At 34.0% G+C, this 103,407-nt stretch overlaps 3 protein-coding genes and 1 non-coding gene across 7 annotated transcripts; 3 read left to right on the plus strand and 1 right to left on the minus strand.

The window, feature by feature from the left end:
• The first annotated feature begins 5,991 nt into the window (after positions 1–5,991).
• LOC118182264 (crustacean hyperglycemic hormone-like) lies at positions 5,992–13,692 on the plus strand. The gene is made up of 3 exons (XM_035351583.2): positions 5,992–6,210; positions 11,030–11,237; positions 13,436–13,692. The coding sequence occupies exons 2-3, from the start codon at positions 11,035–11,037 to the stop codon at positions 13,545–13,547; spliced, it is 315 nt and encodes a 104-aa protein (XP_035207474.1). The 5' UTR covers positions 5,992–6,210; positions 11,030–11,034; the 3' UTR covers positions 13,548–13,692.
• Positions 13,693–21,678: 7,986 nt separating this feature from the next.
• Positions 21,679–63,879, plus strand: LOC118182278 (crustacean hyperglycemic hormone-like). Of its 3 annotated transcripts, none has more exons than XM_085822736.1 (3): positions 21,679–21,918; positions 51,110–51,328; positions 63,682–63,879. In XM_085822736.1, exons 2-3 carry the CDS (start codon positions 51,129–51,131, stop codon positions 63,785–63,787), a joined length of 306 nt encoding a protein of 101 aa, XP_085678862.1. In that variant the 5' UTR covers positions 21,679–21,918; positions 51,110–51,128; the 3' UTR covers positions 63,788–63,879. The 3 variants fall into 3 exon arrangements, with proteins under 3 accessions (XP_085678862.1, XP_085678861.1, XP_085678860.1); XM_085822735.1 differs by having other exon boundaries at positions 21,687–21,918; positions 51,124–51,328; XM_085822734.1 differs by lacking the exon at positions 21,679–21,918 and adding an exon at positions 35,798–35,950 and having other exon boundaries at positions 51,124–51,328.
• A 1,313-nt stretch (positions 63,880–65,192) lies between these two features.
• On the minus strand, positions 65,193–65,266 carry TRNAS-GGA (transfer RNA serine (anticodon GGA)). Its single transcript has one exon. It is a non-coding gene; the product is annotated as a tRNA-Ser (tRNA).
• Positions 65,267–75,607: 10,341 nt separating this feature from the next.
• Positions 75,608–92,619, plus strand: baf (barrier to autointegration factor). 2 transcript variants are annotated; one of them, XM_035351586.2, is made up of 3 exons: positions 75,608–75,800; positions 85,190–85,325; positions 91,571–92,619. In XM_035351586.2, exons 2-3 carry the CDS (start codon positions 85,200–85,202, stop codon positions 91,715–91,717), a joined length of 273 nt encoding a protein of 90 aa, XP_035207477.1. In that variant the 5' UTR covers positions 75,608–75,800; positions 85,190–85,199; the 3' UTR covers positions 91,718–92,619. The 2 variants fall into 2 exon arrangements, with proteins under 2 accessions (XP_035207477.1, XP_035207476.1); XM_035351585.2 differs by having other exon boundaries at positions 75,611–75,832.
• The last annotated feature ends 10,788 nt before the right edge of the window (positions 92,620–103,407 follow it).

Here is a 103,407-nt window from a genome sequence, read left to right on the forward strand (position 1 = left end):
TAGTGGTGGCTGAAGAACCGAGGTTCCCTGTTACAGAAGTATAAATTGCGCTATATTGAAAATTAACATAAAATTTAATCAATGACTTTCTTTAAGATTTAACAACATAGATGCACATACGTGTCAGTCTATGACACATTAACAAAATTATACGATGGATAACGCGCTTATGTAATACATTCTTAGACAACAAACAAACAAACAAACAAAAAAAAAAAAAAAAAAAAAGCATCAAGAAGAAGTTATCCGAATGGGACGAAAATCGGTAGAAGTGATGTACATGTATATAAAAACAAATGCTTACAGTTTCAGAAAAATTGAATGATTTATTGAAGTGGTAGAGCTTCACAAAGTGAAAACGTCAGTAATGCGTTTGTCGACCTCTGGCCCTTATGCAAGCAGTTATTCAGCTCGGCATCGATTGATAAAGGCTGCGGATGTCCTCCTGAGGGATATCGTGCCAAATTCTGTCCAACTGGCGCATTAGATTGTCAACATCCCGAGCTGGTTGGAGGGCCCTGCCCATAATGCTCCAAACGTGCTCAATGGAAGAAAGACCTTGCTGGCCAAGGTAATGTTCGACAAGCACTAAGGCAAGCAGTGAAACATGTGCAGTGTGGGGGCGGGCATTATCTTGCTGAAATGTAAGCCCAGGGTGGCGTGACATGAAAGGCAACACAACGGGCCTTAGAACTTCGTCGACCTACCGCTGTGCTGTAAGGTTGCAACGGATGACAACCAAAGGGATCCTACTATGAAATGAAATGGCACCCCAGACCATCACTTCTGGTTGTCGGTCTGTCTGACGAAAGACAGTCAGGTTTGTATCACACCGCTGTCCGGGGCGTCTCCACACTCGCCTTCGCTGGTCATTCAAAGCGAGACTCATCACTGAAACTATTCTACTCCAGTCAGTGACATTCCAGTGGAAATGAGGCCGACACCACTGCAAACGGGCTTGACGTTGTACAGAGGTCAAACGTAGTCGGCGCAAGAGGCGCCGTGACTTCAGCCCCCTTTCTGTGAGCCGCCTATGAATGGTCCTTGCGGTCGCTGAAGCACTAGTTGCACGTACAATCGATGATAATGATGCATCTGGGGCTGCGAGTGCCACTCTGACGATTGTTCGGTCTGCACGTTCTGTCGTTTCTCTAGGCCTACCGCTTCTTTCTTGACGTTGTGTGCGGCCATTGTTCTCCCATTCCAACATCGTCTAATAGTGGCATCGCTCCTACTCAAATGTCGAGCTATTCACCGATAAGACCAACCGGCTGCTTTGAGCCCAACTACAGGACCTCTCTCAAATTCTGACATCTGCGCATATCGTTCGCGCATCTGTATGCGAGGCGTAGTTACTGTCTACCAGAGTACACAGAATGAAATTCGAGAAGAATGGTAATTTCTCCTCTTAAATATCCTGCCACTTGCGCAGATCAGATGCGCTGTAGCGACAACCGTTCATTCATTGGCAGCCAAAATGTAAAATTTGCATTTTCCGTCGAAACCTGTATGCATATCAATTTGTGTCCAATTTGCTTTGTATCTTCTATGTGCGTCGTGGTGCGTCGTTTTTGTCTAAGAGTGTAGATTGGTACAATATGACTTGATCCTCCTTAACAGTACATTCATTTAGGCAGGTATATGGCGATGTAGAAATATAATCCAGACTGCTTATGTAGATTCTTATCTCCACTATGCTGTTCCTTATTAGGACTCCTTGACTCACATTTCTACACCACTCTTGAGAGAATCACATCTGCTGGCTACGTTGGCAAACAGCATCAGACAGGCATAACACGGAGGTCAGACTTCACCACCATCAAAATTTGGAAGACAGACTAACTATTCTCCGTCTGTTCGTCTCTCTTTCTCCATCTCAGTCATGAGGAACCATCTGCACAATTATATAATTCGCTTTTTCTACTCAGCGCAATCGCGAACGCATGCAAATTTCAGTTTTCAACAATTTTCAACTGTGAAAATTATTTTTTTACTAATATTTACTAACATTTTGTTACAGATTTGGTATTTAATTAGTTAATGTTAGTAAAATTATAAATAGAATTGTTTTATGCCCCGTGCAGTGCAGCGCGAGACGAATATTAAAAGAAAGCTAAGCCGGAAAGTTAAAAATACAAGAGCGCGTGCATTTAACATTTAATAAATAAATATATCTTTTTGATTTCGAGAAAGTACGAGAAAATTCTCGCGCATTTAAAAAGCTTTTATAAGCGGCATGAAAACCTCTCAATTCGTTGTTTTTAGTTAGTTTTTGTTTCAAGAGTTTGTTTTAAAAAACTGCTCTTGTTGACTCTAGCGAATTCGCGGATTAGCTTTCTTTAACTGCTTTGAATTAAGTTCTGTTGAACGTTTGAGTAGTTAAAAGATAGCTTCTGTGAGATATTGTAATAATGTACGAATATCTGAGAAAATTTAAGTATTTTGTTTTATTTATTTGTGATTATAAATCTTATTCATTTTTCATCGGACATGTGTATTCAATTCATAAAACCCGTACGCACGCAACAATATATTTTAATATAATTAATTTTACATCATTAAATAACTAGGCTTAACTATTATTTCGGGGCTATTTTGCCAAGGTTATCTTGCCGTGGCCATTTAGTTTGGGGCTATTTTGTCAGGGATTTTTAATCGTAGGCTATTTTGACGAGTCACGGATTATAACATTATTCAGATGACAGCTATTTGAGCTTTGTTTGTTGTAATAAAATTTTTTGAAATATCTAATCATCAGGTTATATCGCTGCAGGAAAGTGAAAAATGTGCAGTGCCCTAACTGGGATTCAAACTCCGGACCTTCCAAATACTCACCGAAAGTGCTTTCAGTTTACACCACAAAAGCGTGCCGAGAGGAGGGACAAAATATTTTATATAACCTTTTAAAGGGCGATATCTGCCTACGTTCGGAGTACTCTTTTTTAAAAACATAGAATTCTGATGAAATATATATTTATTTAGTCAAAATATGATATCAAATCATGAAAATAGGTAAATTTTTAGGAATATCTTCATAAATTTTTTAAATATATGCAATTTTATGCATATTTTTAGAGAATTTAACTCTTGCGTTAAATGTCGTATATTTTTTTCCACAGCATACATTTCTATTTTATTTATACTGTATACTACTAAAACACTCATCTGTGTTATGAACTAAAATGTTTATGATATTTCTAAAATTTACTAAAATATGTGTAATTACATGAAAAAACATAGTTTTTTGTAAAATATTTCTTATCGTTTTATATAGAAATACTTATAAAACAATCAAATTAATAAATATAACTTAGATTGTAGCTTAAAACCTAATAAATAATAAAGAAAACATTATAGTGAAATTTAATAGAGATACCTTTAGAACATTATGAGTAATTACATTTCTTGTATGTAAAAACACTAGAAAAATTAGTTTTCCAGAAAACGCATTTAACGATTTCACATTAACAGAAAAACTGTTCTGTTGTATTTACAAACTTAAAATTCTCCACATTTGTACATCACACCCTCCATATTTTTATACTTAAGTAATTTTGATTTCCTATTTGATTTTAATTTTTTCTGGCTATTTTCGAAATGAGCGACGAATGACGTTTCGAGTTCTTTATTCTTTCGTTATCAATTTCAAAGTAATTTTTAATCATTTCTTGTCCAATTGATATGCCTAAATGTTCAAACACAGGAAGTAATCCAAGATACCCTGAATTAAAAATTAAAACTGCTATATATGCACCCAGCAACATAGTCTTTATACCTAATCGCAATGTTGCCAGACCCAGTTCAAAAAACCGCAATGTTGCCAGTCCCAGTTCAAAACATTAAGCCAAATAATTATTGCCAGAAACAAAAAAAAGTACCCAGAATTAAAATGAAATTTTTTAGCACAATTTTTACACAACAAGTAAAAAAAAAAAAAATAACAACATTGTTTACCTTTAAGTTGAGCCTTAAATGGCACTTCCTGTATTTCTGCTTTCACTTCCAGTGCAGTTAATTGGCTATATTTTCTCTTCTAATTATCACAAACGTAAAAATAAACCATTTTCGGAATCCTACAAAACCGACCTTTCAAATTGGGCAATTAACAAAAAATCGAATTTTTTCGCCGAAATCGTTTTTTTAACGTAGGCAGATACCTTAAAGGGCGACTGGTGGGTAAGCGTACCTAGTCGCCAAATATGGTGGTGGCGAATTATTGTCAACTACCTTTTAGTTTGGGCGCCACTTGTACAGTCTCTTAGAATTTTTCGATACTAGGAAACTATAGAAATGCACATTGCTGGCGCCAGGATTCGAACTCCGCGGCTTTCGAATGAGTCCAGTCAACACCTCCTTATAGAAGTCCAGTGGGTGTTGGTCCAGTGGGCTTCCAGTTACAGCACAAAAGCATACGGAAAAGCGGAATAAAATAACTTACAAATATTTATCATGTTATTTAAACTTACAGTGGGTTTGTAAAAATTGCTTTTCTGGCATTTAATATTCACTTTTAGCTGATGAATAATCAAGAGAATATCTGAATAATGCCCTATCGGTTAATTTGTAATCCAATTCTCAAATCGTAGTGTTAGGACTGATTATGTGGCAAAGTGTTACGAAATATGCATCATCGTTTGGCAGTCCATTTTCGGATATGTATTTGTCAGATTTCCAACAATGGAAATTTCCACAAATAGCGTTCTGCCTTCTTCTTTTTCCTTCTTTTAAGCGATGGATTACATTGCGAGTTCATGGAACTCTAATTGCATTTCCGGTTGACATTCCGTACTGCGTTTTGAACGGTTATGAAAAACTCGACTTGTGAATGAGCTATTTGAAAATCTCAAAATCTACTACGAAATTTTGAAATCATTCTTCCCTTTGTTCTTCGGCAATTCAGAAACTAAATTAGTTTAACTAATTAAGATTAATACGTTGCACTAAAATAAAAAATCTCTACCCCTGAGATATAACATTTCAGTTACCCTCACTGCTTCGACAGGAAATTCTTTAAAATGATTCACGTCTCGTTTTTATATTATATAAAACACTTTTCAAATAAGATTATTTTGCAGAATATTTAAATGTTAATGGCCTCAGGATTCTTTTTATAGACGTGCACATGTTTTTTAATACCAGGAAAAATATTTTTTTTCCTTTTGAAATTAAAAAAAGAACAAAAATATCGCTAAAGGACTCGCAATCAAATCTGATATTTGTCTCCGAATTAAATAACAGCACGTTGCTTATCAGTTAAATAAACAGAGCCCTTTTACTATATATATATATAATTTTAAATTCACTTAGTGAGAAATCGAGTTATTCTACTATTTGAGCAATTGCTGCAGAGTAAGTTAATAATAATTTATTTACTAAAGAAGTATTGATTATATTATCTCCTAAGATTAATTTTAGAAGAATTATCTTAAAAGAGTGAATCCATAAACAATCTTAATTGAAACGCAGAATTTATATAAAAATAACACTCATTGAAACAGAGAAAAAATTATATATGCATAATAAAAATTATATCTATATATTATCCCTTTTGATGAGTTTTATTTTTGTATAAATTCTGCGTTTCAACTAAGATTCTTTTTTTGTGTTACTTTTAAATATTTGCATTTCAACAGTAGAGATCCGAAGATACGTAGGAATAATTTGGTGTCATTCTGAGATAAAACGAAGCATTCAATATTTTTGGGCAATTAATTAGTAAAATATATAATATATAATATAAATCTGAAAACACTCACTATTAAACTGAAAACACTCACTATTAAACTGAAAACAATACCTTCTACGTACCAAAATCAGTCATATATTTCCTTTATCTCTTATTTCTGCTTCTAGTCAGAAATTATTCTAATAAATTCTTCTGCGGTTTCAGTCGTTTCGGGAAATGGGAGTGTGTTAATTTCTATTCATGACCACCTGACATAAGATAGAGCTTATTTCTGAAAGTTCTGCGGTCCTCTTGGACGTCATTAATCCCTGTGGAGAAAAGGATAATGTTAGAATATATTAAGAGCAATACATATAATTATTTCTTATATTGTTTACTATTTCACGTGACTACCATGTAAACGGTATTCAAACAAAGAATGTGTTAAGAGCTATAAAAGCAATTCTGCTTCTTACAATATCAGCAAACGATAATATAAACGACTGCAGCTGAACAACAAGAAAGGTGATCACCCGGAATTTGCAGTAAGTTATTTATCTTTTTCAGATAAAGTTAGTTATTTTTATATTTGACTGTTAATTTAGGATACTGTTCTATTCCTAAAATTATTGCTAAGACTTTATAGATCTGCTTTATCAAATTTAATATTTAATAATTATTAATTCTTTTCTTAATGATGCCAATAATGGAATAAAACATCATTAAGATATTCTTCAAACTATGACATTAAGAATCATAATCAAAATCGTAATCTGCTTTCTAAAAATTGTTAATTTATTCTTAAAGTTATTATCTTGTTAATTTTCGAAGAACTTGAAGCTATTATTCATGTTAACAAATTAAATTACTTTAGAATTCTCAGTTTCGTCTGTAAGACAAATTACACTAACATATTATAAATATTATAAAGACACATTAAATAACCGAATTTAGTATGTTTTTACGCGTCAGAATCTTCAAACACCGAAATTTAGTAACACTTACTCTGGTTACAAATTTGGTAAGGAATTATTGCATTCTTTCATACATGTTTTCAGGATGAAGTGGCAACACGTCAGTTTAGTGAATTTGAAGATCCGTGTTTTGATTCTTAGCAAGGACATATGATTTTGCACGTTCTTATTTGAAATAGCTGCTGATCTCTTTCTATAAAATACCTCATGAAAACCTCCCTTTCTTTAGGCAAATAGTATTCGAGTGCTGTGCCATAATCAGATAACCTAGTAAACCTTGAAAAGTAATAAACATGAAAATTATGCAATGCTCTAGCCGCGATTCGAATTCCGGATCTTCCGATTATTACCAGGACGTGCTATCCTGATATACAATGAAGTTACGCAGGAAAGGAGGGAGAACTTACCTTATATACTCTCCCTGTTTAAAAGGCGACTGGGGTTGAGAGGACCCAATCGCCAAATCCTGGTGGTGATGAATTATCGTCCACCACCTTTCAGTTCCGGCCCCACTTGTAACGCCGTTAAGCTTCTACTGATGCAAAAAACAGGAAAAAATTCTCAGTGTTCTGGCTGGTATTCGAACACCAAACATTGCTAGCTGGATTTGCTATCCCGTTATACAAGGAAGGCACCAGAAAAGAGGGAGAAAATACTGATGATCATCATTTTCACAGTCAATAATATTAGTAACACGTTTAGGTTTAGTTTTAGAATTAAGTTTCGGGGAAATAAAGCCTGTATTAAGTAATCTCTTGTACTGAATGTAGAATTCTAGTTATTTCTTTAACTTATTAATCACCGCTTGCAATTGATCAATCGCCGAGTTCGGTTCGCCGGTTAAGTCACGTATTCGTAATGTTTGTAATGTGGTTTCCGTATGAGAGTATTTTTCTTGAAGATATTCGACTTCATTTTTAACACTGATAAACTGCTCAGTAAAAATACCCGTAGTGACTCCTTGAGAATTAGGATCAGTATCCCTGCAGCCTACCTGTTTGCTAGTTTAGCACAAAGGCAGAAAATCCTTGTTTACTGTAGTTACACAGTTCCAGATACTTTAAGACTATAATGATCGCGTAAGATGTTACCTCAGACATTTTTGTTTTTATGATAAGAAATTTTCTATTAGACATTATTTCTAGTTACATTCTTATTTTTCATAAAATATATCTTACGAAAACTTATTTGCGTAAGACATTACTGTTAGTAATAATTACATTAGAATAAAATTCGAATGTTTCTAACAGTAGCCAATTAACATTTTAGAGGGTTATTTCCTTTTACAATATTTTTCCTTTATACAAATAACACGTTGAGGAAGCTATTTCCATTTGTTTTCTTAATTTCCTGATGAATAGACAAGAAGTGAATTGAATTTTAGGTAATAAGTTCCATTCAATGCTTTACAGTTTCTCAGATATTCGCTAATTAATTCAGTGTTCGTTTGGTTATTTAAAAAAATTGCCACTATCCTTTTTATAGAATTCCATGAATCGCACAAAACTGATTTTCTCACTTTGTCCTTTCCAAAGCGAAAACATTCATTATACCTCTTAACTGAAGATCAACAAAGATGCCTTTCGTAATTTTAACTCCATTATCTAGGAAGACTGCCTTAAAAAACGAAAAATCATATCCTTTTTTTGTGAGTTGTGTCCGTTTCCTTTTTTCGTTTATCTTTGCAAAGATTTTAATGAAATTTAATCTGAAGCAAAGTGACATATTTTTCTTACGGAAATACTCAGAAAATAAGATTAACATCTATTATCTCGTATTTAAAGACATGCAATCAGTGATTTTCGTAAATTACACTTTTAGCAAAATGTTCATGCTTACACAGAATCTTTTCACGTGTGCATTTTAGAAACTCCTTCACGGGGACTTCTTAGACAGCTACGCTAATGTCCTTCGTCACAATCTTATAAATCCAAATGCAGTCAACATCCACAAGCAAACTGTAATGATGAACACTTACTTTCGTTATGCGAAGTTTATAAAGAACATGCACTCTTTAGCACTAAGTTACTACCAGAACATTTTGACTAAATAATAACAATATATTATGAGATGATATTTTTCGAAAGATAATAGTTTAAAATTTAACTCCTGCAGTATCTCCGAAAACCACGCTATTAAAAGGAGAATTAAATAGCGAAGCTATCACCACATACACGCACATCCGATACACATGCACGATTTTGTAAGATTACCATAAATTTATTTCTATACACTTTATAGGATTTGGTTGTAGATACATTAGAAATTTTTTGAAGCAGGAAATTGAAGAAATATGCAGTGCTCTCGCCGGGACTCGAAACTCGGACCTCTCGAATACGCGCCGAGCGTGCTGACCATAACACCACGACGGCACGTTAAGAATGCGGGAGAAATACCTTATTTGATCTTCTTCGGAAGCATGCAAATAGACCAGACCTCTAAAAGACTGCTAGTGACTTTTCACTGTGTTTTATAACTACCACAGAGACAGGGAAAGGGTGTTAAAGAACCCTTTTATTAATCTAAAAAGTTCAACAGACGGCACCAAGCCATGCTTACAGAAGCCAACACTTTTGGCTTAAAATCAAAGATAAACTAAAATTAATGAAGTGTAGTCTGACGGCTTCACAGTATAACTAGCGCGCAAGCTGGTTCAGATCGAAGTCGGCGTAAACAAGCCTAATGTCAATAATAACTCAACTTCGTATAATTCTAATCGCTAATGGATCAAAGTTAGCAACGGGGCTTTCAAGCAGGCGGAACATGCTCTAATTTCACCCTCTAAAACCTTCCTTTAAGTGCTTTCTTCTTTCTCCCTAATTTGAATATCCCGCGAGCTACAAATTTACATTCTGGCAGGGAAATGATACGAGGCTTGATAGAAAAGTAATTTGAGTTAAAATAACCTGTTAGGAAATTAAAATGAACCTTATAATTTTATAAATTGGTATTTTATCTAGACATCGTATGATTAATAATGTAAATACAAATAGAAGTGAGGGGAGCATCAGGCCTTCATCAGATGTAGTCCTTAATCACTAATCGTCCGTAAAACTTTATTTAAAGATCACCTCTTAGATATGTAATTCACAAGTACAAAATGGCACCTCCAAGAGGAACAATTTACGCTACTATATGCAATTAAATAACAGCTAAATCAAAAGGCATGAGCAGTTAGATAAGGTACTAAATCAAAGAAAATATTTTCATTAGAAGATTAAAAATTTGATTTATATTTTTGGTGCTAAAATAAAATGTATTGCTTATAAATATTTTAATTAAGAATTAGGAAATATATATTAGTTATCTTCATTTTGGTAATTAACAGGAGTGTGCTATTAAAATATCAATAAAATAATTCACTGGTTGATTAAAATAATGTAAATAATACCAACCTTTAATTGCAAGAGTTATTATAAATCAGTTTAAAAATTTTAAGAAGCGCTGATGTATATCATCAACAGCTCTAGCACTAAATTCTAAAATATTTATTTAAAATATAAATAAAAAAATTTAAAAATATATTAAGAATAATATATTAAAAGAAAATATATTAAAAAATTATATTAAAAATATATATTAAGAAGAATATCAGCAACATAAATTATCAGTCAGGTATTGTATGAAAAGTCGTGGCAAAAAAATTAACCCGTAGGATTTTAAAGATAAGTATAGTTCATTGCTTCATTATCTGAAAACACAGTCTTTGCTGGTAAAACGTAATGACAATTTTTTCTATATTTTCCATTTTCAGAACATTCTATGTATTTACTCTGGCTAGCACATTTTAAATCCAAATTAGTCAAGCCCCTTTAGATTTTCTGTCATATACGAGTATTAAACACTTTACTTTTAGTTGAAGACGATATCAGATGTGGAATCATAGGTCAATAGTAATTGGTCAGTAACCAATAGTAATTGTTCAATAGTAGAGGTGTTTCGGTAATAAACAAATTGCAATGTTGTTGCTCCGGTCTGAATGTGCTTCTTACTCGCAAAGTTACGCCTTTTGTAACACCAACTGGAGACGTTACGGAGAAAGCTTCAGAGCACGGTGTCCCGCGTCTCCTAATGGCACGGCTATTTGATGTCAGTCTTTTATTGCAACTTGCGTGGAAAACTAACGTGAGCTAAATAAACAGCAAAAAAGATTATAGGGCTATTTTGCGTGCTTATTTTCATATGGGTCGTCTCAAAATACTACATTCGTTATTTAATAAGCGGTAACAGTCAGGTTTCCCGTTTTAACTTGGCAACCTCTGCCAAGTTAAAAATAAAAGGACTACAGTAACTGAAAATTAAACAAAAATATTTTTCAGATAGTCAAACTAGAATCGAAAAAATAAGCTTATTGTTTTATAACGTATTTTTGTCTTTTGTTAAATTATAGAGAAAATGAAATTCACCTGTTTCGTCTTGGCATTGATAAACTTAATCGCAGTGATCTTCGCCGAACTTTCTTTCCATGAGGGAAAGAGAAGTTTTTCTGAACTTGGCTGCATGGGTGTCTACGATAAAGCCAAGTTCGCCAGGCTGGACAGAGTATGCGAGGAATGCTACCAGCTTTTCAGAGAATCGGATGTCCACACTATGTGCAGGTATTTATTTCAGATTTAGAATTTAAGATTTAGGATTATTCATTGATTTCATTCGTAGATTTTGAGGTATTCATAAATTTAAAAATTAAGCAAAAAAGAAACTTAGCCTGGCTTACATTATGAATAAAAGTTTACCGATTTCAAAAGCTATCAGACATAGATCCTTATTCTTCACAGAAAAAAAAAAAAAAAAAAAAAAAAAAAAAAAAAAAAAAAAAAAAACTTTCCAGAGGCAAAAAGCCCAATACTAATAACCACATTACCTTACTTTAATATCCTTCTATCAGTTACAAAACTCTTCGTATTCTCCACAATTTCAAATCATTTTCTTACTTATTAGCAAAATTTGCTGTTCGATTCTTAAAGATGCCATTTCTGATTTCAATTCTTGGGTAATTTAAAGCATACCTTGTCAATGTATTTTTATATGTATCAGCCAAATTGAAATGTGCAAATAGTTAGCGTTTAAAGAACCTGCATTCTGTGTTCGAAAAGGGGAAATAAACAAGTCTTCGATAGCTAATCATAGCTGGCCACTTAACAACAATTTTGGTTTTGGTTTTGTAAAAATTATCTTCCATTATTTTCTTTGAAATCTTTCGTATTCACAAAAATCTATGTTCTTTAGTTAGTTCCATTAATTCCAATCCACGTTTCCCGAAGCTTTCAAAATTCTCACATATTAGATTTTTCATGTTTCTTACTGCTTTTCGATAGATGGCGCTACATAAATTTCCTTCTTGCTCCTTCCATTAATTTCCATGTAAATACTGATGTTGCTTCTCCTGCACCTGCAAATATGTTTGCTTTTAAAAAAGACGATTCTTCCTCTTATTTCCTTCAAAATCAATAGAGTTTTCATTAAAAATCTTCTCCAATCTAAGTTTGCTTTTTTTTAATTAAAAATTCTACATTTCAATATTTTTCTTCCAATTAGAATGTTTATAGGTGTTAAGAACTATAGATTAGCATTGCTGTTTAAACTTCTACTCATTCTTCCTTTAAATGCTAGTGTGTTTGCCCAGATACCCTCCATAACGATGGGCGATCTGTGAAGTTAGTACGGTAGGATTATAACCGTACGAATGTCAACTGGTGAAATTTCGGTGTCCCGCCCACTTCTTCTGTCCATCCGTTTTATTTCAATGAATGGACATGTATTTCTCAGATCAATTACAGAACTAACATAATTATCATATCATCAGGTAATATAGGGGCAGTCTATATTAGAAATAGGTTTCAGTTTTCATTACTTTTGAAAAATAAAATTATTTAAAGTGCAATCATTGACGTCGTTATAATGGCATATACAATCCTAAAGAAAAAAAATGTTATAATAAAACTGCATTTAATGTATTCTCATCACCGGGGGACTTTTCTACTGATCTCTGTAAGGGAATGATCGTTACACAAGTGGTCGTTTTATCGGTAGTCAACTTACGTGGAAGGAATATTTCCATTTTTAAAGTAATTTTTCAATCATTTTACAGCAATAAAAGAAGATTATAGGCTTATTTAGCAAGCTATTCTTAAATACCTATTTAGTGTAATATAATTAGGACACAAGCTATATTCCATTGTAGAGACATTAGGCATATTTTTTTAAAGCAGCCAAAACGAAAAATTAACAGCGCCTTTGCCGGTAATCGAACCACGGACCTCTGGAATACCGACCCAGCGTGCAGAACCACTACGCCATGAAGGCCGCTTGGAAAGCGGGAGAAATACCTCATATACTCCCCTTTTTAAAGGGTGACTAGGGTTTTAGGGGACCTAGTCGCCAAATCCTAGGTGTGGAGAATCATCATTCGCAACCCTTTTAGTTCGGGCGCCACTGTAGAGACATTATACATATTTTTTGGAAGCAGCCAAGATGAAAAATTAACAACGCCTTCGCCGGGAATCTACCCACGGACCTCTGGAATACCGGCCCAGCGTGCAGAACCACTACACCACAAAGGACGCTTGGAAAGCGGGAGAAATACTTTATAGCATCAGTTCCTCGATATTTCCTAATATACTGATTGGTATTCTGTTCTTTGTGAATGCTTGTATAGATTTTCACTATGAATATGTTTTGCGAACATGCACATATACACATATTCGGTGTATTTTTACATATGCATCTTTTACGCGTTTCTTGTATCAGAATTATGACTTGTTATTTAATCCACCTTCATTAATTTCTTCCTGTGTAGGTCCAACTGTTTCAAGAACAATCTCTTCACGCAGTGTGTGGACGCTTTGTTGCTTCAAAAGGATCAGCAGCAGTTGGGAACCATGGTAGAAGAACTTTACGGTAGAAAATGAAATAGAATGGTGGCTATCATATGAAAAAGTCAGTACAAAATGGGACATGGAACCAACCAAGAATCAAACAAACAAACAAAAAAGACGGCATTACTTATGAAAGAACTGGTACAAAATCGAGAGAAATAAAGATACTTTTTCATTCATTGCAGATTTGTTCATTTTCTTATTATTCAGAAGAATGTAGCATAAACACAGGCCTATATTAAAAGATATTAGGTACGTTACTAAAACTACATTTGAACACTACAAAATAATAGGTTTAAACATTTGTTGGATGTTGAGTTGCAGAATGAGGACAAATCGTAAAATGTAAATCTGTCAATATGCAAATTATAAATTAGAATGTTGTGCAACGTCAATCTTCTATTTTTTCAATTTAACTCATCAGTTAATACTGATGATACATCATAATCAAATCTTAATAATCAGTTAATACATCATAATCAAAACGTATTTCTTCAATTTAACTCAGCCACAGGTTCGGATAACAACAAAAATCAAGTGTCGTCTTTTTGAAGTGTCGTCTGTGGTACTGCATCCAGACTGCAAAACACACCTTAGAGCTTTCTCTGTCCGGGCTTTAGGAGACGTACACTGCGAAAAAAAAGAGGAGAAACAGTTCTATATCTCCCGTTCTAATGGTCGATTGACGAAATTCAACTCACGTTTCTCATGTCTCGAAAGGGCGACTTAGGATATGTATTAGATTTATATATAGCATTGTTCTAATATAGGTATTTTGACACAAAATCGGAATTTTTCTGAAATAATATACCAATTTTTCCCATATTTCGATTTTACGATTCAAATTACAGCAAACTACCAAGTTTTGTAAAAATCGCAAGAGTAGGTTTTAAAACATTAGCTGTCAAAATTTTAACTACTCAATGTTAATTGAGTTTGGTATATATTTATTAATCTCTCTTTTTTTTTATTAAACTTCTTTGATTCTTCCTTTCACATTTAGAAATTCGGGTTCATTCTAAATAAAATTCACCTACTTCTTATGATTTATTTTTAAATTTTCTATTTTTAAATAATTTTTATAAATTTTTCGAAAAAAATTTTGAATTATAATCTACGAACGTTTTACCATCGTCTTAAAGTAGACGTATTTCTAAGCAGACCTGCAAAAAATTACAATTTTTTATTCAAAATTTCCGAAGATATACGTGAATTTACATATTTGCGCGTTTTGAAATGTGGCATATTTGTTGAAAGCGATAAAACATCAAATGTGGTTTCGACATTTTGTTAAAAATATTTGAAAGTAGGAACAATGTGACTTTTTTCCCCGCTCATGCGCAATGCAAAAAGATAGGAATGAGGTACCTTTTTTTGCGTTCAGGCGTAATGGAAGGTAAAGGATAATAAGTTGCCATATATTAAGAAGTTCGCCAAGTGAATTAGTCTTGGCGCGAACCGAAAAAAATGCGCCAGGATAAATTTTTGAATGTTTCATTAAATTTTGAACCAAATTTTACAAAATGTAGTATCTAGGCATAATTTGAGTCGTAGAATCGAAATCTGAAAAAAAATTCGGTATGTTATTTTAGAAAAAGTCCGATTTTTGTGTCAAAATACCTATGTTAGATCAATGCTATATATAAATCTAATACACATCCTAAGCCTTTCGTGACATGAAAAACGCAGTTTGAATTTCGTTAATCGGCCCAGTAGAATGGGATATATATAACTTTTTTTTTTTTTTTTCCACGAAGGCAGATTGAAAGAAAGTCGAATTCGAGGGTAATTGTCAGAAATAAGGTTTACAGCCTTCATCTGTTTAAAGAGTTGTATAGGATTATAAATATTTTTAAAGGTTTTTAAGAAACTTTAATGAATAATTTGGAAACCAAACATTAATTAATTTTGAATAGCAACAATTATTTTACTATTTCTGGCAAATAATTCAAATTTGTTTGCTGGGTTAAAAGGTTTGAGCATTATAAAATGGACAATTTCCGAATTTTTTTTTTTTTTTTCCCAGTAAGGAAATTTGATTTATCTGTTTCAAAAATAACTTGAGAAGATTATTTTAAAATTTTATAAAGGCCTGAAAAAAGACGAAAAAGTTTTCTTTTATTAGAGTATTGAAATTCATTATGCATTACTAAATCAGCAGGTTTAAAATTATTGTTTTAAAATCAAAGCCGTGTCTTTGTTTACATTATCATAATCATCAGACCTTTTCTGAGCAATGTTTCAAGTTTCTTCAGTTCGTGAATACAGATCTTTATTTTCGATCAAGCGATTACAGGGTGATTTTGCATAGATTAAATAAAATAATGCAAATTTTGTTACAGAATGTGGGGCATTACTGTATTCATCAGAAACCCAAGGTAACAATTTTGTCCACGCAATATTATCAGCATAGCATAAGAATTTAGTTTACATTTGAATCTAGTTATAATGACTTGATTAACACTTTATACCGTACCAGTAGCTTTGTGATTTGTTAGTAATAGTTAATAATTGTGTAACATGATTGTTTCTCAAAAAATTGCTTAAATTTTGAAGACTTCTAAGTAGTATTTCTATCACTTAAAATTTTCTTTGGGACCTGAATATGAAAATTTTGCCTTAAAGAGTTACGCAAGTATCAGTAGTTACGCTTTTAGAAGCAACAGTCCGTATATAACAGATAGCATGATCTCTACATATTGTTGCGTGCGTACGGGTTCGTTATGAAATGAGTGCACAAGTCCAATGAAAAATGAACAAAATTTATTATTATCACAACAAAAATGCTTAAATTTTCTCAAATTATCATGCAGTATTACAATATCTCACAGTAGTTATCTTTTAACTACTCAAATGTCCAATAGAACTTAATTCAAAACAGCTAAAGAACGCTAATCCGCGAATTCGCTACAATCAACAAGAGCAGTTTTCTAAACAACAACAAACTAAGCAACTACTACAAACTGAGATGTTTTCCTCCTTTTATAACATTTTAAAATCACGCGCTAGAATTTTCCAGTACTTTCTCGAAATCAAAAAGAGATATTTATTTATTTAATGCACGCGCTCTTGTAATTTCAATTTTCCGGCTTAGCTTTCTTTTAATATTCGTCACGCGCTGCACTGCGCGAGAAATAAAACCATTTAATTTATAATTGAACTAACATTAGCTTTTTAAATACCAAATTCGTAACAATATAATAAAAGAAAGAGTCTGTCTGTGTGTCAGTGTGTCTTTCGTTCGCGCTGCGCGTAAGCTAATTGACCCACAGCTACGAAATTTGGTACATAGGTAGGTGCATCTAGACAAGAGCCAGTGCACCTCGAAGCGATGTTTTCGAAATTCGAATTCAAATTTTTTTTTATTTTATGTTTTGTGACGAAATCGCGTCATTTGAGACATAATGGGCATTAGGAAAGCGAGATTTTACTCTACAAACTCCATTTTCACATCGTCAAGAAACGTAAGTACTTAGCTATTTTACGAACTTAAAATAAATTTCGTGTTTCAATAAATCGATTCAATACGAATTTAATTAATTAACAAAGTGAGCTTAACTCCTTTTCAACAGGATTTTTTCTAAAAAAGTTTATTTTTAAAAATGTACAGTTTATTTTTCTTTGATTTTTGGACACGTTAAACTTTCATCCTTGCGCCTGATTTTACAAAAGGAATTTTGGAAAAATGATAATATTTTGTATTTTTTTAAAAATTTTACATGAAGCTTCCGAGTACACTTCTCACATCTCACATCTTTAAAAATGTGATTTTGGCAACAATTTTCCTATCTTATTGTTGCTGATAGATTTTTGATGAAATCGCATCATTTTGAATAGTTTCATTCTTTTAGAAATATGGGTTTGGCAACAATTTTTCATCGTATTTCTTATGTCACTGTTTTTAAGAGATTGGCATATTTCATTGTCATTTATATATATGTATAATACATTTTTATTGATTTTTTTTTAGTAAAGTTGTTCTTCAGAGTAAAATTCTGCGCGAAATTTTATGTTTTTTGAGTTGCTTTCATGTTATTTTTTGCTTATTTCACTGTTTGTAAGATATTGAAAAGTTTTGCATGATTTTTTTTCTTCAACGGAAAGTTGGTTAATTTTTTTATAAAAATAATTAATATTTGTATTAAAGGATATAGCTTATTTCATTGTAATTTTTTATTCTTGAAAATATATAAGATAAAATATCATTAATTATACTTTGCTTTTCAGGATTTTTTTTTTTTTTTTTTTTTTTTTTTGTTTTTTGTATTCTTTTATGTTATTTATTGCTCCTTTCACTGTCTTTAAGATATTGAAAAGTTTTGAGTGATTTTTTTAGGAAACAAAGTTCTTAACCTCCTTTATACCCTTTGATTTCTTAAGATTTTTCAAAGGGAAGTTGGTTAATTTATTTCTTAGGATAATTAATATTTGTATTAAGGGATATTGCTTATTTCATTGTAATTTTGTTATACGTAATATTTTTTTTTATGAAGTTGTTCTGCAGAGTAAAATTCTAAGCAGTTTTTAAATTTAACGTTTGGTGTTCCCTTCAGCCATTTTTCCGGTACATTTAAAAGCCAGACGAAGGCTGGCAGCGATGCTGCTAGTCTATAATAATATGAATATATTTTTTGGGGAATTATAATAATTTGAACCACCAATAGTATCAATAGATAACAGTTTAAAACGTCATTAACAGCTGGTAAACACGTATTATACTCCGTCGTACTTTAGGCCCTTGGATAGCTTCGCTGGTAATTAGTGTTAAGGGGCCAACTCTGTTAGAATCTTGATAGCTTCGGTTATATCTTTTTAGTTAGATTAGTTAAGTTCTTGTTTTCCTGAGTTCAAGTTTAAGTGGAGGCTTTATTTTAACTCCAAGAAAGGAGTCATCTATCAAACTTTATTTCGAATAATAAATTGTATTTAACACTTTTCACGTTTTGTTCTCTGCCTCACGAGCTCAAGCGATTATTTGCTTATCAGTTCTTAAGGTTCCTCAGTTTTAACTGTGGCTTCAAGGTACACAGGTTGGAATCTTACACATTAATTAAATCTAAAAATTATAAACTTCAGAATTAAAATAATGTTCTAATTTAAAAAAAAACATTTATATGTGTTTTATGTGATATATTTTTTTTTAAAAAAAAAGCTTGTTTCTTTAGCTCCTTCCCTTTTTTTTTTTTTTTTTTTTGCGTGTCGTTAAAACAGAAGAAGAAAGAAATCTAGAAGCAAGAAAAATTCCTAATACTAAATAATACTGATGCATCTCTTTTGTTAGCACAAAAGGGTGTTAGTCCAGATCGGTTATTAGTCTTGAAACGGCATTTTGCGTCGGTTCACTATAAACGGTTGTATCACTTTTCAAATTGTTGCCACCAAATATCACGCTGTATTATATTTAAAGAAACTAAATAATGAAGAACATGCATGAATGTACATGTACAGATACATGTTCCTCGCACTGTAAAAAAACAACGATACCTAGAGCCATCAAATTTTGAATAATGTAGTCATCCACCTGAATATGGGCACCTGAAAGATAGAATCTTGATTTTCGAATTTGTTTTATTACTTATTTCCTATTTCTCAAACGTTAACGAATTTTTGATTAAGAAACTCAAAGATTTTAAAGCAAGCAGTGGCAACACACTGTGCGGAGTAAAATATTTTTATCTCCAGAACGCGAAACTGCCTATCGAACATTATAAAGATATACTGTTTTTAAATATTTTTTATCCCAAACGGGCGTTAGCCCAAATGCTCTGGAAACGTGTATGTATTTGTAAATGAAGAAAACGTCCCTTTGGGCGTGATATAAAATCTGAAAACTTTTCTTTTCCTAATTGACACTCCTAAATAAGCCTCTTGGTAGTGTACACAGATTTCATGGTTTGGCAAAATAAAAAGTATTGCTTCTTGAAATAAATATTTATTGCACGCTTCGTCCATAAATGCTCCACTGAAATAAACGCACAGTTGCATCTTGAATAATAAAACCTTTTGCTTATTAAATAAGCACACAAAGAATTTTTTCTTTATTAAATAACCTCATAAATCTCCAGATGCAATAACTTAGGATTTTAATTTTATATTCTATATCTTGGAATTCTTTGGGGATCAGTTCTTAAACACTAGACTTATCGTGATAGTTATCTTAAAATTATTTCAAGCGTTAAACTGAAATCTTCGTGCGATGAACAGAAAGCGATTTTTCTTTATCTTACACTTTTCATATTTTCACATACTTTAAATATTTTTAAAATTTTGTTAAACTTTAATGGTAAACAAAAGCTATCTGAAATTTTAAGAATGCTGTTTAACTTTTTTATTTCAAATAAAATTTCCTAGAAACTTCTTGTGGATTGCTATCACGAAATCGGATAATCAGATTCGAAAACCTTTAAGGACTGGATTTAAAAAAAATGTATGATTTATGGCATAATATTCTCGTGCTCGTTTCAGAAATTTCCCACAATATATTGTGTAATTGCTTCAATAATTTTTGTATATTCTCTTGCAATGCAAAAAATACTTCTGTGTGAGTTCGTTATTATTACTGAAAAAAATTTTTAAGTTAACTTCACACACACAAAAAAATTAAAAGCTTTGAGATTTTATATTACGTCTAAAGAGGCGTTTTTTACATTTTGCGTGTTACCTTTATTTATTAAATATCATGTTCTTCACATTTAACCCACAAAACCATTTAACAGTAATATCACAAAATATTTAAAACAGAATATCTTTCTAATAGATAAATGCCCTGGAGATAAAGAGTTTTATTTTAGTCCAAAGGGGCTTTGTCCCTGAAGGATTTTCGTTTTGCGATTTTGCGTTGAATCACTATAAATGTCCGTTTCACTTTTCAAACTGTTGCCACAAAATGTTAGAGTCCTGCATTATACTTGAAGAAATTAAATAATGATAAATCTGCATAAATGTATGTATATTTCTCGCATTGTGATAAAACAACGGTACTTTGAGCCATCGAATTTTGAATGACGTAAACCTCCTACGAATATGGGCATGTGGAAGACCAAATTTGAAATTTGGAATTTGTTTTAATATCGATTTCATATTTTGTAAAACTTTAACGAATTTTTGAGTAACAAACTCAACGATTTGAAAACGAGCAATGGCAAGAATCTACGAGGGCAAAAAAACTTTTTTTATCTCCAGAACGCGGAACTGTGTATCGGAAATTCTAAAGATAGGCTCATTTTAAAATTATTTTGCGACATTGCTATTGAACTGAAATATATGGTTTAAGAGAGAAGAATATGGCATTTAATAAATAAAGATAACACACAAAACGTTAAAAAAACGCTTCTTTGGACGTAATTTAAAATCTGAAACCTTTCAGATTTCTTTTTTTTAAGGAATATTTTTTTCCCGTATAGTGTTTCCATTTTTTGCTTTGAAATCGTTTAGCTCGTTAATCAAAAATTTATTTAATAAAGTTTCACAAAATATGAAATAGATAATAAAACAAATTCAAAATTTGGGCTTCCAGATCCCATATTCTGGTGAAGGATTGAGTTATTCAAAAATTAATGGCTTTAGGTAAATTCGCTTTTTTTACAGTGTGAAAAACATAATTAAATGTATGCAGATTCTTCATTATTTAATTTAAATATAATACAGGGCGATAATATTTGGTGGCAACAATTTAAAAAGTGATACGCCGTTTATAGTGAACTGACGCAAAATGCCGTTTCGAGGCTAATAGCCCTTCTGTACTACCGCTTCTTTGGGCTAATTTACATGGTTTATTACCATAGGCACACCGAAATATTTAATCACTGGCATTGGCTTTTGGGGTAATTAAAAATACATATACGCAAATGTGTAGTAACAACTCTGTGAATGCGCGTTCTCAGTATCATCAAAAAACTTCGAGCGAATCAGAATCGTAATTGACATATATCTCCTTGAAAGAAGGTAACAGTTGTTCGCTTTAAAATTGAATAGCATTGGTTTGTGAGTGATAGTTCAAGGCTGGATTTTCAATCAAATTTCCTCCTGTCATCTACTAATTTTTAGTTTATATATATATATATATATATATATATATATATTGGATTATAAAAACGTTTAATAGATTCCTTTTGTGAGATAACAAGTTATTCCCATATTCAGAAATATGAAACATGTATATCAGCTGTTATTACCGGTACATAACAGACAGATTATTACCTTTTGTTGAACATTTCAATACCATTTTCTGCTCACGAACTAGCAAGCACACATTGAAATCTGTGCTATCAAAATAAGACGTCAGAAAAATATTCTTCCAGATACCAACTGGAAACATTTGCTTTTCGAAAGTACTGCCATCTTACCCTTCTCTCAAAAGCAGCAGTTATCAGAAAACAAGCGCCTTGCCAGGAAGAGATAGAAGGTAACTATTCCACTTCTTTATCAACATTTCCAACTAACGATTGTTCTTAAAGACGTCTTTTAAATGTTTAACACTTGAAATAAAAATTAAAAAGTAATGTTTTGCTTCTGAAGAATGGCCCACGAAATCTGTAGAGTTTCATTTAAAATCTATGCCAAACTACGTTTTTTTTTTTTTTTTTTTTTTTTTTTTCTTTTTTTTTAACCTAATTTTGTTAATTTAATAGTTCATTTCTCGACACTCCAAAAAACAAAGCTACAACATAAATTGCACTTCCTTAGAATATTAGATTATCAGTTGAATATGTAATGCATACTATATTACATGCATTTTAAATAAAAGAATATAAATTTCACGGAAAGTTAAGGGGACTCATACACCTTAAACCCCTCATGATCTTCGAATACGTGACTGTTGCAAGAATTAAGATATTTTATTTATTTTAAAAGCAATTACTTCCAACTTTTTACAGCTGACTACATAATATGACTTCTTTGGAAACTAGTAACCATAAAGTTTGTGTTGCCACAAATATTTTTGTAATTTAATCCTCTTTGTGATAAAATATTTCGCCATGTTTCCACCTTGCGCGCATGATATTTTAAAAATGGCTAATGGTACGTACTTGAAATTTGATGGAATTCTTTATATGGGCACTATTTTCTAACTGAACCAACAATCTGATGAATATTTTAATACTGAAAAATTTTATGGACGAAAACATTAAAAAAAGTTTTAATAAAATACATTTTATAAACTCAACTCAACATAAAAAAAAAAATTTAACATGAAATTTTTAGAATTTTAGGTTCACAGTAGTTTCCAAATGTTATAAAAGCTATATATTAAATATGGAATTAAATTATGAAACAGAATGTTTTAAACTGTGCGCGCAAGTTGGAAATATGACGAAAAATGTTGTCACAAAGCGGATTAAATTATAAAAATATTTGTGGCAACACGTACTTTCTGATTACTATTTCAGAAAGCAGCTATATTATGTAGTCAGCTGTAAAATGTTGGTAGTAATTGCTTTTAAAATAAATAAGTTATCCCAATTCTTGCAACAGTCACCTATTCGAACATCTTATGGGTTTTAAGGTGTACGAGTCCCCTTAAGGCAAAATCATTAATGCAAAATCGTTGCTAGGAGACGTGCAGACTATTCTTTTGTACCATGAAACGTAATATATGTATTTTTTAATAATGTATACGTTTAGAAATGTATTTCTTCAATTATGATAAAGGTGCAAATGTTCATAAAAGTTATCATTTAGATTCATTATAAGCTGTGTCAATTAAATATATTATAAAGTATATTATTTAGGTATATATCTAAATATAGAAGAAATAAAGTAGTAAGAAGAATGTTTCTTGCTTTTAAATCGAGCATTTTGTTAAGCAGACGAAAACTATTCGAAACATAGAACATTAAATATCTTTAAATTGAACTGCTCCATTGAATGGCAACTCCACCAAAAGTGATTTTTTTGCCCACCGTATGAGGATGAATATTCTGGTAACGTAACGTAATGTAACAGCCCTAAAAACTGGTAAAACTAAATTTAAAAATTTCCAATGAGAGTATTAATTTTAAAAGTCATAGAAGGAGGAAAACGTGAAAAAATTAGTTGAACTGAGCCTTGCATCTCTCAGAAAAAAAGCAAAGAATTGTTACTCGCGTTGTTAATATAAATTTTTTGTTAATATCGCTGTGATAACATCATGACATCACCTTCGAAAGAGAAAATAATAATAGGATAAATTGTTGAAAAGTCTTACTGCATTGGATTTCTAACTCAGTTTCCTTATTATTAACCTCTAATACGTGTACCTAAATAAAAATTTCTGCATTTCCCCGAGCGTTTGGTTGTCTGTTTGAATTTTTTTTCCTTTGTTTTCTCTGCGATGTTTTCGTCCGAGATGTTTTCACTTGCAGTCATTTCGCATCCAGAATTTGTGGAAATTTTAACTGGTGATTTCATAACGTTTAAAATCGTAAATGCTTAGTTTATTAGGATAGCGAAAAAATATCCTTTACTGAAATTAAGTTTCTGTTATTTTCTCTTTACTTTCCCATGTGTTCTAAACAGACTATTTGATGCAGTGTAACATCTAGTTCTTGAAAAATCAAAATGCCGTGATTTCAAGAGATCGTGTATTGCATCAGGAAAATGAAATGTATTTTTGAGGAAGATATTTATTCCAAGATATTTAGATGTTATTCTAAAACACGACTTTTATTGCTAAGAAATTTATCATATTAACACGTAGTGAAGGGAAAAAGAAAAAAGGAATAATCAAAAATAAATCTGAAAAGAGTTCAGATTTTAACAATTGCCCAGAAGGATTCTTGATTAAAATTTAATATGTTTAATACAAAGTTTAATAATCTATTACCCTAACAGTTTTCCACAAGAGCATTAAAAATATCTCCCTGATAATTTTTCGCTTCTGTTTACGTCATTCAATAGTTGGCTTAAATAATAGTTGTTACCGTTTTTAATCATTTATTAATTTTTAATAGTCTATTTAAGTGATATAGTTCCGGAAAACGTGGGTGGAATATTCTTCCTTCTTGAAGAAAAGGGCTTCCTTTTGTCAAAAAGCGTCAAACGTTTCGAGAAAATTAACTGCAACGTTAAGTTTGAATTTTATCTTATGCTAAAATTCAAATATGTTTGTTTTTTAACGTAAAATACAGCGCGGTACTGAGTGATCGAAACGTATCTTAATTTCACTTCGAATTATTATCTTAATTGGTCAAAGTTTTACATATACCAGTTTTGCCATTTTTATATATCATGTATATATATTATATCATTTATATTATTCTGAGGTTGCGGCTATGCAATGTCATTAATATTTTAGACTTGTTTACTTAGTATATAAGTCAAAGAACACAAAGAGCATCTGCATTGAATGGCTGGGCCTTGATTCCAATCCTTCTGTGTTTTAATCGAAATCACCTCAGGGAACAAAAATTGAGGATCTTGACTTCTCTTTCTTCACCAGGACCTTTCTAGAGGACTAGTGTTTTAAAGGACTTTCATAATCTGTCTTTTCGAGACAGCAGGTCATATGACTTCTCATATAGTTACAAGCATCTCATACTCGAAGACTACAGTTACAAGCATAGAGACTACAGTTACAAGCATCTCATACTCGAAGTACGAAACTGAAATCAAAACTTGAGAATCAATCCACTTAACTAATAATTTTACAATCTTCCTTGCATATGAACAGCTTCTCAGAATTTCTGAGAATATATGATAACTTTGCAGACATGTGCTTTCAGACTTTAAAACTTTTAAATGCATGTTCACATAGCAATTTGCGAGAGCAAGAAGGAATGAGAAATATTTTTATCTCTGTATTTTATACTTTTGGATTAACTAATAAATTGTTACTGAGCAAACAAGAAGGAAACTTAAGGATTCAAAAGTTCAAACTGCTTGAAAAATTAATGCTAGATATAGCAGTTAACGTAACTTTAAAATCAATTTTAACACTTAAAAAGATTAATTAAAGGTCATTATTTAATAAATCTATTTTATAAAATTGAATTAGTAGTAAAAACATGCATTTAAATCTTTAAAGTCTGAAAATACGTTTGTAAGTGCTTTATTTTCAACCGAGATATGACTTTCTATGACGATGTTCTATAACTGCGAAGAACCACTTTATTCTCTTCGGCAATACTTTTTACCGTGATGTTTTCGATCTGCGAATATTTTGCTCTTGCTTTCTTTTACTCACGATGTTTTTCATTTGCATTATTTTCTTCGCGATGTTTTCCTGAGCGATATTTTACAGGTTACCGTATAAAATAACATTAAGTGTAAAAGAAACTGGACGGAACCAAAACTCATTCGTTATATCCAGAAGTTCTTTATAAACTGGGTTCGCTCTAGTATAATTTGACTGCATTAGTAAACTGAAAGAGAAAGAATATGTGATGATCTTTTAGAAGGTACTTACGTATTAACCCAACCTTAATGATGCAATCTGGCGAATTTTTATGGATGAAAAGTTAAAAGTTGCTTATCGGGTGCAAGACGGGGATTGCCAAACTACTGATATTTATCGTAAGTCAGGAAACGTTATCATCATATCAAAAGAAAAAACACTCTCGCAATTTCAAATAGAAATTTAAACACTAAATAAGGATTAGTAAATTTTATGAAATATTAAAAAATAAAAAAATAATTTTACGAAATTCTTCTGTAATTCTTTCGCGCTGTTCTTTTCTCTGTTTACACCTTGATCTGTTTTTGCTCAAAAATGCATCAGAGAACTGCGCAAAACTTGGCATCGCTCACGATCTAAGCATTGCCTACCAGCTATCTACAAACTCAACTCATCACTATTCCCTTTAACGATTTTATGGTGAAAAATATATATATATTGTCGCAGAAATGTTGCTTCTATCTCTTCCACTGCTGACAAACTTCAAAAGCACATTTTTTTTTTAATTGAGTTTAAAGCAAAAAATATCATGATCTTCCCATGATAAAAGTTGGAATAGGACAAAAATGGCGACTTTGCTTGACTGAGGGATTGTTATGAACAAGATTGCCCGAAGAATGGTTATATGCTTAGTTGCCACGCAGTTAGGCACATTTTGAAAATTTGGCTACTTCTACTAAGGCAGCTGCCATAATACAAGCCCTAACGATCTTTAGAATAAAACTTTTCATTTCAATAATTCTTCATAAATTTCTAAAAATCATCTTTCAACTTTACAGGTAAAAACAAAAATAATAGCTTATTTCTTCAATACAACTAACTTGAAGACCAATGTCCAGGGATAAGATTTGCTCTTCTAGTGCAAGTTATAACTAAACATATTCGTAGTCCGGCTCGGTAAGAGTTGAGGTAAAAAACAAGAAAGCATGTTGCTAATTTATTTAGCCTTTCTGCTATCCCAGTAGCCCTTACCTGTTCTAAAAGTAATATTTCCGCAATAATACATAAGTCGCTAAATTATTCAGAATTACTATACATGTATTTTAAATATTAATGAATTTGATCTTTCAAATGGCTTGTCGTTGCACAATTTCTAGTTTAAACAGGAATGTTATTTAAAAAATAAACTATTATTTCTTACGAAGCAAGCCACATTTAAGACCTAAGCGACACATGCGGCTTGCGAACCGCATTTTGGACGTATCTGATATACACCGAAGTGACAAAAGTCATGGGATACCTCTTAATATTTTGTCGGTCCTCCGTTTGCCCGGCAAAGTGCAGCAACTCGACGTGGCATGGACTCAACAAGTCGTTGGAAGTCCCCTGCAGGAATATTGAGCCATGCTGCCTCTGTAGACGTCCATAATTGTGAAAGTGTTGACCGTGCATGGTTTTGGGCACGAACTGACCTCTCGATGATGTCCCATAAATGTTCGATGGGATTCATGTCGGGCGATCTAGGTGGCCAGATCATTCGCTGGAATTGTCCAGAATGTTCTTCTAACCAATCGCGAACAATTGTGGCCCGGTGACATGGCGCATTGTCATCCATAAAACTCCCATCGTTGTTTCAGTACGTGAAGTCCATGAATGGCTGTAAGTGATCTCCAAGTAGCTGAAGGTATCCATTTCCAGTCAATGATCGGTTCAGTTGCACCAGATTACTGAGTCCATGCCATGTAAAAACAGCCTGGACCATTATGGAACCACCACCAGCTTGAACAGTGCCTTGTTGTCAACTTGGGCCCATGGCTTCGTGGTGTCTGCGCCACATTCGAACCCTATTATCAGCTCTTACTAACTGAAATCGTGACTCATCTGACCAAGCCACGTTTTACCATTCGTTTAGGGACCAACCGATATGCTCACGAGCTCACGAGTCGCTGCAGGCTATATCGCGCTGTCAGTAAAGGCACTCGAGTCGGTCTTCTACTGGCATAGCCCAAGGAAGACAAATTTCGCCGCACTGTCCTATCGGACACGTCCCTCGTACGTCCCATATTGGTTTCTGCGGTTATTTGACGCAGTGTTGCTTGTCTGTGAACATTGACAACTCTACGCAGACGTCGCTGGTTTCGGTCGTTAAGTCCAGGTGGTCGGCCACTGCGCTGTCCATGGTGGGATGTTATGCCTGAAATTAGATACTCTCGGCACACTCTTGACACCGTGGATCTCGGAATGTTGAATTCCCTAACGATATCCGAAATGGAATGAGCCATGCGTCTAGTTCCAACTACCATTCTGCGTTCAATTCTGTTAATTCTCGTCGTGCGGCCATAATCACGTCAAAGCCTCTTCACATGAATAACTTGAACACAAATGAAAGCCCTGCCAAAGCACTTCGCATTTATACATTTTCTACGCGATACTACTGCCATCTGTATTTTTGCATATTGCTATTCCATGACTTTTGTGCCTTCAGTGTATATACTACCGTTAAACGCTCATAATTCAGTTATTTCGTATGAAAGAAGTAGTCAAATCAGTTAAGTCTGTAATAGACTAACAATTTTACTTTATCTAATTGAATTAATAATTTCACTCTTTACCTAATTAGCTAGTTATGAAATGACTATATTATATTCTTAATAAAAACACACCATAATTCTTTTTCAACACCAACATGTAATAGTATTTTCATTTAAAATTTATGAAATACCCTCATTTTATTTTACATATATTAGAACAAGGGCCGCACTTGAAATTACATTCCATATTATTATTTTTGAAACAGGCGTACTTCTTATTATCACACCCGAACACTTTTTTAATCCTTGTCCAGTGTCACAACTTTGATATATATTATTAAATATTCATTCTGGATTAAGTTATTACCATGATTTGCATGATAGAAGGGTTTTTCATAAAATTTCCAGGGGTACTGATTTTCATTCTTTTTCCCCTACTTTCCACAATATGTAAAACGTCGTAAGTTTGCGCTTAAAAAGAGTTCTTTTCAAGAGAACAAAGGTCAATAGTTCATAGATGAAATATCAGAGAACTCCGTAGGACTACGTTAAAAAGATATATATGCAACATTTGTATCAATCTTCGTTTTTTCAAGGAATGCAGTGGTACTTTCGTTGCTGTTTTGTCTTGACGAAGTTTTACTCTTTGAAATTCGTAGACATAAATGGGATTTCTTGTAAATATCGGACATAAAAACCTTCTCTTGTGAGTACGTTGTATTCATTTTAACATTTTTTCCCATTCTTCATATTTTTAGTTTCTCACTGTAAGAGAATCCTGCAACAATCATAAATTCATTAATGAAACTTTCTTTGCATTAATGAACCTGATTTGTACATTTTCTCGCTTTCGTTTTGGGTAATAAATAGACCCATTTTTCCAGTCATTTACGTTTGCTTCATCAATGGTCACTAAGTACAGAGTGAGGCAGGGAAAGTTCCTTACTTTAAAAATGAATAACACAAATAGTATAAGCGATATAAGTTTAATTTTTTCCCAAGTTATAGAGAGACACTTAAAGTTCTTTTTTATTACGGTTTAAAACTAATATCATTAAGGTGGCTCCGTTCTGGTCAATGCATTGAGATAGTCGAGTTTCGAAGTTCCTTTCCACTTTTACCAGCACATCAACGGGTATGTTGTCGATAGCAGCTTGAATATTGTTCTTCAGTTGAGCCAGGGTCTTTGGACGTTAGAGATTTCAGATAGCCCCACAAGAAGAAATCATACAGGGCTAAATCAGGCGAGCGCTCTGGCCACTGACAATCGCCTCGTAAGGAGATAAGGCGTCCAGGGTAACGTTCTCCAAAAAATCATGGTCCCATGATGCCTATTCTGGAAGTGTCCAGACAGTCACACGTTCTGTATGGAAGGACTGCTCATGAAATTCTCGGGGATTCGTGCCACTCCGTTATCGCATGTTTTGCTCAATACATGCTGCAACCGGAAAGATGAAAATGAGCATCATTTCCAAAGAAAACAAGGGAATCATGAGACGTATTGTCAAGAACGGCTTTGCATGCATTTTTTCGTGAAAGAAAGTAGCGTGGATTAAGTTTCTGCGCCACAGCCAATTTATATGGATGAAAATGCAGTACGTTGAAAAGTACGACTCCACGGAGAACGCGCGTTCCTCTCCGTCCACTGCATGATCGGTACTAAACCTACATGACATAAAACGTTAGATACCGCTCGTTTCAATGAGCGACACTTCACCCTTCTCGGAATAAATGTCGCTAGATGGCGCGCGTTTCAAATAAGGAAGTTTCCCTGCCGCACCCTGTATATCAATATTTCTGCTATTTATTGTAGCTATCCTTTGCAGCTGCTATTTTAATCTGTTTCTCGTATTAAATGAATAATAACTTTGCTAAGTGCAAGTATTTCCGATGTAGCAAGTAGGGAGAGGCACGAGATCCAGTTGATTAAATCCAATTGGTGACAAGCTATTGTTCATCACTTGTCATTGCATATGTACCATTAGACGTTTAGAAACCATGAAACATGATAACTCAGGTAAGCTGTCACTGGGATTCAAATAATAAATCTTTTAATGTATAAGGTATCTCTCCTGCTTTCCTGGCGTGCCTTCGTGGTGTAGTGGTTCTGCACGCTGGGCCGGTATTCCAGAGGTCCGCGGTTGATTTCCGGCGAAGGCGGTTGCTAATTTTTCATCTTTCCTGCTTCCAAAAAATACCTAATGTCTCTACAAATGTACTTAGAGAATGGGTTAATGGCTTACATCGGAAGGGGGAAATGCGATTATTTCTTTTAAAATAAGAGCTAGGGTAAGACAAATTTTATAACTCTAGCAAAAAATCCCTATTTGGAAGCTTAAAAAAATATTATCAGAATTTACATGTTGGTCGGAATGGTATGTCACCGAAGCTTCTGTTCTCGAAAGCCTATCTTCAATGAAGAATTTTTTTCCGAGAGTTCTTACCAAGAAGTGCGGGGTATTCGTCATAAGTTTTAAAAGTCTTTCGAAAGTTAAACGAACTTTTAATCAGACTCACTACCTCCACAACACTAATGAAACACTAAAAGACTCCAAGGTTTGCTTCTAGGCTGGCGACCAGATTAGTCAAAGCATAAAATTAAACCGACAACATGAACTGATTAAAGCAAGTATATTACTATTATAAGGGCACAGCCCCGATCCTTCTAGCCGATAAAAAGCTCCTAGCCGATATGTGGGAATGGTCGGAAAAAAATAAATATAAGAAAAAACATATTAAGTCCAAAATGAGTTTCAGTGTCGAATTCCAATTCTATCTTTGTCCGTATGTACAATCTTCATTATTGTCTCTGCTAAATCTTTCAAATTTTATTAGTTCCTTTTAAAATATTCCTTAAAATTCCTTCTACATTTCTCTCTTCCACTCCGGGTAAGCGTACATTCATCGACGAAGTGCCTGGTCTCCCCAAACTTAGTATCATTTATTCTGTAGATGGAACCGATTAAAATAAGCCGGAAAACGCCCATGGTTAGTCAGTACCTGATTTATATCAACATTATTTATAATATCCCTCTTCTTGCTTAACTTTATATTTTTCATTAACTCTTATTAGACGGCTCACAGCGAAAATTCCATTCTGTATAAATCCAGTTTTCCATTTCAGCAATGGTCTTTTTTCTTGATCTTGGATATCAAAATAATCGGTCCCATCCTCAAGTGCCGTCATTTTAGCAAGTCCCAAGTCTGCTCGTTCATTTGCGGCAATTCCACTGCGTGCTTTTACCCAGTGTAATTTAACAATATGTTTTCGTTCAGCCTTTTTAAACAAGTCTTTTATTTCATTAATCAGTCAATTTTTATGATCTGATTGGGCGAGTGCCTGAAGCGAAGATAGGGCATCAGTATAAATATTTATAAAACATCGAACTGTTAATTTTTTTAATCCAATTCAAAGCCTCTGTCAATGCGTATAATTCTGCTTGATAAACTGAATTCATTGGTTTAAGTTTTATTCTCACACTGTCTATCTCCCCTCGATGAAAACAAAAATTATCACAGCGCTACCCACTCCTCCATCAGTTCCAGAACCATCTGTGAAAACGGCTATTTCGCCACCAGAAGGCGAATCAAGATTACATAATAATCCAAATCGTGTAATTAGGTGAATAATATCCTCATTCTCTTATTGAAAGGCCTAACTTGTGAGTACATTTTGCATTTAAAAATGCCAAGCAGTGAATACTGGCCGCAATGGGCGGAGAATACCTGCGGCAACAAGCAGACAAAAACTAAAATAGAGGAGGTAATCAGGCTATGCTCAGCAAGGTACTAAGGAATTCTCCCCCTCCCTTGAGAATTGTATCTTCGCAGTATAATTTTAATAGCAATTCAAAATACTACAACAACTGAAAATCAACACTAGAAAAATAGCTCACCCTTAGAATAGTAACAGGACTGTAAGAGCAAAACTATTGTAATGTAAGCATATTACTATCCGGTTTGTATGCACTTGATAAAGATAATATTGTAAAGCAGTTTAAATGATATTGAAAATTCAGTCAATGTGTAAATGAATTACAAGTTTAGTTTGAGAATCTCAGTAAAAATATTGTAAATATGAATTCAGGTAATATTTAAATGTACACATAGCTGTCATGATTTTATGTAACTATCACATGTAACTCGTACAATACAATGTTTGTAATCAACATATCTATGCTTATACACAGGCCTTGTATGCCCATGTAATATTTATATTTATATTTTTACACGGAGGAAATATTCCCTTCTGCCATGATAACTATTAACACTGTAAGACTTTTACAACAAAGTCAGGTCAGTGGTTATCTCAGGCGGCGCTCAGTATCTATAATAGTTTTATTAGCTAATAGAAACTTTTTGTAGTATAATTTGTATAAAATCGAGAAGGGTGAAACACCCGCAAGGACACAGGCAATTTCAGTCGAAACGGTTCTGAAGTCTGTTGTGATAGCAAGCATCCAGCCTCTCTGCAGGGTGTCCAATTTCATTCAAATCCTAATACCTCCTCTGCCCGGCAGCCCCAAGCTCCGATTCCATAAAATATTTTAGGGATGATCACATTTCTAAATATCTCTCTCAGGATGGAACTCTTTCTATTCAAAATATCAGCACTAAAATTATACTTATAACATTTTAAAATGTTATCTGTTAGTCTATGTATATGCTTAAAATGTTCCGCAAAACTAATTTGCTATCAATAATAATTCCTAGATATTTCATATTTTCACCAAATTTGATACGATTACCCTTAAGTTTCAATTGTGGGGTCTAGTCTTTCTCCCACCCCGAAGGAAAAACAGTCCACAATTTTTTCATTATTAAAATATATTTTATCTCTGTCACTCCATTTTTTCAAATAATTTTCTACTTTTTAAACTTTCTTCATTTTTCAAGAGAGTCTCCCTCCACCATAACCAATATATCTTTGGCATAACAGATATCGCAATACAAAATATTGACTTTCTGCAGTAAGTCATTAACAATGAGGCCCCAGAACAGAGGAGTGCTGCAAGAGCCTTGTGGGCATCCTTTGTAAGTGTCAAAAACTAGGTTCAGAATATCAGATGGACCCTTAATACGAAATCAACAAGGCATGGCCTGAACGTATGGAAAACAACTAGACAAATTAGAAATGAAAGCAAGTATATATATGAAATTAACGAAATCAACAAGCAAATAAATACGAAATCAACAGGGCGCGGCATGAAAGTATGAAAAACAACTATGGAAATAAGAGAACATACCATTAAAAATACAAAGTACAGCAAATAGACGCTTAAATTTGCTTCGAAAAATGGGGAAATATCAAAAGTACAATTTAAATGATATAATTATAATTCACATAAAAATAATATTCAAGAATAATATAAATACAGAATGCGTAAATTTTGATTAGCGTGCTCGTATGCATTTACAATAAAAATATCTTCCAAGATTGATACAAGCACAAGTAACTTATCATTAGGTGTCGAAGCATTTCTGAAAAACTCCGAATTGAAGAGCTGAAGAGTGAAATCCAAACTCACGACCTTTCCCATTGTACGGGTCACTCAGCTAGCTGTGGCGTTACAGTTTCAACCCTCTAGGATGAAGGAAATTAAAATTTTATTACTTTACAAGAAATTATACAATTTATAAGGGAGTATAACAGAAGTGGGCGCAGCCTTACCCACCTAACCAACAAGTTGGTTTTATGGTCATAAGAGGCCACGGCCAATTCAGCAGTTTATAAAGTATTTTCTCCATCCTTTATGCATGCCTTAGTAATGTAAAGGTTAACACATTCGACTCGTATCCAGAAGGTCCAGGTTCAAGTTATGGCAAGGGCATTGCTCATTTTTCCTGTTTCCTGCTTTAAATACCCTGATGTCTCTACAAATTTCTTGACAACAAACTGTCTTTCTTGTGCAGAAAATCAACAGTTTACTGATGCAACTACGATTATGAAATTAAAATTTTAAAACCTGTTAAGCTCCATAATACATTGACGCTGATGCTAACCCGATGGCCGGATCCGGCTTCAATGGCTCCAACAATCGGATACTTGTTAGTCAAGTTAGTTAGATCGTCAGTGTCCGAACTTATTGGTTATCTAGACGTCTCATCACTCTCTTCAGCTATGTACTCCCACGAGGACAACCTCTCTAGAAACTTTAAAAAATCTATCTTTCTAGAAACTACCTGCAGGAGTTTGGGGCTAATAACGACATTTCTAGATTAATCTATGCCTTAGAGCTTGCGTAATTGTCTAGGTTTCCAATAACGCAGTTAATTGGAAACCTAGACTCTGAGAACTGAAACCTTTCTAACTTAAGCCAAAACCTTTCTCTTAACAGATTGCCATATAGCATAAATGCGCACTTTAACTTCTCTTTGTCTGCTGCTTGGAGGCAATTTCACTGTACTCTCTTCCTATCTGAACAGTATCAAAAATATAAATGTTTTGAAAATAGGCAAGATTAAGAATACCAAGTAAATTGAGTCCACAAATAAGAATTTAAATAAAAATGGAATTTAATCCGCCTCAACTGCGAAGTTTCCTGGTCATTAAGGATTTAACATTCTACGCAATCAGAATTCTTCTTCAATATGGATCTACTCTGCCATCAGAAATTTTGGTGCTTCTACATCTCAGCGTGCTTCCTACAAGTGCTTCTAATTTCGTTTTCATTCCATACATATGTTACGGTGAAACACCGAAATCTGGAGAATGTCGACTTTCACCGGTGAATGTCAACATTCACATAGTCGCTTGGTGTATGTCCGAAATATTTTCCAAATACTCTTATTTCTGACTTACACCGGTAAATGTCGACATTCACCATGTGCTAATGGTGAATGTTGAACATATAAGAATATTATATTTCCTTCTCCGTAATTCATTCGCGAAAAAACGCACTTGAAACTCAGAATAAGAACTTAAGAACTTAAAACATACAGTACATTCAAAATGAGAAAGGAAAATAATAGAAGTTATAAACTTACCAAATTATGTGATTCAAATCTTATTTATTGTAACAACTTAAACTATTATGACACTTTGCATTGCACAAGAGGCCCTTGCTTTTACAACTGCATTTATTTGTGGAACACTTCTTTTTGGAATGGCAGCGTGTACATATACTCCTCTCTTTTCGACCTACACCAGAGCATATCTGTGATTGTCGATCGAATGTCGACTGTCGACCGGTGAGGGTCCGAATATACAAGAATGTAAAGAAATATTCGATCTTTCACCGACGTATTTGGTGAATTCTCCGGTGAAAGTCGACATTCTCCAATTTCGGTCTTTCACGGTAACATATATATTCAAACGCAGTTCAATAATTTTATATTAAAGGCAATCGTTCGCTAAAAATTTCGTAAATTTTTATAACCATAATTTATTTTTAACCAATAAGTAAAGCTTTGATTTATTGTATCCATATTCCTCTTAGTATGCAAAACAGATTGCAAGAAGCACTAGAGCATGAAATAGAACATGAGCATCTTTATCACTAAGTTTTCAAACCTTTTGTACAAATACGGGGTATCAGTTGAATTTCACCACTTGCTCCTTCACTCTCAAGAGAATTGTGCGTATTTAGATAGTAAGTATATTTCCCAAAAGTTTCATAAAAAGCTTTTTTGTGTGTTAGAAAACAGTTATCATATCTAGTGAAATTTTCGTAATAATTTATAGTTTGGAATTGTGTAATATAGTATAGTGCATTACTTACGAATTAAAAATAAAAACGGCCGCCCTTAAAAGCTGTTAGCATTGTCTATGTTTTTAATACTAAACCAAGGTTGAACATCCGTCATACAATCTTTCAGATTTAATAATAAATTGTTCAATATTGCGATTGTAACGGTGGATGATTAAACTAAGAATGTTCAACTCTTCACTCTCAGAGAATGTAAAGTGAAATAAGGGAGGTTGAAAGTGACGTTGAACTTGAAAATGTTTTGGAATGGTTCTAGTGGACATGATTAACTTAAATGAATATAATATGAGCTCTTAAGGTCAAAAGTAACCAAAAAATGATATTTAAAAAAATCATAGCATTGTCATTCTTTTAAACGTTTCTTTATCGAAGCTAAACATAAATTCCAGTAATTTCGTATTAAAAATTAACCTGTAAAGAAAGTTCATTCATTCTGAAATTCTTTGTGAACAAACTCTTGTAAACGTTGAAAGCTATGCGTCATTGACTGAAATTTTATCAAAGGAATTCGGAAATAGATTTAGGATTTTATGATACCCAACTGCATTTTAATATACTTGATACCTTTTAAAAGTTATATATCAAACATCTCGATCATTATTTTTTGTCGTACGAAAGTCAAACCTTTTGTATTTTATGTTTTATAACGAACACAAAATGTTGCTAAATTATATAGTATATATTAAATAAAAAGGGGCTTTTCAGTATTGATGGTGTAAAACGGAGACTTTTGAATCAGTAAGCAGCGCAAATTTTTATGTCGTAAAATGCTGAATGCCGATCCACAATGAATGAGAAACTGGACGAAATAAAAGGCAGATAAAATCTTTATTTCATTTCAGTAAGCATATTGCGACCACAAACAACTTGTGACATTATATTTGCTTATTTCAAGAGGTTTTCTGATAACATTTTTGATAACTTTGCAGTAAGAAGGAAGCAGAAGACAACAGTCCAGCTAGGCCGAAGCGTAGCAAGCGAGTGCGTTCAGAATGAAATCTTAGTTCAGACTAAGTTAGTTTTGGTTCTCAATGCATTTTGATTAGATAATTAATACTGCAAAATAACACCGAAGTTAGTGCACCAGCTGACTTAATTCACTGCTCTACTAAGAGTTTCAAATGTAAACTAATGGCAGCCTCGTTAGACTTAGCGTCACTTTAACTTTTAAATTGTTGATAATTCTACAACTATTGCATGTAGATGAACTAAAGGCATAAAAACCTTAACCGTAACATAAAAACAACCTCATTCAATTTCTTTTAAAGGAAAAAATGCGCAATTTACTATAAAATTTAAAAAAAAAAAAAACAGAGCTCACTAAGCCGGGTAAAAGGATTAGTTTAATGTTTAATAACGATTTTTTAGTGACATTTGTTAGTGCGGACGGAATAAGGAAGTATTTTTTCCAAAACGGATTGTAAAATTGTAAAATGGATTTCAAATAGATTCAGAAAAGATTTTTTCGTAACGTCTGTACGTACGAACGTATGTATGTATCTCTCATAACTCAAAAAACGATTGTCCTTGAATATGTATATATATGTGTGTGTGTGTGTACATACACGTTTGGTTCGGCCGAATACAACAAAAAATGAAAGTGCACAACTAGATGTAAACCTCCATTTTTTTGTTGTTTCGTATACAGAATTTGAGAAGCAGTCAAGTATACAAAATTTCAAGGACACTCGTTTTTTGAGTTATGAGAGATACATACATACGTTCGTACGTACAGACGTCACGAAAAAATCTTTTCTGAATCTATTTGAAGTCCATTTTACAATCCGTTTTGGAAAAAATAGTCCCTTATTCCATCCGCACTAACAAATGTCACTAAAAAATCGTTCAAATGGATTCTAGAGTCAAAATGTATATTTTTGTCGAAATATGATACCCGAAATCTTTCGCTATTATAGTACTTCCTTTACCTCTTACAAGGAAGTGAAAAGAGAAGAAACTGAAGAGAGCCAATTATCATCCGTATTTATCTACAGGATTTTATAACTATTGCCGGGTTTTACTTGTGCTACATACCATTCGTAAGCTCGACATTTTGCAGCAAAGATGCATATTAGACTCTCTTTAACCTGACTATTTATCCTTCCAGACGATTTTCAATTTTCTGTGTAAGTACCTGCTTGGGGAAGATGATCTTTACAACCCCTTTTATTTATGTTCTCAAAAATACTGCTTAGTTTCAGAGGTGATCGTCTCAGAGAGGTTGCTGCCAATTGAAGGTCCACTATAGTGCACTTAAGATGCATCCTTTAATAATTACACTAAAGACATAAATATTTATGAAAATTTTATTAGCCGATAGCTTATTTCTTGCAAGCGAATGTGCGAGCTGCATTACATTCAAAAATTCACAAAATTTTACAAGGAAAAACCTCGCTCTTTTGTAACTGCATTTATTGTATGAGAAACCAGCACAGCTAGCTAGCAACCAGAAATCAATGTTTTGGATTCCTTCGAAAGTACAATTATTTTTTTTTCAGTTTTAATTCCTTATGCTAAGTAAAAAGGAAGTATTGTAATCGCGAAAAGCTTCAGGCAGCATATTTCAACGAAAATATCCACTTTGACCACTTTCGAATGCAATTTAACGATGTTTTTGCATGATATCTCTACGTAAGGACAGAATAAAAGACTCTTTTCCTCCAAAAAAAAACTGAAAAAACTGCTTTAAAATGAATTCTGAAGAGAATTTTTCGTAGCGTCTGTACGAACGTACGTACGTACGTATCTCGCATAACTCAAAAACGAGTAGCCTCAGAACGTTGAAATTCTGTTTATAGGACTACTATAACATGTAGATGTGCACCTCGTATTTTGGTTTCAATCGGCCGTGCCAAACGTATATAAATATATTTATAAATATATCCACTCTGTTACCCGGCTCAGTGATCTCAGTTGCTTTACTCTTATATGTTTGTAAATTGTACATTTTTTGCTTTAAAAATGGTTGAATTATGTTGTTTTTATCTTCCGGTTAAGGTTTTTATGCGTTTAGTAAATCTGTATGCAATATTTTTAGAATTATCGACAATTTTAAAGTTGTTTAAGTGACGCTAAGCTTTTTTTCATGGCGGCCATTGCTCTTGTTTACATTTGAAACAGCTGAGTAGTGAATTTGGTGCGAATCTAGAGAAACGTAGCTTCGCAACAACAAGGATAAACGCCTTCATTTATTATTGCGATTTAAATCATGCTTAATCTTTTCTGGAATTTTTTCGAGGAAATAAGTGTTTAAGATTTACTTAATTTTTAATAATTTAATTTTTAATAACTAGTAATTTAAATTTTAATAATTAGTAATTTTTAGTAGAGATATTTTGAGTTTTTATATATTTTTGCCTTGTCGCGAAGTGAGAACTGAATTAATTGAATGAGAAATACTCAACCGTCTGTGAAAAACTGTTTCTTTTTTGTTTTGTTTGCTTAATTTCTTTTATACATCGTTCTAGCTTTATTATAGTACTTGAATAGAACATGTGGCAACGATTAGATAATTGCTTAAATGATACAAATTTTGTGCATTCTGAGTTATAATATGAACGAAATATAATACTGTTAAGTGAACCTAGCGCCAGAGTGTCGCTATGGTAAACAAATAGAGTGAATTTTAAAGAATGCACTTATTTTATTGTGGTTTATGCGCTGTCGGTGAAGTAGATATAATTAAATCCAATAAGTTTAAACAAAATGCAAGAAAAAATGCGTATAATTTAATATTCCGTACAAGGAAGTCATGCGGTGTACACATCAGATTTTTTTTCGTGTTTAACCACAATGAAGAACCTAATATCCTCTACAGTGGCACTCGAACTTAAATGTGGTGGACAATAAATTATTAGTAACTGGATCTCGTACTTTTTCCTCAGTTACACTTTAAGTGATACACGCACACTGGCATTAAAAACCTCGCGATTAGGATTAGAAACAAACCTGGCATTAGAAAACAAACCTTTGCGATTTTCATTTGAATGCGTGCTGGGGGTGAAGTATGCAAGTTTTTTTATGACGTAGGTTATACGTGGTTAGAATGCTAGTATAAGTAAGGTGTAAGAGTGCTTTTCACGATGAATGACGCAAAATGGGAAAAACGACAGATGTTTCAGCATTTGAAAAAGGGCTTATTGTTGGTGCCAGTTTAGTAGGGACCTAGATTTCAAAGACAGCAAATCTCACTGGGTTCTCAAAAGCAACCATATAAAGGTTTTTCAAAAGATGGAACCAGAACCCACAGTCCTTCTCCAGGAGACGTAACTACGGTTCGAGCGCAGTTTTCCAGGAGAGTGATCGCCCTCGTCTCCAACGAATTAAACGGCAGAACAGGGACTTTATTGTGCTTCAATTGGCACAGATCGTCAACCAAGGCTCTTGCCAACAAATTTCATCTCGAACCATGCGCAGAGATTGCAAAGGATAGGAATGCATAGTCAGGTGCCTGGGAGAAAACCACGCATTTTCCCCGACATGCAAGAATTCGTTTGCAGTGATCTCGTGAAAGAAGACCCTGAACATCTGAGGTTTGGAAACGGGTATGTGGTCGGATGAATCACGGTGCACCTTATTTTTCACTGATGGAAGACGTCGAATTTGGCGAAAACCCCATGAAGCCATGAATCCATCTTGCCTTACTTGCACTGTGCAAGGATCTGATGGGAGTATCATGATATGGGGCAAGTTCTGTTAGCATAGGATTGGTGCCCTGGTGTTTCTCGAGGGTAAACAAACAGTTATGATATACTCGCAGAATCAAGTGCAGCGTGCAATGTTGCATTTTTACCCTGATGGCGACGGATACTTCATAACGATAATGCAACTATGCATCGTGTCCGAAGTGTTCAAATTTGATTCGCTGAACATCAGTCTGACTTCCAAAACATTCCCTGGCCACCGCATAGCCCGGATCTTAACCTCATAGAAAATCTGTGGGATATGGTGGAAAAACGCATCCTATTGCACTCTCCTCTTCCATCTAATTTACAAGATCTAAAAAGCTGCTTAACCAATGCATGGTATCAGAGTCGTAGCTAGGGTTTTCAGCGCCCAGGGACAACTGAAGATTTCCCGCCACCTACTGCTTGCCAAGGATGGAAAACATTTAATTCTAAAATGTCGTAACATCAGTTTGGCGGCCCTTGGACTCTGCGCCCGGGAACAGATGCCCCTTGCCCCCCTCTAGCTACGCCCCTGCATGGTATTCTCTAGACGTAAATGCACTCCAGAAGCATGTAGACTTCATGCCCAAACGAATCAGAACAGTTATCCGTGCAAATGGTGGTCCAATAAAATATTTATTTAGGGTTTCTAATTCATTGGCCAGTGTGTGTAATTATACAAAGAATGATTACATTTCCTCTCGGGGGAGACCTCACTAACGACCAAGTAGTGTAAAGTCCCTGAACACTGGTAGTTCAAGCTGGACTCGATTCCTGGTGAAAGGTGTGCCTACATGAATGTTTTTGGTATCCCCCCCCTCATGTACAGTGTGGATAAGTGTCAGTTTACTTTAGAAATTTCTCCACGAAGGCACCCCTTCCCTTAGGCCGATAATCCTAGCGTGCTTTGTCCTAATCATATAAATGAATTAAAATCCGCGTTTATAACTTTCGGTTAAGTGGTTAGAAGCATCCACATGGTTAACTGGAAATCAGTTGTTTGAATACCGGCAAGGTTACAGCTAATTTTTCACTTTTACCACTCAAGAGAACGTAATAGTCTCTATAATTTCATTCAGCATTTCATGTAAGAATTCTTCGTAAATTTAAAGCGCAGAGGAATCTAAAAAGAAGGAAAGATATATCAAAAAGTGTAAATATCCCACATTTCTTCAAAAGGGAAGCAAAAATGATGCTAGGAGTGTTATTTTACGAAATCTGCTCGATTCCACGAAATAGCAAAAATCGCAGCAATGACAGCTGAAACAATAGCCCTAAACTACGATGCAGAATAATTCCTTCGAGAATAAACGAAGTTGCTTAAACCTGATAAGCCATAACTTTTATTTTATTTTTTGCTTATTTCGTTTATTTCCGTAGTTTATTGCTTTCGACAGTTTGCGGATAGTCAGAAAAATTACTCGATCAGGCTTAAAGGCTACGACTTTGCTGCGCTTAGTGAGCATCTCTGTCACTTAAATAAAAAAAGGCAAAAATACAGAAACTTCAAAATACATTTATTAAAAAGTGAAAAATATAAAATACCAAATAAAGACAATTAAGAAAACTATTTTTACAATGAAAATTAGAGTTTCTATTCAAAAACAAGCAATTCGGCCAGCAGGCAAGAAGGCAGACTTTTCAGTGCACCAAACTAAAGGTTTCTTTTTAGCCCCCCTCGGCAAAAAGACAGTGAAGGTGTAGAAACTGCCTTAATTTACTATTCTGCAAGTTTCAAATGTAAACAAATATGGCTGCTATGGCAAAAAAATTAGGCTTAGCCGCACTTAAACAACTTTTAAATTGTTGATAATTCTACAACTATTGTATGCAGATTAACTAAAGGCATAAAAATCTTAACCAGAAGATAAGAACAACACAGTTCAGTCATTTTTAAAGTAAAAAAGCACAATTTACCAACATAAAGAAAAAATAAGAATAAAAAACCTGAGCTCAGCCTAGTACCAGAGTGTATATATATATATATATATGTACATATTTATATACTTTGGGTGCGGCCGATTGCCGTCAAAAAGATAGTTGCAAATCTACATGTTATAACAGTCCTATATACAAAATTTCAAAGTTCCGAGGCTACTCGTTTTTGACTCTGTACGTATGTACAGACGTCATGAAAAAATCTCTTTTGAATGCATTTTATAAACTTTTTGTAAGCCGTTTTGGGTCTATACTTTGTCTTTACGTACAAATGTCAAGCAAAAACATCGTTATTTTGCACTCAATAGCGGTTAAAATGGATATTTCCGTTGAAATATGGGTTTTAGGAAAAATGCCCACAAGTAAAAAGCCCACAGGAATAATGCTCACAGGTATAAATGCTCACAGGAAAAAAGTCCACACTGAAATATGCCTACACAGAAAAAAGCTCACATGGAAAAATGTTCACATAGATATATGCTCAGATGGAAATAAGCCCGTTGATAAATAAAATACGTAGAAATATCCTTACATTAATCAATCAATAATTAATCGATTTGAACATCGCACACCTACTTAATTTAAAAAAAAAAAAATTATTTAATCATTTGAAAAAATTATTGGACAAAGTCTCACATTAACCTTTTCAGAGTCGGTATATAAAAGAATGTGTGTGTGATTATGGCAAAGCCTCGAGGGCTATCTGCCTAAGAGGAGGGATGCCTTCGTGGAGGACTTTCTAAGGGAAACTGGCTCGTATACACGTTACACATGGGGAAAACCACGAAAACACCCATGCAGCCAGCCCGTTCGCGGGATTCGAACCTCGGACCGAACTACCAGTGTTCAGCGATTTTACCGCTCGGCCGCTGGTGGGCCCATAAAAGAATGAAAACTATAGTAAAATTTTGCGTGTACTACAATATTTTATACCACTGCCCCTATATTTTTATTCTTGTAACTGCCAATAGTTAATTTTAGTTTTACCCTATTTTTGCATACTTTTGATGTGTATCTATAGGAATTGATGTTTGAATGTAGTTATTTAAGTCTGCAACCAAAAAAGTTGTAGAAGATCACAGTTTCCAATCGAAGTGTGGAATCATTATGGAGCAGCCTCAGAAAAATCTCCTAAAACCATACATCGTTACGAAAGCTTTCATAAGGTACTAAATTCATTATTTAATTGTAGCCATTCCAGTATGTGCTTTTTATTTGACGGACTGAAAAAAGATTTAACCTGTCAACGTTTATTTTTAGCTATTGTAAATACAGAGTGTACTGAAGTAAAAAAAAAAAAAAAAAAAAAAAAAAAAAAAAAGGAAAATATGAACACTTACATTTAATAATCGCGAATCACGTAAGAAACTATGATGAAATCGACGATAAAATTAGATATTTACACATATTAGCTAATATTCAGTAATTTTATGCATTTGTAACTTTTTGAAATATATATTTTTGACTTATATATAATAAGGTATTTTACGTAATTTAAATAAAATAATTATTTAAATTTGAAATTCTTCTAAATGTTTATATTGCAAAATGTGTAACTTATATTTACTATTTTATTTTTTTTAACAATTAAAATTGTATTAATTTTTCACTGTATATTCCGTTTCATTTTTCTTCCTTCTTCCTCTCCTCTTTCTAATTCAAAACAGACTATTTTTTAATCTTATATAGTAACTGAATCTATACATAAGTTATAGAGTTTTTGATATCTTTTCCTAATTTAGTAATAGATGTTTTCCTAATTTAAATAATTTTTCTTTGAAAACGATGTTATAAGTAGTTTAGTATAGTATAGATGTTATAAGTTTTAAGTAGTATAGATGTAAAAAAACTCACATAGTATAGATGTTATAAGTTTTAAGTAGGTGTACGATGTTCAAATCGATTAATTATTGATTGATTAATGTAAAGATATTTCTACGAATTTTATTTATCAGTGGGGTTATTTCCATGTGAGCATATATCTATGTGAGTTTTTTTTCGTGTGAGCATATTTCTAAGTGAGAATTTTTCCATATGAGCTTTTTTCTGTGTGGGTATATTTCTATGTGGGCTTTTTTCCTGTGAGCATTATTCCTGGGAACTTTTCTCCTGTGGGCATTTTTCCGATCATCGAAATATGATACCTAAAAGTTTTCGCGGTTGCAATACTCTTTTACTTCGTACAAGGAAGTACAAAATATATTTAAATTACTACAAGTTACATTATTTAAATTACTTAATCGTATCACACTGTGTTATATATAAAGCTATTACGCCACTGTGTATAAGAAAGGTACGAATTTTTCTCATGTCGAATCTATAAATCCTTGATGAACCTTGTCTTCGAACTAAAATTCAGGTATTCATATCGCTTATATTAAAGCTTTTACATTTCTTTTTCAAATTAGTGATAGTAAAATATTACAATTTATTTATTTAGCATACGCAAAATACTATATAAATAACAAACTGATTCCTTTTTTAAATGGATCTCGCATATGAAAGTTAAGTCACTAGAAAAACTTATTCTTGGTAAAAGAACTGCTGTATGTATGCTTGAATTCAGTTTGGAGATTATTAAGAAGATGGAAGATTTTAGAATAGTTTCTGTCAGGTTCACAATAATCGCGAATCACATCAAATAGCGCTACGTCATTTAAAATTCCTGTTTACAATTTTAAAGTTATTGATAGGATGCTAATTTGCACTAACGGCTTGATAACACTCTGTGACTGTCAAATTACCTATCCCAGTTTTATATGTAAAGCTTATACAAAGTAATATTTAATCATAGACTTCCTAGACATCCTGTTTTAACTCGGATTGCCCACGACCAACTATAAGAATGGCCACGGAAGCTCAGGTGATTTGTATAGTTGTTCGTGGATTGCCTCGGTTTGACGGTATGGTCCCTGCAATGCGGTCCCAGTTTGTCATTTTGTCCAGGTTGTTCAGTAAAATTTTAAAAGTGCCGGATATATAAGAAAGTTAAATTAGGGAATATACAAGAAGTAAGAATTAAAATATTTCCTCTATTATTAAACACTTACTATTGCCAATCTAAAAATTTTGCATATAGAGCTAAGAATTTTTTAATGTTGTCTAACTGCTTTCCCCCAAAATTATAGGCCTGGGTTTGGTCCAAATGATGGGGCTGGCTGCATACTTGGTTTTCCTCATGTGTAACATGAATGCTAACCAGTTGCCCGTAGAAATCTTCCACGTAGGCCTTCCTTCCCTTAGGCAGATAGCACTCATGTTCTTTCCCATATTAAAGTAAACTAACATAACCCGAAGCGAGTAAACTTTCAGATGTATACTTTATAAGGTTTGGTATACTTTGCAATGATCTAATAGTATCCAAACACTTTGTAGATATTCAACGAATGATTGCTAAGTCTCAAATACCCCTTGAGCCTTGAGAAGGGGGGTAAAAGACCCACTTATTCAAAACTAAGGCACTCCTATTGCTTACAAATCAGCCAGCACTTGTGTGAGGTAACTAAAAGTAACAGTCAAATACAGGGTTTGTTCTAGAAGTAGTAGGACTGATTTTTTTCCCGCCAAAACGTGGTGAAGGAGGGGGTATTACTGCCCTGGTAAGGTAGCGGGGGATCTTAGCTACCAGTGAACCAATCGCCAGTCATCTCCAACCCTTCACGGAGTGTAGATCGTGTTACAGGTGAACCCCTTTCAAGGTGCCTTGTCCTTTTTACAGTGAATTGTTTGTTAGAGCAGCGTTAGGCGGTGAAGTTTTGCATCAAACTGTGTAAAACTGCAAGTGAGATCCATGACATGATCAAGACTGCTTATGGGAGTGATGCCACGGGTCCATCAAGCGTTTTTGAGTGTTTTGAGTTGTTTCAGGGGGGGAAGAGAGCAAGCTGAAGATGAACAATGGTCAAGACGCTCTTCAACGGCAAAATGTGACGAAACCTTAGTGAAAGTGCGAAATCTTTTGAACTCTGACCACATCAGACTCAGAAAACGAGTCGCCCTCGTCTGTCTATTAATCGCTGGACCATGGAGGCTCCATCATGGCATCCAGCCATACCGCCTTTGCTGCTATGGACTTCTTGACCAAACATGGCATCACCCAGCTTCCCAGTCACCCCATAGCCCAAATGTTACTCCTTCAAACTTCTTCCTCTTTCCCCGACTGAAAAGGGTCATGAGAGGGCGGCATCCCGACTCGGCCCAGGCCGTTCAAGAGGCCGTAACGACGGATCTGACAATTTAAATTCAATCAAGCTAGTAGCTGAAGGCTACGCAAGTGACTTAAAGCGAGCTTGCCTTGAACTTAACTAGAGTGGAGATTCAATATCGGCGACTGCAATGCAAAGCATAACTTATTAGCATCCTAGCAACATGGCCTCTAGAGGTAGAACACGCTCTGACTTACCATTTAAAAACCTCATCGTAAATACCGAGGGTTAATTTGTATTCTGGCGTGGAAATAGAAGGAAGAATTGACAGTAAAGAGCTAAATCAACTGATTAATTAAAACATTAAAGGAACTAACTGACAAATAACTGATTAATTAAGATATTAAAGGAACTGCACAACTTCTAATAATTTCAAAGTGTGACGTAAGTCCCTATAAAACATTTTGTAAAAACGGGACTACCAATACTGACGGAAGTAAGCCCAACGGTTGACTAGGTGCAAATTATAGAGGACTTAATCGAGAATCGACGATCAAGCACCAAATTACTGACTTGATCGACCAATTTCTTATTGTTGAAGTGCATGGTCTATCAGAGAATGATTCATCTTCGATGCCTAACTTCCTTAAAGATCTTATAAAAAAAAATTTAATTTTTGATAATGTTTTGTTTTCAAAGGATTTTTGCAATATTTCAAACGTTTTGGTGGCAAAAATTTTATCTCGAAGACAAAATTTAATGCATTCTCATTGTTCAGTTACGCTTGCCATTTAGAGAAATTGCCAAAGCAAGATTCTGTGTTCATTAAAATTGATCTCATTTGCGAGAGGTAAAAAGAAATGAAATACGAATTGTTGATATATTCCACGAATTCGTAACAACTTCCAAAAGACCGCTGCAAGCGATTTCTTGCACGTGTCTATTAAATGAATCATTTCCAATAATTTTTATCACAACTATATATGACTCAGATCAATATCTAAAGAAACAAACCTTGTCACCAGTCTTATTCAAACATCATGCATGCATTACAAATCTTTGACTCTTAGAGCTCCATTTCTACTTAAATTACTTTTCCGCTTCTGTGCACGCGCAATTTGATAGCTCCTAGTACGTCACTTGGGAAATCAATGAAGGTTCACACTTAGGTCTCAAGTGTTTGTTATTTCACCAGCACACGCACCACACGATATATTTGCTTTCAGAAGCAATTTATTATTGGTAGCATTAGACAGCATTAATTATGAGAAAATGCGGCATAAATCCATATTAAGCATCTTAATTTTACAACTTACTTTCCTTTAGCGTATTGGCAGTAGAAACAAATATTTTTTTGTTGATTTGGGATTTTATGAAAATTTTAACTTTAAACAGTTTGTAGGGTCCACTTGTCTAACTTCTAAGTGACAACTGTATGTATAGTAAGTTCTTGTAGGAACTACACAGGAGAATGGTTAACAGTACCTCTTATTAAACTCTTTAGAATTTTTATATTTTAATAAATTTAAATATTCTGGCATTGACAATTAGGGGAATGAAGGCTTATAGGAAAGCATAAAATTAAATAAAATTGGTTATTTAAAATAAATATAAATCCCTACAAGTTGAACAGTTCATCTTTATTAGTTGCTGAGTTTTCTATCACTGTCTTGCTGTTAGAGCAGCTCGAACATCATACTAGGAAGTTAAATTTCTACTAAACCACGGTCATTAAATAACTTTTATAGCCAGGGCTGTCTTAACGTATGGGCCTTCTGGACACTTGCCGACAGGCCTCACGAGCATAGTGCCGCCTTTATAATTCTTCCAGCACACTGGTTTCCCGAAGGCCCATAATGCTCTAAAAACGGCTATGATTATAGCTTTATACGCTATCCTAAATATTTGAGATCCATCAGTGACCTACCAAAAAGTGATATTTCATTTAGATTCTGTAATTGAAAGGATTTGTTGTATTGGAATTTGATGATTATATAGAACCACGAAAACAAATACTTTTTTCTTGTGATAACAGAATGGCCATTGTTTTCCAATAGCAAAAACATTAATCCGTAGCAGCTTTCCTCTCTTTCTTCTGACCATGAAAAATTTCTCATCGTAGGGGTTCCCATCTTGAGCACCCCCAACGTATCCGAGACGAAATTCCAGAATATGCGACATGGTCTGTGTAGGCAGCTTTATAAGTCATATGATACAACTTTGTAGAAATGGTTAAAGTAGTATTTGTAGTATTTGTACTTTTGTGGGAACTTTCGAACATCAATTAAACATGTATTTGGAGATGGAAGGTACTGGTACCTTAAATTAATGTTTCTAAATATTTTTTGCTATTATATAGCGACATGTTATTTTTGTTAGTATTCTCTGCGGCACACTAACATATGAGATGCCAGCACTGCGAAAGTGTTAATTCAACCGCACACAGTTTTGCATTCAGCAGTGAGTTGTTTCTTCAGAGGTTGCATAAGGTGGCTTGCCTCTCTAGCTCTGACAAAACTTTTCCCTATACATGCAAACACTTACAATCTCTCAATTTAATCCCCTGCCATATCTGCCACTTTCTGCCAAGTTACTGGGGGGGGCGTCGTACACCATCAGCACATCCACATCCGTTGATATTCCACAGCAATCACAATGTAGCACGAATAATCTAGTCTTTATTGTGCAATGGATCCCTCGTACTGTTTTTTTTTTATTTTGACGAAGAGACTATAGTCCCACGGATTTACATAGGATGAGTACGTTGGGTGTTGCAGTAGCTTCCATCGCAACCGTCACAGGAGATCTGAGACAGGTCTAGCATTATGACACTGTGCATTATCATGGAGAATGATGGGATTCATCACCTGAGGATGATCTGAGTCAGAACTCAGGAGAAAGAGACAGCTTGTTGGCCGGGTATTACAGTACCTCATAACATCCCCGTGTCAGAAAATCCGAGAGAGTCTTCGCATTACATCTTGCATTGTCATGGCTGATTATGGGATCCGTTAGTATAAGTGTCATTGAGCACCTTGTAGGTGACGGTAATCGGGTTTCAACTACGCACAACGATATAAGAAACTTTCCCAAGGAACGGGTAACTACCAACACTGTTTTGAATTGAAGAGGTTTACCCCAAATGTGCTGTGCTCGACGATGTGCTGTGGATACGTGCCTGGGACATTTTACGACGCTGGCGACAACGTTTCGCTTCACATGCTCTGTCTCTCGCAGGACGAAGCACAGAATATACATCTGGGAGTTCTTCCCTTAAACCAACCAGTTAGATTTTCTGATGTTTCTTTTTACACATAATTGAGGGTATCTAAAAGGTCTGATAGCGGTTTAAGAGTTTACCCAGCTCTTCTATCTCGATAGAAAACTCTCATCCCCTCTACTACCATCAACCCTTCAAGGAGACTTTCTGCTAAATATTTTGACTGTATTCATGCTTCTAATTTATTTTACATTTACAAAATTAATGTTTTCTCTGGAGTTCGAACCTGGGCCTACTGATACAGCATCCGACACTGTTAACCACTGAAACAAGTCCTGAATATTCTGAAGAACCAAATAGCGGAGGAAGCAATTATCAGTTATGCTTTTTACCCAACTACTTCTGAAAAACAGAACTTATGGAGATAAAAGATACGAGAGACTTCTCTCATCAGAATAGAAAATAATGATGTATTTCTTTCAGTTTCACTACGAAACAAATTGAACTTTCGTGCATTAAGAAAATGAAAAGGTTAATTTTCTTACTAACAACGCAAATCTTGTATTGTGTCCAATAAATGCTCCCAAAAATAAATAAGTACTTTTTTTTAATCCTTTCCAAAATCACTTTTTATTAAGTGAAATTATTTTAATTACTTTTCTTAGCAGTAAGCATTTTACGACGTAGCTAGCGAAGGACGTAGGATACAGAAAGAACCAATAACATGAAGCAGTGTTCAGATTTCACTAGATCTCTAAATGAAAACTGTGTTTAACTTTCTTTTGTGAGAATTAAGAGTGATTGGTTAATTTTAAATTTGATGACGCAAGAGCATTTAAGATATTTTTATGAACTATTTTGTCAAAAATAGAAGCATAATTTTCAGATGGTTCTTTTTCTCCGTAGAAAATATTGTTTCTTCATTACTTTGTTTATTTTAGCTTTGTCTAGAGAGTTAAAAACATTTACACCAATTCCTAATATAATTAATGTTAATGTATTGGAATATGTTATTTTGATCTAGTGCAATACATAGAATGAAACTGATTGTCGAATGAATTTCTGAAATTAGGCCATACATTTTAGATAAAATGAAGACGTCATTTTTTGTTCCTCTGCTGTTATTCTTCACAGTGTTCGTGCTTGCTTCTACTTCAGGCCAGGATATACAGGACTTCAACGATCTGCACTGCATGGGAGTTTACGATCAAGACAAATTTTCTTATGTGAGCAGAATATGTGACAAGTGTTACGACCTCTTCAGAGAAGATGAAGTGCGGACTTTATGCAGGTAATTCATTCTTCCCCTCTACTATACTCAGATTCACATAATAGTAAAGTTAAGTAAAATTTCTGCAAATTATCACCAGAGATCGAAACGTTTTAGAAAAAAATCACTGATACATATTTAGCGTTACAGAGCTTGTATATGGGACAGACATGTAATATAAAACGTTTGCTGACAATTAATTTCCGTAAGCCGAATATAACATATAAGAAGTATATAACATTTCAGTATAATTGCCCAGGATTAAATATATAATGTTTATATACTCTCGTATGCAAGATTAGGAGAATTTGCGAAGTATCTTTACTTTTACGAAAAGTATTGAACTAAAGGTACTAATTATGTCGAAGAAAAATTATGCAAATATTCAGCCGTAAATATGTGAGCGTACACGTGCGTGTCCGCAGAGCTGTAATTGTGGAACAGCTATAAGCGCACGAGGGCTTTTCGGCGATTTGTGTGCTGTTATTTCTTCAACATATTCGTCATGTTTCGCGCAAGAGTTGGGTAAATTTTATAAGATATCAAATAAAATGAGTAGCCACGAACGTACGGAAGAGAATCAGACGGGAAGCTAGAGTGATATCGAATCTGGCCTTCTCGAACAGGCGCCGAATGTGCTACCACGAAGGCATGCTGGAAAGAGGGAATAAATACCTTATATACTTTCGGAGCGATACAGCTTCACAGAACTCACGTGAGCTGTATGCTTCCACTTGAACCAGATTTTCGAGATCTACAGTTGCTTGAAAGCTTCATGAGATAGGCTGCATGCCAAAAGACCTGCTGTTGCGTTCCACTGACTGCAGTACACAACACAGTGCGTTTAGCATTATGCCGACAACATGCGCCTTGGACCAGACATCAGTGAAGCAGCGTGAGTTTTATAGTTGAGCCGAGTCCAGTCGAGACACTGATTCTTAGCGTAACTATATCTGGAGAGCTTGGAACGCGATACTCTCCCTCCCTCATCAGGGAAAAGGATCATTACTGTGGTGGAGATGTAGCAGTTGGAGCAGGTTTTATGTTGGACGACCGCACAGCCTTCTAGTGTTTGATGAAAACTTCCTGATTTCTATGAGGTTAGAAAGGAAATCTTACAATCCAGAGGAACAGTTAGTCCTGAATTCCTGTAATGAACGTCAACGCTCATCCACACAGGGATCAGCTGGTCAACCGACGGTTACCTGGACAAATTAAGATATTCGCCGCATGGTTAACCAGCCAAAGAACATATCTGGGATACTCTTCGGAGGGAAATTTCATCTCGCTATTCCCTTATAAGAACCATCCCGGAGCTGAAAATTGACATGCTCCAAGAGTGGGATCGATTGTCACTGGGACTCTTCAGCTGCTTCCTGTCCATTATCCATGTCATGCTGCGCGACCTGTGTGACAGTGAGAGAGGATCATACTCCTTATTAGACATATTTTTGGTTAGTTATCACAAAGTGGATTTTGAGCATCTCTGCATACTGAGTTTTACTGATAGTCATGCGTACTGACCTTTGAAAGGCACATCTCTGTCTCTCTTATAAGTATAGATTCATACCATTAGATTTTCAGAAATTCAACATAATGTGCAAATTCTCTTAATTTTGCACAGGAGTGTAGATAAAATATAGCTTGAACCCAGACAGGAAATTTGCTGAAACAACTGCTGTGCTGTAGTTACTTGAACACAGTAATCTAATTGGAATTTAGGACCTGAAAGAAGACTGTCTCGAAGATAAGCAATTGCGTGGCAGTAGAACGGGGCTTTTGCTTACTATGTCCAAGTATTTAAATTTTATATAATTTTGTTAAGGTATTGTAATACTTTTCGGCGCATATTTCCCGCATCATGCTATTTGCAAGGTGAAATAATTGCAATCAGAAAACTTCAGATTACTCTTTAATAAAGTATTTTGCTATTAAAATTTCAAAAGTTAAAAACATTTTAAAACACGAAAAAAAGTTAAAAACATTTTAAAACACGAAAGATAAAAAAGATATACTGCAATCTAAGCTTGGCATGCCGATTTCAATTTAATGCCTGAAATAATTTTAAGCAGTTAAGGCGTGCCCGTTAGCTTAAAAGAAATTATCTTTTAGAAGCTAAAGGATAAAGAAACATGTTGTTTATACAAATAGCTGGACATTTACAATTAAATTCACTTCTCCGAAATGGCCAAGCCCATCGGTCTCTTATCCATCTCATCTCAGAAAACGTTGCCCAAGGTACACCACAAGGAGCAATTTAATTACATCAGCAAGAAAGAGAAAGTTCCATCCCAGTTTTGATAGAGAACATCCAGTGGATGAATCCAACAACCTCTCACTCCACTTCCACTACCATCAACTTCTCGAGAGGCTTTTTTACTGGACAGTTTGTAGACTCCATTACGCATAAACAAAACGCTTACAAATATCCAAGCTGTCTCCGAATTCGAACCCGAGGCTATGGCAACAGGCTTCCCTACTACCATGCCAGCAGGACACAGAATACAAAATCTTACCTCTAAAATGAACTATTCAACATAGTAAAAAAATTAAATTTCACTGGTATTATTTCATTGTAAATTAACATGACGGAAAGATACCTGTGAACTTAATTAATTATCAAAAACGTAACTTATAAAGTACTTCTCTCGCCTTTTTAGCACGCCTTCGTGGTGTAGTGGTCAGCACACTCGGCGCGTATTCGAGAGATCCGTGGTTCGAGTCCCGGCGAGGGCATTCATCATTTTTCATGTCTCCTGCTTTCAAAAAATCCTGATGTCTCTACAGTGGCGCCCGATCTAAAAAGGTGGTGAATGATGATTCTTCACCACCAGCATTTGGCGATTGGGTCCCCTAATCTCTAATCGCCCTTTAAAAAGGGGAAGTATATAAGGTATTTTTCCCGCCTTCTTATCATGCCTTCGTGGTGTAGTGGTCAGCACACTCGGCGCGTATTCAAGAGATCGGTGGCTCGAGTCCTGGCGAGGGCATTGCTAATTTTTCATATCTCTTGCTTTCAAAAAATCCTAATGTCTCTACAAACTATGCATTTATTTTAATGGTTTGCTTGCTTGCGAAACATGCAGCAAATGCTTCCCTGAAATGGTAGTGCTTGCTATTTTGCCACGACATGAAATCTCCTTACTGAAAACAATAAGCCCGTCTTCGATATTTTATAGATTGGATTGGATTGGATTATTTAATTATGGCAAAGCACACGAGGGCTATCTGCCTAAAGTAAGGGATGCCTTCGTGGAGTACTTCCTAAGGGAAACTGGCTCGTATACACGTTACACATGGGGAAAACCACGAAAACGCCCATGCAGTTCGTGGAATTCCAACCTCAGACCGAACTAGTGTTCAGCGTCTTTACCGCTCGGCCGCTGGTGAGCCAAGATTTTTTTTTTTTTTAATAGAACTTAAGCCATTTCAAGTAAGACTTTCTGCAGCATTTACTGTAAAATGTCATCTCTCTCTTTTATGTAGTTCATATGTTCAAAATATCTCTTTTTGTGTATTCAAATGTCATCTCTCTTTTATGTATTCAAATGTTCAAAATGTTCATTGAATTAAATGATAACGATAATCTTTAAATCTTTTCTGAGGAAATATCTGCCTAGAAAACATAGACATTTACTGATACAGGCATTCATAGATGTTCGAACAATGGTAGACGATCAGTGCATTGTCGGAAACGCTTTACTGGCGCGGTAGTGACGACACAAAACGCAAGAAATGAAGGACACAAACAAGCTGATAATATATGTTTATTATGCTTAGTGCAGCAAACCAAGAAAAAAAGAACAAAAACAGACGACCGTCATCAAAGAAGTTCTTCGAAATTTTATTTGAAACGTATCATTAACATGGGATCGGTAGGGGTGGTCCGGTGCATTAGCCAGCAAGATCGCCAGACCTCACTTGCATTGACTACTTCCTCTGGGGGTACATCAAGACATTGTGTACGAAACCCCCGTTAGAAGTGCTAAGGAACTAGTTGCACGCATCGTGACAGCTACTGGGGAAGTCCGGGATATGCCGTGACCTTCGAGATGGAAAAGGCAATGACACTTAATAAACCTGGCGGAGCTTTCCGTCCGATGTTATCGTCAAAAAGTCATCTGGATTTTTAAATTTTCGTCGGAAATATAACTTTATCATGTTGCTTAGTTAATTAACATAGCTGAAAGAAAGGAGGCTTTATATACATACACACTTTTTAAGCTTTTTACAGATATTTTAATCAACTTTGTGCATAATTGAAAGAACCGAAAAACAAACGAACATTTTACAAAAATTTAAACGCTGATTGAAAATTGCTACTGTCATGAAAACTGGGAAGGGGTTCTTAAGATAATAATTAATATTTTATCTAGGCTCAAGTATTAATTTATTCGCGTTTCAGAGCAAAATATATAACTATCAACTTCTATATCTCCAGCATATGTAAATGAAATACTATATAAATTAGCTAATAAACGTGATAAAAAAATATTTCATACAAGAAACATATCTAAATCTTATAACAAAAAAGCCTTCCAACATTCATATTTGAAATGAAATAACCTAAAAAACAACATACACAACTGACAATAAAAAAATAATAAAAAGCATATAAATGATAATCGTAATTCCCATTATCCTCAAATTTAGAAGCTAAAAATATGTACACTGGTGTACAAAAATTAAGGACGAAGTCGAAAAATTAGCATATCAACTGAACGAAGAGGCAGAGCGGACAGAAAGACCAATCAGGATATTAAGTAAGGGGATGTACCGTAGCACATACGCAGATATGCAGGTAGACGTAATGGGGGAGTGTCTGAGTAGTATAAAGCATGTTGTCCGTGTAAGATCAGTATTTCTGGCAAAGAGATTGCAGGCCGTATAGCAGTTAAAATCACACCGAGTTGCTGCCTCAGCGAGAAATGGCGAATAATCAATCTGTTAGACGACATCTGGATGCTTTTACCCGAGGTAGAATCATTGGGAAGTTGGAGGAAGGCCGCAGTGTGACAAGTGTGGCTGCAGAGTTCGGAATTGCTCACAGCATCGTTTCACGACTTTGGAGACAATTTCAAACTACAGGAACAGTTATCCGGGGGTTTAGTAGTGGTCGTCCACGAGGAACCACACCCGCAGATGACCGGTATATTGCCTTACAGGCCAGAAGAAACAGGCGGCAGACTGCGGGAGAAATCGCTAGACACACGACACAGGCGACTGGACGACCGATATCGCGTTTTACCGTAGCCAGAAGACTGCATGGTGGTGGTCTGTTTGCACGACGCCCTGTACGGTGTGTACCTCTAACGCCTGCCAATCGGAGAAGGCGTTCTCTGTGGTGCCGGGAACACCGGAATTGGAGAGACAATGAATGGGGGCGAGTACTCTTTACAGATGAGAGCAGATTCAGTCTGAGTAGCGATTCTCATCGCATACTCATCTGGAGAGAGCGGGGAAGCCGCAATCTTCCCTCGAACATCATTGAAAGGGACAGGTATGGAGGTGGCGGTGTTCTCGTTTGGGGAGGCATCATGCTTGGTAGTCGTACAGACCTTCACATCTTCGACGCAGGTTCAGTCAGCGGGACCCGTTATAGTAACGAGATTCTTCTTCCATATGTGCGTCTTTTTAGAGGTGCTATGGGTCCGCAGTTCCTTTTCATGAACGGCAATGCACCATGTCATCGCACAGTAGCTGCTGAACAGCTCTTAGAGAGTGAGGATATTGAACGTATGGATTGGCCGGCACGATCTCCGGATCTCAATCCCATTGAGCATGTATGGGATTTTCTAGGCAGACGCTTGGCAGCTCGTACCTTACCACCAGTAACGATTCCGGAGCTTCGATTCGCGCTGCAAGACGAATGGACAGCAATGCCTCAACAACTCATTGACACCCTCATTCTCAGCATGGGCAGACGCTGTGAAACCTGCCTAGCAGTCAGGGGAGATCATATCCCCTATTAAAGACCGGATGTTTCTTGCTGGACATTCATCACAGGGATGTTTCGGCCTTCAGTCGCATTGCGCTCCATGCTACTTTTTCAAAAAAGCTTCTTTTTATCCCTCTGATTTCTCTTTTAGTAAGTGTTGCTTACATTACTCATGTCCTTACGTATTGGGGATCTTGCGGTATTAACTGTGTTGATTTGGAAAGCTTTTTTACAAAGTTATATTGAAAAAAACCTTCTCGTCCTTAATTTTTGCACACCAGTGTATATACATCTGCATATGATTGAAAGAAATGGTTCTAAGAAACATCTGCATTACTAGTAAATATTGTAATCCACAATTATTGCATTTTTAATCATATAATATTTAAAAAAATATTAAATTTTACATTAAGGGAAAATTGCAGTTCTGTTATTTTTCTCTTGAAATTTGTAGTATATCTCTTGGTATGAATACGAATGTTGCAAATTATGTTTTTTAATTATTACATTTGAACACATTCCATTTTCATTGTTAATTTTTGTACATGCTTGTGATAGCAATAAAATTCAAGATAAATGGGAAAAAACTTTTTGTTGTGTGCTATTTAATGAAGAGCAGATTTAAATGTGCAGTTCTTACTATTCTGCATATTATTCAAATCATTTCTGTGCAGTATCCAAGGAAAAGTACCCAAAGGAATGTTATTGATTTGGAAAAATGAATAAAATGGCCTTGAGAATCTGCCATTGTCTAAAACAAGTGTATATAAATATATTTACATATGATCGAAAGAAATGATGTTAAAAATCATCAGCATTGCTGCTAATTACTGCACTTTTAACAGCTTGCTATTTAAAAAACACTAAATGATTTATTATTATTATTTTTTTTAATTGGAAATAGTAGTTCTGCTACTTTTTTCTCGTAACTTTCAAACACTGCATAGTTTATGAGTTTTTTTAAATACTGCCACATACACTAAATATGTCTAATAACTAATATAATGTTGTTTGTTAGGTTATCTCATTTCAAAAATATGAATGTTGGAAGGCTTTTTTGTTATAAGATTTAGGTATGTTTCTTGTATGAAATATTTTTTATCACATTTATTAGCTAATTTATATAGTATTTCATTTTCATACATTGCAGATATAGAATATAGAAGTTATATATTTTGCTCTGAAATGCGAATAAATTAATACTTGAACCTAGGTAAAATATTAATTATTATCTTAAGAAATCCTTCTCAATTTATCATGACAGTGGCAATTTTCAATTTTCAATCAGAGTTTAAATTTTTGTAAAATGTTTGTTTGTTCTTCGGTTCTTTCAATTATATTTATGCACAAAGTTAATTAAAATACCTGTAAAAATCTTAAAATGTGTGTATGTATATAAAGCCTTCTTTCTTTCAGCTATTTTAATTAACTAAGAAACATGATAAAGTTATATTTCCGACGAAAATTTTAAAATCCAGATGACTTTCCGACGTAACATCGGACGGAAAGCTCCGCCATGTTTATTAAGTGTCATGGCCTTCTCCTTCTCGAAGGTCACGGATATGCCCGGTATTTTCAAGAACATCAGATCTTCCATGTGCTGGAGATGTGAGGCTTAACATCGGGGTTCGGGGTCGTAATTTCGAATACCTTCTTTGATGACGATCGTTGAATATTTTTGTTCTTATTTCTTGATTTATGCTGTACTAAGCATAATAAACACGTTTCCTCTTCCTGTTCACGTTCTTCCTTTCTTGTGTTTTGTTTTGTCACTACCGTGCCAGGAAAGCCTTTTCGACCATGCATGGTTGTATGATTTTCCATCGTCTAGGTGTATTCTGTCTCTCCTGAAAGTTTGTAACGGATTTGCTGAAACACACTTTATATCATTTTGCCATTCGTGATCGAAATGGTAAAGTATATCAAAAGATTTATCTCGGCGAACAGGTTGACTGCAAAAGCTTTTTCGAGGTTTTTCCCACGTGTTACGCGGATAGGAGCCAGTTTCGTTAAAAAGACCTCTACGAAAGCATCTCTACTCTTACACAGACTCCTGTCCTCGCATGTTTCTCTGTAATCAAACAAACCAATCTAAAAAAGTGCCATTATGTCCGGAAGGACAGAAAAAGACATCATAAACCTCAAGATTTTAAACAGGATGCGAACCCTAATCCATTAGTGCGACAACCGAAATTCACGGACCAACACAATGAAACTGAACAGTATCTTTCGTAAAAGCTAAAGACAAGCTTTGAGCTTTAGTCTTAAATGGATATTATTACATTCAAATAGTTCACGCATATCTAATACCATGTAAAGATATTTAATAAAATATAATATTAAAATGAAATAATAGTTTTATTAGTCCAAAGGGACTTTGTCCCGGAAGACTATTGTTTTCGTTTTGCGATTTTGCGTTATTTTACTATAAGAGTCCATTTCATTTTTCAAACTGTTGCCGCCAAATGTCCTGCATTATATTTGAAGAAATTAAATAATGAAAAATCTGCATAAATGTATGTATATTTCTCGCATTGTGATAAGACAACGGTACATAGAGCCACCGAATTTTGAATGACGTAATCATCCTACGAATATGGGCATGTGGAAGACCGAATTTGAAATTCGGAATATGTTTTATTATCGATTTAATATTTTGTAAAACTTTAACGAATTTTTAATTAACAAACTCTACGATTTCAAACCGAGCAATGGCAACACTCTACGGGAGAGAGAGAAAAAAATAAAATAAAAAACTTTTTATCTCCAACGCGCGGAACTGTGTATAGGAAATTTTAAAGATGTCTCTTTTTAAAACCTTTTTTGCGACATTGCTATTGAACTGAATTTTATAGTTTATGTGGAAAGAACATGATATTTAATAAATAAAAGTAACACACAAAATGTTAAAAAAACGCCGCTTTGGACGTAATTTAAAATCTGAAACCTTTCATATTTTTTATTAATTATTTTTATTTATTTTTAATTTTGAGAGAACAACCTTTTTTTATTTCAAGTATAGTTTTCTTTGTCCTTCTATTCTATATCTCTTTCAAATTTGAAAATTATAGAGACATATCTCATGGCGACCACCTATTGTAAATGCCCACTTCTGAAAGCGTCCTGTCTTCTTAGGACGCAAATAAACACAGATATCAAGCATCAGCTCTCAAGCTGTTCACATTCGAAAATGATCATGCGCGTTTGGAACCGTAATTTCTGAGACAGGTTTCACTAAGTTTTGCTAAAAATTTTCTTTGGGACATTATAAAAAAATTCTAAAATTTGTCATATGGAACCTTACGCTATGTTTCCCAGCTTGCTTACATAGAGAATCACTGCACTTAGTAAAATTGCCTTTACAAAAACTGGATATAAGAAATTGTTGTTAAAAACATCACAGGATTAGGATTAAACAGATGAAGAACGCAGGGTACAACTGTAATAGCCCGAAGAGAATACGGAAATAAAGCAAGCTTTCCTTGATATACGAAAAATATCTCAAATTAATGACACCACTTACAGAACAAATTCTGAATTCTCTGAACCGAACTAATTCTCTAAAATAACTGACTTCCACAACTCAGTAGCGCTGCTTATATAGGGTGACCATCCTTCTGGAAACTTTGATAAAAATGGTTCCGACAGCCTTCAAAAAAATTCTTTTGGAAATTTCTAGAAAGTCGCCAAACATTAAAAAAAATACCAAAGGCCTCAAGTTGGCGATAAACATTGTCGCCAAAGTTTCTCAGGAGAATTTTTAATTTGTATTTCAACTTCATCTTGAAATACTATTTTCATAATTTAAACGCTGATTGATTGCGAATTACAAGATGTATAACTTTAGATGAGAAATAAACACTTATAAACACAATACGTGGCACAAATTCCATTAAATTAAATTTCACGCTAAAATTATTACAAAGAATTCAAATAAACAAATAAAAAAAATCCATTGTGGCTAACGCATGACTTCCCGCGATTTTTATGCTTTAGATAACAATGAGATTATCACTTCCGATTGGTCGTTTGTAAAAAAAAAATCTAATTTGTTATTCCAATGAACAGGAAGGTCTGCAACACGAAATTTTGAAACGAATATCATAATTTAATGTTCTTCTAATGTTACTTCTGTGGTTTTAAAAAATCTAAATTAATTTTGATCTGCCCGTACCCCCCCCCCTATATTTAGGTATCAGTAAACAATGATGGTTACTGATATAGTTTTCGGAATTATGTGCTGAATAGTAACTACCACGCGCTCCGGGATCAGTAAGATGTAAAGCAATAATGTTTTCGAATTTGCTATTTACTCCTGTGCTTCGTCATCATTAACAGTGCGCTGGAATAACAGGAGCATTTTTGGTATCATGGTTACAAGAATTTTGAAGTTCTGCAAATAAAAGGCTTTTATAAAAATAATTCCATTCTACGGATTTATATAAATAAATATCATGTCTAGATATAATCGAAACAGCCTTAAAATGTGCTGCATTATTTTATACTTAAAATTTTTATTATAGTGATTTTCTTTTTTTCCACGAAAATATGTTAATTGTTCCAAGGAAAGTACCACTTCCGGTTTACTATATATAGTCTAATATGTCGTTTATTGTTCTCAATCATGACTGTATATATTTTAATTACTAAATCTTAGAAGTTTCGGATTATATTGCTGCGTGCGTACGAGTTCGTTATGAAATGAATGCACAAGTCCGATGAAAAATGAACAAAAATTTTTTTATTATCACAACAAAAATGCTTAAATTTTCTCAAATTATCATGCAGTATTACAATATCTCACAGTAGTTATCTTTTAACTACTCAAATGTACAATAGAACGTAATTCAAAACAGCTAAAGAACGCTAATCCGCGATTTCGCTATAATCAACAACAGCAGTTTTCTGAACAACAACAAACTAAGCAACTACTAACTACAAACTGAGATGTTTTCCTCCTTTTATAAGATTTTAAAATCACGCGCTAGAATTTTCCAGTACTTTCTCGAAATCAAAAAGAGATATTTATTTATTTAATGCACGCGCTCTTGTATTTTCAATTTTCCGGCTTAGCTTTCTTTTAATATTCGTCACGCGCTGCACTGCGCGAGAAATAAAACCATTTAATTTATAATTAAACTAACATTAGCGTTTTAAATACCAAATTCGTAACAATATCATATTATATTTTTCCACAAAATTCTGTTCAGAGTTTCAAGTAAAGTATCCTTCCTGTTAATCAGTTTTAGCCAAAAATCGAATATGTTATGCCAACTTCTATAAAAGTTAAAAACATGAAAAATGATGTATTATATTTTGATATAGTTTTTCATTAAAACATTTTATGGCCTTCAATAAATTACCACTTGTGGTTGTCTATTAAAAACTATTACGGGCTTCAAGCAACTATCACTTCCAGTTGTTCAATTATAACCAAAATTTAATCAACTCATTCTATGAATGGAAAACATGAATTTTTATAAGTTTGATATAAGACTGATCGTGGGCAAAAAAAAATTATCACGCACATTCAGACAGCTAGACATTATTTGAATAATAGTAAAACCGTGCTGTTGGGACCCTAGTTCGTACTTAATTACTGAATATTTGCTATCGAATTTTCTGCGACTGAAATCATTACTCCCACATTTATGTATATAGGGTTGGCGAGAGGTAAAAAACCATGTATAATATTATAGCAAGGCAAGAAAACAAAATACAATGAAACAGATTAGATTGCAAAAATTTACAATAATGCATTGTCCAAGATGTACTGCGAGTAATTAAAAACAAGATAATTTTTATAACAGTATTAAAAAAAATTCAAGGACTGAAACTAGTAATCTGCAAAACACACTTTCAGTTTCTACTGATACGCGATAAGGAACTAAAACCAAAACAGTTCAGTTTTTTGCATTCACCAATAAAAGGACATATTTAAATCTTACAATGTTGTTAAATGTGACAATAGCTTAGGAAGCATCAGAAACTAATTATGTATCTATCCTCTGAAACTTATTCGACAACGCAAATCGTACAGAATTATTATAGGTACTTATGAATTCAAATATGCATACATCAAGGACTCTCCTTAAGCGTGTATTATTATTTTCATGACCTCTACGATATTCCTACAATGCATTTTGAAATGTATTTACGAATGTAGTTACCCCCGCGCCACGTAGTTCTATTAACCGGACAGTGCATTCGAATTGTCCTACGAAATTTCTCTGCCTTTAATATTGCGTTTTATAAAATCTTTATACAATGCAGTGGGTCAAGATTATATCCGTATTACTAATAGTAAAATAATCTTGATGTTCTGCTTGTCTGTTTATGCCTTGTCTCATTGTGAATAAGATTGAGATAGGAATTGAAGTTGTTTTTTATCTGAACTGCTCGACTTAATTACGCAACTGTCTAATCTCTTTCCTAGGTCCAACTGTTTCAGCAGCAGCGGCTTCAAACAATGTGTAGACGCCTTAGTACTGCAAGATGATCAACTGATGTTAGCCAAGATAATTGAAGAACTTCATGGATAATGAAGAACCTGATGATGTTCATTCCACTCTGGAACCAAAAAAAATTCACTTGCGTCAAATTTATAATTTATAATAAAGAATTTTTTCTGGTTGTTCTTGCGTTTCTTTTCTGTAATGCAGGTAACAAGGTAATAAGCAACAGCAAAGAAAACTTAAGTAAAGTCTAAAATAATCTAAAATGGTTAACGGAAAACTTGACACCTCAAAGAGAAGATTAGGAAAGGGGAAAACTAAGGCGAGAACTATAAAAGTTCCTAACATTTGAATTATTCTGCAACTGGAAGTTGCGCAAGAACTTTATCTTATGTCTAAAATAATCATCAAAATACAGAATTGCTTATTTCTACAAAACTTTAAATGAAATAAGAAGATAGGAAGTGTAATGCAAAGTGAGGTAGGGCAAATTTATTCTTACAACTTTTTAGCGGTACATTAAAAAAATTAATAAGCTGCATAGTCTCTCTGACTAAAATGCAAGTTTTGCATCCATTTTCCATGCTGTGTATTAGATTGTCTAGGATTTCTTTCGGTAGCAATGTGTATTCACAATTAACAGTACTTGTAAGATCCCGCAGAATACTAAATGGGATCTGCAGTGATGCAATGGCCTCATAGTACGTCCCACACATGTTCTTTGGATTTAAGCCCGGAGAATATGCGGATCCCTTCATTCGCTGGTTTTCTTTATCCTCAAGATAGCAGGTCACTAATGCAGAGAGATAGGGATGAACATTGTCGTCCATTAGGAGGAAGTTATTACCCATTCAACTCCTCAACAATGTGACATAAGGCTCAAAAACCTCATCACTGTCTATTTCAATATTTATAATAGCGCTGATAAAAATGCATATGTCAGAGCCCGCATTAAAATGGATGGTCACTACCATATCATAATTCCACCACCTTTGTCTGATGTCGTTCTCGGATGTTTCCAGGTTTATTGCATGTGTTTTATTCGCTCCGATCTGTAACATGTCTGGAATCCCTCGCTAAACAAAAACGAGACTTATCAGTAAAGAAAACTGGACTCCAAGCCTTGACACTCTAGTCATAATGATCTCTGCACCAGTACTACCAGGTCGCATTTCGGAGTTATGAGTTAATGAGTTAGAAGTTAGGAGTTTCCTTGCATAGAGCCCTCTATTATGCAATTTGTCACTCACAGTAATTGACGTAGTCGAGTTACTGTAACAAAAGCGAACTTTCTTGCAATCTAGGCTGATCAGGTTTCGTTCCTTTTAGCTATCGTTGCCGAATAACGGTCTTGTGTCTGATGTGGCACGATTTGGACCTTGATCTGATTGTCTGCATATATTACTAGGATCATTTTAAACTATTCTCAGAGTCTTGACATTGTAGAGACATTAGGATTTTTAGGAAGAAGGCAAGATGAAAAATTAGCAACCGCCTTCGCCGGGAATTGAACCACGGACCTCTGGAATTCCGGCCCAGCGTGCAGAACCACTACGCCACGAAGGCACGCTAGGAAAATGGGAGAAATAACTTGTATACTCTCCTTTTTAAAGGACGACTGGGGTTTTTAAGGGACCCAATCGCCAAATCCTGGGTGTGGAGAAACCTCATCCAACACCCTTTTAGTTCGGGCGCCACTGTAGAGACATTAGGTATTTTTGGAAGCAGGCAAGATGAAAAATTAGCAACCGCCTTCGCCGGGAATTGAACCACGGACCTCTGGAATGCCGGCCCAGAGTGCAGAACCACTACACCACGAAGACACGCTAGGAAAGTGGGAGAAATACCTTATAACATGACGCTTTTTTCTACTTTAACCGTCTTTATATTTAACGTACGTCTTTATATTTAGGCTTTTATATCTTATTTTTTGTGTATAAGAGTCAGCTTCCCTTAGAGAAGAAGGTATCCCTCCTCTTAGGCAGATAGTTTTCGAGTGCTTTGCCGTAATTAGTAAAGAAACCAAACACCAAACTATAACGTTGAGTAAATGCTAAATGCTACGGAATTTTCGCTTTCCCCAAGACAATGTGAAAATCGCAGGACCTTATTGCAACCTTCTAACGTATCTGAAATTCTGAAACGATGTATATGATGTATACGTGCTGACTATTACACCACGAAGGCATGTTAAGAAGGCAGGAGAAATACCTCATATACTCCCCCTTTTAAAGGGCGACTAGGTATTAGGGGACTCAATCGCCATATTCACCAGCTTTTAGTAGGTTATTTCGAAACAGGAGACATGGAAAATGGGCTATGCCCTCGCCGGGACTCTAACCACGGACCTCTCGAGTACGCGCCGAGGGTGCTGACCATTACACCACGAAGGCATGCTAAGAAAGCAGGAGAAATACCTCAGATCTGAAATGCCTATGCTACTTTAAATGAAAAGAAATTTGGTATTAAAAGAAGATTTTTAGCTACATTTTTTTAATTATATTTTATTTGTTACTTCTAATTGCACTGTTTTAAGACAATATTTGCCATTTATTGAATTTGATAAGCTTTGTTATTTACTAACTTGCGTACTTTATTATGTTTCCTGTTTGATAATATATATAAAACAGAAAACGTATTAATGTATGCAAGTTATTCATGCAATTAGAGCGATAAACAATTATTAATTGTACCTGAGAAATAGCTGTATTATACAAATTTTAAAATGCAGAGCAAGTAATATTAACCTCAAATTACATTCCCATAACAAAAACTGGTCAATTTATTTTATTTTTTTTTTTTTTTTACTTTTGTGTTAGCATTATCGCATACTGCTCAAACGTATTTTCAGAAATATAACGGGGACACTTACTTGCGTTTAATGCTACTTGTTTAATTTTTCATATATTATATATCTGATATTATTTAACTACCTTTTGCTGAATTCATAAACAATTTCATATAATTTTCTGATATTTACTAATGCGCTAGCGTACGTGCAGAGAAACTTGCTGCACTCGTAATTCGATAATACTGTCAATTTTTTTCCTCTTCTCGTATGTTTTCCGCTTTTGAGGGAATTTGATTTTCCTGTGTTCTTATTGCTGTTTATTGTTATCATAAGCAAAGTCCTTGAATTTTTTCTGTTAAGGACAGCACACTGAGAGGAGGAAAAGTTAAGCTCTTCATTACTATTCACTTACTTTTATTAAAATAAATTTAAGCATAATACATATAATTATACAATATTATCAGTTAAACCGCATTCTAATAATTATTCGATTTATTCTCTTTTCTCTCTTAACAAAGTTTCTGAACGTTTCTAAGCCATAACAAAACATTTTTGTCCCTTTTAGATCTCCCAGATTTCTTAACTTTAAAAATTATAGTTATTACTAAGTCAAATCCCGATTTATCGGAATTATACACAAATGATTTCAAAGTTAATTAAAAATCACGGCTCATCAAAAATAGTTAAAAAGCACGGGAAAGAAGAGTAACCAATATTATAATTAACAGAAAAACGTACGATTTACGTATATTTTTAAGAGGTTTAATATGAAGAACAAATTCCGTTGCTTACGGGAATTAAACCAATATTCAGAGCAAAAACCACATGAAGAATAAGAAGAATTACATATTGTTGCGTGCGTACGGGTTCGTTACGAAATGAATGCACAAATCCGAAGAAAAATGAACAAAAATTTATTATTATCACAACGAATATGATTAAATTTTCTCCAATTATCATGCAGTATTACAATATCTCACAGTAGTTATCTTTTAACTACTCAAATGTCCAATAGAACGTAATTCAAAACAGCTAAAGAAAGCTAAGCCGCGAATTCGCTACAATCAACAAGAGCAGTTTTCTAAAGAACAACAAACTAAGCAACTACCACGAACTGAGCTGTTTTCCTCCTTTTATAAGATTTTAAAAATCACGCGCTAGAATTTTCTAGTACTTTCTCGAAATCAAAAAGAGATATTTATTTATTTAATGCACGCGCTCTTGTATTTTCAATTTTCCGGCTTAGCTTTCTTTTAATATTCATCACGCGCTGCCCTGCGCGAGAAATAAAAACCATTTAATTTATAATTGAACTAGCATTAGCTTTTTAAATACCAAATTCGTAACAATATGAAGAAACTAAATGATTCATAACATTAAAGAATAATATTAATAGGAGAACTTAAACAATTTCATTGATTCAGAAGTCAAACTATAACGTTGAATAAACGTTAAATGCTACGGAATTTTTATTCGCTTTCCCCATTCATTTGCGCTTTTGCAGCTGACGATGATGGTTCGGTAAAAACCATCGAAACTAGTCCTGTGAAAATTTGAAAATATAACGCTGATTTTTGTTGTTTGACTTCTGAATTAGTATTTGTTCGGCGTGTTACTGCGTCTTAATTTCATTAAGTTTAAACTTGAGTAAAATAGTCGTTAGAACTGCTTGTTTTATATTGTACAGTTAAATTACATAATGTTGTAAAAAGAAACAGTAGCTCCCTTATCAAGTATTGACACCATCTTCTTTTTCTTCAGCCCAAAGGGGAGGTAACGCAGAAGGGCTATTAGTTTCGAAACGGCATTTTCCACTTTGCAAATTGTTCCTACCAAATATTATCGCCCTGCATTATATTTAAAGAACAAACTCAACGATTTTCAAAGCTAGCAATGGCAACACTGTACAGAAAATAACATTTTTATCTCCAAGCACGCGAGACTGTCTATCGGAAAATTTAAAGTTATGCTTTTTTTAAATATTTTGTGGTATTGCTACTGAAGTGAATTTTATGGCTTAAGTGTGAAGAACATGGTATTTAACAAATAAAGGTAACACACAAAAGTTATAAAAAAAAAACGCTTTTTTTTGGCGTAGTATAAAATCTGTAAGCTTTCAGATTTTATTTATTTATTTGTGTCTGTCGCAGGCTCAACCATTGATAGACATTGTCCACTACTAAGATAGGAATGGGTGGTCTTTTTATTATGGAAGCAACTAATAGGTTGGATTATGAAGGGAATATTCTCTCCTATAAAAGGAACAACAAATTATATCCATGACTTCTCCGAGATTCGAAACTGGGCCCTTCGGTACGGCAGCAAGAGTCACTAAACCACGTTCTCGTTTGGGCGGCTATCACCATTATTGTTTCTCAGCTTTTTTTAGACAGTTTTGTTTTACGCTATGATTTTTAATAATAATTTTTCCATTATTAAAAAAGTATTTTTAATCTTTTTATGACAGGGCCGCTTTACCCTGCAGCTCGATTAAACCTCTCTGAGTTAATCAAAATTAAGTGTAAAAGTACAATGAGAGTCAGCTTTCTAATTTTTGAAATAGGAATCATGTAAAATGAGCAATATCCTTGCAGGAAATTGAACCACGAACCTCTGGAATATGCGCCCAGTGTGCTGACCACTGCACCACGAAGGCATGCTAAGAAGGCGGGAGAAATACCTGATATACTCCCCCTTTTAAAGTTTGTAAATCAATAATTTCTTGAAATAATAAGTCATCAATTTACGCGCCTTCTGTTTTCAGTGTCATAACTGACATAGACTAATTTTCTGAAATTCATTTGAAAACATCAGCTGGGATTTCCTCGCTAATAAGACAGCTAAATCGGTTGCCGGTGAATGAGCTAAACCTCCTGGCCTTTTCCTCATGTGTAATGTGCATATACGTTAGTTTCCTTTATAATTACACCTTAAGGACCTTCCTTCTAAGGCAGGCAGCCCTCACATGTGTGCACTTTGTCTGTAACAGTTTGCAGAGTCATGTGTCAGATTATCTACATATTGTTGAATTCATTTCATCTTCTACTGTTGCCATTCACATATAGAAAAAATCTGATGTCGGCACGACATGATTTCCTTGTATGGCTTGTTAAATTATGCACATTTTTGCTGCACTTCATTTAAATTTATTTCTTCGAATTATTCTAACTTAATTAACCGAGGCAAATTGAAAATGACATCAAAAATTCCAAGTTTTGAAATTAAATATCCCAGTCAATTTTTTTCGTAAGGAGGTCAAATTTTTTTTTCATTTTTATTTTCTCATATCACGAAGAAAACTTTCCCAGATATAAGTATAGGAACCGAGAGTAAAAAGTAAAGATTCGTGAAAGCAATATTTCGTTCAAAAAAAAAGTAAGATTTCGTTCATGAAAAGTAAGTTTTGATGAATTCTTTTTTTTTTCCTTTTAAGTTTGACATTGAACGCGAATATGTTCGTCATTTAAGACAATTCTGTGACTGGAAGTTTATGACTACGACTAACAATCTTGAAAATAAAAGCCGGATAAGAGGATAGTTATACACACGTTTTGGTATTGCAGATTTCAATAAAAGAGTGAGGTGCTCAACTAAATGTTATAGCAGTCCCATGTGCACAATTTCAACATTCTACCGCTAATCTTTTCTGAGAAATGTGAGATACGTACACACGTACGTACAGATATCACGGGAAAAAATCAATTTTGAATCTATTTTAATTCCATTCTACAATCCGTTTTGATAAAAAAAAAAAAGAGTCCTTTATTCTAGCCGTACATACAGGTACATGTCACGAAACAAAATCGTCCAAATAGATTCAGAAATAGTCAAAATACATATTTCCGTTGAAATATAATAACCGAAATTTTTCACGATTACAATGTTTCCTTACTTCGTACAAAGAAGAAAAAAAGCAATTTTTAAAAATATTTTCAAGGCTTTAAAAATTTACTTATTATTAGCAATATTATTATTCGTTTGTGAATAATCAGTTTTTAAATGCTTGGTTAAGAAATGTAAATACACCAATTTGTCACCAGTTTTAAATGTTACTAGACACAGTGCTCAGGACTTTTGAAATAATGAATTTCTGTAATTAAAATTAAATATTTTCGATATCGTCATTATCCAGGAATTGTAAGACCAATGTTAAGATGATAAGGAACTAGTTTTAACATGGGACAGGTCTATGGTTATTGATGACAAATAGCATTTTCAATGAACAATACAACACTTTGATTTATTGTACCACTGGGAATTTCAAAATGTTTTCGAAAAATATGTCCCTAATCTACCTTGTTTTTTTATTTTTTATTCCATAAATCTCGATTCATTTTGACGTTTCTAACTCATTCAGTTTGTCAGGGGTTTTTCAAAATTTCCGTTTTCTTGCGAAGTTCTGTGTATTCTCTCAAAAAGGACACTGAGAATCCTTTGAAACAGCTTCGCGCTTCTTTTGACTTGGCTTGCCGAATAGATTCGGGTATAATCTTGAAGATATATGTAATAGCAAAATGATTATATGTATATACTTCGTTCTTAAGGAGCTAATTCATTTCTCAACTTACAACCATCGCGGTAAGAACGGTTAAGGGTTTTCGGCCAAAGAAAACAAAGGTGACTGATAACTGCCCAGGTCAAAACCAGACAATGGATAATATTGTTCAGCAGCTGCGAACGTGCGACAGGTGTCCCGATTTGCTGTGGCCAGACGACATTATAAAGGTGGCTTGTTCGCCCCCAGAACAACAGTCCGTTAGCGGCCCCGTTTGTTGTGGTGTAGAGAACGCAAAGCCTGGACGCCTCATTAGGGCATGTCTTCTTCACCTATGCCAGTCATTTTACTCTGACAAACGATTCTAGGCGCCGTTTAATATGGAGAAAGATTGGGACACGCTTTCATCGCACTAACATCAAGGAAAGAGACTGTTGGTGTGGTCCTGGCGTGATTGTTATAGTAAGGCATTATGATGAACGGACGCACGGAGCTCCACATTTTCGACAGAGGTTCACTTACCGTGATCGTTACTGTGATCAATTTTTTCTTCCTCCCTGTGCACCTTTTCCTGCTTGCCTTCGGTCCCGACTTTAGTTTTGTGTATGACGTGCATGGGCACAAGGGACTCGTGCTCTTGAGGAGCTCTTCGAAAGTGATGATATCCACAGAAAAGATAGTCCAGTGTGCTTGCCTGATTTAAATCCACTGAACGTGGCGAATCATTTCCTGAAAAATCCATTTCTTTAAGGAGATGCCAGGGGGCACATTCTTACCATCTCGAGACAACTGTAACAGTTGCTCCTTGAAGAATGGGAACTCTCATCCCAAGAACTATTAGATAACCTAATGTTAAGCATTGAAAGACAGTGCAGCATAACCATTGCAGTTAAGGAAGTCATATGCCTTCCTCAGGCTCTTTGGTTTGTTGTTTTACCTCTTGACCAGAAAGTGTTTTGTACCAACGCCATTCTGCTAACAAAGTCTTTTTCTATTCGTTCCGTATTGTATGCGCCCTATTCAGTTTTTTTTCCCTACGCTACTTTCCTCATCCTTTAAGTACTACAATGTGCCTCAGTAGCATGAATTTTATGTCTCCTAAAAAAGTTACTCAAAATTTTTTCTCATTAGTTTATTTCTACTGCTTCCTTGATGCTTCTGTTGCATATTTTGCAACGGTTTTAATCTTTTTATAATAATTTTTAAAATTAGTGGTATTTTCCACTGAATATTTAAGTAATATGTGTTAATGTATAGAGTAATAATTCTAAGTCTATATTCTGAAATTTCATTAGTTTAATGTTCATATAAATAGCGCGTTTTAATACATGAAAGCTTTTGCGAAATTCATTTATCGAAAGAGAATTTTTAAGACTATATACTGAAATGCTTTTTTATTATTCACTTTCATTTTAAAACTGCTTCTATTAAAAAATATATTGAGTGTCTTATGATTTTTTTTACCGTATTACAATTTTATGTGATTTTTGATATTTGTAATACTTGCCATTCATCCTTGCATATATATTCTATTATTCCATTTTTATTACATTATTATTCTGCTTCATTGGCGACTGATATTTTTCACCCCCTTTCTTTTCCAAATTTCCATAATTTACACATTCTGTGTTTTTATTTTCTTTCACTTAATTTAGGTTCGTTAATTACAATTTATATCTTGAAGTCTTTTCGAAATGTTTTTCTCCTTTAAATTTCTTATTTCTTTTAGTTGCCTTTGACCCTATAAATATACCCTATAAATATACTTCATAAAATAAGTCGTTGAAAACGTCAATAATGAAAAATTATTCTTCTTTTGCTCCCATTTGTTTCATAACTCACATCTTTCTAACTAAATATCGAAAGAGGAAGCACATTTTTCAAGGGCGAGGAAAATCAGTCTTATTTAGTGAAAATATTTTCGTTAAATATAAGATTATATACAAAAGCTAATGATCTAAATTTAAAACGCTTCATTTCTCACAAAATGCTGTACTTACAATACAGAGTATTTTATTAATTATTTTAAGTACAAAAAAATTCTTTTCATCCTTGATATAAGCTAGCTATGTATGAAAATTAAAATAACTTTTAACTAACATGTTTGACTTTATTTCTTCCATCTTGCACATGTATTAATTTTTCTATTTTTTTAAGGTGTTGTAATATGAAAAATTATTTTCATGGTATTATCCTATAAATTCGAGGTCATATTTCAGTTGTTACTCCATTTGTTCCACCATATAAATATATTTTGAGGTAATATTCTTCTAATGCCATTTTTTATTTCTTCACTAGAATAGCCCATATTTATATAAACGAGGTCGTTTGTTATCAGAACCTAACAAAACATATGCCATTCACTGTGTCGACAAAAAACTCGTTTAATGGTTTGCAGATTAGCTAGTGTTTTTGCAGCCCAGGGCGGAGCCGAGTTAGCTGTCCCAGGTGGTCTCTGATTTTATCATTGCTCTTGATATACAAGCAAATAAATATCAAAATGCTATACAAGGTAATAAATTATTCATTTTTAAAAAAGAATTTTCATTCCAGCATTTGCTCTAGCAACTTGGTTGTGCTATTTGTGCACAGATTTTCTGCGCTTGAGAGCACAGAAACATTTTTTAAATTCAGAATAAACATTTCTGGTTCTTAAATAGTTCTAAATGAATTTTGTTTAAAAAGCCCTTCTCACAACTAACAACATTTACAATAATTATGAGGAAACCAAACACAGTAATATTACGGTATTTTACATTATATGCATTTTGTTCAGGAAGTCGTATTTTAGAATACCCTAAAAAAATCAAATAACTCGCCAAGCCACGTTCTTGCTTCTTTTTCTATAACAATAACGAAAATAAAATCTTAAAATAATTTTCTCTTAAATAGAAATTTCTCCTTATTACTGTCATTATAACCATAATTTTGTCGACATTCGCTATTTTCGTTCAAAAGTTTCGACGGAACAAAATAGATGTAACAAGAGTAACAAGCTGTAGAAATCGAGTGGTGATTTCGCTATATATTAGACTATATATAACTTCTAGATATATTATATCCTTGTTTTTGTCTGAATTTAATTCTATACAGCAATTCAGAATGGCTTTATTCTTCACTTGTTTTGACGTTCATGTGGGCAGCTTCTATAAAACAATGGTTTAAGATGAAAATGCTGCTCCTAAAAATAAACCACCTGGGGGAGTATTGCCGTCTTCTAGCTACGCTAAGGTTAATGGGTTAATCTGGTAAAGGTTTTCGAAGAAATTGAACTTTCGAAGAACGTTTACCTACAAAAATGTGCCGCCTGAGAGAGAACCGCCCCCTCTAGCTGAGCCTATGAATGAGGTAGTATGGTAAAGGTTTTCGGAGAAACTGACTCTTGTACGTGTATAATAAATATTCTCCATTCATCTTAGAGCAAGAATCAAATTCTTTTGCGACAGCATAAAGAGTGACAAGTATTTTAATGCATTTTAGAACAAAGATAGAAAATGCAGATTAATAGTTCTTACGTAAATCCGAGACTTTTTTTCCAATGGCAAGGACTGACCATTATTGGCTTTGGCCACTAATAAGGTTTTCATACGGGTCACCATTGCTCCCTATGAAGGGACAGATGATTCGAGCCCGGGTCCTTCGGTAAGGCAGTTAGAATCGCTGACTGCTTTCCCGTCTGACGGCATGCGAAGACATTTAAAACATAAAAAATACAGCTTTTTGTTATTAATATATTGCTATTTAGCACGAGTATTTTATATGGTTCAACGTCGCATCTAGTTTCGATTCTGGTACCAGTAAACTGATATAATAAAATACCCTTAAAGCTCCTCCTATCCAGCGAGAACTCGTGAGTTTCGTCAACTATTCGTAATTTTTTTTCGGTAACAGATTACAGATTACTGTTGATTTTCTTTTTTTTGTTAGTTCAGAAATAGATGTTTGTCTTCTCAAAAGAAATTTGTTCACTTGGAAAATGTAATACTTTTGTAATATTTATTTTTAAATAAATTTTATTAATGACATAAAACAAAGCGATTGAAATTTTAAGATTGAGTTGTTTCATTTTCATTTTCTCTTTTCATAAGCTCAAAGGGGTGTTAGCGCAAAAGGGCTAGTAGTCTCGAAACGGCATTTCCGTCAAATCACTAAACGCGTTGAATCCAAGGAGGTTAGAATTCTAACCTCCTTGGTTGAATCAATTTTCAAAGTGTTGCCACCAAATATTATCACCCTATATTATATTTAAAGAAATTAAATAATGAAGAATCTACATGATTCAATGCATATTTCTCGCAGTGTGAAGAAACAACGGTACGTAGAGTCAAATTTTGAGTAACTAAGTCCTCCACCGGGCACCTGGAAGCCCGAAATTTTAATTTCGAATTTGGTTTATTAATTATTTCATATTTTGTAAGACTAAAGAATTTTTGATTAAAATACACAACAATTTCAGAGCGAGCAGTGGCAACAGTGTACGGAATAAAACATTTTTATCTGCTGCGCGCGAGACTGTCTTATGTTTTAAATATTTTTAGTCCGAAAGAGCATTAGCCCAAACGTTATCAAAACGCCCTTGTGTATGTAAATGGAAAAAAACGGCCCATTGGCGGTAATATAAAATCTGAAGGTTTTCAAAATTTTTAAAAGAAATTATTTATGCATTATTTTAACCTTGCTATAACCCGTTATAACCGAATACAGCAACGAAGTAGAATAAAGCTTTTTGCAGCAACAAAGAATTTCCTTACAACTCAACTCTTAATATTCGAATAACGTTGTTGCTTTATTTGTACTCGAAGGAAGAGAGAGAGGTAACAAGTTTTCTTCATTTAATTCTTATAACGTAAGTTGCTGTATTATGTTTCTATAAAGCTAAATGTGCGTCGTTTTTTGGTAGCGGTATGTAAGTTTTGTGTGTTATTTTGTCTGCAATGTTGTATTGTATTCATGCTTATAGAATGCAAATCCGTTGTAAAAATAGTAAAGCCCTGTTTATGTCTGCGATTTAGTTATATATTTAGCCTTAATTACAATTATATTAGGGTCTGTTTCCTTTGGAAACATTCGTATCCTTAAAAATGTTTGTTTTATAAACTTTTAATTTTCTTGTATTTTTCATTGTGCATAACATTAATTAGGACAAGAATGGTGATCTTTACTTTAAAAAAATGTTTTTAAAATATATTTAAAATTTCACGATAAGGATTATGATAAGTCATTTCTAAATATGTATTGCATAATGCTTTTGTATTAATTTGGCTACAGTTTGCAAGTGAGTAAAGTCCTGTAACATCGTCTTAGTTACTAAAATTGTCATCATCTTGTCGGAACTAAAGTGGAAGAATGTAGTAAATCATTAATAACATAAGTTATAATAGGGGAAAATTTGGTTTATAAATTAAGTTGAAAATGGAGTTGGCTACGTAGTTGTTGATTTCTGGAGGTCAACCCATGAGGGCCCATTTCTGTCAGAACAAATTGCTGTAGACACTTTTTGAGAGGTCTGTTCTGGTAGGTAGACTGTGCCGTGTTTGCTGCATAAGATGGAATTTGAAAGGTGATTGACACACGTGTTCCATCAAATTAAATTGATTTAATCTCAACACATACTCCATTGAAATAGTGATAAGTTGAATATTGTATTGGTAGATGTTTTTAACAAACTTGAATCATACGATTTTAATTAAGTAAAAGAATGATCTTTTTCTTTTAAGTCTTGTACCGAAGTATTGAGGTACATCTCTGCCAGTTTTCAAGTTCGATAGCATTTTATAATCAGATAACATTATTTCATTTCATATAAAGTCTACAAAATATATTTGATTTTATGTACGAAATGTAATTTTTTTCCCCAGAATCTTATGCAGTTTTTAACCTTTTGACTACCACAGGATGTATATGTCCCACTAAAAGTTTAAGAGTTACTGCTGGGTTAAAAAGTACTGAGAATCTCTTAGATGTTGGGGATCATCTTCCAATAGTTGGAAAATCAAGACATCATTGTGCTGGTTTTACACAAATGCGAGAACAAATACGAGTTGTCCAATGTGTAATGTTGGATTATGCAAAGAATGCATTACTGTATCATTTGATGTAAAATCTATTTCATATAATAAAGTTTACCAGAATAAAAGGTGTGCTTTCAGTAAGTCGAGATGCTACTTTGGTAGACGATTGCATGGATTTTTGGTGCAATTGTTGGCGTGGTTTTTACAATCGTCAGCCATCTTGAGAAACGCTGCTTTTACGTATTTTTCACATAATAAAGTATTCAAAATTAAAAAAAAAAAAAAATCGTTAAAAATATTGGATTAATTTTTTTGTTGAAAACATCGTTTTTTAAGATGGCAGGCAAATGTAAATAAATACATTTACTATGAGTATAAAATACTAAAGTAAGGTTAAATTATTACTTTCATATAGCAATGAAATAGAATAAAAACATTGCGCCAACATTTAATTGGATTAAAATATTCTGTAAATTGAATATCGAATTAAAAACAATTATACCAACGTTTAAAAGAATTTAAAATACAGTCAAAAGTCATTAATCCGGACTCGTCGGGACTTTGGCGATTCCGGATTATAGATCATCAGTTTAAATTTGGTAAGATGGCATGCAGAAATAATAAAATTAAAAATATGAATTCGTAATTTATGAAATAAAGAACAATTATGATCTAAAGGGTATCAAAATTTACAAAAAAAAAAGCTTAATATTTATTTGTTTACTTTATTAAACTTTTCTTTCAATGTAAGTTGTTTAAGTTGCTTCGTTTTTTATGTGATAATACTTTTTCTTTAATTCTATAAACAGACATAATTTCTTGTTCAGTTACAAAGTTCCACTGTTCAAGTCCTATAATTGTTGTGTCGAGAATACCGACTAATTTGTCAACCGAAATTTTTTCGTTTTCAAAAAGATCTGTGTCACTTTCTTCGCTATCGAAAGCGAATTATAATGATGAGGAATTTGATTTAAATCATATCAGAGATGGAGTACATCGAGATGAAATACTACATTTAGTAAGGAATTATAAGCAAAATAAAATAAAAACATCTGCCCTGAAGATAAGGATAGTGCTGACAGATCAACTTCCAATTCATCGTGCGCCGAGGCGTTCCCCCCTTCCGGCCGCAGAGCAGCGTGAAATTGATAAACAGATTTGAGCTGATTACATCATGCCTAGAATTAAAATTATTTAAATAATCATACATAATAAAATCATTTTTAAAAAACATGCAAAATTAAATTGTATTTTAATATTCAACAGCCATAAATAATGTTTAAAGCATTAGATTAAATTTATAGATATTAAAACCAATTACTTTTAAAGCAAGGTTACGTCATTGATTACCTCAATCCACAACATAAATTATAAAATTATTTCAAATAAAAATGCAAAATTAAATTGATTTTTAATATTTAGAAGCCATAAATAATATTTTAAAAATGGAATTTATGCATAATAATATGCATTATTTTTTAAATAAAATGACAACAAAGTATCGGTTACCATAAATAACTTGTCCAGCAATGGGTTCCCATAAGTCGTATCGTTCGCCCCCCCCCAAAAAAAAAATCTCCAAAATCCATGCAACCGTCTACCAAAGTGGTACCCATATGGCTTTTCTACTGTGAATTACATTTTGTATAGATTCAGCTATCCGGAATTTGGTATTTATCAAGTATTCCTGTTAGTTAAGATTTTACCATATTGTTTCCTTTGTCCTTGCAAATGTTAGTGATGATTGTTTTAAGAATGTATTCAAAGAAATTTTTATCTTTTATGATTTTATGGCAAAGTTTACGACTGAATTCCTATGGATCTTTTAGTGTGATTTCTTTCTCTGTTGGTAAAATCCACAAGTAAATGAAGACATTGCTTTTAAAATTGAAGAATTCTTATGCACATGGTTACCAACATTTAGCACATTTGAAAATTTGGCGAAATTTTTGCATTGATACACAAGTACCAATAAATACTTGGTAGCATAGCATAAAGTTCCATGAAAATTAGGAAGATGCGTGTAATCTTTTTTTTTTAGAAGTCACTCAAGTATTAGCAAGTAGTAGGAGATCTTTTTCAATTTATTGATGAATCAGGTCTCGTTTTTGTAACAAATGAGGCACAGTATTGGGTTAGAGCAGGGGTTCCCAAATTGTGCGTAGCCATGAAGTAAGGCGAAGCGCCTCTTGCCTTGCGTCACGAACAGACAATTGTGTTGATTGCTCGGCCATATTTTTTTATTAATTATACATTAACTATGCATTCAGTAATACGTTTCATTAATTTTCATACCATTTCTTGAAACAAGAGTTCTTTAAGTTTTTCTCAATACCTATATTTCAGTTGCTCATCTAATGCCATTTAAATTATATTTTTAACTGTTTTATTTCTCGTTTTTTAATCTAAAGTAGTTCTTGCTGTCAATTTCATTTTTTAAAGCGACATTTTATTTTATCACTTAGTTCCTTCAATTTGCAAATAATTCTGTGTTATTGAATCTGATTTGTATTCAATTATGTTTGTATATTTTTTGCACCTGTTACTTCCTGTCATAAGATTGTTATATTTGTGCTTTCAGCATTGCCATCTGTTGGCATTTCTTTTTGCCGCTCGCGACCGTCGGTATCAAACTCGTACGAGCAGGAAAATCATACAATCTTGTACATCTGAAAAAGAGTCATGATCTCAATCAAATATTGCAATAAATCGATGAGTCCTTAATGCAAAATGAAGGATATTGTGTTTTTCTTGGCTAATCTTTGGAATATGGTAACAGGTAGTTTGGCGACATTTGGTAAGGTGATAAAGGTTACTAGCCAGGACTTTAGCAGTGTACATGGATAAAGTCAAGGGTGTGCACAATGCCATTTTTGTGCAATTGTGGGATTTTTTTTTTTAAGTGAAAATAAGTAGACGTGTAGCATAAGCATAATTTGGCTAGCAGATTGTTGGAAAAAAAATGTTGAGAGGGAAAAAATGCCTTTACTTCGTAAAAACAAAAATAGCGCCCAAAAAAAAAAAAAAAAAAACAAACTATCAGGTTGCTGTAGCAGGGTTGGTCGCCAAGTTACCATAATCCAAAGATTAACCTTTTTCTTTTCTGACACCAGTTGTTATGTTATTTTCTTCCTTCACGTTCTTACGGGGTTTGTGTGGATTTGGAGTGAATAACGACGACACTTGATGAAGTATCGAAACACACTTTATTTAGCCAATATTAGTCAGGACAGCTCCAAAACACTTTTACAGTCATTGAACTGTTAGAAACATGCTGACACGTTCAGCAACACAGCCTTCACACTGTCAGCAATAATGGTGGAGACAGCTTCACTGCAAAGCGCCAGAGAACAGCTTCCGACTCTGCTCGGTCATTCTCGGAATTCCACGTACTCTCGAGACTCTCCACGCTACAACTCGCGATGCACTCGATGATACACAAGAGTATAGCTCTCGACTCATCATAGTCTAAGACAAAACTTGACGAAGCACTAATTCGCGATACACTAAAAGACTCGATGCACTCGACAACTAACTCGGCTCTAGACTTCGAGACACCCCTCAATGACTGACTATCAGCTCGCTAGACGAGGCACACACTCTCACTGCCTGCGGACCAGCAGGGTTTATATAGCTTTTGGCTGGTGTTCGAGAACACTTTGGGCTAAACCGGTAAAAATTCGTTCCAGAAGGTTCTCCATCCGTCCGTGGCATACTGCCAAATGTGGCAACCCTGCCTTCCCTTGCCATTTTATGGCAACCCTAAAACTGCTTTACTGGGAAGCCATCTTACCGTGCCTGTACATTTTGTAACACTGCCCCCTCCCAAGGACTGCACGTCCCGGGCAGTACAACCTTTGGTCAGAAGCCAAATTCGATACACTCAAAACAATAAAAGAAACAAATATTTACACTATGTACAAGTGATATACATAAATTGGACACATTAAAGTTCTGGATGAATTTCAGAATCAATTTTTACGTTAATTTATACCCAGGACAAATACTCTTCCACTGCAGTACTCGGATATATTTATGTTTTGCATATCACAGTCTGAAGATTGTCCTTTCTGACTTTTCATCCACAGAAAGATCTGAAAGAGTTTGTTTACCACTTTGTAGTTTATTCGCATCATGTATACAGTTCATCTCAGTATTTTCAGCCACTGGTACATGCTGATTTACCTCTTATTTCCTTAAAACTATTTCTGTTGTTTGCATTAGAGTTATGAGCAGAATCCAATTCTGTACAAGTAGAAGTATTCTGGTTTAGAATCAAGTTCGTGTCTGCACAACCTGCGCTATGAGGCACACGCATAGCTTGCAAAGTTGGTGAATTTTCTTGCAATACTAAAGCACTCTGCATAAGTTGTACATCAGCTTCTTCCATCTCAGCGTCACATGAACTTTCAGATGTTTCAATACTTTCTAACTGCGACTTCGTAACTTCACTATCAGTTTCTATGAACTTGACAGTCGTATTTTCACTATCTTCCACTTCAGGCTCTTGAGAATCAAAGCTTCTTTCCCATCTTTTATTTCTTCATGTTTCCATTCTTTTTCAGTAATCCTGTTAGATGTTTCATCCTTCATTTCTTGATCTTCCTCAGACAGTTCATTAGCTACTTCCTTCATTTCTTCATCCCTTGATTCTTCAGACAGCATTTCTGTCATCTCCACATCGTCTTTTATGGCTCCAGTTTCTTCTGTAAGCTCCAAGTTCAGCTGTTGGAGTAGTTCTCTGAACTTTTCTTGGCTGCCATTTATCTCTTCTCGTCTGGTCTTCATCTCTTTTAATCCAGCTTTCATCTCAGACGTCATCTGTTTATATCCAGATTTTATCTCATCATATCCTCCTTTTAATTCTTTCAGTTCAGCTTTCATTTCAGCTCTCATCTTTTCCTGTCTGGCTTTCAACTCTGCTAAAAGGTCCATCAAAGTCTTTGTTTCTTCCGCCATGACTTTCCTCTGCAGGCGGGTCACTGGCATTCACTCTCAAAATACCACTTCTGCACTCGCTGGCCGAGTTGAAAGCCCAATTTGGTCCTTGGGAGGGGGCAGTGTTACAAAATGTACAGGTACGGTAAGATGGCTTCCCTGCAAAGCAGTTTTAGGGTTGCCATAAAATGGCAAAGGAAGGCAGGGTTGCCAAATGTGGCAACCCTGCCTTCCCTTCTTTCAATCAAATATGGCTTGTATGCCTTTCGTATGCGGTGCAAATGGAGTCTGATTGTTTCATCAGATACCTGGAAGTATACAGTATACCTGGAAGTACACAGTGAGCTCACCACATGTTTGGCTACTGTCACTCTCTATGGCTACTCTCATGACTTCATCTTCCAGCGATTGTGGCCGACTGCTGAGTAGTGCATCACTAGAGACATATCCCCTGACGTGAACTTCTGGAACCATAGCCTAGCGATTTGTTTGTTAACTGCATCATCCCCAAAGGCCTGGCAAATTCGGCAGCTTGATTCTGCTGCTGCTGACAGGTCAACTTTAAAATCATACAGCAAACAACTCCGAATGATCACCTTTGACTTGGTCATTTAATTCAGTCGCTGTGTGAGTTATGTTTGAAGCAACGATATGACTCATTTTTATATTCTTGTTCAATGTCTGGACTTCCATCCTAACCTCTTCATCGCCAGGTGTGGCGACTATTTTTACTGTTGGGGTTCACTCTTCCAATGTCATATCAGAAATGGCAAGAACTTTTCTGGTTACCTTGTAAAACAGTAATATAAAGAAAAGGTTCCTAAGGAGTATATTGAAAATTCATTTGTGGGAGTATGGGATTTGGAAAAATAAAAATTTGTTATCTAATCAAGTCCTTGTTCGGGTACTCAAATATGTGTGGAAACATTGTAAAAGCTCTGATATACATGTTTAATGTATATTAGGTGTTAAAATTGTCATTTTCTGTGCATCACAAGATGGCAGCTTTGACTTTTTTGGGGAGGTCATCATAATGATATGTACATAAGTATCCACCTGTTTGTTGAGATTTGAACCTAGGTGTAACGATTGGTGTTCAGTGACTGCTTGCCAGCTGGTGGGCCAACTGTAACTTTTAAATTACAATTTGATATTTAAATGCATGTGAGTAAAGAAGAAACGGTACTATTCTGTTTTGAGGGCCGTAAGAAAATTGGAGCGAAAATGTATGCGCAAAAGGGCCAAATCTAGTAAATGCACCCATTTAACAGCGCGCCAAATCTAGCGTATGCGCTGATTTCGGATTGCTGTAAGTTTATATAGTTCTATATTTCTTAAGACGCCATTGAAATACTAGTTTAATTTTTAAATCCTTTTTTGATATCCTATGGATTTAACAATTTGGGAATTGCCCATGACGGAAAGTCGGCAATTTGGGGTAAAGTGCAGAATCACCCACTGCTTGACGTGTTTTTAAGAATTGCACATACTGGGTATCCATGTACACATCGACCTATTTTCACTTTAAAAAAAATCCTAGAATTTCACAAAAATGGCACTGCGCACACCCTTGACTTTATATACACATTGACCTATTTTCACTTAAAAAGTAAAAGAAAATTGACAAAAATCCAATTGTTTTTACCCTTGTAAAAAGCGGCAAACAAATAAGTGAGCGATTCTGAACTTTACCGAGAATATTTTCAAAGAAAAGGCATCATTCATTACAGAAAATTACGTTTGAACAGTCAACGAGATGAAATTATGCTTTAGCGATAAGTCGGTAGCGAAATAGCAATGCAGGCATCCATTCAGTTATGTTTAGCAATTTTTATATAAAAATCTAATAATGATCGGAAATAGTTATTTACTCTTATGCTTCCATTCTGTCATGTTTAGCCTTTTTCATATAAATTATAATAATAAAAAAGTATTATATGAAATCAACCTTTCATCTAAATTAAAACATCAATCTTAGATAGTTATTTACTATTATACTTCCTTTCTTGCCGCAATTCTTTTTGGCAGCATTGGCATCGACGATAATTTGGAGATTTTTTGCGGCCCTCGAAACCGAATAGTACTGAAGAAACAAGTCACAGGTATTGTTACATCCCTAAGGACCTAAGACTAATTTTCACTTGAAATCTGTTCATTTTATAAAAACATAAAAGAATAAACCATGTATGTGAAAAGTTATTCAAGGATGCCTATGTTATGGATATACAGGTAATTGTGTTCTGCAGCAGTCTTGTTCATTTGATGTGATTGCCTAGAAATAAACATTAATGGTTACTGATCTGCACATATGCATTTCTTCTAGCATAGCTTTTAAAATGTAGCAAATGTTTTTGTTTGCGCTCGTTGTTAGTGTTTCTTTGGCTAGTAAAAATTTTTGCTTTTAAAATATAATGATTTTTACAGATTACTGATCTGTGCATATGAATTTCTTTTACCTTCGATTTTGAAATATAGTGGTTTTTTTTTTTTTTTTTTTTTTTTGCATGTTTTTTGCAGTTGGCATTTCTTTAGCTAATAAAAATTTTCACTTTTAAATTATAGCAATTTTTCATTGCAAATATTTATCATGGTTGCTATTTTCAATCTACCATCAGTTGAAAAGGAGGCTATAGATTATTACAAGAAAAACATTTTACCAACAGAATGAATTTATTAAAATCTGCATAATGTGGGGGGAACCTTTGGTGATGCAATGTTTGCAGCTATAAAAAGAAAAGCGTCCGTACTGATAATTTAGTAGATCACAAATATCCTTTTTTACAGCTCTGCGAGGATCTATGAAATGGTGAAATAAAATGCACAGAGGCATGGCTCGCCATCACGTGGAATCACATTTAGCAGAGTTCATGTTCAGGTACCAAGTTGGCCATGATACTATGTTTAAGGCATAATTAGCAGCAATTGCTCAATTGTAACCATGGTAAATAGTTTATAAAAAAATAAATTTTCCAGTGTGTAATTATTTCTTGATAAACTGCTAACAAAGTTATGTACTATAATAAATTAAGTACTTAAAAGTTATGATTTTGTTCAATAATAACAAGCATAATGAATAGCAGAGTGCTACTGCACTTGCTTCTCGCCATAATGCAGAAATGCACCAAATCTTCATTCTTGTCAAAGCCACTAGAGGTACCAAAATGCATAATAGGTATATTAAGTGTGCATGGATATACTGCTATATTTTTAACAGTTTGTGTATTAAATGATTTCATTTATGAAATATTTTCTAGTTAATAAATCATGTCTTCTACTTCCCAAAAACATCGGAATTTTGTGTCGGAGCCCATGGGCGACAAACTAGTCAATGAACTTGCTGGTATTGGAGAAGTTTTGAGCAAGCGATTAGAAGCTAAAGGTTTTGATAAGGTAAAATCTTTGCTTTATTTTTCATGAACATTGTTTATATGTTATGCTTAATAGTTGGTTAACAGTATGGCTGTATAATTTTTATGCTTTTTCAATAAACAGAAAATCAATATACCATAAAAGACTAGTATTTGAAGATGTCAAAATTTGGAAAAGAAACTAAAAAAAAAAAAAAGTATTCATGTATCAAGTCCAGTTATAATTTGACTCTTTGTCTCTTCAATCTTTATTAAAAGAGCTCTTTTTTTTTAAACCCATTTCTGTAATTAGGCCATCAATAGCTAGGTGAACAAGGCCTATAAGTACTGGTAATTTATCCCAGTGATTGAAATGTCCATTTCATTATTTTCAACAACTTCTCAAAATGAAAATTACACTCTCTGATAAGTTGTCACCATCTTCAGCTCTATACTTTTGTCTGGATTTCATGGCAAAAGATGTTTGTAGTCTATGATGTGAAAAGTCCTCAAATGCATTCTGTGATATTTGGATATCGTGGAAGTTTTCGCTACGAAAGAATAATCAAGATGCTGGAAGAGATGGTAGTCTCTGTAAGAAATTGGGAGAATGTAGTGGGTGAGGAAGAGTTTTATGTTGCAACTCAAAGAGAGTGTCCAGCACTGTTGACAGTTCCTGGATGCTTATGGACAAGTTTGTGGTGCATTTTAGCACTGAAATTATCTATCATTGCATTGGTGATTTCACCTTTTCTGAAAAGGACAGGATAGATCACCTCGCGTCATAGATCACCACCACATGAAGTAGTCTGTGATGTGGGTTCAGATGTGATTTAGGAAACCACTGGGCATTGGGCACTATCCAGCCATTGCCCTAACCATTAAAAATTGTCATAGCATATGCATTTTTAATTTGCAGTCATTTATAGTGAACTTTCCTGATTACTTCTTACCCTGGGAGAAGAATATCAGTTAATAATCTCAGTCTTTTTGTGCTGGCCATCATAACTGGTTGAAGGCTAACACCACATCTAATGAGAAGATGCAAGTGTGCAAGATGTTGTGTTTGTTTTCTAGGATGGTGTTCTGAAGGCTATTTAAGGCGTCTACTGTTTGTTTTCTATTGATAAAGCCGAATTAAGCTGCGTTTGGGCATTGGTTGCCTTTCAGAAAGTGAGTAAGCCTTTGGGTGACTAATTTATGCAAAATTTTACTAAAAGCTGACAGTAAGGAAATAGGCCTGTAGGAGCCTCATTGATTTCGTTCTTTTTCCTTTTTAGGGAGCAGGGAACTCTTTTGTTATCAGGACCTAAATCCGGTCCTGATGTGAATGTATGTGTTCATTTTTATGTATGCATATATATATGTATGCATGTATGTATATGCACACACACGTAAATGTTCATACATGCACACATGGATACACGCATATATTTCTTAATTCTGGTTCCAGTAACAGACTACCTGGAACAGCACCGATTAAGTGTTGGTAAGAGTCTGTTTTTATTTGCTATTCTAAGTTCTTCAGCTGTATCTGTGGTAAGGTAGTCCTGGGATCTTTTTTCTCTTGAGGCAATTGTGTGTCGTAGTTCACAATTCACAACAGTGTCGGGTGGGCTGTTGGAATATCTTTGTATTATCTTTTCATTTTATTGAATCTTCTGAATCATTACTTTGTGGAAGGTGAGAGTTAATGATCTCTGTAATGCTATCTTCTGCTGTATTTGCTTTATCTTTCTTAACAATGTAACTGAGCTAGAGTGATCCCAAGTTTTTGCCCTTTGCCATATCAAAAAATGGGGTAGTCTATATTTTGGTTATTCCCAGCTTGTTTTTTCAGTAATGGTAACCTGAGTATTTTACAGTGTATGTTTTGGAAACTCTACTATGATGCGATTGTTTGAAATCAGGATTGTGGTGCTGAATTTGATTGTTGGGAAAATATTTCTCAGCGTTCATTTCTGCGTTGGATGCCGGTTAGGAAGTATGGTGCTTATTTTGTGCTTTACACTGTAAACTGGCTGCTGGTGATAAGTTTAACACCTGAAGTTTCTGTGTGATTTGGAATGAATGGAAAAAAAAAAAAAAAAAGCATTGATTGACTGGTGTGTATATGAAGGTTTAATTGCAATTCAGTGGAATATCTTATCTGGACAATGATTGTATCCGATTGCTGGAAGTTGTAGGACTGTCTTTCTGATTTTTGTTCACCTCTCAGTAAATTATGCAGTGGCATATGGAAACCAGAGCTCATATCAACACTATCAAAGGTATGTGGGGTGTAATAAAAAGAGATTTATGAAAGAAATACTGTCGATAGTCTGGCAGTACAGAGGATATTTTTTATTCTTTTGTGAATTTATGTGGTGATGGCAGTATGTACAGATTCTAGTTCAGATAATTTTAAACGGTTTTTAAATGTTGTTATGTTCTACATACCGAAGGCAGAAATTTCTAAATAAGGTAAGTTGATAATTGGTTTTTGTACTGCACTGATTATATAACATATATTTCCATTTTATGTTAGTCTAAAGGGACTTTGTTCCTGAAGGACTATTGTTTTCATTTTGCATTGATTCACTATAATGTCAGTTTCACTTTTCAAACTGTTGCCACCAAATGTTAGAGTCCTGCATTATATTTGAAGAAATTAAATAATGAAAAATCTGCATAAATGTATGTATATTTCTTGCATTGTGTAAATGATATAATCCTACTGCGAATATGGGCATCTGGAAGCCCAAGTTTGGAATTTGTTTTATGATCGATTTCATATTTTGTGAAACTGTAAATATCTGTAAAAGGAATTTTTTATTAACAAACTCAAGGATTTCAAAGTGAGCGATGGCAACCATTGTACACAAAAAACAGTTTTATCTCCAGCGCATGAGACTGTGTATCGGAAATTCTAAAGGTATGCTCAATTTAAAATTATTTTGCGATATTGCTCTTTAACTGAATTTTATGCTTTAAGTGCGAAGAACATTATATTTAATAAATAAAGGTAACACACAAAATGTTCAAGAAAAGCCCCTTTGGACATAATTGAAAATCTGAAACTTTTAAGATTTTTTTGTTTTTGTTTTATTTTGATTTAAAAATGCAATTTGAGATTGTTATAATTTTTATGTTTTATTGCATTATGTTTTAGATGCCATTTTGCTTGGAAGGGCATTGCACATAAACAGGAATGATGCAAATTTTTGCAAAGGGTATTTAGCAAATCTAGTAAAATGGTGTGTAGAAATTAAAAAATTAAAAATATGAAGTCATGACTTACAAAATAATGAAGCATTTATGATCTAAAGAGTATCAAAATTTACCAAAAAATGCTTAATATTTATTTTTTACTTTATTAAATATTTCTTTCAATGTAAGCTGTTCAAGTTGCTTCGTTTTTTGTGTTAATACTTTCTCTTTAATTCTATAGATAGATATAGTTTCTTGTTACAGAGTCCCTTCGTTCAAATCCTGTAATTGCTGTGTGGAGAATTCTGACTAATTTGTCAATCGCAAATTTTTTTCGTTTTCAATAACCTTTTTTTTTTTGCCTGTCACTTTCTTCACTACCGGTAGCGGTACTTTCCAGATTTGGAACCATACTACAGATTTCGCCATTCGGTTAATTGTCTGATTATTGGAACATTGTTATTGCAATGAAAAAATTTTGGTATGTCATCTTTATTTATTACCACTTCTCCACATTTCTTTGCAAAATCCATTAATTGGAAAATTTGATCTGTGGTTTACCATACCCAAGAGCCTTAAAATTTGCAGCAATCATCTTCATCATCCTCACCATGAAATATGATTGGTAGCTGGCCGTAAATTATGCTAAGCATTTTTAAAGTATCTGGAGGCACATCCTCCCACGATTTTGTGATGCTTCAGCACAGCAGATTTTGTGCTAAAATATTAAATTCAAGAAATTTAACATGGATAAAAATACTACTTTATATTTGCATTTCGTCATGCGTACTATTCCGATATCCATAGGCTGAATATGGACATACAGTTTGGAGGAAAAAGTAACACGAATACATTATCTTTTCTTAAAACTTTAAGTGAAATATGAACTGAACAGTTATCTACAATCAGAACAATTTTTGCGTCATCAGGTAAACCAACTGAATTCAAATTTTGCCGAGCCTCAGGTATGAAATGATTTTCAAACCAGTCATGCATTAATGCCTTGTCATTCGTTCTCTTTTATTTGCATGATATATAATAGAAAAATCTTTGCTCCTTTAAATGCTCGAGGTCATGTATTTTTTACGATTACGAAAAGTTTACACTTGTGCATTCTTGCAGCATTTGCAAATATTAAAATTGTTAGTCTACCTTTCGAATCTTTGACACCAGTTGGAGCCTTTTCTATTGCCAAGGTATTTCGCAATACTCATCTGCAAATAGTTCAGCAAATATTCATCTGCAAATAGTATCAGCTGAAGCTTTTTCACCTGAAATTTTTAATTGCATTATACCATGGTGATTTTAAAATTTGGTTAACCAATTTGTTGAATATGTGCAGTCAGGTTTGAAGTTCATTTCCTCGTGAAATATTTTGGCTTGAGCCATTAGCATTGGACCCAATCAATGGCATGCGCTTGCTGCGTCTCTGTTTTACTATCAATTTGTCACGATCTGCACTTTTAGCATAAGGAATAATTTTTTGTTATTCATTGCGAGTGGGGTGTCGGAATCCACAAAAACTCATTAAATTCCTTTTTTTTGTTATGTCATATATAGTTGACTTTCCGATGCCATATTCCTTGCATAATTTTGAGACGGATATACCTATATTCATTTTTGCAGCAATTCCACTCTTTGTTTAATGAACATTTCAAAACTTGTTTTGGCTTTGCAGATCCTATTGCAGCTCCAGAATCAGAAACTCTTTTCGACATAATCAAAAGTTCAAATTTCTCATAAAATTGTTGTAATTATAACAGCCTGCAAAAAATAATAAGCTGAGTCAAATCAGAAAGATAAGGAACAACACAATATGCTATATTAACTGAAATTCTTTGGATGCAGGAAAGTATAATAAGCGTCCGCTATGCATTATTGGTTATGTAGCATGAGAATGGCGATGAAAGACAAGTTGTTTAGCGAAATTTTGTCTTGCTTTTATCATGCTCTGAGACAATCGAGTCTGAATTGTATTAATTTGGTTATATATTATACTTATGTCTAATTCTTGCACATACTTAAGGCTTATCCGAGTCCTGAATAAATTCCCATATATACTTAATTTTACTGAGGGCCGGCGCTAGATATTTTGTTACCTGATGCAGTCTCTACAGTTCCTAAATTCTGCTACCAAGCACCTTCCTAAGTTCTAGATTTTTGGTGCCCCTTAATTATGGGTTCCTGTGCTTTCACTAAATTCTAAAATTTTATCATCCCTTAATTTTGTTACTTGGTGCTTTAAATTAAAAAAAAAAATATTGTCTTCCCTAAATTCTGCTACTGGTTCTGGGTTTATGTGAATAAAAACTCACTTATTCTGAATTCAAATAGCACTAAATGTAATCTTTTGGCCTATGAGTATCACTAACAAAATCTATTTTTAGCATATGGAAAGAAATTTTTGTTTAATGTTTTCTCGTCAACATTTAGTGCATTTAACTTGAATCTGTAATCATCATGAAGCATAATGTCAACATAAAAGGTTTCTATACTCTTTGTTATCCAATCACTAACATAAAAAAAAAAAAAAAAAAAAAAGTAATAATAATGTTTAGGCATCGCTGAGTCTTTACTCAAGTTGTCATATGTTGATAAACATACAGTGATGAAAGCAAAATATAGTAAATAATGATTTGCAAGGTTGGGCATCATCAACTATACTTCGGTTAGTGATGTATGCTAAGCAGCAGGCAAATTATTGATCACTTACACTTATGCTAAAATGATTGTTTCTTCAATAACAAAGTATTTGATTTAGTGCCAAAGTGAAAATAAGAATCGGGATTCTCCATATGTTTTCTTACGGGGAAAAAATCAAATGCATAATGTATTAAAAAAATTTTGTTGGTGGCTTTAAGGTCCGGATTTGAAATCATTTGAATCTCAGACTTTATACTGTGTTACATACTTTATAAGACAGTACTAATGTGTGTTCATTGGTGCAAATAAGGAAGGTATTTATACATTTTTAATTAGTTTTTTAATACTGTAGTACTGAAAGTTATAATTATTTTTAAATATTGTTTGAAATTATCTCTCATAAAGGTATGAAATCAAGAAATCTGTAATAATATTTTTTTTTCCTTCTTTTTGCAGGCTTATGTTGTCTTAGGTCAGTTTTTAGTTCTGAAGAAACACAAGGAATTATTCATTGATTGGATGAAAGACATTAGTGGTGCAAACAGCAAGCAAGCATCTGAATGCTATCAATGCCTTTCTGACTGGTGTGACGAGTTTTTGTAATATTTTTTTTTTTTTTTTTTGGTGGAACTGATCATCATTTGTAAATATACTTCAAATAATCATAACTGAGTATTTTAAATAATGAAACATACCTTTTTTTTTTTTTTTTTTTTTCCTCTGCAGCTACTTTCAATGTAATATTCAATAAGTTAAAATTGATGCTCTGTCCTTTTTAGTTACTAGCAACTCAGTTCTAAATATGGTTGTTATGCTGCTAATTATGGTATAATGTATGCAAGAAACTGCCGTTTTGCACTGCAGCATAGAAAATAATGAATTATTTTAATATTAGTGTGACAGTTTTGCTTTTTTTGCTTCTATAATATTTTTAATAATGGCTCAGCATATTTTAAATGTTCTGTTGCTGTTTCATAGCTTACTTTGTTTTTGAGCTGTGTTAAAAGTTAATGGTGAAATATGAAATACTGTATTCCACTTTAATTATACTATTTAGAATAACCACTTATAGCAGCATTTTTATTTGATGTTATTTAATAAAAGACCTTCCATTCTCAAATTTTTAATTTTTTTTCTTATTTTTATTTATTTATTTATTTTTGCTTTTTAAGAAAAAGCATTTCTTTCTCCTCCCAACTGCCACAAAGTTCATGAATTAGGACACTTAATTGCAACATTATCATTAAAAACATAAAAGGAAGTCAATGATCTGAATTTTTTTAACACATTATAACGAAAAAGTTTTCTAGAACAAATTATGCATTTTATAGTACCATATGTTTTCTGTTAAATCTAATCTAATTTTGTCATTTTTATTATTCATTTTATGATGCCTATCTTGTACAGTAAAATAATGTAGAAACTGTGTTGGAAAGTAAATCTTTGCTTTCTTTTATGTATATGTGCACTTTTAACTAGAAATAAATTGATATTTTTAAATTTAATTCTTAGTCTGTAAATTCCTAAGTGGCTGTGTCTAATATTAGGACTATGCAAATTAAAAGCTTAAATATATTTTCTTGTGTGAAACTTGTTGAGATTTTTAACAAAGCTAGGTGCCATTACATGATATTATTATTATTTTCAATTTGAAATTTTATTAGTTCCATTTTCACTGTATAATTATTCCTAATTTTTTTTAGCCAAGTATGTTCTGAAAGCTACGAAATTTGTGTATAAATTTTAGGGAGGTTATATGTAAGTTGCATTATCTTTTGTATAATGTAACATAAAAGTTTTCAAGAATGCAAAGCTAAGCCACAAAAATAAGGTTACAGGTGAAAGTCCATTTAAGTTTGAGGTCAATGGCTATATTGACAAGATGGCACTAGGCTGGCGATAATTGCCAAAAGTCATCAAACATATACATTATATCTGCCAAACGTGGTGGCATTTTAGTCTGATCCCTATGCAACTATAATTGTATCTGGCCTTATGTAACTGTAAATAATGTGCTTTCCATCAATGTCAAGACATTGAAGGAATAACTGGAAATTTCTCGGCAGAAGGTTTAAAGTTGTATGAGCATCACATCTCTTTTCTGTTAGTTTAACTTGGAGTAGTGATTCTCAACTAGTGTTACCCAAGAAAAAATAAGTGGTACGCAAAGAAACAAAGTATTTTTAACTATTAAATTCAAAAATTAATTACCACGACATTCTGTTTAAGTTTTTCTTTAACACTCGAAAATTTATGTGATCTGAGCTGTGTTCAAAAGGTCAATAGCTGCTCCTAGACATTAGCAATATAATCTGTTTTCATTTTTACAAATATTCTTTTAGCCATAGCCATAATAAAATTTGTCATAAATGATTTTTTAAAAGGATTAAGAGATATGAATGTTGTATTTAATACAGGGTTGCCATGCTGCCAGAAAAATTCAGAGAATTCGAAAATTGACCAAAAAATTAAGGAAATTTAAATATTTTAGTCAAAATCTGGAAAAGTCGGGGAATTTTATATGGCGATTCCGCTGCCCCCCCCCTCTAAAAAAAGGCGAGTTTAGCACCGATGTTGGAAGCTATCACTTTCTTGCCGAATTATTTATTGCTTGAGCATCATTCAGCCAGCTGGCATAGAGCCAGTTTTCTCAGCTCCAGTCAGATTGTCTTTTAGAAAGGCAAAACAGATTTCAAGTAACCTTGAGTATTGAGAGACACGCATGCGCATATGCAGTGCATGTTGAACGAAGGAAAATATGTATTCTCGTATAAAATAAAATCGGTTTAATCCTAGTATAGAGTACCATGGAGATTAAAATAGCCTCTGTGTATTCTATTTTAACCTCCATGTACTGTAAACATGGGATTTGGGGACATTGTGATAAGCAGTAAACGAGTCGTTTTGGTGTTGGCGACAATTTTCAAAATCATGCGAAGGCCATAGCATATACTAGGATTTTACCACAAAATCTTTTTAAGCCCTCTTTTTTTTTTAATAAATGCCTTATTTGTCATTTTGCAGTAAAATTAAAAAATAGTAATCGGTCACATAGGCCAACTATTTAATATAACTATATTCGCCAAAATATCATTGATTATTCTAATTCAATTTTTAAATAATTATCTTTATTTTAATGTTATTCGTATCATTTAATGTGGCTTATACCTTCTAAATTTATTTATTATTAGTAAATACAGGGTTGCCACACTACCTGGAAAACTGGAAAAAGTCAGGGAATTTCATACAACGATCCCGCCAAAAAAAAGCGAGTTTTGCGCCGACTTTGGAAGAGATCACTTTCTTAGCGAATTGTGTACTGCCATTCGGGCAGCTGCCATAGAGCCAATTTTCACAGCTCCAATTAGATTGTCTTTTAGAAAGGCAAAGCAAGTTTCCAGTAACCCCGAGAATCACATGTGCAGTGCATGTTGAACTAAAGAAAGTATTCATTCTCGTATAAAACAAAATTTGTGTAATCCTAGTATATGGTACTATGGAGGTTAGATTCAAAGAATATGTATTGTAAAGAAGAAAAACCTCTCTGCAATAGGCGTGGCTCCATTCCAACATAGAGAGAAACAGGAAACAGCTGTGCATGCCCGAAACATCTGTCGCCAAAGCTTGGAAGCCGGTGTCGAAGTTCGAAGGTCACGTTATCAATAGTTCATAAAATGAATATCGTGTAAAATTTCTTTAAATTTTAAAGAAAAAGAAAGTATTTTTGGTGCAAGTAAATTAATTAATGGATTAGTTATTTTGAGGGGGAAAATTATGAAAATCAGTTTTTAAATTATTGCGAAAAATCGAAGAAGAAACGTTTTGTCAAAGAATGTTTCTTCTTAACATGTGTTCCTCATTATCCTGTACACATCGCGGAGAGGGAAGTTCTGGCCACCAGACCCCTTGGCAAATTTTCCCTCCGCTTTCTAGCGGCGTAATAATAGCATTACGTCTGTGGAAACTTTTCTTCTTTACATAGACGTTCTTTGGTTAGAATAACTTCCATGTATGGTACACGCAGGTTTTGGGGACATTATGATAAGCAGTAAACATGTCATTTTGGTGTTGCCGACAGTTTTAAAAATCGTGCCGAGGTCGTAGCATATACTAGGATTTTACCGCAAAATCAAACTCCTTTTTTAAATAAATGTATTATTTGTCATTTTGCAGTGAAATAAAAAAATAGTAATCAGTCACCTAGGCTAACCATTTAATATAACTATATTCGCTAAAATATCGTTGATTATTCTAATTCAGTTTTTAAGTAATTATCTTTATTTTTATGTTGCTTCTTCCCTCTAAATTTATTTATCATTAGTAAATAATACTTCCAAATTTCAGGAAATTTTCTCTAGCATAATCCTGAAATTAATTCTAGCAGTATGATGACATACCATCACAAAATTTAATGCATAATTTTGCTTATGTATGCTGCGAAATAAATATAAAATACCTCAATTTATTAAAAAAATATTAAATAGATTTCTTTCTTTCATTTAGCTGCAAAATGTCTGCGAAAGAAAGTCTTCTTTTATTCTAGATTGGGCAGATTCTAATCTCAATCTTTCAATGGAGAAATATCTCCTATTATAATTATAATAGTAATGCTTTGAGGATATAAGTCATATGTAATTGGCAAATTTTTGTGTTTTCAAGTAATTCCATAATTAATTTACCTCTTAGCACAACCAATGTGCATTACGTGGATAGGCTGAAATTTTCTCGAAACACACCTGGAAAAGTCAGGGAATTTCATTCCCCTGTTTGAGTGGCAACCCTGTAAATAATACTTTCAAATTTTAGGAAATTTTCTCTGGCATAATCCTGAAACTAATTCTAGCTGTATGATGATATACTATCACGAAATTTAATGCACGTATTTTTTGCTTATATATGCTGCTAAATAAATATAAAATACTTGAATTTATTTTAAAATATCATTAAATAGATTTTTCTTTCGTTTAGCTTCAAAATGTCTGCAAAAAAAGACATTTTTTAATCCAGATTGGGCAGATTCTAATCTCAATCTTCAGTGAAGAAAACAACTCGTATTATAGTTATAATAGTAATGCTTTGGGAATATTATATATATATAAGTCATATGTAATTGGCAAATTTTTGTGTTTTCAAGTGGTACCATAATTAATTTACCTCTTAGCATAGCAAATGTGCATTACGCGGATAGACTGGAATGTTCTTAAAACACACACCTGGAAAAAGTCGCGCAATTTCATTTTCCTGTTTGAGTGGCAACCTTGTTAATAGGAAATAAAAAAAAGTTTCTATAAAAAGGTAACAGAGTTGATTGACTTATTATAACATGTTTACACTTTTATGTCGACACCATTTCCGGGCTCATATTGCTCTTATTTCAAGTGAAATATTTTTTTTTTATGTCAATATGCTGTCTCTAGCAGCAGGTGTTTTGTATTCCTTACGTTTCTATGCGATTTGAGAATATTGTTACTTCTTTATGAAGAACTCGTAATATATTGTGTATTTAAATATTTGAGAAAAAATAATGTAACAAACCTAGATTTTCAAAATGGAAAAATGGCTAGGATTATCATTTATGTTTACTTGGAATGAAGCTAAAATGGACCCTCAATCTCAATGTGTTGTTTAAGGTGAACTAGTATCCAGTCAAAGTAGAAAACCACCACTTCTTAAAAGAAATCATGATAAGTGTAAAGGATAAATATGAAGAATATTTCTAGAGGAAATTATTGGAATTCAAAAATAGTAAACAAGTAATGAAAGGTTTTGTTACTTTAAGTGCAAATGCTTTGGAAGCTAGTTACCCAGTAAGACTAAGAATTGCCTAGACTAGGCAGGCTCACACTATTGGAGGAAATCTTATATTACTAGCAGCTAAAGATATTGTTTTAACATTATTCAACGAAAAAGAGGCTAATGAATTTAATAGTGTTCCATTAATAAGTATTACAGTAAATCGATGAAATCATGAAATGGCAAATTCCATAAAAGATATACTTATTCAAAAAATAAAAGTGTTTATTTCGCATTGCAGTTGAATGAAAGGGCCGATATAATGAACCATTATTAGTTTACCTGCGTTTTGAAGAAGATAAAGAAATCTCCGAAGAGTATTTATTTCGTCAACCTCTTCACAATAGAGCAACTGCAAGTGAAATTTTTAAAGTACAGTCAAAAGTCGTTAATCCGGACTCGTCGGGACTTTGGCGATTCCGGATTATAGATCATCAGTTTAAATCTGGTAAGATGGCATGCAGAAATTATAAAATTAAAAATATGAAACCGTAATTTATGAAATAAAGAGCAATTATGATCTAAAGGGTATCAAAATTTATAAAAAAAAAAAAAAAGCTTAATATTTGTTTACTTTATTAAACATTTCTTTGAATGCGCGCATGCATAAAACATATACATAATCCCCATATAATAAGCCGAATAAAATAAAAGCATCTGCCCTGAAGATAAGGATAGTGCTGACAGATCAACTTCCAGTTCATTGCGCGCCGCAACATCCCCCCCCCCCCGCAGAGCAGCGTGAAATTGATAAACAGATTTCGGAATGGTTAAAGAAACAAATCACCTCTCTGTCACTTTCTTCATGCCTTTATACATTTTTTGCAGCAATTCCACTTTTTGTTTAAAGGACATTGAAACATGCTTTCGCTTTGTAGATCCTTTGGCAGCTCCAGAATCGGAAATTCTTTTTGACATAATCGAAAGTTCAAGCTTACTTTTATAAAATTGTTCTAACAGTCTGCAAAAAGTAATAAGCCACATCCAATTAGAAGATTAAGGAACAACGCAATCTGCAACATAACTGAAATATATAATTAGATAATTTTAGCTTAGCTTATACTGTCCGTTATACATTAAACGCGCATGCGTAAATGTATTATGCGCATGCGTAAAGGTATATGCGCTCAGAAAGTTTTAGCTTTGAGGTCCAGATTAAAAACTTTTGACTGTAGTATATTACAGTACAAATGAAAAAGTTGACAGTTTCACTCACGCGTGTGTCAGATTTGCGCGATGCTTATGGGGTCCCACAAAATTTTCGTTAATATTATGGGGTTACGAAAAAAATCTCAGTTATACAAAAAGGTCGCGACTGAAAAAAATTTAAGAAGCCCTGCCGTAGAGCCTTAATTCTAGATATTTACAAAGGCATTTGTTGTGTTTCATATCCATTTAAAAAGTCGGATTATTAAGTACTGAAATTGTAAGCATCCATTGTATCTATGCTGTACGTATTTTTAAATGTGTGACTTTGTATAACATATGTAGTCGTTTAGTATAAGCAGCATCTTCTCACCCACCAAACAAATACAAATTTTATTGAAGTAAGCAGTAAAGTTTATTTTTAAAAGTAAAATGAAGGTCTTTTTGTGTTGAGTTCAAATATTGACAGTGTCGATTAATAAATCATTAACATCTTGAAGCCGATGGTGAAGAACTGTGGAGGACTTGATACTTGAAAATGTAGATTACCTATTTTAACGTAGCACTTGACTGACTGTCAAAGAAAAATTTAAACAATAAATCAAGAATGGAAGAAGCTTTCAAGAAAAAAATTAGAAATGTTCATGAGCTGACACTGATAAAAAAAAGTCTGCAGTTTTCTAAACCCTGATCTGCTGATTAATAACATTGTAGTGTATGAAAAACAGAAATTGAAATGACAGTCTTGAAAAATCATTCGGCAAGTATTGAATCAGTTTCACACACATTTAATAGATAGTGTATGCTAAAACTGTGGAGAACGCATTGGAGTTACTTTTGAGGTAAATTTTTGGAGGATCACACAGACTAAAATTTATACTCTGTATGCAGAATGTTAGTTCAACGAGCTACGCGTAGAATTCTTGATAAAATTCTTAGGTTTTTTTTTTTTTTTTTTCCCGGGGAGAGGGTGATTTTTTTATCCTTAAAAGTACTTAATTTTGGGCTTAACTTTGCAAGCTGCCCTTAAGGTTAAATACTTAAGCATTAATTTAGATCAAAGACTTGCATGGAATCCTCACATATTATACATTACTTCTAAGTTCCCGTCTTCTAAAGTTAAATTATTTCCCAGAGCTCAAGTTTTGTTTACAGATAATAAATTACTCATGTTTGAGTCAATGTTGTGACCCATAATCACTAAGGCTTGACCTGCGTGGGGGTTATGCATGTAAAGCAACTGGATCATAACTTCCACGACAGTATAAATAGAAAAAGACTGTGAGCAGTGCTGCTTCTCTTAGATTAATATTTGTATGTACTTCATTTTTACTACCTGAATTCATTTCTTATGCAGTCGCTGCTAACTTCAGTTCTTCTGTTACTTTAGAACTATCACCATCAATATGCTAGTTATAATTGCTATAAATTTACTGCATTATTGCACATGGAATTGGACTATGTCCTGGAGCTTATATCGTGATCGGCTCACCTAAGTTATCTGATGTTTCCAGTCATTTAATGCTTCATTCTGCGTATGAACTATCATTTTGGGTGAATATAAAATTCAGACTACACAGTTCACCACAGATTGATGTTACAAGCAATCAGCCAGCCCAGAATGAAATTTTAAGGGTGCCTGAATACTTGTTCACCAACACCAAAAGCAAGTATTATCAGCAAAAAATACTATCAGCTTTGTAAAGAGTGTCTTGGGCTTTGATAACTTTATAATCATGCTTCAACCTTTTGTTGAGGTGTAAAGCAGCTTTATACGAGTTGCTCGTACTTCAAGAACATCAAAGTATAAAGTTGATATCAGTCATACTTCTACCCACAATTTTCAGTGAATATGGATATTGTTTGAGGTTACAAATTGAAGAAGCACTCGAAATAGAGATTATTCCATAAAAGCTGCTAGTATGTGAACAATCAATATCTGGAGAGGGCCATATATTTATGTAAGAGTTCAATTGTCCCAGCTTCAGCGCCATTAAAAACAGCAGGAACTATCTAAAGCAGTGATTCCCAATTTGTGCTCTGTGAAATTATGTGCACTTTCCACGTATGTAGATATTGCAAATTTATATATCTTTTAATAAATTGTAGTAATATTAAAACTTCAAAAAGATTTAGTAATTTTTTGAAAAGAAATGAAAATATAACTCTGTAACATGAAATGTCATTGAATACTGAATGGATATTTATTTAGCTGTCAGTCACCATTGAAAAATATCTTAAGTAGAGGAAAGAGAGGTGAAATGTAAGTAAACGGGAGATCGGCATTCGCACAGTTGTCCCAGTCCAGTAGGCGGACAGCGAAGTTGATAGTGATTTTTGCTTAGAGTTTCATCGTTCTGCTTAGGTACCCTCGGGTACAAGAAAATATCTTTTTTTAAGGCAATGGATGGAAATGATGACGACTACAGTAAATACGCGGACTCAGAAAGATCAACAGTTTCCCAGCCGGTTATTTCAAGAAGAGAGGAGTTTTTGAAAAGCCCAAAACCGAAGAAAGGAAAGGCTAAAAAGACGAAGAAGTCCCAGTCTGAGGAACAGCTACTTGGTAAAGAAACAAACGAGGGAAGAATTAAATTCATTAAAGGCATTATCAAGGATATGGCAATAGACGAAGCAGTCGACACTCTACAGAAATGCGGATATCTGGATAGCGGAGAAGGCAAAGGTAAAGAGGAGAAGAAACTACGCACAGATGACAAATCTACCGAAGACATGGAAAGCAATGGACCTTGCATTACCCCCAAGAATACAGCAAAACTCCAAATTAATTTGGAACACATGGAGATAGAAAAAAGGAACAGATTTCGGACACTAGACGAACATAACGAGGAGGAGCCGTCCAGCAAGAGACGCCCCCACAGATTGTTATGCTGAGCCACGCCAAGGATTGGCTGAAAACTGAAGAATTAATACGTCAGTCATGCGTGGAGAAATTCCAAGCAGATGTGAAGGCTAAGTCAATTTTCGTTAATGTAAAGACGATTGACGATTTCAGAAATACCACTAAGATGCTAAAAGAGAAGAATATCCCATTCCCCACTTTCCTGCTGAATGAAGAAAAAACACTGAAAGTAGTGCTAAAGAATATTCCGAATATTTAAATATCACAGAGGAAGTGATATTTAAAGACTTAGAAAGAAGGAAATTTCCTATACTAAAAGTCAAGCAATTCTGCAGAAGTAAGAGGAACAACTCGGTAAAATTACCTATCATTTTGCTCGAACTTCAGTAGAACAAGTCAGGATATGCTATTTGTAAAGTAAACAACATGTTTAGCATAAATATACGGATTGAGAAATACTCTCCCAAGAAAGCCCCATCCAGTGCTACCGATGCCAGGAGTGGGGCCATACACAGCAGCTGTGTACGAATGCAGAAAGATGCTGCAAATGCGGAAAAAATCATCGGCGCAGCAAGTGTGAAATGAAACCGGACGAGGAACCGACCTGTATATTTTGCCATGAAAAACACGTCTGCAGCTATAGAGGTTTTAGAGGATATAAAAAGAAATTCGAAAGAAAGGTTTCTCCACCTAAAAAGAGGATTCCCCCACCAACACTAGCCGATTTTCTGCAACTAACTCAAGAAACAGTTGAAGGAAAGCAAAACAACCCCAAGAAATCTCTTTACAGCGAGAAGTTGCAGTCGAATGTCAAGCCCCTCCCAGCAGAAATGAACGAAGCCCTGGATTGGCTGAAAGATAGGAAAATTAGTAACTTTCTCTGAACAATCATTTTAGAAGGCTTCCAGGCGGCAAAGCCGGCAATGATACTGATGAAAATCGCAGAAGCAGAAGATTAAGAGGATACTGATCGAAAAACTTGAACCCCGGTTGGAGTAAATGACTGCACCTACCACGACAGCCTGCTAATTCAGAGACCTTCAACAAAAATTTTTAACTCTCACACTGAATGTATGCTCTGCATATTTGTGTTTTTCGCCTTCGGGTGGTGACGTGCAAAATTACATGTCCTTATTTTCTCACAACTGCGAACGGTCATTCTGATACGGCAAATCTTGATTGAACAAATCAAAACTCTAAGTAGTTGATGCCTGCTGTGAAAGGAAAAGCATCAGTAACTAAAAATGACGGTTTTCTAAACATTCTCCTTTTCAGACGAATAAAGTACTGAAGCGAAAATCTTGTGTTTCAAACCTATTATGAAATCATTAAAAAATATCTAAAAAGTCATACAATGAGCAATTTGTTTTAAATTATGTAATTTTTTATTAAAAATATTTATTATTTAGCGAATGTAATCGATATTTTCTAGATAATTATTAAAAAACGATTTCATATTTATCTTGAAGTTTCATTTGGTTGCTAAAACAAACACTTTATATAAGCATGTTAAGAGAATTTACTTCCAAGAAAAGACGCCAATTCATTGGTCTAGATGCGCGATGGGACAATCAATATCCCACCGCGTCATGAATTACCTTAAAGGGTTACCTGCCCTTTTTTTTTTTTTTTTTTTCTCTTCATCAAGTAACACTGTATTAGGGGCTAAATTATCTATGTGTCAAGTTATTTTTTTCGGAAAAAAAATTTATCCACCAAACCTCAAAGGGTTAAAAGCAGATTTCACTTATTAATGCGTCAAGAGAAATGTTCTGAGTTCCTTCTGCATTTTGAAATAATGTAGTTGTCTCGATGCAAAATTTTGACATACTTGAGGAACTACATGCACACGTGGTAGCATTTCAACATGTGCTCAATATGCTTTTCAATGATTTTTTTTATTTATTTTGGTTTAGAAGGGGTTTTATTTCCGGTTTCAGTCGAGTGACTCACCACTTATATTGACTCTGAGGTATCATCAAATAAATCAGAAAAAATTCTTACCTACTGCTCCAACTTTGTGTTTTCTTCTGGATGCAATTCTCCGAAATCCAAGACTGTGGCTTTTACATCTTTCTCAATTAGCTTCTTTATTTCCAGTTGTATGGTGTCCTCCCGAAAATTAGTTTTCGCGCCAGCAAATTTTACGAAACCTAATCCTAAAATTACGTTTGCGTATAAGTTTTTCACCATAAAAAAGAACTTCCTGATGTTTATTTTTAACTTGTACATTTCAAGTCACTCTCCATATGTATTCATAGTGTTTTTCCTGTAGTGGTATCACCTTAGTTCTCGCCGCATCAAACAATCTATATACAGTCAAAAGTCGTTAATCCGGACTCGTCGGGACTTCGGCGATTCCGGATTATAGATCATCAGTTTAAATCTGGTAAGATGGCGTGCAGAAATTACAAAATTAAAAATTTAAAAACGTAATTTATGAAATAACAATTATGATCTAAAGGGTACAAAAAGAAAAAGCTTAATATTT

This window comes from Stegodyphus dumicola, chromosome 8 (genome assembly GCF_044657685.1).
Source record: "Stegodyphus dumicola isolate Sdum_Otavi_A_Nest chromosome 8, ASM4465768v1".
Lineage (NCBI taxonomy): Eukaryota > Metazoa > Arthropoda > Arachnida > Araneae > Eresidae > Stegodyphus > Stegodyphus dumicola.

What these genes read in the sequence shown, in the direction of transcription:
- LOC118182264 (XM_035351583.2), top strand. Translation starts at nt 11,035, where the DNA reads ATGAAATTCACCTGTTTCGTCTTGGCATTGATAAACTTAATCGCAGTG. An exon ending in GATGTCCACACTATGTGCAG is followed by an intron (nt 11,238 to 13,435) that starts GTATTTATTTCA and finishes CTTCCTGTGTAG; the next exon opens with GTCCAACTGTTTCAAGAACA.
- LOC118182278 (XM_085822734.1), top strand. Translation starts at nt 35,842, where the DNA reads ATGAGCATCTTTATCACTAAGTTTTCAAACCTTTTGTACAAATACGGG. An exon ending in GAATTGTGCGTATTTAGATA is followed by an intron (nt 35,951 to 51,123) that starts GTAAGTATATTT and finishes CATACATTTTAG; the next exon opens with ATAAAATGAAGACGTCATTT. An exon ending in GAAGTGCGGACTTTATGCAG is followed by an intron (nt 51,329 to 63,681) that starts GTAATTCATTCT and finishes TCTCTTTCCTAG; the next exon opens with GTCCAACTGTTTCAGCAGCA.
- baf (XM_035351586.2), top strand. Translation starts at nt 85,200, where the DNA reads ATGTCTTCTACTTCCCAAAAACATCGGAATTTTGTGTCGGAGCCCATG. An exon ending in AAGCTAAAGGTTTTGATAAG is followed by an intron (nt 85,326 to 91,570) that starts GTAAAATCTTTG and finishes TTCTTTTTGCAG; the next exon opens with GCTTATGTTGTCTTAGGTCA.